General features: G+C 48.7%; 2 long non-coding RNA genes across 3 annotated transcripts; both read left to right on the top strand.

Annotated features, from left to right (window-relative positions):
- Positions 1-33,688: 33,688 nt before the first annotated feature.
- LOC135967761 (uncharacterized) lies at positions 33,689-37,482 on the top strand. The gene is made up of 2 exons (XR_010581986.1): positions 33,689-35,176; positions 35,656-37,482. It is a non-coding gene; the product is annotated as an uncharacterized lncRNA (long non-coding RNA).
- Positions 37,483-45,915: 8,433 nt separating this feature from the next.
- LOC107127855 (uncharacterized) lies at positions 45,916-127,676 on the top strand. 2 transcript variants are annotated; one of them, XR_010582192.2, is made up of 5 exons: positions 45,916-46,023; positions 62,138-62,292; positions 122,185-122,306; positions 124,397-124,532; positions 125,102-127,676. It is a non-coding gene; the product is annotated as an uncharacterized lncRNA (long non-coding RNA). The 2 variants fall into 2 exon arrangements; XR_012426433.1 differs by lacking the exons at positions 45,916-46,023; positions 62,138-62,292 and having other exon boundaries at positions 121,915-122,306.
- Positions 127,677-143,298: the final 15,622 nt, after the last annotated feature.

The raw sequence follows: 143,298 nt of genomic DNA, 5'->3' as shown, positions 1-143,298 counted from the left end.
CAGGATTTATGTCTGATTAATTGTTTGAAAGTGCTGCTAGCATTGAAGTGGAGCAGACAGGGGTGTAGTGACAAGTCATAAGACCCAGCTTCCTCCCTGGGCAGGTGGAGCCCTCGTGCCACAATAGGTGTTCTGGCCTTCAGGATGGCATCCAGCTGTTCGGGGAAGGGTCTCCCATAAGCCCCTTGAAACTATCTTTGAAATAGGGTGACCCACCACCCTGGCTTGCCAGGATTTTCCTGATTTAAGCATGGAAAGACCCGCATTCTGGGAATCCACTCAGTCTTGGGCAAACCAGTCCTTTTGGTCACTCCCTTGGGGAACTCTGGGAGCTCTGGCCGGACAGTGATAAGAAAAGCATCGGGTCAGTAAGAATTACACCCTGGTCACCGAGGAATGTATGTGCTGCAGCTGGGCATTCCTGGTGGCATGAAAGAGGAGGAAGTGGCCTGAGAAGGCGAGACAGGTTCTGCAGGGGAGGTGGGGAGGTGGCGGGGAGGGAGGACTCAAGGCCAGGGAGCAAGGGGTACACCCACTTCCCTCTCTCTTTGGCGAAAGGCAGCCTGGTCTCATCAAATTTAGATTAAAAGAAGTCATTTCGTTGGGACGCCTGCTGCTCTAAGAGGCTGCTGTATTTCTCAGTCTCAGGCACTCCCGCCTCGTTTCTGCCTGTGTGGACTCCCGGCCAGCCCTCCATCTCCCTCCCGGCCAGCCCTCCATCTCCCTCAATGCCCCTGCTTCTGCCTGGCTTTCCCAGGCAGGGGCCTTGCCTGGGGGAGGGAAGGTGGATTTTCTCTTTCTGATTCCTAATTTCTCCTTAGTTCTCAGACCAATGGGCTCTGAAGCACCCCCTGGGTGATGGGGCCCATATTATGGGGTACAAGACCTTTTGGGCCTGAAGAAGCTGCCCAGACCCTGGAGGCCACTTCAATCCCTGAGTAGCTCCGGGCCCATCATTGCTCGATAGCCCAAATAGAACCCAGTGTGAGTGTGTGTGGGTGCTGGGATGAGGTGGGTGGGGGGCGGGTGCCAAGAACAATGGCTTCATTAAGAGGCTCCCACAAAACGGAGATCTTCCAAGGCTAATGTTAATTGCAACCTGCAAATGCAAACATTTCTGGGATGATGAGGGACCCCACAGGAGGGGAAGCTGAGGACCTTGTCAGCGGATCGCAGCCAGGGAGCTGTGGCTGGGCTGCCTGGCTCCCAGCAGGGCCATCCCTTTGCCCATTTTATCCCAGAAGTGCAGGGGCCCTGAGTGGGCCTCTGAGTGTGGGGCAGCCTCACAGCTGGCCTCTGAGCAAAATGCTGGGTTTGTCTTAAGTGTTCCCATCAACTTTCAGAAGGTTTTCCTCATGCTGTTTAGGCTGGGGATGTGGTTTAGGTTTGGGTTACTGTACACATGGACAGAGATTCCCAGGAAGGCGGGGGAACAACATGCGGACTGGGAATAAATGAGGTGGGACAACAGTCCACTTCCTTCCTTCTTCCTTCCTTCCTTCTTCCTTCCTTCCTCCTTCCCTCCCTCCCTCCCTCCCTCCCTCTCTCCCTCCTTCCTTCCTTCCTTCCTTCTTTCTGTTTCTCCTTCCTTCCTTCCTTCCTTTATGTTTTCCCTCCCCGCCTCCCTCCTTCCCCCCCTCTCCCTCCCTCTCCCCTCCCTTCCTCCTGCCCTTCCTTCCTTCCTTCCTTCCTTCCTTCCTTCCTTCCTTCCTTCCTTCCTTCCTTCATCTCTCTCTCTCTCTCTCTCTTTCTTTCTTTGTTCGTTCGTTCATTTTGTTTTCTGAGATAGGGTCTGGCTCTGTCACTCAGGCTGGAGTGCAGTGGTGCAATCATGGCTCACTGCAGCCTCAACCTCCCAGGCTCAATCGATCCTCCCATTCCAGGCCCCGAGTAGCTCGGACTACAAGTGAGCACCACCATGCCTGGCAAATTTTGTTTATTTTTTGTGGAGATGGAGTCTCACTTTGTTGCCCAGCTGGTCTCAAACTCCTAGGCTCAAGAGATCCTCCTGCCTTGGCCTCCTAGAGTGCTGGGATTACAGGCAGAAGCCACAGCACCTGGCTACTTCTTTTCTTGAGAGCTTGATCTATGCTTTCACTCAAGAAGCACTTATCGAGCATCTGCTATGTTCCAGAAACGGATCTAGTCATTTGGGATGTATCAGCAAACACAACCGACAACCATTGCTGCCCTCGTGGGGCTTACGTTCTAGTGTGGAGCTCAACCTAACAATGATCATAATAACTTAGGAAGCCATGTGGTACGTTAGAAGGCCACAGTGATATTGAAAAAAAAAGTAGAGCAGAGAGTAAAAGGAATAAGATGATGGGGAAGGGACAGGATGGGGAGTAGTTTGCAGAATTAATAATGTGGTCAGGGGATGACTTGCTGTGGAGGTGGGATTGCAGCAGAGCCTTGGAGGAGGTGAGCCATGGTTCCCTATGCAAGCCCTGTGGGTGGCCCATCTTTGACTTGCACCAGGCAAATGACACTTCCTGTTTCTCAGCGCCCAAGCCCTCCTCATTGCGAGAGGAACTCAGGAACAGGTTTCCTGCAGGGAGATGAGTCTATGTCCTGTCCATCTTGATTTGAGACCTCATATGGAGACAGTCCTCTAAGGAGTTCCAGAATGGCTTCTTGGGATTTTTGGAAGCCACCCACTCTTCCTGGCCCAGGTGGCTTTGCCTTCATTCCCTGGCATGGTCTCCCTCCCCTCCATTTCCCCCAGCTCCCCCTCACCAATATGAGGACATCCCACAATAAGTGCATTGAGACTTATGAGTTCATGCAAACGCATTCAAATAGCTGCAGTGCACTACGGAAGCAGCCGTAATCCTTTAGTGTGCAATCTCTGTCTGTGGCCTTAATGGCCCTCTACAGCTTAGCCACTTCCTAACAAACCTTCATGCAGAAAGGAGGTGGGGAGGGCAGGAGCGGGGAGAGGCTCAGGCTGGGGCACCAGCTGCAGAGGTTAAACTCACAGGCCGCAGGGTTGTGTCCCCACTACTGCTCCATGCTGGGGATGACGGCAAGGCCTGGGGGCGCTGTTTCTCCTGCGAACAAGGGTTCTTGATGAGGTTGGGGGGCAGTTATACGGCTCCTACTCTTACTGAAAGGCATCCAAGTCTGAATCTGGCCAGCAACCAGGAGGCTTCTCTCCTCCTGGGCAGGGCCATCCTGGTCCCAGGGCTAATTTCCCAAAGGAAATGGACAGAGTGAGAATCGACTCAGTGCTGGGATAGCTGATGCCAGTTTTACGATTTACTCAAGATCACACAGACAGTGAGGAATGGGGCTGGGATTTGAACCCAGATTTCTCTAAATGAGGAGCTTGCCCATGTAACCAAAGCCTCCTGTTACTTCCAACCACCATCTCGGGGGTGGCATCTGTTGCACCCCAGCTGTCTGAAACATGGCTAGGGACCTCCCTGTTACCCACGCCTGCACAAGGTGGGATCTGTGATGTCAGAGCCATCTGTCATGCATGGGCAGCTTCCTGCTTCCTAGATCCTTCTCTACCCCCCATCCTCCTGCATCAAGAATCCCCTGCCCAACCCCAGGGCTCTACGCCATGCCCAGAGCATGTGGCCCGTGCTGGGCTCTGTGCACACAGGGCCCTCGGCCCAGTAGGCGCTGACTCCAGGCCTTTCTGGGAATTGCCCTTTTCCCTCCCCTTCCCCTTTTCTACTTTAGGCTTCACTTTGGCCCTTCTTATGTACCAGGGAAAGAAGTAGCCTCTCCTGGTAGGAAACATAATAAGATCTATGGGATTTAATAAGATCATCCAAGACTTGGCACTGTGGCAGTTTTCTAGTGACATTCGTTCTTTTGGGAGGTAAATTTCTTTCTCCTTAATCCACTGTTTCTTAAGCAGGTGACCCACCCCATGTTATTACAGGCAGGTTATTATTTCCATAAATCCTTCTGCCTCCGCTTCTTCCATTTACGTTAAATATAGTCTCTGTTATGGTGCCTAAATTAGCTTTCATACACGGAAATCTTTGTATAATTTAAAGGGGATGAAGACGTCGAGTGAGGCTGGGGAAGGGGAGGGCAAATAAGGGAATGGAATGAAGGTTTCGACCCCAAATAGGGGAAGGGGCCAGGGCTCACTGCTCCATGGGATGCTCCAAACCCCACAGAATGTGGGCATCTCTGAGTCCTTTCATCCACTCATTTGTGTATTTGGTAAATGTTGGTGGAAGATCTGTAGTGCCACAGGGGTCAAAATGATGGAGAGACTGTGTGGTTCTCACTATATGCCGTTCTGGACAAGATAAAGCAATGAAGATAGTTACAAGATCAGTGGTTGCCAGGGGCTCATGGGGAGGGCAGAGGGGTGGATAGGTGGAGGACAGAGTTTTTTTTAGGGGAGTGGAACTATTCTGTATGTGATGGCAATGATGGACACATGTCATTCTACATTTGTCAAACCAGTGTAACACAGAGCAAACCCTCATGTAAAATATGGCCATTAGTTAATCATAGTGTATCAATATCGGTCCATCAATTGTAACAAGTGTTCCACGCTAATACAAGGTATAAATAGCAGGGGAAATGGTGGGGGCAGGGAGAAAGGGGATTGGGAAAATTTGTACTTTCCAATCTTTTTTTTTTTTTTTAAACAAACTTAAAACTGCTGTAAAAAAAGTGTGTTAATTACAAAAAAAAAAAAAAAAAGGCTGGAGAGAATGTGCTAGTTTGTGTCTGGCAGCCTGCTGGGGAGGCAGTAATGTACCCATCTGTTCATTTTCTCAAAGGATTTATGGCACGCTGTGCATCTGTTTTAAGTACAAGGCACTGTTCTAGGCACTAGGGATACATTAATAGATAGGACAGTCTCCAGATTCTTGGGGTTTATATTCTAGAGGAGGGGCGTTTGGTAACCAGCAAGCCACCAAATAAGAAAGTCAGATGAGTTCAGGCAGCGGTAAGTACCATGAAGAAATTAAGAAGGGAACGGGACGGATGGCTATGTAGATGGGAAGCCAGGGGCAGTGTCTACATTGAATATTATGTTTGGCCCCTAAATTTCTTCTCTATCCTTCTCCACCCTGTGTCCAGGGGCTGGCCTATAGCAGAGGGCTCCCTTGCCCTGAGTTCCGATTCAGTTTGCCCATGCGGAGCACCGGCAGGGACAGGTAGGAGGAAGGAGAGTGAAGCTGGGTTTTATTTCCTGGCTCTCATCCTGACAGATCAACCCTTTCTGGAAAGGACTTCCCCTTCTCCTCCCCCACCCCTTTCAGGCCCAGGGGCGCGAGCACCAGGCACTGCATTCTGTCTAGTGGGCTCCCTACACGCTGGCCTCAGCTTTGGAAATGGTCTCTTTCTGAACTCACCGCCATGTTCACTGTTTTGCCTGCCATCCCTTTTCCGCAGGGAACCTTGATCCATGGAGCCTCTCTTAAGAACACAATCCTGCAAGGATCTAGGAAAGAACTCTGGAAATGGTGGTGTAGGGGGTGGGTGCTGGGGAACACAAAGGCTCTCAGGGGTATGAGCTTGATGTGCTTGTGGAACTAAAAGAAAAGCTGGGGAGGCAAGAGCAAGGTGAGTAAAGGAATGAGCTCTGCCAGATATAAGGGTCCTGTCTAGGTACGGCAGGCAAGCCAGGCAAAACCATTAGGTTTCCCATTGTGGGTGTTCTGTTTTTTGTTTTTTGGTTTTTTTTTTGGTGACAGGGTCTCACTCTGTCGCCCGGGGTTGGAGTGCAATGGTGCAGTCTTGGCTCACTGCAGCCTCTGCTTCCTGGGCTTAGGTGATTCTCCCACCTCAGCCTCCTGAGTAGCTGGAACTACAGGCACATGTTACCGTCATGCCTGGCTAATTTTTGTACTTTTTTGTAGAGATGGGGTTTCGCCATGTGGCCCATTCTGGTCTCCAACTCCTGGGCTCAAGCGATCTGCCTGCCTTGGCCTCCCAAAGTGCTGGGATTACAGTCTTAAGCTACGGCACCCAGCCTGGTTCTTTCTAAACTTGTGCTTTTGTAGCATTTTTAAAGGTAAAATTAACAAAAAATGGAAATGCACAGATCGTAAGTGTACAATTTGATGAATTCTGACAATGGAAATACCCACGCAACCGAACCCGTCTCCAATCAAAGTATAAAAATTCCCTATGCCTTTTCCCCGTCAGTCCCACTCTTTCCAGAGGCAATCACAGCTCTGATTTCTATTACTGTTGATGAGGCTTGCCTGTTCTTGAACCTCATATAAATGGAAGAGTGCAGCAAGTACTATTTTGTGTCTTTCTTCTTTTGCTCAACAGTGTCTGTGAGACTCATGCAAGTTTGTACCTATCAGTAGTTTGATACTTTTAATTCCTAAGTAGTATTCTATTGTATCAATACACATATAATTAATAAAGTACAGGCTGGAGCACAGTGGCTCACACCTGTAATCCCAGCACTTTGGGAGGCCAAAGTGGGCAGACGACCTGAGGTCAGGAGTTTGAGACCAGCCTGGTCAACATGGTGAAACCCCATCTCTACAAAAATACAAAAATTAGCTGGGCATGATGGCAGGTGCCTGTAGTCCCATCTACTCGGGAGGCTGTGGCAGAAGAATCATTCGAACCTGGGAGGTGGAGGTTGCAGTGAGCTGAGTCGTGCTATTGCACTCCAGTCTGGGTGACAGAGCAAGACTCCATCTCAAAAAGTACATACATACATACATACGTACGTATAATACACATATATGTATAATTAGTACATGTTAGCATATATATTTTCTCTATATATTAATATATACTAATATACTATCTCTTCTTCTATTGATAGATATTTGGATCTTTTTAGTTTGTGGCTTTTGTAAATGATGTTGCTGTGAATTTTCTTGTGCAGGTATTTCTTATGGACATTGATTTTCCTTTCTCTTGAGTAAATACAGCTGTGGTTTAAACGTTTGCATCCCCTCCAAATTCACGTGTTGCAATCCTAATTCCTAAGGTATTAGGAGTTAGGGCCTAGTGTTAGGAGTACCTCCTAGTATTTGGAGATAGAGCCTTTGGGGGATAACTAGATCATTAGGGTACCCTCATGATACCTATCCCCTTACAAAAGAGGCCCGAGAGAGACCCATGTGAGGAGACAGCAACAAGGTGCTGTCTGTGGCCAAGAAGCCAGTGATACAATCTGCCAGTGCCTTGATCTGGGAATCCCAGTTTCCAGAAATGTGAGAAATAAATTTCTGTTTATAAGCTACCCAGTTTATGGTATTTTGTTAGAGCCACTTGAATGGACTAAGACAATATCTGGAAGTGCAATTGCTGGGCTATAGGATAGGTAAAAGTTTAATAGTTTTCCAAAGTGGTTGTACTACTTCACTCTCCACCAACAACGGATGGAGTTCCATTTGGTCCACATTCTTGTCAACACTTGTTAGTCCTTCTGATTTTAGCTTTACGGTTGTATCAGTCGGTTCTCACACTGCTATAAGGACACACCTGAGACTGGATAATTTATAAAAGAAGGAGGTTTAATTGACTCACAGTTATTCAGGGCCAGGGAGGCCTCAGGAAACTTACAATCATGACAAAAGGGGAAGCAAACATGTCCTTCTTCACATGGCAGCAGCAAGGAGAAGTGCAGAGTGAAGTGGGGAAAACCCCTTATAAACCATCAGATCTTGTGAGAATTTACTCATTATCATGAAAACAGCATGGAGGTAACTGCCTCCATGATTCAATTACCTTCCACTGGGTCCCTCCCACAACACATGAGGGTTTTGGGAACTATAATTCAAGATGAGATTTGGGTGAGGACACAGACAAACCATATTAATATTTTTATATTTTATGTAGGTCTACGATTCTTCTCAAACTAATTTTATTTGTGGTATAAGGTTGGAATTCACATTTTATTTTTTTCTATATGAATACCCAGTCATTCCAGCACTGTTGAAGATATTTTTTCCTTAAATTGCCTTGGTGCCTCTAAAAAAATCAATTGACATGTGTGAGTCTATTTCTGGACTCACTATTCTACTGCATTGATTTATTTGTCTATCCTTACACCAATAACATACTGTCTTGTAGCTTTATAGCAAGCTTTAATATCAGGTAGTATGAGTCTTCCAACTTCCTCCCTTTTTTCAAAATTGTTTTGGCTATTCTAAGTCCTTTGTATTTCATATAGATTTCCTTTTATTTTGAAAAAACTGTATGTAGCACCATTCCCTGTTTATTCTCAGCACCAACAAGGGAATAATGTGCCTTAAAAGCAGCTCTGCCCAGGGCTTGCCCAATGGCTGCTGTGAGGTTTCCTATCAGTCCATGCAGTCATCTTCCTCATTGGTGCAGTTAATGAGGCTTTCCACCGTCCTAGTGAAGGGCTCCTGAGCTCTAGTTCACAAGTTTACTTTATGCAAAGAGGAAATAATTAGATATATTGATTATTCCTCATTTAAACCATAACTTGATTAAAATTAAAAAAATGGGAGGGGAAGAAGGGCCAAAAGAGCATGCACTGTGCTGATATAGAGACTTTACATTTTAGTCTGAGTTAAGACTCATTAAAAGCCAACTGATAAATTTTAGAATCACATTATTTCCTACAAAATGCCTGCTGGGATTGTGATAGGGATGTTGAATCTATGGATCAATTTGAGGAGGAATTACATCTTAAAATACAGAGCCTTCCAATCTATGAACATGATATATTGCTTCATTTATTTAGGTCTTTTTAGATTTTTTTCAGTTGCGTTTGTAATTATTAATGTAGATGCCTTGAAAATGTTTTGCTAGATTTATTACTAAGTATTTTACATTTTTGGATGTCATTGTTAATAGGATTTATTGCTATTTTATTTCGTAATTGTTTGCTGACAACATATATAAAAAATTAATTTTGGCCTTTGTCCTTCAGTTTTGTTATATTAATGTTTTAGTTCTAGTAGATCTTTTTCTTTAGTAGATTAGTTTTTTTTTTTTTAATGTAACCAATCATGTCATGTGTGAAAAAGAGAGTTCACTTCTCTCCCAATAAGTATACTTTTAATTTCTTTTCCTTATCTTATTGCTCTGGTTAGAACTCCAGTTCAATTTTAAGTAGAAGTGATAAGAGCAGAAATCTTTGCATTTTTCCCAGTCTTAGGAGAAAAGCATTCAGTCTTTCGCCATTAAGTATGATATTAACTATAGCTTTGTTGTACATGCCCTTTACTTGCTTGAATAATTTATCCTTCAATTCTTAGTTTGCTTTTTCTGAATCTTTTGAGATCTTGTGCTTATTCTCCTTTAATTAATTAATATACTGAATTACATTCCTTGGAAATTGCACCGTTGAGCCAACCTTGCATTCCTGGGATAAAGTCTACTTGGTTGGGTTTATACATTCATATACATGAAATGTGCTATAAATTTTATATATTGCTGGATTTGATTTGCTAATTTTGTTAAGAGTTTCTTTTTTAAACCTATGCTCATAAGGGGTATTAGTCTGTAATATTATTTTCCAGGTTTTTGGTACAGAGTACCATAAAATGAATTGGGAATACTCCCTTACCCTCTGTTTTCTGAAAAAGCTTTATGTAAGTTTTATGTATTATTTCGTTTTTAAGTGTTTAATACCATTACCAGTGAAGCTATCTGGGCCTAGCATTTTCTTTGCTGGAAGATTTTTTTTTTTAATTAGGATTTTAATTACTTAGATAAGTATATAGCTATCCTCATTTTCTGTTTTTTCTTGAGTCAGCTTTGGTAATTTGTGTTTTCCAAAGAACTTGTTCTTTTCACATAAGTTGATAAATATTTTGGCATAATGTTGTTTATAATATTGTTTTATTATCCTCTGAGTTTTTGTAGGATTTATCCCTTCTTTCACTCACTGGTAAATTAAACTTTCTCTTACTTTCTTTTATTAAAAGGAATTTATTAATTATATCCGTCTTTTAAAGGAAGGATATTTTGGGCTTTGTTAAATTTCTTTATGGTTTGTCTGTTTTCTGTTTCATTTATCACTGTTCTTATCTTTTTTTTTTTTTTTTTTGAGATGGAGTCTTGCTGTGTTGCCCAGGCTGGAATGCAATGGCTCACTGCAACCTTTGATTCTCATGCAAAGTGATTCTTGTGCCTCAGTCTCCCAAGTAGCTGGGATTACAGGCATGCACCACCACACCCAACTAATTTTGCATTTTTCGTACAGACTGGGTTTCACCATGTTGGTCAGGCAAACTCTTGATCTCAGGTGATCCATCCACCTCAGCTTCTCAAAGTGCTGAGATTATAGGCATGAGCCACCATGCCCAGTCTCTCTTATTTACTTTCTTTTGCTTACTTGGTTTCAATTTTCTCTTCTTTTTCTAGCTTCTGAAAGTAGAAACCTAGATATTTGATTTTTAAAGCTTTCTTCTTTTCTAATAAAGGCATTTAAAGGTACAAATCTCTCAACAATCACTGTTTTAGTGACATCCCACAGTTTTTGAAAAATGACTTTATTGAAGTATAAATTGTATACAACAAAATTCACCCATTTTCAGTCTATGATTCACTGGGTTTTGACTAATGTTGTTACTCATGGGTCCACCACAACATCCAAAGTGTAAAATATTCTCATCGCCCCAAAAAATTCCCTTGTGGCTGTTTTAGTCAATCCACTCCAACTGCTATGCCAACCACTGGTTTGTTTTCTGTCACTACAGTTTTGCCTTTTCTAGAATTTCATATAAATAAATTATGCAGCTTGTAGTCTTCTGTGTCTGGCTTCTTTCACTACAAATAAGGCTTTTGAAGTTACCCATGTTATTGTATGTATCAGTAGTTTGTTCGTTTTATTGCTGTGTAGAATCCCATTTTGCACCACAAATGGTTTATCCTTTTATCCATTCTCTTGTTGATGGGTATTTTGGTTGTTTCTAATTTGAGGCTATTATAAATAAAGCTCTTACAGATATTCATGTATAAGTCTTTGTGTGGACATATGCTTTTATATCCGGTAGAAAAGATATTAGAATCACTGGGTCATATGGTAAGTATGTGTTTGACCTCTCTCTTTTTTTTTTGAGACAGAGTTTTGTTCTTGTTGCCCAGGCTGGGCAGGCACCATCACGCCTGGCTAATTTTGTGTTTTTAGTAGAGACAGGGTTTCACTGTGCTGGTCAGGCTACTCTCGAACTCCTGACCTCAGGCGATCTGCCCATCTTGGTCTCCCAAAGTGCTGGCATTACATGCGTTAGCCACCATGCCCGGCTGGCCTCTTAATATTCCAAAGCAGTCATACCATTTAGCATTTTAGAGTAAATCAATTTTCTGTCACTCCATCTTTGCCAGAAGTGGAACTATTATGTGGATTTAAGCAGCAAGTTATCTTTTGAAGAGATTGAAAAATGGATATTATAGATACACACATATTAACCATTTCTGACATTCTTCCTTTGTGTAGATTCAGATTTCCATCTGATATCCTTTTCCTTCTCCCTGAATATCTTCCTATTACATTTCTTAAAGTTCGGAACTGCTGGTGAGGAATTCTCTCAACTTTTGTATGTCTGAAAAAGTTTGTTTTACTTTTACTTTTGAAAGATATTTTCACTAACTGAAGATTACTAGTTTGACAGTTATTTTCTTTCCCTACTTTAAAGATGTCATTCCACTGTCTTCTGGTTTGCACAATTGTTGAAGAGTCTACTGTCATTCTTATCTTTAATCCTCTTCAAAATGTGTCTTTTCCCCTCCGGCTTGTTAGCACAACTTTTAAGCAATTTGATTATGTGCCTTGGTGTGTGTGTGTGTGTGTTTTAATGTTTATTCTGTTTGGGGTTTAGTGAGCTTCTGGATCTGTGGGTTTATCATTTTCATCCAATTTGTAAATAATTTGATTATTCTCTCTCTCTTGTTCTCTCTCTCTCTCTCTCTTTTTTTTGAGATGGAGTTTCTCTCTGTCACCCAGGCTAGAGTGCAGTGGTGTGATCTTAGCTCACAGAGGCCTCCTGGGTTCAAGCAATTCTCCCACCTCAGCCTCCTGAGTAGCTGGGATTACAGGCATGCACCACAGGGCTCGGATAATTTTTTACATTTTCAGTAGAGACAGAGTTTCACCATGTTGGCCAGGCTGGTCTTGAACTCCTGACCTCAAGTGACCCACTCACCTCAACCTCCCAAAGTGTTGGGATTACAGGCGTGAGCCACGACACCTGGCCAATTATTACATCTGCAAATATATATATTTTTTGGAGTTTCAATTACACATAGGTTAGAACATTAATACTGTCCTGCAGGTCACTTATTTTCTGGTTGTTCTCTTTTTTTCTATTCTTTTTCTCTCTGTGCTCAATTTTAGATAGGATCTATTGCTCCACTTTCAAGATCAGTGATCTTCTGCAGTATCTAATCTGCTGTTAGTCCCCTCAAATACATTTTTACTTTTTCTTTTGGAGATTGCATTTTTTTTGTGTGTCTAAAAGATATTTTGGGGATTTTACAAATATTGTATTTCTCTATTCATCATGTTCTTGTTTTATTTTATAGTCTCTAGCCCAGGGGTCCCCAACCCCTGAGGCACAGACTGGTACTGGGCTGTGGACTGTTAGGAATGGGGCTGCACAGCAGGAGGTAAGCAGTTGGCCAGCTAGTGAAACTTTATCTGTATTTACAGCTGCTTACCATTGCTCACGTTACCACCTGAACTCCACCTCCTCAGTGGCAGCATTAGGTTCTCATAGGAGCATGAACCCTATTGTGAACTGTGCATGTGAGGGATCTAGGTTGCATACTCCCTATGACAATCTAATGCCTGATGATCTGTCACTGTCTCCCATCACCCCCAGATGGAACCATCTAGTTGCAGGAAAACAAGCTCAGGGATCCCACTGATTCTACGTCATGATGAGTTGTATAATTATTTCCTTAAATATTATAATGTAATATAATAGAAATAAAGTGTACAATAAATGTAATGCACTGGAATCATCCTGAAATCATCCCCCACACTGTCCATGGAAAAACTGTCTTCCACAAAACCAGTTTCTAGTGCCAAAAAGGTTGGGGACTGCCACTCAAGCCTATTAAAGTATTTGTCATCATTTTTAAATGTCTTAATGCCATTATTTCTGTAATTTCTTGCTCTGTTTTCTCTTGGTCATGGGTTACATTTTTCTACATCTTTTCATGACTTGCTATTTTTGATTAAATGTTGAACATTGTGAATTTGTGCTGGATTTTATTTATTTCTTTAAAATGTTTTGGATTTCATTCTGGCATACAATTAAATTAACTTGGGGATCAGTTTGATCCCTTTGAGGCTTGCTCTTAGTCTTTGTTCAGGCTTTTTCAGAACATCACTTAGTCTAGAGCTAATTTATCCCCACTACTAAATCAATACCCTTCTGAGGACTCTATGAGATTCTGTGTGTTATCAAGTCCTGCCACTCTGGTTCGTGGGAAAACAAGCTTGCTAAACATTCCCAGACCTGTGTGAGCTTTAGGAATGGTTGAATCCATTGCTTTCAAGTGGTTCCTTCCCCTGCCTCATGGAATTTTACTCTCTACACATGCAGATCAATGCTTAGCTGAAGATTTGCAGTGACTCTTTTGGACATCTTCTGCATGCTCTCTCTTTTTGTGTCTCCTTTCTGCCCAGTGTTATGCCCCCAATTTCGGCCCCTCAGATTCCACAAACTCCAACATTTCTTTTCTTATCTTAGCCAGACCCTTTGCTCTGTTGGAGTTCCTCCTCGCTTTGCTGAGGCTTGGAAATCCTCTTAGCTGTAAGCTGGGCCTTACCTTGTTTGTTCTTTTATTTAAGGGATCACTGTTATGTTCTGTCCATAGTCCAGTATCTAAAAACAGCTGTTTTTTATATTTTCTCCAGTTTTCTGGTTGATTACAATAAGAGGGCAATTCTTGTAGCAGTTACATCTCCATGAGTGGAAAGAGTTTTTCTCATAGATTTTAATATATTTTCATTATCATTCAATTCAACATGTTTTCTTATTTTCTTTCAATGGAGAAGTATGCTGTAATATTTGAATGTTTCAAGTTTATCAAGACTAATGTTGCAGAATATGGTCTATCTTGGTGAATATTCTGTGATAATTTGAAAAGATTGTATGCTCTGCAATTGTTGGATAGAATGTTCTATCAACATCGATTCAGCCAAGTTGATTGACAGTGCTATTTACATCTTCTATGTCCTTTGATTTTTTTCTAGTTGTCCTATCAAGTATTAAGAGAGAAATGTTAAAATTTCCAATTATGATTGCAAATTTGTCAATTTCTTTATATAGTTTTGTTAGTTTCCTTCCATATATTTTGAAATTCTGTTAGTAGATACATACATTTTGGGACTGCTATGTCTTTTTGATGGACTTATCCTTTTATCATTATGGAATGTTCCATTCTGTCTCTGGTAATATTCTTCATCTTGAAGTTTGCTTTATCTCATAGTATTATAGAGACATCACCGTTCTGATGTTTATTGTTTGCATGATATATCTTTTTTCATACTTTCACTTTTAACCTAAGTGTGTAATTTAAAATACACCCCTTTTATTTTAAATAGTAAGTAACCCAATCTGATACTCTTCCCTCTTATTTTGAGTTTTTAGTCCATTTATACTTAATGTAATTATTGGTATGATCTGATGTAGGTCTACTGTTCTGTTGTAATAGTTATCTATTGCTTTATAACAGAGTACCATAAATTTACTTGCTTCAATAGCACATATTTATTATCTCACAGTCTTTGTGAGTCAGGAATCTAGGCATAGCTTAGCTGCTTCAGGATGTCTCACAAGGCCACAATCACGGTCTTATTAAGGGCTAGAGTCTGATCTGAAGGCTTGACTGGAGAAGAGTTTATTTCCAAGGTCATGAGGTTGCTGGTAGGATTTGGCTAATCTCAGGCTGTTAGTAATGAGAGCCTCAGTTTCTTGTTGGTTGTTAGCCGGAGACTACCCTCAGTTCCATGCCCTTTGAGGAATGCTCACAACATAGAAGTTTGTATCAGCAAAGTCAACAAAGGAGAGAATCTGGTAATACAATGGATGTCATGGAAGGGGCATCCTGTCATCTTTCTGTATTCTATTGGTTAGAAGCAAATCATAAATCTTGCCTACATTCCAGGGAGTATCTTACACTAGGGTGTAAATTCTAGAAGGTGGGGATTTTTGGGGACCATCTTAAAGTCTATCAGCCACACCTACTATTTTGTTCTCTGGTTGTCTTGTCTCACCTGTGTTTTGTTCTTTTCCTGCCTTCTTGATTTAAAAAAAATTTAATTTTAAGAACTCAATTGGCTTTTTATCTACATTTCTTTGTCTATTTTTGGTGGTTGTTCTACTCATCCTTAACCTATCACAGTATACTTAGAATTAATATTGTAACACTAAACATGAAATATAAAAATCTTAGTACAGGAAAATTCTATTCACTCCTTTGTGCTACTGTTATTATGTATTTTACAACTATGCATATAATACGCCCCAACTTACAATGCTAATATTTTTACTTTAAACAATTAGCTATCTTTCAATAAATATATCTCTCAAAATTCTTTTTAAAGGGGCACATGAGGAAACAACCTTTCTGTTGTTGTTGTTGGAGGGCTGTCTGTAAATATTATTTGAATATGGCATTTTGGTCTTCTAAAATCTTATGATTCAAAAGCATTCTCCTAGAGGAGCTGGGCGGGTGTGTGTGGGGTCACTGAAACTCCTGGAGCAGTGGGAGGAGAAGGTTACCTGAGTAAGAAGAAGTCTCCCATGACACAGCCTCAAATATTTGAGTCATCTCTGCTTTATGGGTAACCTGGTAGCTGGAGGTAACATAGCTGAATAGTCAGCAACCTCGGATCTGGAATCAGACAGTCCCAGTTTAATCTCAGTCATGCCACTTTCACCTATGTGCTGTTGGCCATATTCGTTGGCTGGCCAGAGCCTCGATTTTATTATCTATCAAATGGGTATATATTGTGAGGATTAAATAATATAGTACATATTAGTGGCCATAACAGTGCCTGGCATACCATAAGCACTTAATAAGTGTCAGCAATTCTTGTTCTTATTATAGCTGCTTTCACACTGGAATCAGGAACTCAATTCAGTAGGGGCTTCCCATATCAAAAAGGGGAGCCAGTCTTGCCTTATCTGAGGCTGGGAGCTGACTTGAGGTGGAGAGAAGGTTGGCATCTGGGCCTTGCCTTGGAGCCCAGAGACCATTGCTCAGTAGAGGCACCAGGCCCTGGTGTCTGCCTGGACCAGCAGGGAGGAAGAGCAGAGCCTCATGGAAGGGGGGAACCAGAGAAAGTCGAGCAATGAAGGCAATTGCTGGTCCTTAGAAAGTGGGGCCAGGCGAGGACACCAGTAGCATTTGATCTTTGTCACATCAGGTCAAGGATCTGGGACATTCATACCTTTTTTGGTTGTATTTTAATCCCCATAGAGTAGGTTCTGGGTTAGCGGTTCTCTAGATGTGTAGAGTTAATAGCTGGTGTGGTAGTTGGCCTCCAAGAGGGCGGCCAATGATTCTCACCTCCTGGTATTCACACCCTCTTGTCGTCTCTCCCACACCAAGTACGACTGACCTGTGTAACCAATATGATATTGTGGAAATGATGGTGTGTGACTTCCAATGATGTCATAAAAGACACTAAAGCTTCTCTCTCTCTTCTGGCTCCATCTGGGAGATGCCAGCTGCGATGCCATGAGTTTACTTATGTAGTCCTATGGAGAGCCCACATGGCAAGGCACTGAGGCTTTCTGCGAACAATCAGTTCCATGTGAGTGACTGAGTCCTCTTGGAAGCAGACCCTCCAGCCCTAGTCAAGCCTTTGGCTTTGGAAGCAGACCCTCCGGTCCTAGTCAAGCCTTTGGCTTACTGCAGCCCCTGCCAACATTTTGACTGCAGCCTTATGAGATACCCCAAGCCAGAACCACCCAGCTAAATCACTTATAGATTCCTGATCCTCAGAAACTATGTGAGATAGCAATGTCTATTCTTTTAAGCTACTTAGCTTTGGGGATAATTTTATTTATTTATTTTATTTATTTTTTATTATTTTTTTTTGAGATGGAGTCTTGCTTTGTTATCCAGGCTGGAGTGCAGTGGTGTGATCTCGGCTCACTGCAACCTCTGCCTCCTGGATCCTAGCTATTCTCCTGCCTCAGCCTCCTGAGTAGCTGGGATTACAGGTGCACACCACCACACCTGGCTAATTTTTTTTTTTTTTTTGGTATTTTTAGTAGAGACGGGGTTTTACCATGTTGGCCAGGCTGGTTTTGAACTCCTGACCTCAAGTAGTCCACCTGCTTTGACCTCCAAAAGTGCTAGGATTACAGGTGTGAGCCACCCTGCCCAGCCGGGGGTAATTTTTAAATATAGCAATATATAAATAATATAGGTGGCATAGAGGAAAAAAAGAGCTAATGCTTAAACAAATTTTGGGTTAAATAAAGATAACAGGCTTCTTTACTGTAAGACTTCTCAAAAGCCTTTAACATGAATGTGCAAGGGAATGACTTAGTATTCAGACCTTCTTGAATTTACTTGACTGCAGGTCCCCTGGTCTCTATATACCACCCCTTCCCTTTGCTTTTTGCAGAGCATTTCTGGGAACTAGTTTGCAGGAGGCACGCTAGGGGCGACGCTACCTGGGGTGGCTGGTGGGAGGAGGAGGGATACTACTTCACCTCTCCAATGCCCAGTTTCCTTATGTGCAAAAAGAAAGAGTTGGATTTAACAACATTGGGACTTCATTTCTGCTCTAACATTTTAATGCTGAGGCTGGGTGAGGTGCACACTCCCTTACATCCTGGTCATTCCTCAGCCTATTAGGTGCAATTGGGAGAAAAATCCAAGCCAGATTAATCAAGTTATACAGAAGTTATAGATATGCTAATGCTTTATGTTAATGACTGATGAGTGTGGTTAATTGGAGATGGCAGGAAAGTACAGAGTTGTGAAGAAATTTCAGTTCTTAGAGAAAATATTGTATTCAAAGAGCTTAAGAATGATTAATGGAGGTTCTGGAATTACAAAGAACAGCCGGTTGAAACTGTTTGGAACAGAAATTGCTCAGGGAGAGTAACCTTGAAGAGACTGCAGGACAGGTTGGGAGGGTTTGTGAACAGAACCCAGGGGAGAGGCTGGCCTGAGTGTCCAAGGGCAGACATGTGACTGGAACCAGGGTGAGCTGTGGCCCAGCAGGTGACCCAGGAAGATCTGGCTCAGTGTGTGGACAGGGTTGGAGCTGGGGGGATGGACGAGATCATAAAGACAGGACCTGTCTGTGCCCCCATCCCCCACCTCATTTGGATAGTGACCCATGACTACTTTCCGCTGTCGTTGGTGGCTGGGAGGCTCTGTCTGCTGAACAAGACCCGGTGGAGAGATACACCACCAGCAAATAGCCACTTCTTGAAAGGATACCGTTTCTAGATTCTGATTGCCTAGTCCCTTGGGTGTCATTAAAGGGAAGGTACCAGGTTGAAAAGGAAATGTCAGAGAAGCCCTCTGCTTCCTTGATAAGGTATCCTGTACCTCTTCCCCTGAACGGGGAGAGTTTCTGGGAGGGCTGGATCCAGGCACACTCCAGGGTGTGCTTGTTCTCTTGTAGGAAACCTGAACCCGGGTCCCAGGGCCAAGAGCTCAGGGGCACTGGCCTTGCCTCTTCCTGCTGTGACCAACATGGTTAAGATTCTGGATACCGACTCTCCGCATTTATAATCCTCCTGACAGCGGCTGATGAAGGATGGGGAAGTGTGTTCACTCAGGGAGGTTGTGCCCTGAGCCATATGCTGCGGGTTGAAGCTGCCTCTCGGCCCCTCCATCTTCTTCAGTGCCGACTCCAGAGCACCTGCCACCTTGCCTCCCTTCTTGCCTGGGTCAATACCCTCCTCCCAGACAGCCTGGCCAGCGAGTGGGCGCTGGGTATCACCACTGGTCTTTCCAGCTCTCTGTGTGATGGACAAGTGGGCTGCACACCTCCTGTCCCTGCTCCCACCCTGTCCCCACCCTCCTCACCCTCACTTTCAGTGCAACGGAGAGTCCCTGGTTCTCTGGGTCCCCTGGAGCCTGAAGTCACGATGCCAAGAGTTTGTGAGGAAGGGAACTGGTTAAGGCCTGGGAGGAGCCTGGATTCCTGGGGTGAGCCCAGCTCATTTGGGGGGAGTGTATTTTGCCCTGCCCTAGACCCAGAGAAGCAGGACCCATCCTTCTTGCTCGTGGGCAGAACTTTCCTTTAGAAAAAACTCAAGCCTCTCAGTCAGTCCTTCCCAATCTAGGTCTTTCAGATGGTCTCATAAAGTCATTTTCTGACTTCAAAAAATAATCTTCAGAGCCTTATACTCAAATGCAATCAAATCTGGAAGCCTAATAGCTTAAACAGATTAAAATGGAGCTTTGCTTACTCATCTCCCTGCTACCTGCTTCTGCTCTTAGCAGCCCTCTAGGGGCCTGAGATGAAACCCTGGGGCTCCATGGAAACCAGCTTAGAAACCAGGGATACAGGAGAAGGGGAATGGGGAGTGTTCAATGGGTGTAGAGTTTCAGTTCTGCAAGATGAAAAGAGTTCTGGAGATGGATGGTGATGACAATTAGGCAACGGTATGACTGTACCATACAAATGTGAATGACCCATATGAATGTAACACCACTGCACTGTACACTTAAAAATGGGAAAGATGATAATGGCGTTCAGGCAGGCTACACCCAGATATGCACCTTGGCATTTGAGGAAACAGCAGAAACGGGAAGGTCTCTCTCACCTTCTCCGAAACCTTACCCTGAAGTGGGTCATAAGACCCTCATGTGAGATGTACCCTCCCTTGTACCCAGAGGAAAGGAACGGCCTTATCTCTAAAGACCCAGGGATGCAGAGAAGAATTTGAACAAGCAGGCTTTGCTAGGTGCCCCCAGTGTATGACCTTTAGATCATATATATTTTTGCAGACAGAGTCTTGCTGTCGCCCAGGCTGGAGTGCAGTGGTGCAATTTCAGCTCACTGCAACCTCCGCCTCCCAGGTTCAAGCAATCCTCGTGCCTCAGCCTCCCGAGTAGCTGGGATTGCAGGCACGTGCCACCACACCCGGCTAATTTTTGTATTTTTAGTAGAAACGGGGTTTCGCCATCTTGGCCAGGCTGGTCTTGAGCTCCTGAACTCAGGAAATCTGCCCATATCGGCCTCCCAAAGTGCTAGGATTACAGGTGTGAGCCACCGTGCCTGGCCTAGATCGTGCTTTTTCATCTGATCATCCTTCTCCACAACTATTCACTTCTTTATCAAACCTAGCATAAAAAATACATAGGTTTATTTGTTTTTTTGGATCTTCCTTTCCTTATGAAGTCTCCTGTTTCATGTAAAACATTAAATCAATGTGTATGCTTTCTACGCTTTCCTCTTGTTAATCTGTCTTGTTATTGGGGCTTTGGCTATGAACCTAGGATGGTGAGGAAAAGATACTTTTTTCTCCCTTACGATGGTAAGTTTTGTTATGTATATTTTACTCACCCCCACACAAAAAACGTCATGGTACAGTCCCATTTGCTGATGGGAAACAGGCCGAGAGAAAGGAGGAATGCGGCCAAGTTTGTGAGCTGCTCGGCGACCAGGTTAAAACCTGACTCTGTGGTCGGCCCAGTCCTGAGGTCATCCCACGCAGGCCCTCTTAGCCAGGCTGGGCTGAGGTCAGCGAGGCCTCACGTTCAACCCAGGAAAAGTAAGAAGGAGAGTAAGGCAGAAGGCGCCACGTTCCCGGGTAGGAAGGTGAGATGGAGGAGGCGCCGCTCTCCGAAGTTCTGGTCCGGAGGGCCCACCGGCCTCGCTCGTTTTGGATGGGTTGCTACATTTTCACCAAATGAGTTTTTTAATTGCTTGATTTACTTATCTCGTCTCGGATCTGCTGATATACTCTGCTGCCTTTTAATTGCTTGAAAAGTTGAGCAGTTTTTCATGTTTTAAGGAGTGCTGAATTGTATAATTAAAACACTAACAGTGTAAATCAACAGTGCAGAAGAAAGACAGCAGAGAATTAAGCAAGTGTGTTGGCATAATAATAAAATCAAACCAGCATGAAGAGGGACCATTACCGAGAAGATGCTGAATACTAATGGTGCCCAGGCCTGGGGGGCAGGGAGAAGACCCTGAGCTGCCCCCTCCACCCTACCTAGAATGGCTGGGGAGAGAGGGGAGTTGAACAAAAAGATTGCAAACTGTGAAAGCCTGTGTGGCTGAGGCCCGGGGCAGATGCAAAGCCTCTGTCATGGAAATTGCTTTTTTTTTTTTTTTTCTTTCTTCTGAGGCAGAGTCTCGCTCTGTCACCCGGGCTGGAGTGCAATGGCGCGATCTCAGCTCACTGCAACCTCTGCCTCCCAGGTTCAAACGATTCTCATGCGTTAGCCCCCTGAGTAGCTGGGACTACTGGCGTGCACCACCATGCCCAGCTAATTTTTTGTAGAGATGGGGTTTTGCCACGTTGGCCAGGCTGGTATTGAACTCCTGGCCTCAAGTGATTCACTAGCCTTAGCCTCCCAAAGTGCTGGGATTACAGGCGTGAGCCACTGGGCTCCCCTGGAAATGGCTTTTAATTCATGTGTGATTGGTGGTGTTTGGTTGGGAGAGGGTGGAGGTGGGAACTGAGTGAGGAAGATGAAGGGGGCACCTGGGAGGGGGATGCCTGTGCCTGCTGAGCCTGCTCTCATTCCTGAGATTTCCTCTCACTTGATGGGCTGTCGGAGCTGCAAACCCCAGGATCATGTTCACTCTCCCCACTTCTCTCTTCTCTCCCTTCCTCCTCCTTCTCTTCTTCTGTTCCTTTCCCTTTCTCCTTCTCTCTTCCCTCCCTCCTTTCTTTCCTCTCCTGTTTTCTTTTTTCTTCTCTCCTTCCCCGTTTGGTCAATGCACCTGATAGCAATATCTTAAGCACGCCCCGAGCACGACCTTGTATGGCAGACACACCTGAATGAGGTTTGGAGTTCCGAGCTAAGGAATCCCGAGTGTCCAACCCAGAGATTCATTCCTTATCTATGAGGAACATCTGAGCCGAGAGGGTGCTAAGTGAAAGTGCCATAGAAACTGCATGCCTTTTGCAAACGGTTGCGATTCTTCTCCCCAGCCTGCTGCCAACTGCACTCTCTCCCCTCTGTATAAGCCCCAGTAAAACCCCGTGTCTCATTTGCTGGCTCCGGATCTCTTCTTCAGCCCCTTGAACTTGGTGCCATTCCCACTGGAGTTGATAGGGGTCAGCACAGCACTCCCCACCTTCCCCTCTCTTCTTTCTCCCCTCTTTCCCTCCCTCCTCACAAAGTAATTCATGTGCAGTGTGAGACAATCAAACAATATAGAAATAGTTAATGTAAAATCTGAAAGTCCATTCTGGGCTTCTCCTAAAGCCCCTCTCTCCTCTTCCTTCCTCTTCCACCAAGGCAAGCTAAGTCGGAAAATGGAGTACAGCGTAGAGGTTGGTGGGGTTTAGGAGCCACTACCCTGAAATATGGCACCTGGCACTTGAGGAACAGTAGAAGAGGGAAGGTCTGTCTGGCATTCTCCTGCCCTTCTCCCCTGAAACGGGCCATAAAGGAATCCTCTGCCCTTCCTCTGAAGCAGGTCATAAGACCCTAATGTGAGAGGCACGATTCCTGTATCCAGAGAAAAGGAGCATCCTTAGACCTGAAGACCCAGGGACACAGAGAAGAATCTGAACAAACGGGCCTTGCTAAGCCCCCCTAGTTTATGACCGTTAACATCAGACCCTCTCTGTCCCATTCACTTCTGTGCAACTGTCCACTCTTCAGCAAACCTAAACACAGGAATACACAGGTTCGTCTGTTTCTTTGGGTCTTCATTTCCGAAGGCTCCTGTGCCACATAACACTTACATTAAATACGTTTGTATGCTCTTCTCTTATTAAGCTGTCTTTTGTTACAGGTGTCTCAGCCATGAATCTAGGAGTGAGAAAAGAAAGCTTCCCTCCCCTACAAGGTCAAGGTTCAAGTATGGGTCCTGGCAGGACCCATTTGGACCTGCTGGAAAACTCTCACGCTAAAAACAGGTCAGTGTTTTTTGACTGTATAAGATGCACAACTGGCCCAGGGAGATGTTCCACGAAAGAAGAGTTTTGAGGTCAATGAGTTTGGAAAATGCTGAGTTAAAGTCAAGCTTCTCTGACCATCAAGCCGATCCTTTCAGGTCTCACAAATATACAGCCCATGCAATATGGGTTCCAAGGATCACAATTTGGGAAATGTTGGGTTCTGGTGAAAAGAGCATTTTGCTAGAACCACATCCCAGATCCACCACTGCTCAACCAGCTGTGTGAATTTGGCGAGTCCCACAGTCTCCCTGGGTCTCAGGTTCCCCACCTGACAAAGGAGGCTGACGGTGTCCACCTCTCAGGAGCTGGGGTGGGGGCAGACAACCAGATAGTGCCAGAAAGCATGCAGCCTGGGGTGATGCGGGTGCTCCCTAGGGAGGAGGCACTGATGGCAGGAGCTCTCCTCCCTGCACTGCCTCCGCCACCAGGTGCAAAGGTTGATCACCACTGCGGTGGGTTGTGAGACCACGGGGGCTGGGGTGGGGAATGGGGAGGCGGAGTCAGAGTCTAGAAGACTCGGAAGGCCGAGTTGGAGCCAGCTGAAAGTGGGTTGGATAACTGGAAGCCGAGAGCTGGTGAGCAAGGGGAGTAAGCCCAGAAAATGCAGTCACTGGCAGAGCTGGGAGCAGGGTGAGGCATCACGCTGGATACCTCAAAATTTAAGGGGGCACCAAAAATGCAGTCATCAAGATAAACAATATTTTCACGCAATATAAAAAATAATCAAAATCCAACATTAATGCAAAACAATTCATGCTGAATGAAGTAGCCCCCAGGCTTGGGCATGAGGCTCATAGCCACAGGCCTGAGCTCCCTCCAGGTTTGCTAAGAATGGGAACATCCCACCCAGCTCCTGCTCTGCACAGGGCCCAGGCTGGTGGGTGAGCTTGGATCCACTCCCTCCTCTTGCTGCCCACTCTAGGCTCATCTCCAGGAAGCCCCTCTCAACTCCCCTCAGCTGGACATGACCTTGCTCTTTAGGCCCCTGGGGCACTGAGCACCCCTCTAACAGCACTTGCTCAGCCTCAGGCTTTAGGTGTCCCTTCCCCCACTGTAGCCTGAAATTCCTGAAGGCCGAGACCGTGTAAGGACCGGCTGATTTCCGAGCCCCATTCCCTGTGCCTTCACGAGCTTTGTGGGCATTCAACCTGAAATTCACAAGGAAAACCAAACTGGGGCTTGGCTGGGGTATGACTGGGGTTAGACTGCTCCTTCCTCAAGTGTGATGTCACTTTACTGGGCACATCTTCTGGAGGTAGTGATGGGATACTCTGGATTGGAGCTGTTCAGTGTCATGGTTTGGCTCTGTGTCCCCACCCAAATCTCACCTTGAACTGTAATAATCCTTATGTGTCAAGGGTGGGACGAGGCAGAGGTAATTGAATCATGCTGGCAGTTTCCCGCATGTTGTTCTGGTGAGAGTGAGTGAGTCCTCACGAGATCTGATGGTTTTATAAGTGTCTGGCGTTTCCCGTGCTGGCACTTGTTCTCTCTCTGGCCACCCTGTGAAGAGGTGCCTTCTGTCATGATTATAAGTTTCCTGAGGCCTCCCCAGTCATGCAGAACTGTGAATCAATTAAACCTCTTTTCTTTAGAAATCACCCAGTCTTGGGTATTTCTTCATAGCAGTGTGAGAACGGGCTAATACAGTCCCTGGTCTCACGGCACAGGAGCCCCTGGCCACTCTGCCATAGTTGTCATACCTACCACGGACACTGGTGGTTATAGACATTGTCCCATTTAATATTTACAACCTTGCCGATTGCTGTCAACATTCCCATTTTACAGATGAGTAAACCAATGCTCCAAGCAGTTAAACTTGTGAAGTTTACGAAGCTGGTGAACAGTGGGCAGGGCAGGATTCCATGCCCAGGTCTCCCTGACTTCACACCCACATGCTAAACCTTAGGCTATTTTGCCTCAGGATACGTGGGGATGAGAACCCTCTCTACGCCAGGTTGGAGATATTGGAAGCTCTGATGATAGCTTTTCCTGCCATGGTAAAGGAGAAAAGGGGAGGCTCTCTCTCTAGAATCCCTGCATATGAATATTTTCTTTCCATTTGAGGGGTCCTCTGTCTCCCCCTCCCCTTCACACACACTGTGGCAGGGGTGGTGGCCGGAGGTTGCTGGAGTTGCTCTCATTATAAAATTGCCTTGGGGACTGTCCCAGCCTTAGCCCACCTATATTGATAAGTCTTGGGCTGCAGACTTATTATTTGATATTTATAACACCCCGTTCTGCACTCTCATGATGGATGGCTCATATGTTGGGATCAATATGGCCCTCGTAACATTTACATATTTATATTATTAATAAGCAATAAGTCACCCAGGCAGGCCTGCTCTGGGTGTTCCATGTGTTCCCTACAGACAGCTAACCTTGTCCTCCGTCTCTTGGCTCAGCCCTGATGGCTGATATTGATCCACTCAGCTGGAAGGGGGCACAGAGCAGAGCATGGAGCCAGGCAGTGTCGGAGCCGGGGAAATGGCACTGGTGTCTTTTGCCTTCTGTCTGACAGACCAGTTCTTGACACTCCAGTGTGGAGGGGGACCTTCCTGTATGGTCCTTTGCAGACAGCAGCCACCCAGCTGGGGGATGGCGTTCTCCTGAATGCCTCCTTATCCACCTTGCCCTCTCTGTCCTCTCTGCCCTCCCTCCAGGTCCTTGGTGGTGCACGCCTGGATGCTGACCAGCCTCCTCTCTGCCTCCAGCCGTCCACACTCCTGGGTCCCTCCTGCTCTGCTGTGAGGCTTTGCTACTCGCTGCCCTGCTGAGTGCCTGCCTGGGATTACCACTCTGCTCTGAAATCTCCCATGCTTTTTACATGCCGACTCCTCCACCCGCCTTCAAGACCCTTGGTCATCTACTCCTGCTGGCTTACCTGGTGTCCCACCTTTTCCCAACCTGCCTCTCTGCTAGCCTGGCCCATATCCTCCTGTTATCCAACACACACACACACACACACACACACACACACACACACACACACACACTATTCACCTCTTGGTTTATTCTGGTCCACCTACCTAGAATGTCCTTCCAAATGCCTCCATCATCACAAAAATCTCCTTTAAGGTCACCTCAAGTCCCACCCACCTCATAAAGTGCTGCCCAGGTTTTCTAGCAAGTACTAACCATCTCGCCTCTCAGCATCTCCCCTACAATTATTTTTGCCCTTTCTAAAACATTTAATTTTTAATTTTATTTTTTAAATATTTATTTTTAAAATATTTATTTATTTATTTATTTTGAGACAGTGTCTCACCTTGTTGCTCAGGCTGGAGTACAGTGGCACAATCATAGCTCACTGCGGCCTCAAACTCCTGTGCTCAAGCAATCCTCCTGCCTTAGCCTCCTGAGTAGCTGGGACTACAGGCATGCACCACCACACCCCGTTAATTAAAAAATTTTTCTGGTAGAGACAGGGTCTTGCTATGTTCCCCAGGCTGGCCTCTAACCCCTGGACTCAAGTGATCCTCCTGCCTCAGCCTCCCAAAGTGTTGGGATTATAGGAGTGAGCCATGGTCCTCAGCCTACAAATATTTATTGAGTGCTTACTATTGGCCAGGGCACTGAACTAGCTTTTTGGGTTATAACAGTACGAAAAAACAGTCATAATCTTCAAGAGCTTAAATTTAGCATAAAAGGAAGACATTCATCAAAGAATCACACAAAGGAATGTAAAATTAAATGGAGATTAATGCCAGGAAAGAGGTATCATTTGGTACCAGTGGGGTTGGTCTGGTCAGAGAGAGCGGGAAAAGCCTCTTCAAAGTGTTGGAGGCCAAGGCGGGTGGATCACTTGAGGTCAGGAGTTCGAAACCAGCCTGGTCAACATGGTGAAACCCCATTGCTACTAAAAATGCAAAAATTAGCCAGGCGTTATGGGAGACGCCTGTAATCCCAGCTACTTGGGAGGCTGAGACACGAGAATTGCTTGAACCTGGGATGCGGAGGTTGCATGAGCCAAGACTATGCCATTGAACTCCAGCCTGGGCAACAGAACAAGACTCCATCTCAAAAAAAAAAAAAAAAAAAAAAAAAGAAAAGGTATGTGTTGGTTAGCTGGATGTGGTGGTGTGAGCCTGTGGTCCTAGTTACTTGGGAGGCAGGATTGTTTGAGCCCAGGAAGTTGAGGTTGCAGTGAACCCAGATTGTGCCACTGCACTCCAGCCTGGGCAACAGAACAAGACCCTGTCTCAAAAAAAAAGAAAGGTGTATGTTGGAAGGGGGTAAGTCAAGTACATATTAGGCTGAGGGAACAGCACGTGCAAAGGCCCTGTGGCAGGACAGAGCATGGAGAGTTTGGTGAGCTCTGTGCTCCAGGCGGCTGAAACACAGACAGCAGTGCAGGGAGTGGGAGGGGCTTACAGAGGAGGTGGAGTGGGTAGGTTCCACAGGGGCCGGGCCTTGCAGGACCCGCTGTAGATAGTGACAGGACATGGGCCTTTAACCTAAGTGCACCAGGAAATCAGTGGAAAGTTTTAAGCAGAGAGATGATTTGGTATTTTACAAAGCTTGCTCTTGCTGTGTGGGCAGGTGAGAGGGGAGAGGCAATGGGCGTGGGGGAGGCTATTAAGGAAGCCATTGCGATGGCTATGCAGGAGATGGTGGTGGGGGACGGCTGTGAGACGGAGAGCAGTGGACCAGTTTGAATGGTATTTAGGAAGCAAAACCATAAGGACTCAGTGACATTTAGGAAATGGGGAGGAGGGCGAGGAGGAGGAGGCAGGGTGGTCAGCTGATAACTTGTGGCCCTGGACAAAGCTACTGTCTGACCTGGGGAGAGCAGAAGAAGATCAACTTGATGTTGGGAGGTGGGGGTAGGTACAAGGTTGGATCTGGACTTGTTGAGGGTGAGGGTCTTCGATGCACCCAGGAGGTGATGTTGGATATACAGGTGGGGGACTCATAGGAAAGACTATCTTGGGACATACACAAAAATTAAGATGTGGCTGGCAGAGATGAGAACCCCAGAGAGAGAGAAGAGAGGGAGGAAAGGGGCCAGGACTGAGCAGTGTGGGATTTCCCTGCTGTCTGCTTCCCACAGTTCTGTACTTCCTTCTACTCCTTCCCTGGGCACACGGTAGGAGCTCCAGCCCTCATTTCTGAGTGAATGCACGCTTATTCCACTGTCTTTCAGTTTCACATCTGTGTTGTCCGTCAGCTGCGCTGGAGGCACGGCTGTGTTTTGGCTTAGTACCTGCCTGCCTTTGCGGTCATATCCAATACCTGATGGCAGAGGAGGCCCTTCCCCATGCCAGGCACTCCATGGACCCTTGAAGGCTCACAATTCAGATAAGGAAACAGTCTGGGAGGGGTTGATTGACAGTTATTTAAAGATGTTCCAGTTATCTATTGCTGTGCAACAAGCCAATTTAAAATGTGTCTAAAAACAATAAGCATATATTTTGCTCAAGAATCTGCAGTTTGGGTAGGTGTGGTGGGGACAGCCCATTTCTGCTCCACGCAGCATCACTTTAGGAAGCTGGACTGGGGCTGGAAGATTCATTTCCACGGTGACTTATTCACGTGGCAGGTGGGGTCTGATTGTCGGCAAGCGCTATTGATTAAAAGAGCTTCCTGGCCCGGCATGGTGGCAAACACCTTTGTAATCCCAGCACTTTGGGAGGTTGAGGCAGGAGGATGGTGAGACCCAGTCTCTACAAAAAAAAAAAAAAAAAAAAAAAAAAAGCCAGATGTGGTGGCAAATGCCTGTAGTCCCAGCTGTGCTCGGGAGGCTGAGGTGGGAGGATTGCTTGAGTCTGGGATGTTGAGGCTACAGTAAGCCATGATCGTGCCATTGAACTCCAACCTGGGAGACAGAGCAAGACTCTTGTCTCTAAAACAAAAATAACGAGTGAACAAACAACCCCTTCCCCTGACTTTCCTGTGAACAGAAAATACAACAAAACAAGATCCTTTCCTGGGGGAAGGGTTTTGACACCCCAGCCTCTGTCCATCTTCTCTCTAATCTTCCCCTCTCTAATCACCCCTCTGGTGACTCACACTGCCCAGACACATCATCTGGCTCCCATCTGCCTGGTTTTGCCTTCTCGCCAAGCCCTCATGCTCCGTTTGTCCTATTTCCCTCCAGGCAGGTGTCTGCCTCTCTGTGACGTCATCTCCATGAATATTTACCCTGACTGCAGTTATTTATTTAGCTCTTTGTACTCTCCTTTCTTCTAGAAAAGATTTAGGACAGATAAAAAGAATGCATAACATATAAGAAGACTGGCATAAATGAAGAGTTTGGTCAAAGAAGAAATGATGTAAAATGGAGCCGACATAAGACTAAAGAGGCATGTCCCTGTGGAATATACCCGGAAACAACTTTGATTCGAAGTTTTCCAATCATCACAGTGAAGTAGGCCACATGGTCAAGTACATGGTTCACGGTGTCTAGAAGATGAAAGGGATCAGGAGCTACAAGTGAGCCGGGGGAGAAGACTTCAAACAGATCCAGAACTGAGAAAATACTGCAAATAATACTTTAAGCATCATTCTAACCCAGTAGTTTTCATCTGGGGGTTATTTTGCCCCCAAGGTGAAGGTTACTGATGTCTGGAGACATTTTAGCTGTCATAGCTGCAGAAAGATTGAGGGGCTTGCTACTGACATCTAGAGAGTGGAGGCTGGGGGTGCCACTAAGCATCCTATAATGCACACAGGACAGCCCCTAAACACAGAATGGTTTGACCCAGAATGTCGACAGAACCCCAGTGAAGAAATCCTGACCTGCCGGGCATGGTGGCTCATGCCTGTAATCCCAGCACTTTGGGAGGCCGATGTGGGTGGATCACCTGAGGTCAGGAGTTTGAGACCAGCCTGACCAATATGGTGAAACCCCGTCTCTACTAAAAATACAAAAGTTAGCCGGACATGGTGGTGGGTGCCTGTAATCCCAGCTACTTGGGAGGCTGAGGTTGGAGGATTGCTTGAACCCAGGAGGTGGAGGTTGCAGTGAGCTGAGATCATGCCACTGCACTCCAGCCTGGGTGACAGAGTGAGACTCTGTCTAAAAAAAAAAGAGGAAAAAAAAATAAAAAGAAATCCTGATCTAGCTTTTTCTTTGGGCTGGAGATACGGCACTGCCTTCAAAAAAAGTCATTTGGGTTAGTCTGTAACTTATCCCTCTGGGAATGTCTCAGCACACTCTGGCCTGATACTGAATACCTTCTCTGGGGAATAGTGTGTTATCCTCCTGGAATATTACAACGAGAAAGCTAGATGATCTCTGAAAGGCAGTGTGATTTGGAGGAAAGAAGTTAGAGTTCCTAGTGAGCGCTGGGTTCATGGGCCAGGACAGAAGCACACCAGATGCTTGCCGCTTTCTATGATCCAGCACGCGGGCAAGTCCTTCCCTGTGTGTTGATGATTGCAAACATCCTATGCTGAGCTCGGCACAAGGGAGGGGCCTGGGAAAGGTTTTCTTTCTCTTACTTTATGTGGTGGTCTTGAAAACATGGCCCTATAATTATTTGTTGCTTCTCCATTGGAAGGTGGAGTCTATGTCTCTTCCCCCGGAATCCAGGCTCTGTGACCCCTTCATCGGTAGAAAATGGTGGAAGTGACACTGCATTTGTTTCTGGGACAAGGCCTTCAGAAATGGGAAGCTTGCCCTACTTACCTCTCGGGGCAGTGCTCTTAGAACTCGCCATATTGTGAGGAAGCCAACAGCACATGAAGAGGCCAGAGTAGGGTTCTGGCTGATGACCCCAGCTGACGTCACAGGGGACAGCTAGTAACAATCACCAGAGAGCAATGATGGCTTTGAGATGACTCCAGCCCCCACGGTTGGGTCACCTCTGACTTTGAGCTGCCCCAGTCTATGTCATGTGAGCAGAGATGAGCTGTCTTCCCAGGTTCTGCTCAAATTGCAGATTCAGGAGCCAAATACGTGATTGTTGTTTTAAGCATCCCAGTTAAGGTGGATAGGTCTGAAGTGGTAGATAACTGAAATACCTTTCTTCATGTTCCCTCCTTCTGGTGATTCAACAAATGTTTTTTAGCATCCTGAATGAGTCAGCCACAATTCTAGATGCTATGAATAGAGTAGTGAAAAAACAGACAGGGATCCTCACGGAGCTTACGTTCTGTGGGGGAGACAGACAAGTAAGAAAGATAAATAAAATAGATGATTTGGAGGTGGCGAAAAATGCTAAGAAGAAAAACAAAGGCAGGGAAGGAAATAGAAAGTTTATAAATAGGTGGTCAGGGGAAGGCCTTCCAAGCAGGAGGCACTGCATAAAGACCTGAAGGCAATGAGGAGCCAGCCAAGTGGATGCCTGGGGGAACCGCTTTCTAGACAGAGGGAACAGCAAGTGCAAAGGCCCAGAGGCAGGGGTGTGCTTGGAGTGTGCCAGGAATATCCAGGGTGGCCAGATGGAGGGTGAGATTAGGATGTCATAGGATGTGAGATTAGGATGGGCAGTCATAGGATGTGAGATTAGGACGGTGGTGGTGCGGTCAGATGCTGAAGGGCCCTGTGAGGACTTTTTGCCCTCATGGCAAGGTTTCAAGCAGAGGAGTAATGCATTTTAACAGGATCGCTATGACTGCGTGGGGCTCCAACATGGAAGCAGGCAGACCGCTTGGGAGGCCATTGCAATAATCCAGGTGAGAGACGATAAACCAGGTGCCTTAAATCAGGATGGTAGCAATGGGGGTGGTGGAAAACGGTCAGAATTCCAACATATTTTAAGGGGAGAGCTACTAGGATTCGCTGAAGGATTGGATGTATGTGGATGGAAGGAAAAGAGTTAAGGATGTCTCCAAGGGTTTGGCTTGAGCAACTGAAAAGATGGATTTGCCATTTCTCACTGAGATGAGGAAGACAGTGAAGCCGGCTTTGTGCACGAAGGAAGAAACTTCGGGAGTTCCATCTTGGGCGTGTTAAGTTTAAGATCCTGTGGTCACCAGTCTTCAAGATGACCCCAATGACCATAACCCTTTGTGTTTTTTTGAGACAGAGTCTCACTCCATCACTCACGCTGCAGTGCAGTGGTGTGATCATGGCTCACTGTAACCTTAACCTGTTGGGCTTAAGTGATCCTCCTCAGCCTCCTGAGTAGCTGGGACTATAGGCATGCACCATCATATCCAGATAAATTTTTAAAAATGTTTTTTGTAGAGATGCAGTCTCACCATGTTGCCCAGGCTGGTCTCAAACTCCTGGGCTCAAGTGATCTGTCCACCTCTGCTTCCCAAAGTGTTGGGATTACAGGCGTGAGCCACTGTGACTGGCCAGGCCCTACCTCTTGGTATTCACACCTCTTGGTATCCCCTCCCACACTGTACCAGGGTTGGTCAGTGTGAACAATAAAATGTGACAGAAGTGATGTTATGCCAGTGTTTAGATTAGGTTGTAAAAGACTGTACGCCCTGCCTGTCTCATTCTCTGTCTCCCTTTCTTTCTTGGGTTATTTGCTCTGAGGAAAGCCAGCTGTCATATGATGAGTAGCCCTATGGAGAGGGTGTGTGGGAAGAACCTGAAGTCTCCAGCCAGCAGCCATGTGAATGCATCATCTTGGAAGCAGATCCTCCAGCCCCAGTCCAGCCTTCAGATGACTGCAGCCCTGGTCAACATCTCAACTGCAGCCTCATGAGAGACTCCAGACCAGAACCACCCTGCTGAGCCTCTCCTGGAAACTTGACCCTCAGAAACCATGTGAGATCATAAATGCCAGTTGTTTTAAGCTGCTAAGTTTTGGGATCATTTGTTAGCTAGCAATAGATAACAAATATAGATCCGTATGAAACATACAAGCAGAAGGAAGTAGGCAGTCAGGTCTACAAGTCTGAAATTCAGGGAAGCAGTTCAGGCTGATATGTAAATTTGACAGTTATTAACGTATAGGTGATATTAAAAGCCATCAGGAGCAAAGGTTTCTCTTTTCATGGAAGCTTTCTCTACTTCCCCACTCCCTCCTCTGTGCTCTGATGTTGGCTTGCCTTTGCTGTGAGGTTGCACGGCAATGGCTTTGCCTTGTGCCTATCTGACCATTAGGTTCAGAGATAACCGAGTCTTCTTTGTATCTTCTTCTAAACTTGGTACAAACTGGGAGTGCTTAATAAATGCTTTTGGGGTGCTATGAACACATGTTGGAGCTCAGAGGGTGAAGCAGACACCATAAGTGTTATGACTGTATCCCTTTTTACACGGTTGGGCTAACTTTCAACTGCCAGCTTTGGTCTCTCAGAGCCTCGGGACCCCCAACCCCTGCACTGGGAGACCCCAGAAAAGCCTAGAATGAACATCCCCCAGAAGCAGCCCTCAGCTGAAGATCATCATGAGTTGACATATAAACATCTCAGCTTACCCCTTACGTAGGTTTGGGAGTGGATGGTTCCAGATCCTGTGTTTTGTGTTGTTTCTCAGTTTCCCCACAGGATGCAGCCCTAGTACCTGCTTTGGCAGTGGGCTTAGAATAGCCCTTCCCTGGCCGCCTTCCTTCTCTGGGTCATTTGCCTGCTCTCCTGCTGGGGCTCCCCCCATAGCCAGTACCTCTCAAATAAACGATTTGTGCTCAAATCCACTCAGGAACTGCTTCTTAAGGACCCAAACCATGATTATGGAGAGGCAGAGCTTGGATATGTGGAGAAGTAAAGTGCCCCCCAGCTCAGGGCTCAGCACTGCATGAGGGCATCTGGGGAGCTGAGCCCCTGGTGGGCTCACACCTTGCCTGACCAGCAGAGAGGACGCTGGGTCTTCCAAAGTTGGACCCAATTTTAGAGCATTACTGAGCCACACCTCTGATCTGGGAGCCCTGTGCTTGGTTTCATACTTTCACCTTAGCAGGGTCTCTGTCTTGCTTGGAAGGGGAGAGCAGGTCCAAGGGTGGTGCCAGCTGCCCCAGCACATAGCCTGCAGCTGGCATCACCAGGAGGCATGGCAAGCTTTCTGCACAGAGGAGGCTGTTCCCAGGCAGATGGCACTCTGCTAACATGTTGGCGATGTGACCGCATGCTTTCCAGAGCTGAGTGTTTGTGCCCCTCACAGGGGCTCCCCCTGAGGGGTTACAGGAGGGAGTCAGACCACATCTGGCTTCCGGAACACCCCAATTTTTACTAGCCTCACCCTCCACCTGGAGCCCCTTCAGCTCTGCCTTTAGTTCTCCCACTTCGATCCTAGTCCCTTTCTTTACCTCTCGGGGTGTGGCTGCTGTGTCCTGCGGGGCTCGGTTTCCACCTGACAGATGAGACCCAGAGCTTGGTGGGCACTGGCCTGCTCGGTGTCTCCCTCCTTGTCCTTGTTCACCAGGGAATGCAGATTCCAGGGCAGCACCAGATTCACTGTGAAAGAGCTTGAGCCAGTGGCTCCCACTCACAACCAGATTCATTCAGTGACTTCCATTACCTAGGCACTGGATGTGTTCTCAGCTGGGAGATGCCACAGGGAGTGTAAAGACATCTCCCAGTGGGTCCATCCTCAAGAGAGGAAGCAAGATAGAGCAGAGGAACAAGAACAGAGTGGGGGATGTCATCAGTGCCCCAGGAAGAAGCCGAAGAGCTCTCATAAGGGCCTTCTTGTGCTAGACGCCTTCATGCACAAACATTCATGAGGGCCTCCCAGCGAGGCAGAGAGCTGCTCATCGCCACAGCCATCCTCGGCCCGTCCCCGCTGCTCCGCGCTGCGAGGCAGAGCTCCGTGGACCGCATCACTAGCCTCTCGATTCAGGTCACAGAGAGAGAGTGGGAATTTCCCCAGTCCTCCGACCCCTGTCAAAGCTCTGTTCCCATTCTGAGGCCTTCTACAGCGAAGGGACAGATACGCTTTCTCCAGGTCACTCACTTGTCACACAAGGAGTGGTTTTCCTAAACCCCGCCCACATCTTGGTAAAAAGCCCCTTCCAGGGCCAGCTTTGTGGACCTGTGACCCATGACATCATCTTGGGCCCAGCGCTTAGAAGGGCCCATGCCTGGTCTGATGCTCTGCTGGCATCATCTGGAAATTCTTAACACTTTTTAACCATGGGGCCCACATTTCACTTTGCTCCAGATCTGCAGGTTATGTCACTGCTCCTGGTCCCTTGGCTAAGGCCTTCTGCTTAGCCTATTGGCGGGTGCCATCTGCTTCCTGCTGGGTTCGTTTTTCATCAGCAAATGGAGGTTGAAGGGAGCCCAATAACTTGCCTGAGACCGCAGAACTAGTAAGTAGCAGAGCTGGGATTTGAACCTGGGACTTCCACCTTTGTAACCTGTTTCTCCCGGCTTGAGACCCCAGATGAAACGCCTGTGATGTCAATCTGCAGCGCTTTGCATATACACTGATTGCTCCTCCCTGATGGGAAAGCCACAAGGCTTCCGGGGGCCTCTATTTCTCTCCTCCTGATTCTGGTGGTTTTCCTGATTGCCTTGGCTCAGCCGGCCTCAAAGCCTCCCGCTGGCCTGAATCACAGATGCAGCTGCTCTGACCGCCTGGTGATGGCGAGGCCAGGCCTCTCCCTAGTTGCCTGAGCTGGGTTCCTCCCTCCCCGCCAGCCCCCTGTCTGCCTTTTGCTGCTCCCAGCAGACAGACCCTCACTCCCCAGTGCAGCCTCAAAGTTCGGGCCTGGACATGACGGATGAGAAGGGGAAATTTGGAGAGGACTTAATGCTCTTACCAGCTGCCTCTAATTTTATTTTGAAGGGAAGAAGAAGGAGAGGAGCACCGGCAGACAAGAGAGGTTTCCCCTGATGGAGATGAGCTGGGAATCAAGATAAATGAAGGCTCCTTTTGGACACTTGTTCCAACCCTCAAACTGTTTTCCTGGTAGACAGGCACGTGATCAAGCCCCTGCTTGGGGGCCCTGGGTGAAACTGCTGCTCAGATGCCTATCGGATGCTGGGGGTCTGGAAGGGAGGGTTCCACTCCCTTCAGCCTTTGGTCTTGGCCTTTCTGGTCAGCCCAGTCCCTTTGGAGAGCACTGGACCTCTGGAAAAATGAGAAGGGTTCTGACTCCGGATTCAGACAAATCTGGGTCCCTTGCTTTTTCATTTCCTGCAGGCCTGCAGGTGCAATACTGAACCAAACCCGAAGGGCCCTGCTGTGCATGAGTCTGGATGCTGTTTCTGCCACTTCCTAGCGAGGCAACCTTGAGCAAGCTCCTTCACCTCTCAGAGCTTTGTTTTCTTCCTCAGGGACACAGGGAAAGTCACACTAATTCTCAGCATGAATGTGAGCATCAGCGTTTGTGCATCTAAGAGCTTCGTCCTAAGCCTGACACATTTTACTGACTCTAATACACTAACCACTGGCTTTTTCTGGCAAAGGTTGGTAGGCAAGACATGGCTTGGAGGGGAGTGGTCCAAGGGCGACGGTGTCTGGTGTCCCAAGTTTGTGTCCTGTTTATAAATGCTCAGGGCCCAGCCCCACATGGAGGAAACAATTGAAAAAAAAAGAAAAAAGAAACCCTCAAGTAGGCAGCATCCTCTTCCAGCTGCAGGCTCGCAGCTCCAGGGGGGACCCAGCTCTCCTTCCTCCCTTGTTATTTAAAGTCGAAGGGGTGTGTAAATCAACCAAAATAATTCACGCGAATCATTAGCGACTCCAAGGCGGCATCTTTTTACCAGCAGCATTAAATTAAAAACAGCGCAAAACTGCGGCTTTTAAAAACACATCAGCTCTGTTTCCTCCCTCTGGCCTGCTGTAATCGAAAGCTGCTGGGATCTAATGAAATGGAATTAGCATCTCCAATCCCTCTCTGGCTACTGCTTACATAAAAACGTCTCTCTGGATGGACTGCTGAAGGGAGATGTCAGAATTGCAAGGGAGTCCCACCCTTCTCTGCCAGCCCCCTTGCTCTGTGGTGCCCACCTGTCCAGTGCCGCCCGAGCTGCAGTGACCACGTTGCAGGGGGGCCCCAAAAGGAGTGGTCGGTTCTGTTTGTTCATCTCTCATTTCTGCCTCTACAGAGACCTGGCCCGGCTCAGCAGTGCTCACACCAGCTCCTTCACGGTTTCCTGTGACAACTGCACATCAAGACTGTCTCCCTCTAACCCCATTTCAGGTACCTCTCAGCTGCTGTCCTCTATCGTATCCCTAAACACTCAGCCGGCTGGGCACACAGCTTAGAAGCTTTGCCTTCCTTTGTCAGTTAACCTGCCTCCCACTCCTCTTCCTGGCTGAATGGGAAGTCCAGCAACCCTCCCTGTATCATTCCCCTGGGCTGTTTCTAAGTGTTCTTTCAGGGGTGTTCAATGGGGGAGCTGTGACATTTGGGTCATGAGGAGAGTAACAGGGACTCCTGGAAGACTGGTGACTTTTCCAGGAGCCAGGGGCCTGGTGCCTTGTAAATGCTTGGAAAATGATCCTTTCTCCTGTGGTTATGGTTGCAATAGGCTGTGAATTCTATGACAGCAAGAGTGGGTGTCTCCCATCCCCTGCTTCCTCTCTGATACCCTGAACTCTACTGATGGCAACAGACACTTGCTGAATCGTTGTTGAAAAAAGAATGAACGAACATCGGGTTTGGAATCAGAGTCTGTCTTTCATTTACCAACTGTGGGGCCAGGGGAGATGCCCCTGGACTGAGTGGGCTGCTCTTTGCTGCTGGGGGACTGTCGTGCGCATCGCAGGATGCCTTTCTCATGACCACTTGATTCGGGAGTGCCCTCCCCGGTCATAGCAAGAAGGAAAAATGCCCAACACCTTTCAAGTGCCTGGGAGTTTGGTGCCATCCTAGCTGAGAAACACTGACTCCCTTCCCTTCTCCCAGACACTCTCTTGTTAGCTGTCTGATCTTTCTAAAATCAAATCATTTTCATATTTTCCTGAGAAACCTTTGCTGACTCCCAGGGACTCACTTCTCAGTCTCATTGTCACGGCCAGCATGAGGGCGTGTCTACACAGCAAGGGGCAGGTGTGGGCGGAGGGAGTGGAGGGGATGTGGGCGTTACCGCTCCTTGGCAGGGGTTGCCCCTGACCTGCAGCCTGCCTCACCCAAGCCACAGACTGTAAATCTCCTGGCTTTGCTCATAGGAGGATGTCCCCACGTGCCTGTGATGGGAAGAAAATACAGTCCTAACTCCTTAGCATGGTGCCAGAGAGTTGCAGCTCCTGCCTGAGCCATTTCTCCTGCTCCCAGAGCCTCGTGCCCTCTTAGCACATCCCTGCTGTCCTGGCTGTGATGTTCCGCCTGTGGCTTTGCATTGTCCCCTTCTCAGAGACAAAGCTGAGGTTCACACAGAGGTGATCCTCAGGCAGAGAAGAGGCCGCTTTTGCACTCCAAGGTCCACTCCCTGAAACTCTTAAAGTTACTCTTTCACTCCTTCATTCGCTTACCCATCCGTGCTCTGAGTCTGCATGCCTCGCCCCTTCTGATTTGTCCATAGCTGTGGGGGGCAGTCCGTGTATGCTGAAACCACCCCCCAACCTCAAGTGTACCCTGAGTCTCTGCCTGGGGCTGTCCCCAAAGCAGGAAGGAGTGTCACTGCAGGTGCAAGTGGAAAAGCAGGAGAATCAAACCTCAGCCGATGGGCAGAGGGAAAATGCCTTAGTCTGCGGTCTTCCAGAGGAACCATGACAGGGCACCCCATGCCTGGCTTTGCAGAGGGGCCCCAGTGGGGTTGAGTCCCATTGTCCGCAGTAGTGACAAGCCCAAGAACGCACCCCTCCTTGCTTTTCTCCCTTCCGAGTCTCACTCTCCCTGCCCCTCACTCCTGCTTCCTGGGGCCATCTCCCAAATAAACCACTTGCATCCAAGTCTTCGCTTCAGGCTCTGCTTTCAGCGGAACCTAACTGGGACCAGCATCTCCAGTTTGTCTGGCATGTGGAGAGGACACTACATATGATGCAGGTTGAGGAGGCCAAGCACTGTCCCCTCCAGCATTCATTTCCTCCTCACTGCCCCCCACCCCAAATAGAGTGACAGCGTAGCTGGGCGACACGCCTGCCTGAGAGAGGCCCGCTAGTGACGGCCCAAGGAGGACATGCAGGAGACCAGCTCTACTGGCTCCCCAGCTTCCCAGTTTGGAGCCAGCTTTGCTCTGCTGTCCAGTTTTGCAGAGAAGTGGTGGATTGTGTGGGGAGGTGGCGGTGATGGTGGGGAAGGCTAGGAACAGAGCCCGCTACTGTGGCGAGCAGGCCCTTTCATGGTGCAGCATGGGATCTCCAGGAGCCTGGGGGCCACTGCACAAATTCCGGGTTAGCACCAGCCTGAAGACTCACCACCCTGGTCAGGAGCAGCTGGCAGCAAGAGCACACCCTGATGGGCAGGCCAGGCAAAGCTTGAGGCTGGAGAACCCAAGGCTGGGAGCTTGACTGAAATTAGGGGTGCATTTGATCACCTGTTGAACTGCTACACCGTCGGAAGTGGCTTATCCACTGGGGGATTCCCTCCTTAGCCTACTCAGCACCTTGCAGGTGACAGGTGCGGAAATCAGTGCAGATAGAAATGGGAGGACCCCCAAATCAAAACCAGGAAATATTCCTGCCATTCAGCAGCTCTCCTTCCCCCTCCCTGGAGACACGTGGCAGAATTCCCTAGTATTGTCTTTGGGGGCAAATTGAGCCTGGGGCAGAGGAGGGACAGAGAGAAGGACAGCTCAACTTGGGGTAGCAGGTCACAGATTATTCCCTGATTGTAAATGTCCTGACTCCTGGCTCACCAGCTTTCCATGTAACCCCCTTCCCCAAACAACTGGCTCCCGGCCTGGATGGCCACCATATGTTTAAGATGTTCCACGGCTGCTGTTGAGAGCCGGAAGGGCTGTTTGGGAGAAGGCACTCAGTCAAAGCTATGTTTATATACACAAGCGCCGGCGTCTTTTTATTATGCATAATTATATGCTTCTTAATGTACAGGCGGTGCGAACCATTTTTCCTTCCTCAGTGAAGTCGCAGCAGAGGCGGGTGTGAGTCTGGGTGCTTGGGGGCCAGGAGATGGCTGCTCTTGTCTCCTTAACTTGGGGGTGCTGAGCCCTGAGCATGGCAGGTCCCTCTGACAGATAAGCATGCGAGTTCGCTCTGAGAGAACAAGTTCTTCCAAGGGGATCGGGGAGCCGGGATGCAGTGGTACAACGTGGAAATGTTGTAGATCATGAAGTGAACCTCTTTGTCTTTGAGCCAAAGCCTCAGATACGCACTCCTGCCCTCATCCTGAAAGAAAATGTTAGATCCTTCCTACAAAGCATTGTTTCACCTTTGTACCCAGCGATTCTCCTCTTCTTTCTAATTTCACAAACTTAGACTCTGAAAACCTGACATGGTAAGATATGGGGACCCTATCCTGAGAGTAAAGGTTAAGCTTTAAATCATCATAATAAAAGTTTTTTGTTTATCTAGCACAGCAGTGAGGGAGAACAAGTCCTCTGGGGTCCAGGACCTGGGTTCAAATCCAAGCTCCACCGTAGCCGTGTGACCCTGGGCTTATCATTTCGTCTCTTTCAATTTCGGTTTTCTTCATTGATAAAATGGGAATAACATTAGTTCCTACATCATGGAAAGCACCTGGCACAGTCCCTGGTGCCTTGTAAAGGCTTGGAAAAGGATCCTTTCTCTTGTGGTTATGGTTCCAATAGACTGTGAGTTCTATGAGAGCAAGAGTGGGTGTCTCCCATCCTCTGCGTTCTCTCTGATACCCTGAACTTTGCTGACAGCAGCAAACGCTTGCTGAATTGTTGTTGAAAAAGGAATGAATGAACACCAGATTTGGAATCAGGGTCTGTCTTTTTTTTTTTTTTTTTTTTTGAGACGGAGTCTCACTCTGTTGCCCAAGCTGGGGTGCAGTGGTGCAGTCTTGGCTCACTGCAAGCTCCGCATCCCGGGTTCACGCCATTCTCCTGCCTCAGCCTCCCGAGGCACCCGCCACCATGCCTGGCTAATTTTTTTGTATTTTTAGTAGAGATGGGTTTCACTGTGTTAGCCAGGATGGTTCCTGACCTCGTGATCTGCCCGCCTCGGCCTCCTAGAGTGCTGGGATTACAGGCCTGAGCCACCGCGGCCGGCCAGGGTCTGTCTTTCATTTACTGACTGTGGGGCCAGGCAGTATGAGACCTCTGAGCTCCACAGATGCGAAGTGAAGAAGTCATGGATTTGCCCCACAGGCATGTGATGATGAGATTAACTGAGCGGCTCCGAGACAAAGCATGTGAAATGTTTAGCGTGGTGCTCGGTGTCAGGTCATGTTCAATTTTATTAGGAGCTTATATTCCAGTCCGTAGCAGCTTGCTATTTTTTTTTTTTTTTTTGAGACAGAGTCTCCCTCTGTCGCCCAGGTTGGAGTTCAGTGGCGTGATCTCGGCTCACTGCAAGCTCCGCCTCCCGGGTTCACGCCATTCTCCTGCCTTAGCCTCCAAGTAGCTGGGACTACAGGCGCCCGCCACCTCGCCCGGCTAATTTTTTTCTATTTTTGTTCAGTAGAGATGGGGTTTCGCTGTGTTAGCCAGGATGGTCTCAATCTACTGACCTTGTGATCCACCTGCCTCGGCCTCCCAAAGTGCTGGGATTACAGGCGTGAGCCACTGCGCCCCACAGCAGCTTGCTATTTAAAAGCATTTTTATTTCCATCACCCCACATGATCCTCAAACCAACCTGTGGGCTGGGCAGTCTTCATCCCACAAATAAGAAAGAGAGTTTCAAGCCGGCCACTGGAATCCCCAAGCTTTGGGAGGCTAAAGCAGGGGGGTCGCTTGAGCCCAGGCACTTGAGACCAGCCTGGGCAACATAACGAGATCCCGTAACTATAAAATAAAAAAGCCAGTTTCAGAAAGGTGAAGTGACCTGCCAGCCACAGTGTCCAAGCCCCATGGCTCCACCCGCCCCCTACCCGCCCCGCCTTCCCGTTTGACACTTTTATTCCAGTGCAACTTATCTGGTCCTTTGAGAGTGTCCCAGACTTTTAAATGTAGGAGATGCTGGAGCTCTGTGGTGTATGTAAATCTCCTGTCTTTGAAGCCTGCTTCCACCAGGAAGGCCCCCTAGGATGAAAAGACTAACAAGTCTAGAAGGTTATCAGCCCACTTTTGAGAGCCCTTCTTTTCTGGGCCCCTACCCCAGTGGGGAAGCACACACAGACTGCCAGGCTGGTATTTATATGGAGTTCACTCCAGGAGGAGCAGACAGATTACTGTGTGTGGGGCGGGGCACTTCCCACACACTTGCTTGGGGTTTGGAGTGGGGAGGGTGGCCAGGGGCCCTGTGTATGCACTGTTTTTTTGTGTGTGTGCTTGTTTTTTGAGACAGGGTCTTGCTCTGTCTCCCAGGCTGGAATGCGGTGGCGTGATCACAGCTCACTGCACCCTTGATTTCAACAAGCAATCCTCTCACCTCAGCCTCTCGAGTAGCTGGGACCACAGGTAGTACCATCAGGCATGGCTCATTTTTTTATTTTTGTAGAGACAGGGATATCCCTACGTTGTCCAGGCTGATTTTGAACTGGGCTCAAGTGATTCTCCCACCTTGGCCTCCCAAAGTGTTAGGATTACAGGCATGAGCCGCCGCGCCCAGCCAGCACATGATATGCTCTGTGCTGACAGATTTCTTCTGAGCTAACAGATGTTGTCCTTTGACCCATATTGACCCTGTCGGAATACCCTAAATGTTCTTATTTAGCTTTCTCTCACCAAAACGTTACAAAAGGTACGCAGTTAGAGCTGGTTTTCAGATTTACGTGGCCGTCCTGTCCTTTCTTTTCTTATTTTATTTTTTTGTTTTTTGAGACGGAGTCTTGCTCTGTCACCCAGGCTGGAGTGCAGTGGCGCAATCCTGGCTCACAGCAACTTCTGCCTCCCGGGTTCAAGTGATTCTCCTGCCTCAGCCTCCGGAGTAGCTGGGATTACAAACACCTACCACCACGCCCAGCTAATTTTTGTATTTTTAGTAGAGGCAGGGTTTCACCATGTTGGCCAGGCTGGTCTCAAACTCCTGAAGTCAGGTGATCTACCTGCCTTGGCCTCCCAAAGTGCTGGCATTACAGGTGTGAGCCACCGCACCTGGCCGATCCTGAATTTTCATCTGCTAAACCTAGCAACCCTAAGTACTGGTGACTTCCCAGGGCTGGGGCAGCTGCAGCTCCTGCCAGCTCCACTCTGCAGAGCTGGAGACCAGCCTGCCTTCCGGTCTCACCAGGAGCAAGGGAGATGCCAAACGCCTTGGGTGCTCTGAGGAGCCTGTGCATCCACAATAAAGGAAGCATCCTTGGTAATGGGGAGATTTACCATCTGAAGGGCACCCCTCCCACTCGTAGGTGTGATTAGTTCCTAAGCACTTTTCTAGCAAGTGCTCTGTGTTTGTTCAGGGACACAGGAGGAGGCCCCCATCAATTCTCTCCCCTTCCCACCGCCCCCTGTCCCCCAGAGATTTAGTCAGGAGGTGATCTTCCCTCTCGCTTCCATTACTTTAGCGCCTGAGTTACTGAGCCATTATCCCTTTAAGAGTTCTTCATTCGACCTCAGGCAACAAAATCCAAGGAACTGCAGAAGCGCTTCCCTCTGCTCCTGGGCAGTACCTGCCCACTGGACTCTCCATTCATTTAGCTCCTTTATGGGCTGCCTCTGCCACTCATGGCTAAACAACCTTGGGTGAGACCTTAAACTCTCCGAGATTTATTTTCCTAATCTGTAAAATAAGGTGGTTGAAATAGATGCTCTCTAAGGTCCCTCGTTTTCTGTGATTTCTTGCAGCCAATCTGAAGACAAAGCCCCCCATCAGAAACATAATAGAGTTAAAAGGCCATGGCCCAGCCCAAGGGGCCATCAACTTCCTCCGGCTCACCTCCCCAAACCTTGACCCACCTCATCATGCAAAGCCAGCAACTCAGGAGGTGGGAAATTGACAAATTAATAGAAGACAGGAAAGGACAGAGTCGGGTTGAGATTCCCTCATTCAATGAGCAACGTGCATGAGGAATTGATTTTCCCCACCTCCTGTTTACTATGGTTTTTTCCCCCTCTGGTGCAGGGAAGAAAGGCTTTGCATCAAGATGAGTCGTTCCACAGTGAAACTGCAATTTAACCAACGTGCTTGTTATTTCAGGAGCCCGAACACCCTTCACAATAACTTGATTCCCTTGCCCTTGCTTTTCTTTGGCTTGTTTCTTTTTTCCTATAGACAAACGGAGTCTCCGAGGAAGATCAATTCCTCCTCCGTTGTAGGTTCAGGGCTCTGTGGAGGTCTCGGGGAGGGGCCAAGGTCTCCGCAGGCCTGCTCTGGTGGGAAAGCTGCTGGTGCCTCTGTTTCTCCGGAGGGGCACTTTTTTGACGAGGACGTGAGCCTCCCAGCCAGGAGTCCAAATGGCTGAGGAGCCCCAAGGAGCCACAGCGACACTTTTGCAGGCTGGGGTACCAGGAGCTCCTGCTCATGCCTTGGTCTCTGAGTAATCAACATGGCTGGTGTGGGGGAAGGGAGACCAGGTGGCTCTGATAAGGATGAAACAAAATGAATGTGTTTTCAAAGTTTCCCCCCAGACCCCAGCAGGATTCTGCAACCCTGTAATCCTATTTTGTAAATAGATGGAATTGCCTTCTCTTTTTTAACCCATTGGAGATGCAAAGCCAGCTGCTCTCTCTCTGTCTTAATGCAACCGGTGAGAGGCGGAGGCTAGGCTGTCGATTTGTCCCGGCGCGTGGATGAGGTAAGGGAGCCACAGCGCGGTGACCTGAAACCTGTACTGTTTGCCTCTGAAGCTTGGACTAGTCGATGCGCAAACCAGTGGTCGCTTCATCCAATTCGGAATTCGACTTGGCAGACCCAGTGGGATACTGTGAGGCAGAGAGGAGAACTGGCGGCTCCTCAAAATCCGTTCCGAGTCTTTTCTGACCAAGGGTCTGGGCTGATGTTCTTGGGACAGAGACTGGGGCCGCCCACAACTGTTCCATTTCCAAAGGTGACAAGGGGACCTCAGCCAAACACCTGGCAGCAGAGCCTCATGGAGCCTCAGCATGGGGACTGGACCTTACCCCAGGCAGTGGAGCTGCTGAATGATGCGAAGGCTGGGCGCAGTGGCTCACACCTGTAATCTCGGCCCTTTGGGAAGCTGAGACAGGCGGATAACTTGAGACCAGGAGTTTGAGACCAGACTAGGCAACATGGGAAAACCCTTTCTCTACAGAAAAAAAAAAATTAGCTGGGCCTGGTGGCACACAGCTGTAGTCTCAGCTACTAGGGAGGCTGAGGTGGGAGGATCACTTGAGCCCAGGAGTTCGAGACCAGCCTGGGCAACATGGCTAACCCTGTCTCTACAAAAAATACAAAAATTAGCCAGGTGTGGTGGTGGTGCATGCCTGTGGTCCTAGTTACCTGGGAGGCTGAGGCAGGAGGATCGCTGGAGCCCAGAAGGTCAAGGCTGCAGTGAGCTGTGATTGCACCACTGCACTCTGGCCTCAGCAACAGAGTGAGACCCTGTCTCAAAAGAAAAAAAAAAAAGATGTTAAGCAGGACACTGCCTGATGGCATATGTGTCTTAGATGCCTTTGCTGGCCACCTGGAGATGGGGATGGGTGGCTAGGAGTGCAGGAAGGAAGACCAGGTGACGGCGCTACGGGAACCCAGCTGAGAGTGATGGTGGTGGCCTTGGCAAGCGTGACCCGAGAGCAGAGCATGGGCTCTAGGCCTGTTAAGGATGGTGGGCCGTGGCTCGGTGGTGTCTGCTTGGGCACTGGGTAGGTGACGGTACCATCCACTACGGTACAGAGTGCAGAGGAGGAGTCAGTTTGATGAGTGGAATTTGTGACATACCACATTTGAGGTCCCTGGAACTGAGCGGCAAGGTCTGGGCACCTGTATCGTCGCGGGCACAGACGGCGCGGCATGAAGACCAGCACTTATCCAGAGGCAGAGGAAGAGGACCATCGAATTGGAGCGATTTTGATGACACATTCATTAAAATTTGTTGAATTGTTCACTTAAAGTGGTGAATGTTACGATGTTTAAGTTATACCTCATTAAGGTTGCCTTTTTTTTGTTTTAAAGAAAAGACAACGAGGAGGGAGCAGCCAGAGGGGTGGAAATGGGAGCACGTGACCTCGCAAGAAGCAGGGAGGGAGAGAGAACACTGAGTCCGCTCGCTTTTAGAGCAGGTGAGTGGGGTCAAAGGGCTGGAAGGTTCCGTTCTACTCAGCAGCAGGCGGCCGCGGCGACCCTCGGCTAAGCAGCCCCAGGGAGGAGGTGAGAGCGGGACCTTGATCACAATAGACTTGGGTGGGGGCTTGGCAGGGGGTCAGATTGAGTCTTCTTCCGGATTCTTAAGTCATTTCCTAGACCTTTGCCATCTCCTGCCCTCAAAGACTGAGCTTAGGAAAGCAGAGTGAATTACTGGTGTTCAATAATTCACCAATAATTAGGGACACTGCTGGCTGGAGTTTGGGGACTCTCAGGACTAATTGTGAAGAGCAGTACCAGTTGTCAAAAGCCATTTATTTATTCATTTTTAAATTTTAATTTTTAGTTGTGGGGTACCTGTGCAGGATGTGCAGGTTTGTTACATAGGTAAACGTGTGCCATGATGGTTCGCTGCACCTATCAACCCACCACCTAGATATTAAGCCCAGCATGCATTAGCTACTTTTTTTAAAACTATTTTTCCTAATGCTCTCCCTTTTCCCATCCCAACTCCCAACAGAACCCCCCGTCCTGTGTCCATGTGTTCTCATTGTTCAGCTCCCATTTGTAAGTGAGAATATGCAGTATTTGGTTTTCTGTTCCTGCGTTCGTTTGCTGAGAATAACCGCTTCCAGCTTCCACCATGTCCCTGCAAAGGACATGATCTCATTCCTTTTTATGACTGCATAGTATTCCATGGTGTGTACGTACCCCATTTGTCAAAAGCTATTTTTAAAAAACAACATAATTCATAGGACAAGAGTTGTTATTGCACAGAGAGGGATGCCTTGCTAGTGGGCTGGGAGCACACCCTGGCTTGTGTCCCTCATCTCCAACCAGCTCCCTGACAGCTCTGCGTGATCAGGCAGGAAAGGAAGGGCTTGGGACAGCTGGAGCTTTCTCCAGGGGCTGCTGCTGCGGGAAGGAGGTGCCACCACTTACCTTAAATAGCTGCTGGGGGACAGTATTCACAGTCTGCCCTTTCAGGCATCTCTTCCTTCCCCTTTCCATTCTTCAAGGCTCCAAAGTCTTTTCTGAACTTCTTCAGTGAGTCAAGGCTGGGTATAATCTACAGCTGGAATGAGGACTTTTCTGGGAAGCCACAGGGTGTGGGGCTGAGTGAGGAAGAGAGCACCTGCCTGGCTTCCCAGAAAAGACTTTGCCCAAGGCATCCCCTGCAGCCTGCCCCAGGCCAAGAGCGACCTGGGGCTCAATGGAGTCTGAGATGAGGTAGCCCAATTTCCCAAAGGTCATTTTCCTGAAATCCAATTCACGCCATGGCCAGTCCTCCAAAGGGTCCATTTGCTGAATTTACTTGCTGCCTTCAACCCTTCCGTTTTTGTTCACTGGTTTTCATTTTGTCTTCATAACAGCATTTTAAGGGATTGACCTACAGCTGATAAGAGGTTCTTTAGGTTGTCGGGCCCAGAGGCTTGTACAGGCTATTTCATGTAATGGGGTTTATGGACAGACAAGGCAATATGAAGACAGAAACCTCATGGGGATCTGGGAGCAGCCAGACTGGCAGGAAAGAACAGGAAGAGAAATGCAGCCAGCATCCTGGAGACTGGGATGAAGGTCATTTTTGATCATGGCAGCTCCGGGAGACAGGTGTCCTTACCACTCAACAGCTAGGATGCATCCTGGTCCTTACTGATGAGTGAACACGTCTGTGGCAGCTTGACCAGGTGGCTGTTGGGTTGTGTGCAACGCGAGGGCAGGAACTCTGTCCCATTCCTTACTGTGTCCCCAGTGCCCGGCACGCTGCAGGTGCTCAAGGATGTTGGTGTACATAAAACTGGCCACCTCCTCTCCTGGGGTCTTCCCCTGTAGTCTGAGGTTAGTTCCGATTCAGATCTGCCTGGCCACATGGGTTTCCGGGCAATGCACCCACATTCTTCTGCAAATCCTCCTTGCATCCCAGGAAGTGAACAGGTGGGGACAGCCACAGTCATCCTGGAGGCTCCTGCCTCCTCTCTACCAAGCCCAAGCTGCCACGCCGCTGTGGAAAATACTCCATCCCCACTACCAGCCCTGGGCCCCTGCCCCCAGGGTAGTCTATCTGCAGTAGCCCTGCTGGGTTTAAGTTCTTTTTCTGAGAAATAGAGGTGGCTTTGCCCCTCAGGAGGCTGGTACCTTTGGAGCCCTGATGCCCTCTACCCAGCAGCCACTAGATAATGGGAAATCATTTCCGGTGGGAGGAAGCAGCGTGGGGCCTTCTGTGCACTGGAGTTGCTGCTGCTAACTGCAACAAAGGGAAATGTAGGGCAGTAACCCTTCTGGCTCGCCGCTCATGCTATTGAGAACAGCACCAACCAGAAAATACCCGCTAATGGCCTTCACCCAATCTCCTTCTAGATAATGATAAATTATGTGTATTTTTAGTTCGGAATTGAATTTCATCTCTCCATTGCTGGTGTTTTTCAGGTGTTTTTTTTCCCTTCTCCCTAGGGGTTGGAAAACTAGACATTTGTGCATTTACTGTGTGAATTTATTCCTTGCCAAAAATTGACATATGGACTCATTAATTCCTTCACACTTGTTCTCACCACCCCCCAAAACACGCATCTGGCTGGACCAGGAAGGGAGCTGTATCCAAGAGGGCTCTTCTGAAGGAATCCTGCAGACCTGGGGAACAGGTGTGTCCTGGAAGCAGGAGACTGGCCCCTCTCAGTGACCATTGGTTCCCACACTTGAGTTTGCCCCCAAGTTCCCAATTCAGTCGGTTGGGATAGAACGCAAGAAGGTGCATTTCTAAGGAGCTCCTAGGTGATGTTGAGGCTGCCAGGTCAGGGGACTGTACTCTGAGAACCAGTGGCCTAAATCCTTCCTACTGAAAGTGTGGTCCTAGAACCAGGAGTATCAGCATCACTGGGGAGCTTGGTATAGATGAAGACTCGTGGGCCCTCACCCCGGTCTAATCAAAATTTTAATTTTAACACAATCCCAGATGATTTGAATGAATATTATAGTTTCAGAAACACTGGCCTAAATGATTTCTCAAAACTCCTTTCAGCCCAGTGGCCTCGACCTTGGATGAAAGATTAGAATCACATGGGGAGATTTTAACATTTCTCTAAGCCCAGGCTGCACCCAAGACCAATTAAGCCAGCATTTCTGGGACTGAAGTCCAGGCATCTGTGTTTTTAAAAAGCTTCCTAAGTGATTCCATGTGCAGCGACACCTGAGAACCACTGTTCTAGTTGGAGGAATCAAATCAGAAACATTTCTCGCCCACCCCTGACCTTGAACAGAGAAGGGAAGAGTTGTTCTTCCATGGCCACTCATCCATACCCACTTTTCTGGCCCAGAGAGAGTTTGGCCTTGCTTGACCCATGGTTGCCCATCTTTCCAGCGTGCCTTGCACGGGTTTTGGGAGCCCAGTGGCTGCAGCAGTGCATCCTTCTCTCTGATTTCAGTTTAGCCAACTGTGGCGGGTGGGGAGTGGGAGAAACAGCTGGGATTGGCCAAGCCAGCCTTTGCTTACCTCATTGTCCTAATTAGAGCAGGGCTCATGTCATACAGTTCTGAAATTTCACTACGTAAGTCCTTTGGAATTAAATCTGGAATGTCAAATACCGAGCGAACCTACTAGGACTCTCCTCATCCTGTGTCCATGGCAGACATCACCAATTGATCAGAGCACTCTTTCTCATTGAGCCCAGAGGTGGCTTCAGAAGACTCTTTCCTAGTCTTCCTGGGGTGCTCTAGGCAGCCGGGGCCAGCTAGACTGGGCATGGGAGATGGAAGCCACTTGCTTTCCCAGGTCGAAAACATCAGCCCCTCTCACAGGAAGACACACTGGGGTGAGAGTATCAAGTTCTTGTTGAGTGATTCATATTCTAGTAATACACACTCTAGTACGAATTACTTATCCGCTGCTTTCCAGGGTTAACCTAGAGCAGGTTTCTAAGTGGGCAGGAAGGTGGTAGCAGGGAGAGAGGTCTGAAAGGTGAGATGCTGTCCTGGGAGGCGGGGCTGCGGAAGCCCAAGTCAGCACGCGGTTTTGGGAGAAAAGAAGAGGATCCCTTCCTCTTTGTCTTCCCCTCCTCTTGCCTCCAGTGCTAGAAGGTTTTGACTGAGAAGACCCAGGAGTGAAATTCTCTTACCCCCTTCTCTGTACTTGGGGCTAGGGCTCAGTCTGACAATTTGGGGAAGGCTCTTTCCTCTTCTGTCATGCATTTCATTGCAACCAGTTCTTAGACTCAGCCAGGATGGTATAGGTGTGCAGAAAGCAAGCAGGGGGGTTGGTGGGGTAGAGGTCCCCGTGCAAAGCCTCGCATCCTGGGCAAGAAGCAGCCCTGGGGGCTCTCACGGATGACAGCGGGACACTGCAAGGCCAGCCTGAGGCTCTGTTCTGTCCAGCTGCGGGTGAGGTGAGGAGCGTGTGGGGAGGAAGGACCAGCAGGGCCCCTCCACCAATCCTGATCTCAGCACCTCCCCAGAGTGGACCTGAGGAAAAGGGAACGACGTGAGAAGAAAGCAAAGAACAAACACTGGAGTGTGTCCTCCAGAGCCGCGGGAGCCTGCTCAGCAGAGGGGAGTGTGGCAAGCTGGTAGAACACAGCACCTGAGCCCGCAGGCAGGAGAGGATATGACTTTCAGGAGGAGAAGGAAAGAAGAAAATAAAGGAGATGAGCATGAAGGGGCTTCTTCTCCAGGGCTGTGCATTTATTCGTTCATCCACAAATGCAATACTTCTCATCAAACACCCACTCCCCAAAAGGCTGGAAGCTGCTTAGCCCTTTCCCGTATGGAGGAGTCCACTCTGTAGGGGAGGAGAGCAGTGGCTTGCAGGCCGTCTTGGTGCCATAGAGCTTGGGGGCAGAGGAGGTCTCACCAGCTCGACACACAAGAGGCACTTGTATCCTGGGATGGTGATGGAGACACTCAGACTGGTTCAGCCAAGAGCTTGGTCTTCAGCAAAGTGACGAAGCCTGGTCCCCACTTGCCCCAGTGCAGATGGAAGGCAGCCAGTTGGATGTGTGCTCTGTAGCAGACCCTCAAGGTCAAACGATGCTAAACTAATGGAGCTTGGAGCGTCCTCCAAATAATCTGCCAAGTCACGGGGAGCTGCAGAGGAAGGGAGGTTAGGCACAAGCAGCCCTAATTGCATTTCATGACCTGATGTTCATGCTGCAGAGGATGCTGGCCACCGCCGGCTGCCTGCTTCACTTCTCACCCCTTCTCTCCCCTCTTCCACTCCTCTCCCCTGCCAGGCAGGCCCAGCGAGCTCTGAACTGCCCCTTTGCAGCTGGGGAGATCAAACGGAGAAGCTGACCCTGACCTCTTTGTCTAAGAGCCTTCCTTCCATATTCTATTCGTGGGCCTTGGGTACGAGGTTGGCAGTCTCAGGCTCCATGAGTGTCCCCTGCAAGAGTGAAGGACAGTATCATGAGAAGGCTGGGCTGTGGGTCTTTGAGAAATGGTCAGAAGGAATTTAGGTGGGTGAAGAAGAGCCTCGCCTGTCTTCCTGGTTTTGTCCCTAGCATGTGAAAGGCACCCCCGGCTTTTCTGGCAGTTAAGAGTAGAAACTAAGTGTGGGATTGTTTTGTTTCTTTGTGTGGCTGTGCAAGTGGAGTTTGGATCTGTATGAGCAGTTTGACAGTGTGTGCATGTGTGCATGCATGTGTGTGTGTAGTATATATGTGCATGCATGTGTATATACGCACATGTGTAAGTGTGCATACAGGCCTGTGCATGTGTGTATGTGTGTGCTTTCTAGAATATCTTTATCTGCTGTGCCTGGGAATGTGTGTTGGGGTGAAGCTCTCTGCATGGACCAGGTCTTATGGATCTGTAACAGAGGAGAGGTCACCTCTGGAAGTAGAAATAGGCTACAGTCCTCATGGGAGGGGACAGATTTAGAAGCTGGAGTTATTTTTCCATCCCTTAGGTGTGGAGCTCAGTGGTGCCCTGCCCTGCCCCACTGAATGACCCTTTCCCTGAGAAGAAACTGACACCAGGAGAGGCTACCGTAAACTGAGGATGGGTTTAGTGAGGTGGTCCTGCTAAGAGGTGAGGCAGGGGGCTTAATGACCTCCGATGAGCCCCAGCTCACATGCACAGCCCCATCCATGTCCTGGACCTCTGCAGCCTGGCCCAGGCTCCCCCCATGTCCTAGGACCTTCCGAGCCCCAGCACTCATGGACGGAGGCTTTGCTGACTTTCAGTGACCTTGACTCCTCACCCTCCCCACTTAGAGAGGCTTCTGCACTGCACGGACTGTCTTTGCCACTCCAGAGCCAGCCTTTAAAATGACCTGCTTCATCTCTGCTGTGATGGGGCTGAGAAGCTGCGCCTTCCATTTCCACTTTTGATGACAGCGTCAAATGCGGTGACGCGCCCACCTCTCCCCCAACCCATCCCATCTCATCCTTCAGAGTCCCCGGAAGCCCTTTCTCCCTCCTGCTCCCAGGGCTCCTGCCTGCCCTTCCCTGGCTGCCAGCAAAGCCCATCCTGCCTGGATGGATTGACCTGTTTGCTGGGGAGAGTATTTATTTCAAGAGGCATTTCACCTCCGCTTCGATGTGCTTGGCTTATTACCCATAAATATCAACTAACAGAAAAGGGGTGGCCTCTGAAAGGAGAAGTGATGTTTTGGAGGGAGACCAAGAGCAGACAAATTCCCGGGGGAATGAGGGAACTGTTCACGTGGCCTCTTTAGTGCCATCCAAAGGGGCCCTGGATGTGCCCTGCCACTGAGCCAGGCCTGGCTGTAGCAGTGTGTCCACTACGCAAGACCTGTGCCCTCTAGGACCTGGCTCTCCTGGAGCTAGATCCTAAATCAAAATCCAGCTAGGAGGCAATGGGACAGGCAGGGGTATGCGGAGGAACTGGTTAGGAACCAGGGTTTAGAGGCTGTGGCTTGCAGGGGCTTCATGGCAGAGACGACTGTTGGAAAGGTCTTGTTGATTGAGCGGAGGAGAGGAAGGACATAGGGGTCCACTGAGGAGGGCCAGGGGCCTGTAGGGGGAGGGAAGTGTGGATGAAGAGAGCACAGGGAGCGGGTAGAAAATGCCCACAGGCAGTGAGAGGCTTTGATGTCTGGATTTCCAAACCACGCAGGGGAGTTAGAGTGGCTTTCCTGTTTGGACTCTTTGGGAAGTGAGCTTTGAGGATGGTGAAGATCTGAGGTTCTCTGCCTCAGCCAGGACAGATTATGCAGCTGACAAGGCAGACCCTGCCCAGGGATCACTCTCCTCTGATTTCACGTGGGAGTCCACCGTCTCCCAGCTGTGACCTCTGCAGGAGGGAAAGGGAGCCGACCTTGTCGACCCGTCCCTGAGTGGGCAGCTCTGTGCTGGGTGCCACTTGATCTCTCCTGGTGTCCTCTGGGTGGCCCTCGGGGCAGGCATGTTGACCTCCACCAAGCAGGTGGGGAAATGGACTCAGAGAAGGTGCAGAGATGGTCTGGGGGTGCACAGTTCCAACCGCAGTCTGGGAATTCTCAGGCAGGGCGGTGGGACAAGGATGCCTTCATTGAGGTCGTGCTCTTGGACGCCTTCGTTGAGGATGTGCTCTTGGACGCATTCGTTGAGGATGTGCTCTTGGATGCCTTCACTGAGGACGTGCTCTTGGCTGCCAGGCAGTTTAGAGGCACCGTCTTCTCTCTCTTCTTGCCTTCCCTGGGAATGAGCATTTCCTCTGGAGGCCTTAGAAACAAGACAGACTCTTTCCCACTGGGATGCTCAGGCTAAGGTGATCCTGCCTGGAGGGGAGTAGAGGGGACAGTGTGAGACCTTCCCAGCCAGGGGGGAGATGCAGCCAGGTGGCCCCGTGTCCTCTGTGGAGCCAGGGGAGCAAACCCCCCACGTGCTCTCAGTAAGGCCTGTGTGGAGGCAGTGGGAGGTACCATCTTGACTTTCAAAGGGACTACGGGATGGAGGAGTGTGTGTGTGAGTGTGAGAGTGTGTAAGTGTGTGTGAGAAAGTGTGAGAATGTGAGTATGTATGTGTGTGCAAATGTGTGTGAGCGTGAGTGTGTGTGCAAGTGCATGTGTGAATGGGACCATATGTGAGAGTGCGTGTGTGTGTGTGCAAATGTGAGAGTGTGTGTATCAAGTGTGTGGATATGTGAGACTGTGTGAGCATATATTAGAGTATATGTGAGTGTGATTGTGTGAGTCTGAGTGTGTGGGTGAGTGTGAGCATATGTGACAGGGTGTGTCTGAATGTGTGTGTTAGTGTGTGTGAATGTGTGTGAGAATGTGTGTGCATGTGTGTGTGAATGTGAGAGTGTGAATGTGTGAAAGTGTGTGAATATGTGAAAGTGTGTGTATGAGTGGTCTATGAGTGTGTGACTGTGTGACAGTGTGTGAGTGCATGTGAGCATGAGTGAATGTGTCTGAGTGTTAGTATGTGTGGGTGAATTGTGAAGGTGAGTGTCACATGTGTGATTGTGCATCTGCATGAATGTGTGCGTAAATTGTGGGAGTGTGTGTTTGTGTGTCAGTGTGAGTGTGCATCTGACTATGTGTCCGTGTGTCAGTGTATGTGTATCTGTGTGAATGTGTAAGCATGTCTATGAGTGTGTCAGTCTGGTGAGCATGAGAGTGTGTGTGTGCATCTGTGTGTGTATGAGTGTCAGTGTGAGTATGTCAATGTGTGTCTGTGTGTGCAAATGTGTCTAAATACAAGTGTGTCTGTGAGTGTGCATTTGTGATGGTATGAGTGTGTCAGTGTGTGTGTGAATGTGTATGCATTTCTGTGTGTCAGGGTGTGTCTGGTGGGTATGAGGGTATGTGAGTGTGCATCTGTGTGGATGTGTGTGAGTATGCAAGTGTGTGTGTGTGTGTGTGTGTGTGTGTGTGTGTGTGTACAGAGGCTGAACCTCACCAAGCATCATCCTCTGAGGGCCAGGGCGAGCTGCCCTCAGCCAGTCCTGCCTGGATCCCTCCACACACTGAAGGCAGAGCCGCCCGACTCATGGGTCAGCAGGTGGGAGGGAGGGAGGGAGGGAGTCCTACAGTGACCATCAGCCCACGAGGACTTTCCCAGGGGGAGGTGAGTGGCCCTTCCTCTTTGCTCCAAGATCCTCCTTCACCACTTTCCCACTCCCCTGATGCATCCCAGGGCTGACCCCAGACCCCAGTAGAGGTTGCTATTAAGGCCCCTCACTCTTCCCGAGCCCCTAGGGACAGGCATGGAACCCACACCTGATCAATCACAGGGCCCATCCCCCGTACAAAAGTGATCAGTCCGAGGGGGGTGCGGGGCATGAGAGCAGGGCCAATCAGAGTCCTTCCTTTGAGATTGGGCCATGGATCCTGCCAGCAGGAGCTTTTCTCGGGGGATGCGGGAGTGGGAAGGTGTGAATGTGAGGTGTCTGGTGGCCGTCTTCATCAGTGCGGAAGAGAGCCTGTCTGCGACCAGAGACAAGCGCAGATGAAAACTGGGTAGGGGTGTGTGGGAGAGGAGACAGATGGATGGAGTCATGGATGGAGTTGTAGACAGAGAATTGGTCCCAAAGTCCTGGTCCCCACAGTCTTTTCTTTAATTATGTGAGCTGTCCCAGAATCCTCTTAGCTACAAGAGCCAATAAATCCCCCTTTTGCTTAAGCTAGTTGAGTTCAGTTTCTGTCACTTGCAAATTCCAGAGTTCTGAGTGATTTATCAGCCTCCGCAGGGTTGTGCCCAGTCCCACTGTGCAACCTTATCACTCTGCTGCGGGGGCGGCATTATGTGCATGGGCTCTTCTCTCCTTCCCCTGCAAAATGAGAGTCTGATGTCCACTTTCAAGTGTCTCTGTCCCTCCCCGTTTCCCTACTTGGTCTCCAATCTTCTCCCTGCTGCAGAAATATAGTAGTGTACTTGGAGAAGTTTCCAAATGCCTGGGCATGAAAAAGGTTGAGAAACCCTGAGTGAAGACACAACTCAGGTTCTGCTGGGTTCTGCTGGGTACTCTGACCTTGAGGACCGAGGGAGCAGGCATCCTGCACCATGGTGTTCTGTTTTCATTTGTTTTTGTGGAGATGGGGTCTTACTGTGTTGTCTAGGCTGGTCTTGAATTCTCAGCCTCAAGCAATCCTCCCTCCTCGGCCTCCCAAAATGCTGGGGTTACAGCCATTGCGCCCGGCCCCAGTGCTCTACTTTTCTTGACATGGAAGCTACTTCATTCACAATATCCCTTCCTTCACTCTCCTTGTTTATATTCAATGACATGAATATTCATTATTAGGCTTCAGTTTATTGATTTTATTTTATTTTTCCAAAATGGAAATATCTGGGATTTCCCCCCTCTTTATCACAGTAATTCACACTCATGATAATAATAGTAAAATAAAACCAAGTTACGAAAAGTGGAAAATTTCCTGACTTCAGTGCTGGCCTGTGCTATAATTAATGCTACCTGTGTGCCCTGCAAGGCCTATCTTGAGTTTGGTTTCTCACATGAGTCCTTCCAGCAAACTTGTGTACGTCTCTCCCCTTCTGGCCACTTGGCCCCTCTGGTAAGCCTGGCCTCTTTTGTCCCCAGACCACGTTCTAGAATTGTAGAATCCTGGCAAGAAAATGGCAGCTCGTCCAGCCTTCTGTCCAGTGGAACAGCCCCAGCCAGAGCAACTGACAGATGGTGAGCCGCTGATGTCTGCACACGGCCGAGCCGGGCAGCTCACTACTTTCTGTGGCAGCCCTTCTACCATGGGGCAGCTCTAATTGCTGGAAAGTTCTTCCCTTTATTTAGCTGAAATCTGGCACCAGGATGCCCTTGGTTGAAGGCCTGTCCTCTGGAACATCACAAAGTCAATCTGTTATTCTTCCACATGACAGTTTTCACACTGTTGAAGACAGAACATCCCTCGTGGATTTGCTGTTTCCCTGGTTAAACACCCTGATTTCTGAAAAAACACATCAGAGGAAGAACAGCGCGAGTGCCCTCACTGACCTGGTTTTCTCCTGGTCATGCTCTCTGTCTGAGTCCATTTTGTGTTGCTATCACAGAATACCACAGATGGGTAATTTAGAAAGAAAAGAAATTTATTTCTTACAGTTCTGGAGGCTGGGGAGTCCAAGGTCATGGGGCCTGCATCTAGTGAGAGCCTCTATGCTGCATCATCCCATGGCAGAAGGTGAAAAGGCAAGAGAGTGTGAGGAAGCAAGAGGGCAAGCGGGAGTTGAATTCACTTTTATAACAAGTCCACTCTCACAATAACTAAACTTTTTCTGGGATAATAACATTAATCCATTTGTGAGGACAGAGCCCTTATGACCTAATCTACTCTTAAATGTCCCACCTCCCAACCCTGTTGCATTAGGGACTAAGTTTCAAACACATAAACTTTGGGGGACACATTAAAACCGTAACACCCTTTAGTATTCATCTTAAAGTGTGATACCTGGCTAGAGCAAAATTTTCCAGGGGAGTTTGACTCCAGGAATCAGCCAATGGGATGTGGTGATCCCACGCTGCAAACTTGGCACTGTGTGTGCAACAAAATCACTGATAGCATTACACAAATACCTGGGTCCCATCCCCAGAGATTCTGGATCAGTAAGTCTGGGGTTAAGCCCAGGAATGTGTGCTTTTAAGAAGAGCTTCATAGCCCATTCTGTCCAATGGTTGTTTTTCTGCAGGAAAATAGAGATGTGCAGATAAGATGTGCTGGGCATGGCACTGTGAAGCCAACATATTAGTCAGGACTCACTTATTTGCAAGTGATGGAAATCAACTTAATCAGCTTAAGCAAATGGGGAATGTATTGGTCCAGGAGCTCTGATGGATTCTGGGACAGCAGTAGGAACTTGCCTTCAGGGATGAGACTGAGTCTCCAAATCTCTTGCTCCTCTGCCTGCCATCTTTTGTTTGGCTTCACTCTGGAAAATGATCTCTGCTGTGGTGAGAAACATGGCCACAAGTAGCCCAAATTCATATTTTCCAAGCTTATCAACCTCAATTGGAAAATAAATTTTGTCTTTTAGTATCTTTAAGTTAATTCTAGGGAAGGATTTTTATTGGACCAACTTGAGTCTTCCTTTGACTGATCACTGTGTCATGTAGATGGCATATTTTTATCGGATCATGGACTTACCACTTCCTTAGATTGGAGAAGGTTCAGCATTGGGTGAGGGAGAATGAACCATCAGGAAAATGATGCTGGGCACATGCCCACTATAGTCAACCTACACAAAGGGCTGGCTAGATTTTTCTCGGGGAAAGAAAGCTTTGTTGCAACTTTTAGATGGAGGCAACGTTCTTCCAGTAATAACCAGATGTTTTAAAGACCTTAAGGTCACCAGATTAGGATGATGCTACTGGGATGAAAATAGGAAGAAATGTTGGTTCAAATACTAGTTCAGTCAGTTATGAAACTTGATTTATGCCTGCAGAGACTGGTGATCACATCTGTCTTGAATTAATCTCTACTTTCACTGGCACAAACCTTGTCTCATCAGTCAGACTGAAAACAGCTCAAAGCCTGGAATTACAAGATACACAATTTTTATACTTCTTAAACTCAGTGTCCAGTATGTTGCTGGTTACCCAGTAAATAGAATGCAAATAATATATTTCACCTCTTTAATGGACACAGCTTTATGTCTGCCTACATTCTCTAGTTTGTGTTCCCTCCCATGAAAGGCCTAGGTCTGCTATGGTTTGAGTGTGTGTCTCAAAATTCATGTGTTGGAAACATAATCCCCGGTGTGACATTGTTGAGAAACAGGACCTTTAAGAGGTAATTAGGTCATGAAGACTCTGCTCTCATGAATGAATTAATGGCATTATCACAAGAGTGGGCTCCTGATAAAAAGGATATGTTTGTCTCCGTTTCTCTGTTGCTTATGCTCATGTGCACTCTCTTGCTTTCCCACCAACTACCATGGAATGATACAGCAAGAAGGTCCTCACAAGATGCCAGCCTCATGCTCTTGAACTTTTTGGCCTCCAGAATCATGAGTCAAATAAACTGCTATTGTTTATAAATTTCTCAGTCTGTTGTTTTCTGTTAGAGCAACACAAAATGGACTGAGACAGAAAATTGGTAGTGAGAAGTGGTGCTATTTTTTATAACAAATACTTGAAAATACATAAGCAGCTTTGGAACTGGGTAATGAGTAGAGGCTGGAAGCATCTAGAGAAGCTGGTTAGAAAAGGTCTAGATTGCCATGAATAGAGCAGTAACAGTGATTCTGCAGAGGGCTCGGAAGAAGAGAAGAAATGTGGGTAAAGTCTGAAACTTCTTAGAAATTACTTAAGTGGTTGTGATCAGAATGTTGGTAGAAATATGGATGGTAGAGGCCATTCTGATGAAGTCTGAGATGGAAATGAGAAAGAAGGTATTGGGAACTGAAGTAAAAGCTATCCTTGTTATAAAGTTGCAAAGAACTTGGCTGAATTATGTCCATGCCTGAAGGCCTTATGGAAGGCAAAAATTAAGAATGGTGAACTGGGATATGTGGCAGAAAAAATTTTTAAGCGAAATAGTGAAGAAGCTGTCTACTTTTAACCACACACAGTAAGAGGAGATAAATGATTTGAAGATGGAATTTATAATTAGCAGAAAAGAAAAGAAGAATGAAAAGATCTTAAAAATTTTCAGCCTGATCATGTGAAGAATGAAAAAACATGTTTAGGAGAGCAAACTAAGGATGTGGCTAAGTGACCATTTGCTAAGAAGATCAGTACTGACAGAAGGAATCACCAGGACAATGGGAGAGTGAACCTACTGTGGTTTGAATGTCTCCTCCAAAAGTCACATTGAAATTTAATTGTCAATATAACAGTATTGGGTGGCAGGAACTTTAAGAGGTATTTAGGTAATTAAGAGGGCTTTTTCCTCATGAATAGATTAATGCTATTATTGAAGCAGTGGTTTAGTTATTGTCAGAGTGGGTTCCTGATAAAGGGATAAGTTTTGCCCATTTCTTTCTGTCTTGTGTGCAAACTTCTGTGTTCCACCCATATACAACAGGATAATCATTCCCTGATGCCAGCGCCATGGTGTTGGACTTCCCAGCCTCCAGAACCAAATAAACTTCTTTTGTTTATAATTTACATAGTCTGTGGTGTTCTGTTACAGTAGCAGAAAACAGACTAAAATAGACTCCAAAGGCATTTCAGAGATCTTTGAGGCTACTCCTCACATCACAGACTGAGAACTCTAGCAGGGCAGAATGATTTTGAGGGATGGGCCTGGGGTACCCTTCATGGGCTTGCGGCCCAGAGCCACACTGGGCTTCTGTTCCCCACATTCAGGTGCAGAGCTCCTCAGCCAACCCAGCCATGGCTTAAGTAGGCCCAGATGTGGCCTGACTCACTACTCCTGAATATACAGGCTGTGAATCTTGACAACATTCACACGGTGCTAATTTTGCACATGCACAGAATACAAGAGCTATGAGGGCATGACCTTCTCTACCTAGATTTTAAAGGATGTTGTGGACAGTCCAGGGCTTCAGCCACAGACTTGTCACCAGAGGCAGAGCCACTATAGAAAGCCCCTACTAGGGCAATGCCAAGTGGAAATGTGAAGTCAGAGCTATGACAGAGTCCCCCCTAGGGCAATGCCTATTGGAGCCATGAGAGTGGGGCCACTCCCAAGACCCTAGAACTATAGAGCTACTAGCTTGAGCTTGCAGCATCGGACTAAGAGAGCTGCTGGCGGCCAGGCGCGGTGGCTCATGCCTGTGGTCCCAGCACTTTGGGAAGCTGAGGTGGGCAGATCACAAGGTCAGGAGTTCAAGACCAGCCTGACCAATATGGCGAAACCCCTCTCTACTAAAAATGCAAAAATTATCTGGGTGTGGTGGTATGCACCTGTGGTTCCAGCTGCTCGGGAGGTTGAGGCAGGAGAATCACTTGAACCCTGGAGGCAGAGGTTGCAGTAAGCTGAGATTGTGCCACTGCACTCGAGCCTGGGCAACAGAATGAGACTCCATCTCAAAAAAAAAAAATGCTACTGGTCTGAGACTCCAACCCGTGAGGGCTGCTGAGTGAACTGAGCCCAGTAAAACCATGGTTGTGGGGCCCAATCTTTGTCCTAGTGTTTCCAGAAGGCAAGGCATGGAGTCAAGAAAGGTTATTCAGAAGACTTAAGACTTAATGTTGTTTTCCCCATTGGGTTTTGGACTTACTTGGAGCCTATTACTCATTTCATCTTGCCTATTTCTCCCTTTTGGAATGAGAGTGTGTATCCTACGCCTGTCCCACCATTGTATTTTGGAAGTAGATAACTTGTATTGATTTCACACCTCATAGCTGGAGGAAATTTGCTTTAGGATGAATCATGCCTTCCATCTCACCCACATATAATTTAGGTGAGACTTTGGATTTTGGATGTTTGAGTTGATGCTAGTATGAATTAAGACTTTGGAGACTATTAGAATGGGATGACTGTATTTTGCAGGGTGAAGATATACATTTGGGGGCCAGGAGTGGAATGTTATAATTTGAACACATCCCCCAAAATTCATGTATTGGAAGTACAATCCCCAATACAATAGTGTTGAGAGGTAGGACCTTTACGAGGTGCACCTGCTTGGTCATGAGGGCACTGCCCTTCTGAATGGGTTAATGGTATTATTGTGGGAGTGGGTTCCCGATAAAATGGCTAGGTTAGGTTTGGTTCCTGATAAAATGGCTAGGTTAGGTTCCTTTCTCTCTTGCTCTTATTCGCACATACTCTCTTGCCCTTCCCCTTCTGCCATGGGATGACATGGCAAGAAAGCCCTCATCAGATGATAGCACTGTGCTCTTGGACTTTCCAACCTCCAGAACCATAAGTCAAATAAATTTATATTGTTTATAAATTACCCAGTCTGTGATATTCTGTTATAGCCACACAAAATAGACTAAGACAAGGTCTAACGTATTTTTGATGTCATATCCTCAAGTTAATACTGTACCTGAGGGTAAGAGAAATAGTTAGCTGACCAACAAAAATGTGTTCCACATCCATGGTGTATCACCATTTCTGGAAAATAGCTGCTCAGTCATGGATTATATTTTCCAGCCCCTCTTGCATCTAGGTAGGTCCATATGATTAGTTCTCACCAATGGAATTTGAATGGAAATGATGCATATTACTTCCAGGCCAAGGTGGTTGAGCATTGGGTGGGAGATTCTCCATGTTTTCTTTCTTTTCTCATCTTTCAGCTCAATATAGAGAATCCCTAACAGAGGACTTCCAGGATATCCTAGGGACAGCAGAGCCTCAAGATTCAGGGAGGATCCTGGATCCCTGAGTCACCACTTGGAGGAGAGTCTCCTAGAAGAACCAATTGATCAGCAACATCTACATTCAACTTGATGTGAGTGAGAAATAAACCACTGAGCAGTTTTATGAAACCACCAAGATTTTGGGGCCAGTTGCTAGCATTAATTACCCTAATTACTACACTCAGTAGGCTCAGCTGGCATTCAGTGTTGCTCCTACTCCCCCTTTCTGTGTCAAATTACCCCAGAGAACAGTTGAACTTCTCATCTTAACCATTACCAAATCAGATTGTCTTGGTGATTTTAGTCTGTGCTGGGCTCTGTAAGAAGGGGGGGTGCCATGTCTGGGTCTGGTACAGACTGCTCTATGGTTGATCATTTTTATTGTATTTATTAATTCTTTTGCCCATTCATTCACTTATTCCTTTATTAGTTCAGCCTAGTGTGCCAATTGAGTACTAGAGGTGGCATAGTTCTCTGCTGGATTTTTTGCCCAGCTCTGTGGGCCAGTGGGCCACACTCCCCAACACAGGTGTGGCTGTGGCACCTCTCAACACACCTTTTCCAGTTTACAGTTGGACACCATGCAGGGTGTAGTACAGTAAAACATCAGAAACCACACCAGTTATTTTAAACAAGATAATTTAATAGAAGGACTTGGAGTATTGGAGAACTGCAAAAGTTCTGTGATACTTACGAAGCAATCATAAAGGTAGCAACTGCAAGAAGCAGCCACGATCCCTAGGGCTGAGGGAACAAGGGAAGAGGTTGGGATTACTCAAATTTAGAAGCTTAGTGGAGAGGCCACTAGGAGCTGGAACTCAGAGCTCTTCAGGGACTGGGCAGGTGCCAGTTGCTGCTGGGATCTCTGAGAGGGCACAATAAGGCACCTTCTGAAGTGTAGGACAAGCACATTGCAAACCAGGACCAACTACTGACAATGGAAACAGCTCCACCACCAGATTGAAGACTCATCGCCATGGCAACCCTGAGAGGGACAGGAAGCAAAGGGAAAGGAACAAGTCCTTCTCCCTCTTCTTGCCTTTGTGTCTCCCAAGTGCTGCCTACTGGCAGGAGCTAACTGGGCGCATCAGGCAAAGCACAACCATGGTTTGCGGAGTATGACTGGGAGGGTTTGGAGTAACAGTCAACAGTTTAAGAACCAGCACAGAAAGTTCTTAGCTTGGATCTCCTGATAGGTTTGCTGAGAGGGCCCTTCTTGGAACCTAAGATCCTAGGAACCAGCTCTTGTCCACAGCCTCCCAGCCAGTCTCAAGGCTGACTTCTTGGTTACGCTCTGATACCTGAACCTTGGTTTCCAGGTCCCAGAGAGACTCATGTAGACAGACACCAGACTTCTCATGTGTGGTCTGTACTGTAGGCTCAGAAGGAGGAATTTTGCATCATTAGCTATTCAGGGTCAGCTGCAGATTGATGCTGGGGTGCAGGGGTAAGATCAGCCCTGTGGATCCCCTGCCTAAGAGGAGGAGCTGGAGAACTAGCTCCTCTTGGATCTTCCCAGGAAGGCAGCCATTGCCTCTCAGTGTTTCGGCAAAGAAGACTGCAATCCTTTCATTTATTGCCATGTGACCTTGAGCAAATGAATTACTCTCTCCAAGTCTGGATTTCTTCCTCTGAAAAATCCCCTCGGAGGGTTGTCATGCAGATTAGGGCTAATGTATATAAAACGCTGTGCCTGGCACATGGTAGATACTCCATAAGGGGCAGGAATTGTTATTATTTATAAGAGTGGGGGATGACAGAAGCCAGCCTTTGCCCTTGAGGCCTGTGGGATGGCATCAATTCTCCATGGTTGGTGGAGGGGCCCCAGGGAGCAAAAGGATGGGCAGAGAGAGGGCACCTCAGTGCTAGACAGTCCTAAGCCCTCCCCCAGGGGTAAGCCTTGGCCCAGAAGCCCTGGAGGGGCCAGATCCACAGGAAAAGGCTGCCCCATTCTGATGGGGGTGCTTGGAGGCCCAGGGCAAAGGAAATTGGCCTGCCTAGTGGGCGCCTGCCTTCCAGCCTGTGAGGGCCACAGGACAGCTCCTGCAGTGGTCCGGGGGAGGCATGTGGAGATGCCCGAGCTGCATGCACGATTTCCAGAGCCTGCTGCTGTGGAAGTTTGGATCCGAGCGAGTGGGTGTAAAGAATGTCAAGCAAGATTCGATTACAATTTTTATTTTGGAAAAACCTTCATCAAAATATGTATATCTAATTAGGACAATTACAGCGCAGGAACAAAAAACTGATTAAAAATCAGACACTCCATAAATTACAAGTGTTTTCCTCCAGCTGGGGCACATCTCCGGCTGCTGAGCTGCAAGGCCAATCAATGGAGCTGGGGCTCTGGGAGCGGGAGTGGGAGGTGGTGACACCCAGGACAAGACATGGAAGGGGCTGCTGAGTGCAGGCTGCAGGGGACAGGGAGGCAGCTCAGTCTGCTCAGGGCCAGAAAAAGTGGCAGTGTCCTCTCCGAACAGGGGCCTCTGTCAGTGGGGTCTGGGGAGATATGGACCTGCATATATGGGACGTGTGTGTGTGTGTGCGTGTCTGTGTGTACTTTGCTGATCCTGAGTGGCAGATCATGTATGTGCACATGTGTCTGTCAGTATATGAACATCTGTGCAAACATCTGTGGCACTGCAAGAGGATGCAAATGCTTACGCATAAGCAAAATGCACAGCCGCATCTGGAACCTGTGCCAGAGGCAGGCTGTGTGCAGAGAGGCAGCGGGCCTGTCATACATGCCCTGGGTGCTACATGCCTGCTGGCCTGGGTGTGATGTGTGTGCAGGGGATGGGGCACAGTGTGTCACAGGCAGGTGGAGCTGCCCTTTGAAGACATCACAAAATGAGGCCATGTCCATGAATACAGTTGCCCTTTATCGAGTGGTTTCTGCGTACCAGGCATTGGGCTAAATCCTTGACTTAAACCTGCTCAGCAACACTAAAAGGTAGACGTGGTAGGCAGAATTATACTCCCTTCCCCCAAAAGATAGGCACATCCTAATCCCTGGAGCCCTACATGGCAAAAGGGACTTTGAAGATGTAATTAAGTTAAGGATTTGGGGCTGGGGAGTTTATTATTATTATTATAACTTGGATGTGCCTTTGAAGTGGAAGAGGGGGTTCAGAGAAAGAGATATGATGACAGGATGGTCAGAGAGATGCTATGCTCCTGGCTTGGCAGACGGACGTAAGGGACCACGTGCCAAGGAATGTGAGCAGCCTCTAGAAGCTGGAAAAAGCAGGGGAAAGAATTTTCCCCAAAGCCTCCAGAAGGAATGCAGCCCTGCTGAAGCCTTGCTTTTAGCCCCATGGGACCCATGGCAGACTTCTAACCTATGGAATTGTAAGATCATAAATTTGTGTTGTTTCAAGCCATTAAATTTGCGACAACATGTTACAGCAGCAATGAAAAACAAATATAGTAGGCAATGCTACCCTGCTACTTTATAGGTGAAGAAATTGGAGCTCAGAGACAGACAGACATAAAGTAGTTTCCCGAGCTCACCCAGTCAGTAAGTGGCAGAGCTGCAGTCCGAGGCAGCCTCACCCCCAAATCGAAGCTGGTGTCTCCAGCCCATCCACCGCACTGCACTGTCTCTCACAGAGCAAATTGCAAGGGGCAGACTTCTAATTTTCAGGCAAAGTTAGAGATGTCCTTCCTTAGTTGCCAGCTCAGAGAAGATGGAATTGAGGGGCCTATTCTGGGAAGAGAACATTGAAACGCCTGGACACGTTCTGTTTAAAGCCTTCATTGAAAGCAGCCTGTGTATTTCCCCTCTAAGGAGGGGAAGGGGGCTTATGTCTGAGCTCGGATCTAGCTTTGACACATGGTGCTCCTGGCATCCACAGCCAATCCCCTCAGAGCACATCTCTGGGCCTCAGCCCCCTCCACTCCCTTTCTTCCTGCTCAACCCAAATCCCCCTTAAGTCTGCACTCTTCCGGACAGAGCTCCTGCAGCTTCCACAGCCTTTGGAAGCTCAGGGGATTACTGTGGGCTCAGAAGCTCCCTGCCCCGGGCAGAAGGGCAGGGGTGGGATGGGCTTAGAGGCCCACTGTCTGCCCCACACTATCCTCGTCTGTGGCCATGAGCTTGCCATGCTGTGCTAAGAGACCTAGAGCCCCTGTGTGAGATGATATGGCACTGGGAAGAGGGGGATGCTGGAAGGGAGTGTGGGGTTAGGAGACAGGTGAGCTGGGCCCCAGCCTTGGCCAGCCCAGCCGATGATCCCCTTGGGAGGCTTTCTAGACTCACTCCCCCTGCTGGGCCTCAGTTTCCTTGTCTGTGACCTGAAGTACTTAGAGAACATTGCTGAGATTCCCTCTAGCCCAGACTCTCTGACTCTGACAGAGGATTCTCCTGCCTGCACGCTGTGGTCCAGCATCCTGGGGCCCACAGGTGTTTCTGCCCTACTTGCCTTTTCTTTTCTTTTCTTTTTTTCCTTTTTTTTTTTGAGGCGGAATCTTGCTCTGTCACCCAGGCTGGAGTGCAGTGGCACAATCTTGGCTCACTACAACGTCCACCTGAGGCGATTCTCTTGCCTCCGCCTCCTGAGTAGCTGGGACTACAGGTATGCACCACCGCACCCAGCTAATTTTTGTATTTTTGGTAGAGACAGGGTTTCACTATGTTGACCAGGATGGTCTCTATCTCTTGACCTCGTGATCCGCCTGCCTCGGCCTCCCAAAGTGCTGGGATTACAGGCGTGAGCCACTGTACCTGGCCCCTACTTGCATTTTCCACAGGGAGAGGTAGGTGTCACAGGAGAGGAGCAGGGGGCCCTGAAGTGGGTGTCAGGTCTGTGTTTTGGCCTCTGGGGGACTGGGATTGGGGTGGTGAGAGTTGCTTGGCAGGAGGTTGTCCTAAACTCAATGCTAGGGTCACCCCTGATATAAATCCCACATTGTGCATTGTTCCTCACCCCAGGAGGATGCTTTCTTCTAGCTCTGCTGTCCTGGAAGCTTCCTATAGCCACAGGGCATGGAGGCTGTTGTGTAGTATGAGAGATACTTGCCTGGAGCCACTGCCACCTGATGCAGGTGTGACCTTCAGAGAGCTTTGTCCACGTCATCTGTGGGTGTGCTGGAAGGGGAGTCCTGGCTCTTCTCATTCTCTTTCTCCAGTGTGGGAGGAGGGGATGTTAATAAAGAATAAAAGTGAACATGACACACCCAAGGTCACACACTGGAATAATGACAGGCTGGAGTCAGACTTCTAAGCTCTTGACCTTCTAGCCTCAAACATCTTTTGGAAAACATATGACTTGATCTTCCAGTTTGGGAGGAAAACATATTACAGCTCTTATTTTTTTCCAGTTGTCTGCTAGAATACTCATAATGTCCAGGATCTCCTCCTGTGGCCTCCCTCACACTGGATTTGTCTAAGAATCTCAGGGACTTACTCTGCACTAGGGGGTACAGCCCTATTCCATCAGAGACTTAACAACTAGAGTCTCATCGGTCAATCACTGCCATTACTTCCCACTACCACCTGATGTCGCTGTTGGAGACTGGGCCTGCAGAGCTCAGTGAATGACACTGACTAATTAATGGCAGGTTCTTCATGGTCTCAATCCCAACTCAGAGTACAGCAGTGCTATCCAAGGGCATCGAGGTCACAGCCCCCTATAGTTCAGATTTCCATGCTTGACCAACAACTTTCAATGTGCAACCAAGTGATAGGATGATTTGATCTGGGGAGCTTCTGACATTAGCCTTACCTTCTAGTAAAATCTACTCTTCTGCACAAACATTTAAGCCATTGCATTGAGCTGGGTTACCAGCCTGGACTCTTCCTTTCACGTGGTAGTTTTATAAAGCAAAGAGTTCTCATTGTTTTTCTCAGCCATTAAGCTTTGTGCATGGCCATGCTGGTCTACCTTGCTTTATCCACATAAACCTCTTTAACTTTGAATCTCAGGAACAGGAGTTGAAGTTTGTTTTCTTGTCTTTCAAGTCTTGGGTTATATGCTCATTTATCCATTTATTTATTTCATTGGGACTTTTTTGTTGCAAGTAACAGAAACACAACTTGAATGAGGGAATTCATTGGCCCATGTATCTGAAATGTCCAAGAGTTGTGCTGACTTTATGCATGAGTGTTTCCAGGGGTCCAAACAATGTCATCAGGACTTTCTGTTTCTCTTCTCCTAGAACTTCAATTTGGATTCATTCTCATGACAGGGTCCTGCACAGCACAGGCAGGATAACCACTGGCTCTGCAGGCTCTCATTCTCCCAGCACTAGCAACTGCAGTGCAAAATATTATTATAATATTCAGACTCAATAAAAATGACTTTTTAAAAGATAGTTACAAATGGCCTTTCATACCATCTCGTACCCCATACACAAAAGAAGTTCAATAGAAGCTAAGCTATTTAAGTAATTCCTGTATCTAAGTGCCCCCCAAAATATATAATTCCATAGAAATAGCTCTTAGTTTGCATTTATAACTTTTTAAAAGGTAGTTACAAATGGCCTTTCATACCATCTCATACCCCATACACAAAAGAAGTTCAATAGAAGCTAAGCTATTTAAATAATTCCTGTATCTAAATGCCCCCCTAAAATACACAATTTCATAGAAATAGCTCTTAGTTTGCAAAGCACAATTCCCAGCCCCTCTGCCTCACACACAGAAATATTTTAACATTAAATTATATTATTTCTTCCTTCCTTTTTTTTTTTTTTTTTTTTTGAGGCAGAGTCTCACTCTGTCACTCAGGCTGGAGTGCAGTGGTGTGATCTCCACTCACTGCAACCTTCACCTCCTGGGTTTCATGTGGTTCTCTTGCCTCAGACTCCTGAGTAGCTGAGACTACAGGCATTTGCCACCATGCCCAGCTAATTTTTGAATTTTTAATAGGGATGAGGTTTAACCATGTTGGCCAGGCTGGTCTTGAACTCCTGACCTCAAGTTATCCACCCCTTTGGCCTCCAAAAATTCTGGGATTACAGGTGTGAGCCACCATGCACAGCCTGTCTTTCTTTCTTTTCTATATTGGCATCTTTCTGTTTTTTATTTCCCTTGCTTTAAAGACCTTAACCTTTTTGCTTTTAATAGACTTTATTTCTTAGAGAGTTTTAGGTTCACAGCACAATTGAGTGGAAAATATGGGTTCTCGTATACCTCCTGCCCCCTCATACTCAGAGCCTCCCCTGCTATCTATACAGGCACCTAGTGGTACATTTGTTGCCATCTGTGAACCTGCCAAAGCATCCTTTTTCCAACAGAGTCAGTAGATTTGCCCCAGGCAAGACTACTTGGCTGGCTTGAGCTCCATGCCCATCTCTGAACCCATCACTCTGATCTGGGGAATGCAGCACCGTGAGAGTTCAATCACACGGGCACGTGTATGATGTCACGTGATCACTCTGTAACCAGGAGGGGCCATTCAGGCCACTGTATTTGAAGCTCACGTAGTACATGAGGGGTCTTCCCAAAAGAGCCCAAAGAAGGGCTAGCAATTTAAGCAGACAAAAGCGCCTCCTCAATGCCCGCCATGTGCCAGGTATGGTGTTAAGGCGCTGCTTTGGGCCAGCCATCCTGGGCGACCTTCGGACCATCGGATCCAACTGACCTCTGAATCCCAGGGCTCTCAGGGCATGTCACAGTTTATGCCCTTTACCTGCAACAGGTGGTGGCCTCCTTGCCGTACACCTGCAGCATTCCAGGGGTTCCCTGTTGGAAAAGGTCTGCTGTGCTGCTGTGTGAGTTCTCCTCCACTAGATGAGGAAGGGGCTGAGACTATTTCTAAGTGCCCCCCTTCAATGAGCGTCTCATTCACTCCCTGCTTTAACAGATATTCTGTTGCGTTTTGACATGGTCTGGTGTGAGAGCCTTCCCAGGGAACTCTAATTCTGGGACCCCTTGGTATGTTGTGCCCGCGCATGCATATCTGTGTGTCTAGTGGGAGTGGGCGTCAGGGATTTGGACACCCAGTCTTTACAGCAAGGGAGTGGTAGGGGAAGGGGCAGCCATCTGGACTACTGCCACACTTTCTCTGTGTCTGTGGCTCCCTGATTATTATTCTGGGCCAAGATAGAAGCAGCTGCATGGTGTGGGGAAAGCTGACAGGCAGTGGCAGGTAACACCGGCTGCTGGGGTTGGAAGCTGACCAGATCCCAGCAGGGGTGGGAGGATGGGCCTGGAGGAGAGAGAGCCAACTCTCAACACCCCCAGCCCCGAGCTCCCTTTTTATTCAACTCAGCTGCGCTGTCTCCACTGACTCCGGTGCATGGGACAGTCCTGTGGTGCCTCTCCTCCTGGGTCTTCTTCCTCACCCTCCTCTTCCCAAGTCCCCGGCAAGGCCTGAGGGAGGGAGAGGAACAGCATTTGGGTTGGAAGTTCTTGTGCTGGTCAGTTGCCTGCTGGTTCTCAGACCCATTTTCCATGCTCCTTCTGCCCTGCTTAGCACCTTGGGGGGCTGCCCGTGGCAGCTGGCTCCTGACTGGTTTGGGCATTGAGTCCCGGCAGGAGATGGGAGCAAGCAGGAGGAAGAAGCTAGAGGATTTTTCCTCCTTCTTTCCAGCATTGCTGGATTTCCTCATTGCTTCTGCTCTCTTTAGATAGATCCGCCAGCTTCCAGGATGGACCTGGCTGTGGGGTCCACTGATGCCTTCTCCTCCGTTTGTCCCTTCAGCCTGGGGTGGTAGCGGCTTCCCACTGTTGCTAATTCCCAAAATGTCTCCCTGTCCCCTTCTCAGTTCTTCCTTCACCTGTGCAATCAAGTTCCTGCATAAATCTCCCCCTTTTAGACACTCAGAGTGGTGCCTGTTTGCTGCTTGGACCCTGATGCTGCAGCCATCTGACTGGGCCTCAGGCAAACCTGAACTCAGAGCTCCCTCTGCCACTAATGAGCTGTGTACCCATGGGCTAGTGGCTTTGCCTCTCTGGACTCTACTTTTCTTATCTTCAAATGGAGAGGGGAGTGTAGAGAGCAGCCCCTTCTGAGTGCTGGATCCTCCGCTTGGGGCACTCAGGGCTTTTCCAGCGTTCTTCTGCTGTGGCTCCTGGGCCCTCTCCAGCTACTTGGAAGAGAGTGAGACACATGCTCATGGGGTGTGGCTTTGAGTCCTAAGCTTCCTTCTCCATGTATGTGGGGTTCATACCCAGGGCCCTGGGTAACACTTCTAGCCCCCAGGTGAGTTGGGAAGAAGACTAGATGGCTCTGAGGAAAAGCAAGGGTGCCAAGGTGGGGCGGGCACCCCAAGGGCAGGGCTTCTCAGCCGCAGCACTTTCGGTATTTTGGGCTGGATCATTCTTTGTTGCTGGGGTGGCCGGGGCTGTCCTCTACATTATAGGATACTTAGCAGCTTCTGTGGCCTCTACCCACGTGATGCCAGAGCCATCCTTCCCTTTCACAGTCATCTTCAGACATTGCCAGACATCTCTTGGGGGCAAAGCTCCCGTGGTTCAAAACCCCTGATTTCCAGGGGATTGGACCCCCAAACTAGGGCTGAGGAGGTGGAGTTGGCTATACTGGGCAGTCGGAACCAGGGAAAATTTACAGAAGAATCTCTTCCTCTCGTGCCTCCAGCTGCCTCCCAAAATCATTTGGAGGTGGTAACGGCAGAGGAGGGGAGCACGGGTGAGGGGTGCGAGGGCTGGGAGGGAGCAGCCAGAAGAAGGTGCCAGTTGTTTTGGGCCCCTGTGCTCAGGCCCCAGGCCTAAGTGAGGGGCAAGAGGGCGATGAGGTCTGGTGGAAACCCCCCAGGTCCCGTCCCCTAGGAAGCCTGCCTCTCACCCTGATGAGGCCCAGATGGTTGTCACTGTGGGGAGGGGGAAACAGTCTGGGCTGGGAGCTGGGAGGGAGGGCAAGATCAGAGCAGAGCTGAGGCCTTGTTTTGGGTTTGAAATGCCCAAGCTGTTAATTTGAGAATAATCAATGCTAATTTGCACATATCTGGTTGCTATAGCAGGTTATCTATTTCCCGGTAAGATGTCCCAGAGGCTCCTGCAGCTCTTCCCGTTGCTGCCCACCCCGTCTCCCCCTCCCCACCCCGAGGTGCTGTGGGGCCAGCCCGACCACGGGGACAGCAGGTCAGCACCCTCCCTCCAACCTCTGAGTCCACCCCAGCTGCACCGTGGGCTGGAAGAACCCCAGGGCACAGGAGCCAGGAGCAGAGGAGCGAGAGGGCTAGCGGGGCAGCCAACAGAGCCTAGGAGGAGGAGAATTAAGCAAAAGTGCAAATTACCCAAACCCGTGATTAACATTTCTTCCAAATCTGCATGAATATTAAAGCGCAACCCACCCTGGTCCCCACACAATGAATTCTGCATGAATCTTAAGATAAATCGTTTGGATAACTTAGCGGCAGCTGTACTCCCCTGCTGCCAGCTGCCTCCCAAAATCATTTTGAGGCGGGTAAGGGGAGACGAGGAGAGTGTGGGTGAGTGGTGGGAGGGCCAGGAGAGAGCCAAGTGGTGCCTTTTGGACCCCTGTGCTCAGGCAGCAGGGCCAAGCAGGGCATCGAGCTGAGGGTGACCAGTGAGTTTGTCCAAGCCTTGGCCCCGCTCAGTTGCTGAGGCTAGAAAGGCACACAGAGGAGCCGCGATGGAATCTCTGCCTCGCCGAGGACTCCATTCTTGGGTTTCTGGGCTGCCTGCTCTGTGCTTTGCCTCCTAAGAAGCAAACCAGCCCAGCTAGCCCTCAGCTCATGCCCCACCATTTTGGAGGTCAGGGTTTTCAGCCGGGGGGTACTCTCCCCACCAGGAGATGCTTGGCAATGTCTGGAGATGATCGTGACTGGGAAGGGGCGTTCCTGGTATCAAGTGGGTATAGGCCACAGATGCTGGTAAATACCCTACAATGTACAGGACAGCCCCAGCCACCCCAACAACAAAGAATGATCCAGCCTGGAATACCAGTCATGCTGAGGCTGAGAAGCCCTGCCCTCGGGGTGCCTGCCCCACCTCGACATCTTTGGACTCCTCGGAGGCATCTAATCTTCCTCCCAACTTACCCTGGGGCTAGAAGTGAGTTACCTAGGGCCTTGGGTGGGGGCTGGGAGTCAGGGTTTTGAGCTTCAGAGCGTGGCAACATCATCGTCATGACTGTCATTGTGCCAGGCAGGGTCCCGAAGGGAAGCAGATGGTATCCTTGAGGGGATCCAGCAAAGGCAGTTTAATGACGTGGGCATTTGTAGACTTGTGAGAAGAGTTAAGGAAACCAGCTCCCCTGGTGTAGGATCCAAGGGCCAGCAAGAGTGGGGAGCCTTTGCCACCTCTAGGTCCAAAGGGACAAGGAAAATAAGTGGAGCTATCAGAGCCTGGAGTCGTGGAGAGGCAGCCACCCAACAGGAACCATGGCCCTGATAGAAACAGCTGCTCTCAGAACAGCAGCAGGGAGGGAGAGGGTGGAATCAGTACCCCCATCGCTCCTTCCTCCTGCCCTTGGTCTCCTGCCAGTGCCTCTGATAGGCCAAACCCAATTAGAAGGCAGGAGACAAAAAGGCCCAGCTGACACAGCCTGGAGAAGTCACCCTTCCAAGGCACAGAGCAGAGGGGAGAAGAGAGCATGGCTTTGGCAAGGCAATGGGGGCAGGGGACGATGGGGGAGTCAAATGGAGTGCGGCCAGCACAGTCATCTCTATCAGCACCAGCGGAAGCTGCCTACAGGGCAGCCCTGGGAACTGCTGCTAGGAGCTCAATAAGTGGCACAGTAGTTAAAACCCATGGAACAACCCGTGACCAGGAACATGAGTGGGTCAGTACTAAATGCCTTTTGGAAAATTCTAGAGTCTTCCAGCGGTAGAAATAGGGTTAAAGTGTTAGGATTCCCTGAGGAGCCAACCTCAGTGACAGCTTGGGTAAGCCAATGGCGTGTTGGGGTTCAATTTACAAAAATGCAGCTTAAGCCCAAATTTGCAGGAGCACACCCATTATAAAGGGAATTCCACTTATAATAGAGTGTCCAAAGAAGCGGAAGTCAACCCCAGCCTGTCAGAAGAATGGACACAGACTGGTGGGATTGCTTCTCTGGAAAGGACTTGCTGATGATTGGATGTAGAGGTGAGAAAAACAGGAGTCAAGAGTGAGCACACGAGCTTCTTTCCTGAACAGTTGAGTGACTGTGGTGGTGCTCCCCAATATGGGGAAGACTGGGAACCAGGTTCTGTTAGACTCCAAAGCCTGGCTCAGGGTAAACAGCCACTTTCTCTTCTTGCCAGGCTGCCGGTCAGTGTCCCCGGGCTGTGGCCAGCTCCTCTCCTCTTTCCAAAGGTGGACTCTATATATCTTCTCCTCTCTGGCTACAGGTGGGATGGCAGCATTTGTGGAAACTGCTGGGGGCCATGAGGAAGGGGGTTTGGCCCAAAGAGTGTGAATGGCAAGTGGACCAGAGGGACTGCCTCCTGTTTCTGCTTTGAAGCAGCAGCTTAACAAGAAGTAGACAAACAGGAACGCTTCTCAGCTCAGCAGGACGATGGGGGGAGTGAATTAAAATCCCATTATAAGAACACTGCGGAGGCTGCTGGCAGCCTGGCTGATGATCATTTACACCAATGTACATACATGAAAGCCTTCCTCGCTGTGACTCAGGCCACAGAGGCAGCCGTGGGAAGAATTCTGAAGTCCACCTGGCGTTCTCACCTCCAAGCTTGTGTCCTTGGGCAAGTTGCGTAAACTCTCTTAGTCTCAACTTCTTAGCCTCGGCCATGCTGGAAGGTGTCCATTTACTTTGCAGACCACCCTCCCTCCTTCTCCACCTGCTCTGACTGGGAGGCTGGCCTCTGAGGACCTTAGCTGTGGCTTGCACAGATGTGGCAGTAACAGAGCTCAGAGGGTAAGATGAGAGAAGTGACGACACTGGGTCCTGGCTCCTTCCAAGCCAGGCAGTGGCTTGGCAGTAGCTGTCAAGACCTTCTCCTATAGTCCCCTCTGTTTCCAAGCTCTTCCTTTACCCTCTCAGTCCTAGGGGCATATTGGCTTCCGTCTCTGGCTAGGCCCTGGGTGTGACTCCTCATTCCTTGGATCCCCTTAGCCTGTTTCAGCATTGTCAATGGTTCTTTCACTGGTACTCTGTATTAGTCCATTTTCATGCTGCTGATAAAGACATACCCAAGACTGGGTAATTTATAAAGGAAAGAGGTGTAATGGACTCACAGTTCCACATGACTGGGGAGGCCTCACAATCATGGTGGAAGGTGAAAGGCACATCTTACATGGTGGCAGACAAGGGAGAATGAGAGCCATGTGAAAGTGGAAACCCCTTATAAAACCATCAGATCTCATGAGACTTTTTCACTACTATGAGAACAGTATGGGGGAGACTGCCCCCATGAATCAATTATCTCTCACTGGGTCCCTCTCACAACAAGTAGAAATTATGGGAGCTACAATTCAAGATGAGATTTGGGTGGGGACACAGCCAAACCATATCAGACTCTCTTCCATCACACCTCTAAGTAGGCCAACTGCTTCCTCCCAGGACCCTGATAGCACACCTATTGCATAGAACTGAAGCCATCATGGAATGCAACAACTCATAGAAAGGTGCAGAGTGCAGGGCCAGGCTCATAGGAAACAACGGAAGGGAAGGGGCCAGGTGGCACAGTGGTTAGCAGCCTAGACTGCCTGGGATTTGTCCAGCTCTGGCTTAGCTAGCTGTGACACTGTGGGCAGCTTGCTTGTTCTTCCTGTGTCTGGTCTACAGTTCTTCCTCCATAAAATCATGATGATGATGATTGATAATGATAGTGATAGCACATGCATGATAGGGTTGCTGTGAGTTCAAATAAGTAAATTTGTGTAAAGTTTTTAAATGACACATCACAAGCCATCAGAAACATTAGCTATTACTTTTTGCTGTACTAACTTCTCACAAAGTCTGTTTTCTTCCAGGCCACACAAAAGGCTTAGTCAGCAGCCAATTTATGCATCCTTGAATAATGTGATTAGGGCACAATTTCTATGGTTAGAAGCACTCTGAAGCCATCTTTGTCTTAAGGTATGTCCAGGCTTCCCAACTCCTAGATTAGGATACCCCTCCCTGAGAGCTTCAGGAAATATTTTTGAATTCAACTGTGGATATTTCTGGTCCTCAGTAGAACTATATCTTGCTGAAGGGTTTGTTTATTCATAAATGTGTATCAAGGGCTTATTATAGGCCAGGCACTGTGCTGAGCCTTGGGAGTGATGTGTTAAACTCACAAGGACCCTCCATTTGCATTGGGTTTTTAAATTAGGATCAGTAATAGCTCTTGAGCCACAGTGAACCAGATTTAGAACAAACATAGGAGAGAAGGCAAGTGTCAATAGCTCTGAGGTTCTTGGCTGCTGGAAGAGTTTGGAAGGGCCTTATATAACCAGCTCTATTCTATGGATGCCACATACCATGCTCATCTTCTTTTGTTGGACTTTAGAGGAGAGGGTTTTGCATGATCCTGGCCAGAAGCCTCCCTCTTCTGCTGAGAGAGTCCATGGATTTTGACTAATACCACCACCATCATCACTAGCACCACTATCAACACTACCATGCCTACCACCAACGCCGCAATCATTTCCACCACCACCATCATCATTACCACCACTTCCAGCACTGCTATTATCATCACCATCATCACCACTGTCACCATCACTGCTAACACCACTACCACTACCACCATCACCATGACCACATCTACCATCATCACCACTGTTACCTCCATCATCTCTACTAACACCACTACCACATCACCACCACGATCATCACCACCACCATTACTACTATCACCATCATCGCCACCACATTATTACAACTACCATCATCACCACAACCAGCACTATCATCACCACAACCACCTCCATCACTACTATCACCACCAGCACTACCACCATTACTAGTATCACCACCATCACCACCACCACCATTACCATCACAATCACCATCAACATGACCAAAATCATTACCACCACCATCATTATTACTGCCACCAACATCGTTACTACCATCACTACCACCATCACTACCATCACCACCACCATCACTATCACCACTATCATCATCACCACTACCACCATCATTACCATCACCACCATCATGACCAAAATAATTACCACCATCATCACTACCATGTCCACTACCACCACCACTACTATCACCACCATCACCCCTACAACCACCACTACTACACCACCATCATCACCACCATAGCCATCACCACTACCATCACCACCACCACCATCACTATGATCACCACCATCACCATTATGACCATCATTACTATCACTACTACTACTTCCACCACCACTCACTACCATTCACCATCATCATGACAACCTCCACCATCACCATCACCATCATGACAACAACAATACCAGCAAAACAGCTCTTCCCATTTTGGTCATTGTCTTTTCAGAATGAAAGACAGCACAGGAGGGAGCCTTCTGTCTTAGGTTCCTTGTTCTTATGTCAAAAAATAGTTTTTTTCTGTAGTCCTCAGCAGGAGAATAAAGGGCAACATGTACTCCAGACAAAATCCTGAAGTGAGGCATCCAGAAAAGGTGAGACTGGTGTCATGAGTAAGCCCCAGTAGTTAAGGTCTGCCTGAGTTAATTAGGCCTAGAATTTTTATTACTTTCATCCTCAGTTTCACACCCTTACCTGTGCTCCACACCAGACATGTCATGATCATGGACTTTGGGGTCAGGAGAACCTGTTCCATGCTAGCTGTGTAACCTCAGGAACATTGTTGAACCTCTCTAAATCTAAGTTACTGCTTCTATAAGTGGGAATAAGAATACCAGCTTCATAAGACTGTTGTGAGAATTAAAAAAGAGATAATGTGAATAAATCCCTTGGTCTAGTGTCTGACACATAGTAAGTGTTCATCTGATGTCTCTCTGTTACCCTCTCCATCTCCTCATCCATCTCTGCATCCATTCATCCATCTATCCATCCATCCATGCACCCATTGATCCATCAATCCATCTGTCAGTTTATCTATCTATCTATACATCATCTTCATGATTATAGCATTTTTGGTTTGGGTTGCCTGTAGGTATCTAACAAACCAACTCAAATGTAGTGGTATGAAACAACTGTTGATATGCTTTGGAGTTTTGTCCCTGCCCAAATCTCATGTTGAATTGTAATCCCCAGTTGGAGGAGGGGCCTGGTGGGAGGTGACTGGATCATGGGGGCAAACTTACTCCTTGCTGTTCTTGTAATAGTGAGTGGGCTCTCAGGAGTTCTCATTGTTTAAACATGTGTAGCAGCTCCCTCTTCTCTCTCTTCCTCCTGCTCCAGCCATGTAAGCTATGCCTTCTTCCTCTTCATCTTCCACCATGACTGTAAGTTTCCTGAGGCCTCCCCAGTCATGCTTCCTGCACAGCCTGAAGAACCATGAGCCAATTACCTCTTTTCTTTTTATATTACGCAGTCTCAAGTAGTTCTTTGTGGCAGGGCAAGAACAGACTAATACAACTATAATTAATTATTACTATTCCTCATGATTTTTGAGGTTAACTGGTCTTAGCCAGTCAGTTCTCACTTGGGTTCTCTCATGTGGTTGTATTCCGATGGTGGCAGGAGTCATCTGAAAGACTTCCTCACTCTCATGTCTGGTAGTTAATGCCGGCTATTGGCTGAGACCTTGGCTGGAGCTGTCTGACAGGGCACCTACACATGGCTTCTCCATGTGGCCTGGGCTTCCTCACAACATGGCAGCTGGGTTCCAAGAGTAAGCATCCCAAGAGACAGGCAAGTGGAAACTGTCAGCTGTTATGACCTAGCTTTGGAAGTCACATAGCATCATTCCTGCCATACTTTGCTGAAGGAGTCACTAAGGTCTGATTAGGTTCCAGGGAAGATACTGGCTTTACTTTTTGATAGGGGAAGTGGCAAAGTTACGTTGTGAGAAGACCATGCAGGCTGAGTGATATAGTCATAGCCATTTTTGGAATAAAGTTTTAACACTTTGATAGTTTCATTAAGCCTTAATATTTTCTTGTCCTCAGGTATTCACCCTCTCAGCCACCTAAGCAGTCTTTTCTGGATCATATAATGTGCTTTCTTTGCCCTTTAGGAAATCTAGTGCACTAGAAAGAGCAGTGTCCTGGAAGCCCAGATTTCTAGTTCCTTGACCCAATTGTAGTCTTTGTAGTGCTTTTGATCAAATTTGGAGCTAACCACTGCTCCTTCCTTCACTTCCATGCCTTCAGGGCTCTGTAGCTTCAGAGGGAGGAAGATGGCATATCACATCTGATTTTTCCACTCTGGTTATCTCAGCACTTCTCCTCCATCCCAAAGAAGAAAACCAAATCATTTAATAGACTTTTGTGTTGGGATGTCTGCAGCCAAGACTTTTCAACATCAGCTAATCTGGGCTAAGTGTCAGTTCCCAATAAGCTTATCCCTGATCCACCATCCTGGCAGCTCAGGGTCTCCCAAGAGTATCTTTTCTTCTATCTTCACTTTATCTAAGGCTGCATAAAAATTACCCTAAAACAGTGTAGCTTAAACCAACACACATACAATATCCTCTCACAGTCTAAGGGTCAAGAATCCTGGTGATCTTTGCTGGGTCCTCTGGCTCAGGGTATCTCTCCAGGCTGTAATCAAGATGTCAGCGAGGGATTCAGTCTAATCTGAAGTCTTGGCTGGGGAAGGATTCACTTTCATGCTCACTCATGTGGTTGCTGGCAAGACCTAGTCCCTAGAGGGCTGTTGGCCAGAGGCTGTCCTTAGTTCCTTGCTACATGGCCTTCTCCATAGAAAAGATTACAACATAGCAGGTTGATTCAATAGAGAAAGTAAGTGAGCAAGCAAGAGAGTGAGAGCAAGCCAGAAGTCACAGTGTTTTACAGTCTAATCTTGGTAGTGACATCCCATCATTTTTGCCATATTCTATTTATTAGAAATAAATCTCTAGGTCCATCCCATGCTCAAGGCAAGAGGATTATACAAGAGCGTGAATACCAGGAGATGGGAGAACACTCAGAGCCATTCTGGAAGCTGCCTGCCATACTCATCCTAACTCTGGGATTTGGGGAAGACAAGTATGAAATTCTCACTATTTTGCTAAAGGTAAAAGTGGTTAGGGGTTGTACATGAATTTTCACAGCAATGGTATTCAGAATAGCAAAAAAATATATATATATAGAGAGAACCCATATGTCTATCAACTGATGAATGGATAAATATGATGTTATATATCCATATTATTCAATAATTGAAAGATATGAAATACTGATAAATACTAGAACATGGATGAACCTTGAGAACATTGTGCTAAGTGAAAAAAGCCAATCACAAAGGACAGCGTATTATATGGTTCCATTCATATAAGATGTTCAGAATAGACAAATCTATGTAGATTAGTGGTTGCCAGGAGCTGGGGAAGACAGGGGCAAAAGGACAATATAGTGGGTGGAATTGTGTTCCCCCAAAAGATATGTCCATATTCTAACCTGTAGAACCTGTGAAGGTAGACTCATTTTTTTAAGAGTCATATTAGATATAATTAAGTTAAAGGTCTTAAGATGAGGTCATCCTAGATTTAAGGGAGACCCTAAAAATGAGTTCATCCTAGATTTGGGGTGGACCCTGAAGATGAGGTCATCCTAGACTTAGGGTGGACCCTAAAGATGAGGTCATGCTAGATTTATGGTGGACTCTAAAGATGAGGTCATGTTAGATTTAGGGTGGACCCTAAAGATGAGGTCATGCTAGGTTTAGGATGGGCCCAATGACATGTGTCCTTATAAGAAAAAGGCTGAGAGAGATTTGGCCCTCAGAGGCACAGGGGAGAAGGCCATGTGAAGACAGAGGCACAGATTGGAACCATGTAGCCCCAAGCGAAGCAGCGCCTGGAGCCACCAGGAGCTGGAAGAGGCAAGGAAGGACTCTCCCCTGGAGCCTTTGGAGGGACCATGGCCCTGCCCACACCTTGATTTCAGACTCTGGCGTCCACAACAGACAGAGAACCAATTTCTGTTATTTTAAGGCACCAGGTTTATGATTAATTTGTTATAACTGCCCCAGGAAACTAGTATAGGGATGATGGCCCAGGCGAGCAGGGTATTTATGTGGGGTAATGAAAATGTTCAAAAATTGATCATGGTGATGTGTGTACAACTTTGTAAATAAACTAAAAGCCATTGAATTGCAAATTTTATTTTTATTTATTTATTTTTGAAATGGAGTCTCACTCTGTCACCCAGGCTGGAGTACAGTGGTGCAATCTCTGCTCACTACAACCTTTGCCACCTGGGTTCAAGCAATTCTCCTGCCTCAGACTCCAGAATATCTGGGATTACAGGTGCCCACCTCCACGCCCGGATAATTTTTGTATATTTTTTAGTAGAGATGGGGGCTTCGCCATGTTGGCCAATTGGTCTTGAACTCCTGACCTCAAGTGATCTGCCCACCTCGGCCTCCCAAAGTGCTGGGATTACAGGCATGAGCCACTGTGCCTGGCCTGAATTGCACACTTTAAATGGCAAATTGTATGGTATGTGAATTATATAAGACTGGTTAAAGAAAAAGGCTAATGGATTTGCCCCTCTTATAGCCAGGTAGGGAAAAAGGCAGGACCAGAAGGTGGGATGGGAAGGTGGGTTGTTCCACGCTGCCAAGCCACTTCCCCTGGACAGCAGCACTCCTGTCCCCAGGGCCAACACTGCACAGGCAGAGATGACGTGTGCAGGTGATAGGGAGCCGTGGTCACATGGCCTACTCTGCCCGTCTGTCTCATGCATGTGATCATTCCCTCCTGCTGGTGTTTAACTTTATCTTTTCCCTGCCTCTCAGTTTTCATGTCTCACTGCCTCCCCACCACCCCTTTGTGAGCTGTCTTCGTCCCTGTACCCCCTTCCATCGGCCCCTCCAAATAGCAAACCTCCAGGGGCAGAATCCATTTCCAACCCCTCAGATGTCAGGGGAATTGAAAGCACGGCAAATATTTCCGAGATCTAAATTACACCGACCCCGGAAGGCTGAACTGGCAGTATAATCCAGGTTATGAATTGTAAATCAGATGCCATGCAAAGTACTTGCGAAAATTCAATAAAGCTTTCTTTGCTCCCAGCATAGCAAAGTTGGGCCTAGGGAGGCAGGAGGAGGCATGCCAGAACTTGGAGGAAAGGAGACCTGTGATTGGGGAGGAGTGGGTAGAGAGTGGGTGGGCAGGGGGTGGGGGCTCTGACCCTCCTTGGCCAAGACTTCTCACGGGGAGGAGCTGCCCATTTTCCTGTTGGAGGAGTCAAGAGGTCTCCATGGCCTTTGGATAACATGCCCTACAAGATTTAGTCCAGCCTTGCAAATAAGAATGATATAGTTACCAGCCCATCCAAGCTAGGGAGGCCGTGGAAGGAAACGTGACCTTCTAGATTACTCATGTGGCACAAACTGTTAGGCTGCATACACATGCATGTATATAGTCAGAGGTGGAAGGGATCCTGATATTAAGATTTTTTGTATTCCTGCTTTAGTAAGAAAGAAGCCAGAGAACTCGCTTTGGACCCATTAATGATAAGCACCCCTAGAATGGTGAGGAGAAAGCAATGCACACTGGAATCTCTCAAGAGTTTTACTTGGAAGGGAGGCTGAAGAGCCAATGGCCCCACTCTATGGCTGGAAGGGGATTGCATAGAGGCTTTTATGTTTCAAAAATCTGGCAATCCCTAGAGAAAGAAATGGGGGTGGGACACTGGCAGGTGTTCACTTCCAACCCTGGAGGTACACTGAGGCATGGCAGCTCTACTCTGTCTGAATTGGAAGCGGGGGGTGCTGGGAGGGTCACATTTTGGATGGTTATATTTCTGGGGCACCAAGAAGGTAAATACTTACAAAAGCACTTAGCCTGCTAATCTCAGGTGTCCTCCCCTCTGCCTTGGTCTTTTGGCCATTAGAGAGTTTGAAAACATCCCCCTCACCCAAAGATAGATGGGAAATCAGAAGTTGGTGGAGACTAATTTTCCCTGCGCAAACTTGGTCTCATGGGCATCCTACCACATCTGCATAGATGACCCCTGTGGGCAGCCATTGACTCATCTCATCCACTGAGGCCCACCTGCCAGGCACTGTGCTGGCTGCCAGGGAGACAGGGATAGGAGATGAGGCTCTTCCCTTGAGCAGGTTGGGTGGTGACAGGTTGGGTCTTTCACCCTTATCTCCCAGATGCTCAGAAGACCCAAGTTCCAGGCACACACTGTACCAGCCTTGGGGGAAAGGCCGGGTGTTGCCCTTGGTTACTGCAGGTCTATGGGGCTGGTGTAAAGAAGGCCTTGAGAAGACTTGAGCTGCTTGTGTTGGTGGGAGTGGGAGTTGCCAACCCTGGGCTTAAGCAGCCCTGAGTGTTCCCAGCCTATTAATAGTCATGATGAGGAGGATGTGGCAAGTCTCCCCTTTAGGTGCTCAGGGTTCTGCCAGGAATTAAAATGCAACCCTGCTTATGTCTCTAATGAGGACACCATTAATATTGGGGGCAGCCTTAGCTGTGGGCTGTGTCCTGTAGGAACAGCCTCATCAGTGTAGCCTGGTCAAGAAGAGCTTATTTTTGTTCTATAGAAAAATCTCTCTTTCTCTGTCTGTCTTTGCCTTCCCCTATGCCCTGCCTACCCTTGAAGAACATGGAGAAAGTACAGTGCAATGATATGGACTTGAGCCTCCTCTACAAAGCCAGGGTACATGTAGCTTGGCTCTCTAGCACCCACAGACCTTTGGCAAGCATGATGGGAAGACTCTGAGATGGTCCCCCTCCCTGATTCCCACCTCCTGGTGCTCATGCCCTTGTGTTAGTCCCCTCCCCTAGAGTGTGGGCTGGACCTAGTGACTTGCTTCTAGCCAATAGAAGACAGCAAAGGTGAGGAGATGCTCCTCCATGACAGGCTGCATTAGATGAAAATCTCTGTCTTGTTAGATTCTAGTGCCTTCTTGGCTTGCCACTTTTATGAAGCAAGCTGCCATGTTGGAGAGACTCATGTGACAAGAAACTGAGAGTGGCTTCCAGCCACCTGCCAGCTAGGATCCAAGACACTCAGTCCCTTAAGGAACTGAATCACAATGACCACATGAGCTTGGATGTGGATCTTTCCACAGCTGAACCTTCAGATGAGACCCCAGCCCCTCAACTGGAGCCCATGAGGACCCTGAGACAGAGGACAGTTGAGCTCTGCCCAAATTCTCAGCCTGCAGAAAGTGTGAGATAATAACTGTGTTTTAAGCCACAGTTTAAGTTTTGGGATAACTTGTTACTTAGCAATAGATAACTCATATAGCAAGTTATTTAACCTTTCACTTTTCTATTTCTCATCTTAAAACAGTTCTAATCCTACTACCTTTCAAGATTGCAGAGAAGATTAACTGAATAGATGCATGGAAGGTGTGTTGTGTAGTGTCGGGCACCCAGGAAGCAAGAAATAGCAGCTTCATTATTAATTTACCTCATCCTAAATAGTAATGGCTGTTCTGGGCCACTGCATTTAGAACCCCTGTACTGGCTTGCCCTTAATACACACACATTTATGCAGCTCACTCCCTTCATGACCAGCCCTGCCCTGGCTGCATTCAGAATAATAATGAGATCCTAAATAGTGCCCCAGTAATAATGTCTGCTTACATTTATAGAGAGCTTTATAGTTTACAAAGCTCACTTATATTGTATTGACTCAAAAGGCAGAGTGGGGACTAGGGGACTTTGTTTTCTTATTTAATTGGGGTGTGTCTCTGGGGAAAACAGATTCCCATTTTCCTACCTTTGGGTGCCCTGGTTCCTGTACTGCCTGGATCTTAAGCATTCACTGAAGATTATAGCTGGAAGTTCCTTTAATTTTTTTAAATTGAGGTAAAATTCTCATAACATAAAATTAACCATTTTAAAGTGTACAATTCAGCAGCATTTAGTACATTCATCACCTCTGTGTAGTTCTAAAATATTTTTTAAGCACCCTAAAAGGGAACCTGGGACTCATTAAGCAGTCACTCCCTACTCTCCTTCTCCCCAGTCCCTGACAACCACTAACCTGCTTTCTGTCTCTATGGATTTACCTATTCTGGATATTTCATAGAAATGGAATTATAAAATATTTTTGTGTCTGGCTTCTTTCACACGGCTTGTTTTTGAGGTTCATCTGTGTTGAGCCCATATCAGTGCTTCATTCTGTTTTATGTTGAGTAATATTCCATTGAATGGATAGACCACCTTTTGTTTATGAAAGGGGCCTTTTAAGAGAAGGAAACTGAGGCCTGGAGGAAGGACTGGCCCAGGTGAGAGGAGCCATCCATGGCAGAGTCAGGGCCAGGACCAGGAGCTGACATGGCATGGGGGTAGCTGTCCATCATATCTGGGGTTCCCTCCTTGCCCACTGCTGTGCCAGGTTCATCCTTTGCTGTTAAGTGGGGCCAGTAGCCCATGGACAGAAGTGATATCAGTCACTTCCAGGCCTGGCCCCAAAATCTCTCCACACTGCCCCTGAGCTCATTGACCAGCTGGATGTGAATGATCCAGTGGAGGCCCCTGAGCCTGGGGGTCAGTGAGCCATGAGTGGGAGGAAGCCTGGGGCTTGAATGACTCTATGGAGTAAAACGCTCTCTTCAGAAGAGTAAGCAGTAAACCTTTGTGACGTTCAGTGGCTGGTTAAAAAAGAAAAATAACCTCAGTGGTTTGCATCTGGGGGTGATTTTGCCTCCAAGGAAACATTTGGCAATGCCTGGAGACATTTTTTATTGTTATAATTGGGGGATAATTCTGGCATCTAGTGGGTAGAGGCCAGGGTTGCTGCTAAACATCCTATAATGCCTGGGACAGGCCCCCACTCCCTCCAGCACAAAGAATTGTCTGACTCCAAATGTCCATAGTGCCAAGGCTGAGGAGCCCTCCCTTAGCTAGTGTGTCTGTCTTCCAGTTCTGGCTCCAGCTATGACACTTTGCTGCCTCCCGACTTCACCTGAGTTATGACCACTGAAGACTCACTTGCTGACCAACAGATGCCTGTCCTTGCCTGAGTCCTGATCTGTCCTCTCTGCCTGTCTCGTCTTCCATCCACGGGGATCCATCTCTCTTAAGCATCTCACCTGCCCCTCTATTGCCTGAGAGCTGCTCTCTGCTGTCCCTATCTGGCACAGACTTCCTGTGCTTTGTACAGGTAGACATACTGGGGCCAGATTCTGGATTTCCTTCTCGTAGAGTCTTCGCCAGCCTTCTGGACTTGTCACCTTACCAGACATGTCTCCAAGCCTGTGGCTTCCTCTCACAGAGGCCTCTCCAGCTCATAGCTCCTCTGGTTTCTCCTGGGCCCCAAGGTGACCTTGTGGGCTGTGTCTAGTCCCATCCGCTCCCAGCGGGAAGCTGCCCAAAGAATGTGTCAGTGGAGCTCCTGCTTCTGTGCCACATTGACAACAGCTGATCCAATTTTTCTTAATTACTACGTTTAATTATTAGTAACATTTTACTTAAGTAGAATTAATTACTCCATCCCCAGCTCTGGCCAACTATGTCTTCTCACCATGGTTTCCTATTGATATTCTTCTATTGAGGCCACATTTCCCCTCTCCCTCCCAGGGATGAGCTCCTGGCAAAGACTCCTGGGAATAAAATCCCCCACTCCATGCATCTGTTGTGGACTCCAGCCAAAGCATCACATCGAGTCAGAAATTATGGTGGGTGTGGCTGAGCCCCAGGTGGGGACAGAGAGGCAGTTGTTCAAAGTGATTAGTGTCTCTGTTCCTCTGGGCTGAGTCTAACTACTGGAAAGATCCTTTCTGCCTCTGGCTGGAAGGTTCCAGAACTGGTGTCCAGCCAGGCGCATGATGAGGAGGAAGAGCATGGAGTCCATCCCACCTTCCTCAGCTCTCTGCTTCAAGGTGGCCCAGGGAAGAGGACAGAGAGGTGGAAGCACTGGTCCCCATCCAGCCAAACATTTGGATTTTCCCCAGGGGCTCCTGCCTTTGGATACAGGCCCCCCACAGCCCAGGAGCTTCCCTGGGGCACAAGAAAGAGGCACTACTCAGAGACCAAATCAACTTGCATTTGCTTCTGGCTGTGCCGTTGAACGGAGCTCTGAGAGCTACCTGAGCTAGCCCGTCGGGGAAGTTGTTTAAACCAGAGTTCTTAAATATTCCACAGAACCTGAGTCCCAGGAGATGCTCTGGGACAGAACAAAGGATGGGGCAGATCCAGAGCTGAGTAAGGTTGGGAAGTGTTGTGTTGTCTACCTGCCTCAGAGTCGCTGCTGATTCTAGCTTGCTCATCTTGTCCCATCACGCGAGAACTCCTGGTCTTGGGCAGGTCACTTCCCCTCTGTGTCTTGGCTTCCTGAGCTGTAAAATGGGCATAGTAGTGCCCATTTTAAATAAAATGGGAAATAGTATTGGAACAGTGCTGGGCACATTGGGCCACAGGCAACATGGGCTGTTCTTATTAAAATCAAGATGATGGAGGTTCCAAGAAACCCTGGATCAAAATAATCTGTTTAATTTTAATTAACCCAAAGTTCCCCAAATTTATTTGACTGCAAAATCGTTTCAGAATTTCAGATCCCTTGTTCCTTGGGACACACCGTAAAAAAGGGCTGGTCTAAATATTGAGGGTTGTGCTTTCCTGGAAAGTGGAGAGACCCCACAACTTATGGTACAAGTGCATTCTGGGGCTTTGGCTGCCTGACCCCTCTTCTTGGTTGATGTTTCAGAAATGTGGGTCTCGGGCTGCGTACTGTGGCACATCCCTGTAATCCCAGCACTTTGGGAGGCCGAGGTGCGTGGACCACCTGAGGTCAGGAGTTTGAGAGCAGCCTGACCAACATGGCGAAACCCTGTCTCCACTAAAAATACAAAAAAAAAAAAAAAAAAAAAAAAAATTAGCCAAGTGTGGTGGTGCATGCCTGTAGTCCCAGCTACTTGAGAGGCTGAGGCAGGAGGATCGCTTGAAGCCAGGAGGTAGAGGTTGCAGTGAGCCGAGATCGCGCCACTGCACTCCAGCCTGGGCAACAGCGTGAGACTCCGTCTCAAAAAAAAAAAAAAAGAAAAAGAAAAAAAAAGAAAAGGAAAAGAAATGCAGGTTTCAGGGGGCTAAGATGCTCCCTATGATGTTTTGCGCTACTTTCTCAGGGTTCTTCAGCCTTTACCTTGTGCTGGTGTCATGTCAACTCAATAAACAATTTCGGAGGGGTCGTGGGTCAAGTCTCAGTGTGGCATTCTGACAGTTCCAGCTGTTAGTCTCTAAAAGCCATGTCTCCTGCTTTTCCATCTTAATACGTGCATTGAGAGCTATGGGGCGTCTCCTTGAGTCTGTGTCCAGGCCTGGACAAAGAGTGGATGCATGATCCACAGTGCAGACAGAGCCATGCAGAAGCCTAGAGGACCACACTCATCTCTAGCCCTGTCTGGATCAGACCCACGATTTGCAGGAAAGAGCAGGTGGAATGAAAGGGGTTCCAAATTGGAAGTTGGAAACCAAGGTTCAAATTCTAGCTTATTAGCAGTATGATCTCGGATGAGTTGCTTAACTCTGTGGATCCAACCTGGAAAACTGAGAATAACTCTCTCCCTCCTGACTCCCCCACGTGGTGGTGTTGAAGATCAGTTCAGATGCTAGATGGCAAAGTGTCTTGTCTTGAGTAAAATGCCATGATGTGGCATTGGCCTTGGCCACTGTGTTCATCTATTTCGTGTTGCTATAAAGGAATATCGGGGGCTGGGTAATTTATAAAGAGGTTTATTTGGCTCATCATTCTGCAGGCTGTGGAAGCATGGCACCAGCATCTTCTTGGCTTCTGATGAGGACTTAGGAAGATTTTACTCATGGTGGAAGGTGAAGTTGGAGCAGGCATGTCTCATGGTGACAGGGGAACTCCTTAAACAGTGAGAGAGGGGAGGAACTCCTTAAACAACCAGCTCTCCTGTGAACTAGTAGAAGGAGAACTCCCTCATTACCGCAGAGAGGGCACCAAGCTGTTCAGGAAGCATCCGCCCCCGTGACCCAAACACCTTCCATTAGGCTCCATCTCCAACATGGTGGATCACATTTCAACATGAGATTTGGAGAGGACAAACATCCAACCACGTCAGCAACCCCCTCTTCTCCCTTCCCACCCTCCCCTGGCCTTACCCCACCTGGGTCAGGCATGGTGAGCAGGACCGAAGCCCAAGCAGTCACAACAATGCGGGAATGAACGTTATTATTCGCTGTGACAATATTTGATGAATTCATATGCGCCTAGGGGAGCAGACTAAGTAGGTGAATAAAGTGAGAATATTCTCTGTGACAATCAATATTCCTTCAATTGAACCATCGCTGCAGATCTGACATTTTGATTTTTCTTTTTTGGACACGTTAACTGGATTTATGCCTCCATACGGTGGAGACGACAGGGAAGAAGACATGGAGGCAGTGCAAGTAGAGAGATATGGTGGCGCCTCCATAGGCACCTGGGTAGGCGATGGGAGCAGGTCCATTTGCATAAGAACTGGGCTCAGTGGGAGCCACTGCCCCAGAGCGCTGTGCTCACCTGGCCGCTGCAGCTCAGAGCTGGAAGGCCCCACCTTCCTGAGGTTCTTTAAATTCCAAGCAAGCTGGGAAAGGAGCCAGCTCCAGCTGTGGGAGTCCTTCTGCCCCGGAAGCCTGGCCCAGGCTCCTGGAACACCCACTCAGCTCTGGACAGAAGGGCAGGGGGCAGATGACTTCTTGAGGGCCCTCCCAGGGTCGATGTGAAGCCGAGAGGCTCCAATGACTGCTTGGTTTCAATTTCTGGCTCTGCCATTTGCTAATAAATGGTGCCAGGTGAGTGATCTTGGACAAAGTTCATAACATCTTTTGTCCCAGTGTACTGATCTGCAAAATGGAGCTGATGATAACACTAATTTAATAACTTGATAATAACGCTGAGTACCTTTAGCTGCCAGGCATTCTTTTCAGAGCTTTACTGAATCAGTGTACCCAACTGTCACAATAATCCAGCAGGGTAGGTACTAGAATAGTCCCATTTCCAGGTGAGAAAACTTAGAGACGCAGCTATGCATTTTAGGCACATGAGGGTTTGAAACTCAGTTCTGTCACTTAATAGATGCATAAGTCAAGATTCTTTATGAAAAATAAAGTACAACTCAAAGGAGCTTAAGCAACAAAAGGATACAGAGATATTGTCTTTGGTACCCGGAAAAGGATGCTGAGGTTGCTTGAGGAATCCAAGGGAAGGAAGACTCTAGAACCTTCCAGAACCTCCTAAAGGTTCCAGAACCATAGGGGCTTGAACCCATCCCCAGCCCCATCTGCAATCTTGCTCTGTCATTGCCCATCATTATTTCTCTCTGCTTGTCTTTCCGGGTCGTTCTGTGAGACAAGATGGCATGGAGCTTCAAGCAACGGCTCTGGCATCTGACTTCTGTGTTTGCATCTGGCTTTGAGTGTGACTTTGGACAAGTTCCTTAGCTGGCCAGGTACTCTTGTCCTCATCCATAAGATGGAACAGCAACGAAGGCTTGCTCATAGGTTATTGTGAGGATTGAATGAATTAGCATGTGCCAAGCATTTGAAGTAGTGCCTGACATGTGGTAGATGCTCGGTGACATTGGAGATCTGCCTTTCCTCTTTCCTCTGTGTGACTGGCTGCCTTAGCCTGACCACATCAGCCAAGATGATTTTCTCCGTAAGTTACCAGGATCACCTAGATCTGGCCAAGGACTTGACCCTGTAAGGAAATCTGGAATAAGCAAAAAAGATCACTAGGTGTCGCTGATGGAAAACTAGGTTGTTTCGAGCATACCTTTGCATATTATCGGATTTTAGCCTTTCAGGGTCTTTGAGCTATTTTATGGCTCTGTAAGTTGTACATAACTGATAGCAATGCAAAAATAATTCTTGTCTATAGACATGCAAATAAATCCTGTCCAGCGGTTCAATCGACTACCCTCTTCCCTAAGGAAAAAGCCAGTTTCGGTCTATTTGTAAATTCATTTCCACTTTCCTTACTCCCTATAAATTTCTGCTTTTCAGACTTCTCCTTTGTAACATCTGCCTGGTTCCCTCATTAAGTCAAATAAAATCTTTAACACATGTTAAAGTATGAGTCATGATCTCACCTGTTTTGGGAAAATTATCTTTTCATACTTCTGATGATAGGAAAGTTTGCTAAGCAGACCAAAAAGTAGGTACCACGATCCCGTCTCCTAGTGGTGTGACCTTGATCCAGCTATTTTTCTATCCTGGTCTCAGTTTTCACATCTATGAAATGGGAGTAACATACACCCAAGAGTACGCCTGAGTATTTCTAAGAAATAAATGGAAAGCATCCAGCCTCCACCTGGGCACAGAGGAGCTGCTTAAGGAAAAGGAGCTGGCATTGTTGCAGGGATGGTGTTGTTGGTAACTCAGTCAGCAGAGGTAGCACAGGTGTTGAAACATAGGGAGAAGGACAATAGACAGGATGTGCTCTCTAAGGCTAACGTGGATGGGAACAGAGAGGAGAGGAGACCTTCCTGGGCTGAGCTGCCTGTCACCTACCCGTGCACTCAGCACCTCTGCAGCTGTCACTGGACACATCCAACCCAGAGTGCAATCGACATGGGAAAAAACTGCACATGTAGAAGTTTCAGTGTGGTGAGAGTGTGTTGGCATGGAGATGGCCGTGTCTGCCCTTGTCAGGATGAAGGAGGGGACGGTCAGTGACACGTGCCAGGAAAAGAAGAGAAGTGCAAATATGGGTGTGTCGGCAACACCCAGGGAGGTGTTGCTTTGCCCTGGGCAGATGTGATCATCTGGCTCTTTTTTCAGCATCTTCTGTGCTGCAACTCTTAGCTGGCCCCTGGATTATTCATCAGCTATGCAGCCACTTGGTTAGCTTGAATCTGTTCCTTCCTCCTGGAGAAATCTTGGTGCACTCATAAAATGAGGTCTGCCCTGCTCAAAGGAAGAGCAGGCTGCATGCTGATTGTCAAATCAGGAATGTAACTACTTTGAGGCAGCAGTAAAGTGCTAGACCAGCTTTCTAGACCTAATACATAGTCCAGCAAATTTTATCTCTAACTGTTCCTAGTTTTCACTCTCCCTGGCTTTGACCTGAGAAAGAGAGCCGTCGTTTGAAAAGTATTAATGAGACTTTTCCCTTTGCTCCTTAGCCTAAACCGACATCCAGTGGCCTTGAGGAAAAAGACTGAGGTTGCTACAGAGGAGAGCAGAAAGAAAAAGGGAGCTAACATTCAGCTTTTGATATTCAAAATGCAATTTCTTGGCAAAATAATAGGAGAGGAAAAAAATTTCCAAGTTCCTTTAACTCCTATTTAACAGACCAAGACTGGCTTTGATGTGTTGCTCAAATTCCCCTACCCTCTCCTGCCCTGCTCAGGCCTTGCCTCTTGGTTACATAGAGGGAGCAGTTGTGGGGAGGAAGAGGCCACCTCTGCTGGTCTACAGTCAAGGTATTATCTGGAGCTGGGGTCTCATCTGAAGGCTCAACTGGGGAAAGATCCACATCAAAGCTCATGTGATTGTGGGGCAGGAAGGGAAAGGGAAGAATAGAAAGGGAGGTGCTGTGCTTTCTTTCCTGAGCCTTGGGAGATGGGAGGTCTGGAGGTGGCCTTGAGACCAGCCTGCTAGGAGGTTATGGGACCTAAGGGGCAGGGGAAAGCTTTTGCCCAGCTACAGGTGGAGTGTGGTCACGTCTCACATGCTCAGCCTTCTTGGGCTGAAGGAGGCCTGAACATTTCCGTTCCCAAGCTGACCTCAGTTTACACTTGTTAGAGTAGTTGATGGATTGCTGAGAAGTTGGCTACTGGGGAGGACAGTCATTATGGTTAGTTTTTTTTTTTTAGAGGGTGGGCAATGTTGAGGTCATCCTGCAAAAAGCCTGGGGTCCTGCCTTCCTAACCTTCAGCACCCCTTGAGTGTGGTGGAAGAGGGCTTTGAGTCCTGAGCAGTCAGAGAAACCACGTTGTGACTTACCACAAGAGCAAATGACAAATGATGGCCAGGCAAACCACCTAGGGACTTTGTCAGGCAAGACACAGGACTGTGGAAGTCACAGGAGGTATGGGGCAGCTGTCCCTCCTGGTTGGAGAACACAGCCAGGTATGCTCCTCCCCACTGATACTCAATCCCATTGTAGCACAGATCTCAAGGTCTGCCCTCAGTCCATTCATCCACTCAGGCTCCAAGAGACTCAAACCCAAGTGACTGAATTGGATGGAGATTAATGCATGGGGTTGCAATCAAGTACTTCCCTCCCCACCCCACCCACTTTCTCCCTGCTACTTAGCCGGTAGGAGTTTGTGGAGACAGCACATCTCTTATAGACAATAAGGCACTGGTGTGAGGGATTTTGTGGGCTGCTCCACAAGGCCTGTGATCCTCCTTTTACTCTCCCCACCTGTAGTGTTTTTCCTTTGCTCACCAGGGCTGGCCAGGAAGGCTGCCTCTTCCAACATCCCCAAGGCAACCACTATATGTCAGCAAGGACTCCTGGACCCATGGCAACCCACCACCTGCTGCTCTGGGAAGCAAGACCTTACCAGCTTGCTGCCTCCCCAGCAATGCAGCTGCCCTGCTGGTCAGGACAACCTCTCAGGAGGGTATCAGGCCCTGGTGTACATTCCTTTCTTCTAGAAAGAGACAAACACACAGGCTGCAATCACCACAGCCTCCCACTTCTCCTTCTTAGACAGATCTCACGTTGGATTCACAGGGGCTTCCTGGGAACATAATTCTGTTGAGCCTTAGAAATCAGGTAGGATTTTGACTGATTTGGGAGACTGGTTAGTTTTACCTTTATTTTGCTCTCTACAGCTGCTGCTAAGCCTGGCTCAGGGGTCCACCTTTTTCCCAGCCCCATTCCCTTTCTTTATAACCTGGGTTTTGCACAATCTATATCTCTCTATATCTCTACATCCATCCATCCATCTATCCATCCATCCATCCATCCATCCATCCATATCCCTCTCTTTGCCCATTTTTCTCTTTCTTGACATAGGCTAGACTTTCCCAAAGTAATTTCAATAAAAAGTAAAGGAAAAAATCAAATGAGATGCACACCTTTCTCTCCAAACCACAAACAGTGTATAACATCATCAGGTAGTCAGACTTCTGAAGGTTCTGTGCACATGCCTGATCTCTCTATTAGCTAAGGCTCTCACTTTCAGTGTTGTTAGTGGTTAGGGAAATGGACTTGAGAGCTGGACTGCCTGGGCTCAATTCTCAGCTCTGGTAACTGGTCTTACAGCCTTGGGAAAGTGGTTTTGTTTTTGTTTTTGTTTTTGTTTTGTTTTTGTTTTTGTTTTTGTTTTTACATTTCTCTGCTCAGTACTTCTTTGGTAGAATTGGAATAAAAAGAGTAACTATCTCATAAGATGATTGTGAGAATGAAATCAGTGAATTAATATACACAAAGAACTTAAACATGGCTTGGAACATAGTAAGTGATATATTAGAGTCAGTTCTTTTTTTTTTTTTTTTTTTTTTTTTTGAGACGGAGTCTCGCGCTGTGTCACCCAGGCTGGAGTGCAGTGGCGCGATCTCGGCTCACTGCAAGCTCCGCCTCCCAGGTTCACGCCATTCTCCTGCCTCAGCCTCCGAGTAGCTGGGACTACAGGCGCCCGCCACCATGCCCGGCTAGTTTTTTGTATTTTTAGTAGAGACGGGGTTTCACCATGTTAGCCAGGATGGTCTCGATCTCCTGACCTCGTGATCCACCCGCCTCGGCCTCCCAAAGTGCTGGGATTACAGGCTTGAGCCACCGCGCCCGGCCTAGAGTCAGTTCTTATGACTAGTACTGGGCACATAAGGTTGCGAGACCCCCTTATCACCATTTTTAGTTCTTGGCAAGTCCCGCTTTGACTCCAGGTTGCTAGGTACAGCTGTGCAGGTTGCACACTGCATACCCCACCTCCACAGACTCACTCTTCTTCTCCTCTGCAGGAGGAGTTAGGGTGGCGTTTCAGGCAGATCATTATGGCAAACGGAGTTTGCAGCAGGACTGACAGGTCACCTTCAGGGTCCTGGATGAAGTTCATTCTTTCAGGGCCACAGAAGCATAGAAGACTTTAGTCATAAGTTGGTGGGGGTGCCAAGAGGGGCAAAGCAGAGAATGCTAAGAGTCTAATGATGTGACTGGAGAATCTCCTGAAGTTATAGATCCTGCAGGCAGGGCTGACTTCAGGGAAGTGCAACCTGTGCAGTCGCACTGGTCCACATGCTTGGAAGAGGCCCCTAATTTTCACTTTACACAGAGTCCTCAAGTTACGTGGCTGGTTGGTCCTACCCCATAAGGCATGAATTGCAAAGGAGAACAAAGAATCCACGGAGGTGATCAACTTTGAGGTGAAGCTGGGAGAGAAGGAGGATGGTGCCTTCAACAGAGAAAGGTCAGCCAAAGAGCTACATTTGGGTGGAAGAAAATGTTAAATTTGGATGTGGCCTCATTGCGTTAGCTTTCCCCAAACTCACAGGGAGGCAGTGTCTTCTGTCTCCCAGGTGGAAGCCTGTATAAACACACACACCTGGGGATGGGCTTGTATCAGACATGTCTCATACATGGCTTCAGTCCTCTGGGTACCTCTTTCTTCAGCTACTGAGACAGCAGCCAGTTTGTGCAAGCTCTGATTGCCTTTCTCAGCACCTGTCCCATCCAGGATTCCCCTTGTGTCCTGCTCCTTTCTGACAGCATGGTGTGGGCTGTCCCAGGAGCCTGCTCTAGAATCCTGCAAATGCAGCCTGGAAGCATGGGAAAGTTAATACCAGTGAGCCACCCTTGACCTCAGGGGTCAGTAGCTGATTGAAGGTTTTGTTCCCTGGGCAAAAAAAAAAAAAAAAAAAAAAAAAAAAAAAAAAAAAATTCCCCTAGCTTTACGGGATTGAGCACTGGGTGCCTGTAGCCATGGCCAATTCCAAACAGAGCACATCTTTGAGTTGGCTTTTTCTCCTTCCCTACTGCTCCCTGAGGACACACCTGTAAATAAACTTGTGCCAGGGAGACTCTACAATGATGCCCAATCATCCCTTTCTCCTGAAATTCATTGTGCAATTCTCTCCCCTTGGGTATGGATTCAGCTACTTGCCTTTAACCAATAGAATATGGAAAAAGTGATGGGCTGTCCCTTCTGTGATTAAGTTACAAGAGAGAATAACTTCTGTCATGTCAGAGTCTTTCTATTGCCTTCCTGGCTGGCAGGCTTTGATGACCCAGGCTGCCATATTGAAGATGACCACATGGCCAGGAGCTGGGACCTTTGTTCTAACAATCCTCAAGCAACTGAATCCTTCCAATAATCATGTGAGCTTGGACATGGGTCCTTCCCTACTTGAACCTTCAGATGAGAACCCAGCCCCAGCTGATACTTTGACTGCAGCTTTGTGAGAGACCCTGAGACAGACGACCCAGATGAGCCATGCCTTGGCTGCTGGCCCACAGAAACTATGCGATCAAAATGATGTGTTTTAAGCCATTAACTGTGGTAACTTGTTAAACAGTGTATTAGGCCATTTGTATTGCTACAAAGGAATACCCGAGGCTGAGTAGTTTATTAAGAAAAGAGGTTTAATTGGCTCATGGTTCTGCAGGCAATATGAGAACTACAGTGCCAATATCTGCTTGGCTTCTGGTGTGGCCTCAAGAAGCTTACAATCATGGTGGAAGGTGACAGGGAGCCAGCATGTGACATGGCTAGAGCAGGAACAAGAGAGAGGAGAGGGAACCAGGTTCCTTTAAACAGCCAGCTCTCCAGTGAATCAGCAGAGCAAGAACTCACTCACTGCCATGGGGAGGGCTCCAAGCCATTCGTGAGGGACCCACTCCCGTGACCTAAACACCCCCCACAAAGCCCCGCTTCCAACATAGGGATTACATTTTAACCTGAGACTTGGAGAGGACAAAACATCCAAACCACATTCCATAGCAACAGGTAACCATACACCACATGCACCAAAGCCTTGGCCCAAGGCCCTGCCTTCATAAAGCCCAGGCTATCGTGCGGTCTGCGCTGAGCTCATCCTCCAGGAGGCGTCCTAGAAATCTTTCCACCTCCTTCTCCTCTTCCCCACAGGACAGATATCTTGCCCAGGCTTTCTGGATGCTCAGTTGGCCAAGGATACCTTTCTTTGCTTTTCCCTTCTGTATGGGGGCTGGAGGCAGGTGAACCCCTTGGTGAACAGGGTCTCTGGCCTGGGTTGTGCCCAGTTGCAGTTCACACCTTCTTCCCCATGCTTTGTGCCTGTCTCCCAGTTGCTGGGTCATCAGGGGAGACTCCTCAGAAAGGGCAGCTGCCTGTGCCTCTAGATGGTTCCACTGAAGAACTGATGTAAGGGTTGCAGTGTGGGGACTGTAGGGCTTCCTGGATCAGGAAGCAGGTGATGGAAGCACTTAGGCAGTATGGCCCCAAGCTCCTGAAGACCACCTTCTGTCTCCCTCCTCTCACCCCCAAAACAACAGAGAAGCAAACCTACCCTGAAACAGCGTCGTCACTGCACGAGACACTGTGCCCACGCAATATCCCCTCCGGTGCCAGTCTTGGAGGGAGGTGTCTTCATGGCCCTTTAACAGATAGGAACGGCAGCATGGTCAGTGACTGCGGGGAAGTCTCAGGGCAGCATTCGGCCCAGGTCTGTCACACTCCAAAGTCTGCATGCTCTTCAGACTCCACCTGGAAGGCTCCTCCCCTCGGCCTAATGTCTCAGGCACACAACAGCCGACTCAAGACGAGGGTCCCTATTTGGAGAGTCTGGATCTGTGTTTTGCAAAGTGTGGTCAGTCCATGGGCCAATCGCATCAGCATCAGTGTCTCCTGGGGTCTTGCCAGCAACCACAGATCCCCAGTCCTCTCCCCAGACCTGCTGTCTCAGTCAGCTAGGGCTGCTGTAACTGCAGACCACAGACTGGGGTTTAAACAACAGGCATTGATTTTCTCATTGTTCCGGAGGCTGAAAGCCTGAGATCAGGGAGCCAGCATGGTCCAGGTCTGGGGATGCTCTCTTCCAAGCTTGCAGAGGGCTGCCTTCTCAATATGTCCTCACATGGTGGTGGGGGGTGCAGGGCGTGGGGCGGGGGGAAGAGCGAAAGAGAGAGAGAAGGTGGGAGAGAGAGAGAGAGAGACAGAGAGAGAAGGAGAGAGAGAGAGAAAGAGAGAGGGAGAGAGAGAAGGGGGAGAGAGAGAGACAGAGAGAAAAAGGGAAAGAGAGAGAGAGGGAGAGAGAGAAGGGGAGAGAGAGAGACAGAGAGACAGAGAGAGAAGAAGAAAGAGAGAAAGAGGGAGAGAGAAGAACGGGGAGAGAGAGAGACAGAGAGAGAAGGAGAAAGAGAGAGAGAAGGGGGAGGGAGAGAGAGAGGCAGAGAGAGAAAGAGAGAAGGGGGGAGAGAGAGAGGCAGAGAGAGAAGGAGAGAGAGAAAAGAGAGAGGGAGAGAGAGAAGTGGGGAGAGAGAGAAGCGGGAAGAGAGAGAAGGGGGGAGAGAGAGAGAAGGGGGAGAGAGAGAGAGACAGAGAGAAGGAGAGACAGGGAGAGAGAGCAAGAGAGAGGGAGAGAAAGAAAGAGAGAAGGGGAGAGGCCGGGCGTGGTGGCTCATGCCTGTAATCCCAGCACTTTGGGAGGCTGAGGTGGACAGATTGCCTGAGCTCAGGAGTTCGACACCAGCTTGGGCAACATGGTGAAACCCCATGTCTACAAAAAAGAAATCACACACACACACACACATACACACACACACACACACTAGCCGGGCATGGTGGTGCATGCCTGTAATCCCAGCTTCTCAGGAGGCTGAGGCAGGAGAATCGCTTGAACCCAGGAGGTAGTCGCTACAGTGAGCTGAGATCATGCCACTGCACTCCAGTCTAGGTGACAGAGTGAGACTCCTTCCCTTCCAACTAAAATAAAAGAGAAGGAGAGAGAGACAGAGAGAGAGGGAGAGAGAAAGAGAGAGAGGGAGAGAGAAAGAGAGGGAGAGAGAGAGGGAGAGAGGAAGAAGGAGAGGGAGAAAGAGGGAGAGGGAGAAAGAGGTAGAGAGAGAGAGGGAGAGGGAGAAAGAGGGAGAGAGGGAGGGAGAGGGAGAAAAAGGGAGAGAGAGAGAGAGAGAGAGAAAGAGGGAGAGAGGGAGAGAGAGAGAGAAAGAGGGAGAGAGGGAGAGGGAGAAAGAGGGAGAGAGAGAGAGGGAGAAGGAGAAAGAGAGAGGGAGAAAGAGAGAGGGAGAGAGAGAAAGAGGGAGGGAGAGGGAGAGCAGGTTCTCTGGTTTATCTTATGGAAGCACTGATCTCATTATGAGGGCTCAGCTTTCATGACTTTAACTCTATCCCCCCAAAAACTCCACCAGCACACTGGGGCCAGGGCTTCAATATACGGATCTGGAGGGGACACACAGATCCAGTTGGTAGCAGCCACTGCGTCGGTCAGTGGTGATTCTGATGTGCCCAGCATTTGAGAGCCACAGGAGGGTCTAACAGCCACTGCGTCGGTCAGTGGTGATTCTGATGTGCCCAGTGTTTGAGAGCCACGTCGGTCAGTGGTGATTCTGATGTGCCCAGTGTTTGAGAGCCACAGGAGGGCCTGCATGGAGGTCGCAGAATCTGATTGTTCCAGGTGTGCCCATGCATGTCCTTGGGCGGTTGTTGAGGAAAGTTTCGTAGACAAGGAGAAAATGTCAACATGTTTACAGAGTGCTTTGAGCTGCTGGGCACCCCAGATGCTGTCTCAGCATTTCCCAGATGGCAGGCCTTGAAATCAGTGTCCCAAACCAAGCAGGGGGCTGCTTGTGACTTATTATTGCTGGAAGAGAGATGACTGGCAATATTCTTGTGCATCACCAGCCTTTGCAGGGAGAATGTGCATTGGTTTGACTCAAAAAGACTGAACTGCAGTAGGAGAGACTGAAGTTAGACACCTTGAAGAACTTCTAGGCTGTTATGTGTCTTACTAATTTTTTGAGTCAAGAAGGAGTAGGTAAAGGCAGCCAGGTCTGGAAGCTGGGGTCACACAAATGGCTACTTTGGATCTTCTGTAGCAGCTGGGCATGTACTTCAGCAAACTAACCTCACAAGTATTCGTTACCTGTGTGGCTGGGACGCTAACAACCGTCATCCAACATCACTTTGTTCTCTGTCTTAGCAAGAAGGAAACACATAAAACAAATAAACGGAAGGAAAAGATTTCATGTTTTTCTAACAGAACGAGGTGAGGAGGGGGGAAAAAACAATTTCAGCCCAGCACTTCCAAGCTGCTATCACAGCCATCCCTCCTGTCAAAGCAGCAAGAACCACATAGCCAAGTTCGATAAAGATGAAGAACAGCGTGTGTGCGCTGCTCTGGAATGAACCAGTCATTCCCAGTGAGGCCCAAGGGGAGAGCAAGATGAAGGGCTCCTGGAGTTCCATCACTGTTTTGAGATGGCGGCCTCTTCTGGCTCTGGAGATGGAGAGGCAGCAACAATCAGAGGTGAAGGCTGTTGTGGGGCTGGGCCTCAGAGGTGCTCGGAGCAGCCAGGGTTGTGACAGGTGTCAGTCAGGACTGACAGCCTCCAGGTCAAGCTGCCGCTGCTCTGCTGCCTCGGAGTGGCAGGTGGGAGCGAGAGAGAGGGAAGGCAGGAGGATGGGAAGCTGCTTTTCGGAGGCATCGGGTTCTTGATCTGCTTTAGCTTGGAGAAGCTGTTTGCCCCTGGGCTGGTTGCTGCTCCTCTGCAAGCCTCAGTTTCCTTATCTGTAACAGGCAGGGGTGGGACAGACCAGTGGTTCTTCAACCTGGCGGGGCTGGAGTCCCGGTGTTGCTACTGTTAAAAAGCTTCCCAGAACATTCTCATGCTTCGGGCTGAGGACCACTGGCCTGGAGTCTGCACAGCTGAACCTGGGACCTCAGTGATCGCTAAAGGCTCTCCAGACTAGGATAAAAAACCATACTGCAACACCCTAGCCTGTCCCTCACCAGGGCGCCCGGGATCCCTCCACCAGGAACAACAGAGGGCGCTTGGAATCCCTGTAAGTGGGGTCGCCCTGGCATCCCTTGACAGCCTGTAAGTGGGGTCACCCTGGCATCCCTTGACAGCCGTGGAAAGGTGGTTATCAGAGTTTGCAAGGTTCCCTGGCCCGGCACTGGAACGCAACGCGCAAGTCTCAGAAGAACTTCTGATAGATCACTGCTCCTCTCTCTCTCCGGTGCCCTGGGGATGGGAGATCGGGATTATGCGAGGACTACGGGGAACCAGGCAGGTCCCAGCCCAGGTTCTTGTTGCTCAGGGGTCTGCAGCATCAGCACCGAGCTTGTCCAGGCCTGTTTACCCATCTGTGAAATGCAGATGAGAATCCTACCTGCCTCACAGGTGAGGGTGAATGACAGCAGTGCCTGGTGCATGGAAATGAAGCCCACTGTCTGTGTTATTTGCTCTCTGATTGAATGACACCCTCCAGGAGGGCAGGGCTGGCCAGTGCTGGGCTGAGCTTGCACACCCAGCAAGGCAGAGAACAGACTGTCCACACACATCATTGAATGTATGGAAAGAAAGAAGGGAAGGAAGCAGGGAAGAGGACAGATAAAGCAAAGTGGTGCTTACTACTTCCAGAACCTGACCAGCAATAGAATGTGCCCAGGAAGCTTTGAGGTGGCCCCTGCAGGGATGTGGTTCCACCGAGTAGGCCTGGACACAAGTGAGGATAGAGGAGGACGACAAGGAGGATTGACAAGGGGACTTCCCTTCCATCTCCTAAAAAGCAAATCTTTGCCCCAAGAAGTAGAATTCAACATGGAACACCATGGGTACCCCAAGAGTTGGTGTCAGAGCTCAGCTAGTTTTGTAAACTCGAAAACAACAACCCAGGCTGGGCATGGTGCCTCACACCTGTAATCCCAGCACTTTGGGAGGCTGAGGTGGGAGGATCGCTTGAGCCCAGGAGTTCAAGACCAGCCTGGCCAACACAGTGAGACCCTATCTCTTAAAAAAAAAATATATAAAAATTAGCCAGGTGTGGTGGCACGTGCCTGTGGTCCCAGCTACTCTTGCGGCTGAGGTGGGAGTCACTTGAGCCTCAGGACTTCAAGGTAGCAGTGAGCTGTGATCATGCCGAGACCCTGCCTCAGAAAAAAAAAAAAAGAAAAAAAAAAGAAAAAAGAAAATGATAACCCTTTTACTTGTTATTTTTTTTTTCTTTCGCTGTCACATCAAAGCTATTTTGTTAGTATATGTCCAAAAAATGTTTTTTAATCTCTGAAATTATAGCTTCTCTAAGTGTTCTTGTTGTTGTAAATTACATTGTGATCCCCAAGCCAATTTTTGTTGTTGTTGTTGTTATTTTTTGCTGGAATTAATTTAAAAATTCCCCCCAGGGACCTCTGTGGTGGAGTTCTGCCTGCTTATCCTACACCCCTGTAATGATGTCCTGGGCCTGCCTCTGTTTCTCCCCACATCTTGTTTCCAGTACCCTGCAGGTGCACCAGCCTCATTTTCCTGTTCCTCCACTGGGGAAGGCTGTGACATGTCTGCCAGCAGCCTGTGGGGAGGGCAGTGCCCTCCAAGCAAACCCAAATCCGTGCTCCCTGGGAGAAGCGTGAACCCCACAGGCCCTTTGCTCTCACGGGCCCCCAGGGCTTCCCCAGCCCAGGCAGAACTCTGGGCTTCACTCCCACCCCCCGCACCCGCTGCTCCAACCTGTTGGTCTCGCTAATTGCCCAGCACAGGGCAGCTCTCCACTCGTCACCCAGCCTCCCCAGCTAATGACTCATCCTCGCATGGTCATTTGTTTGTGCTGGTTTTGGACAGACTAATGCTTTTAATGGCACATAATCATTTTTCAGAAGTCATTTGATGCCACTAATCATCTCGGTAATATGCTGCGATGGAATGCAAAATGACATTTGGAGTAGGACAAATGGCAGTATGATTCCTGGCTTTCCCAGCTCTGATCTATATTTTGCCACGTCCTGGGCTGTGAATGCCACCAAATGCTGTTAATAAGCAACTGCTTTAAGGATATTTTCCCCCTTTGGTGGTTGGAAGGGACATGGGGACACCCATTAAAAATAGTTCCTTAGGGAAGCGCCCGTGGGCAGGTGCGAGAAGCGGGGGGAGGAAGCTCTGGGGAGCCTCCCCTCCCCACAGAGGCAAAGGCCTGGCTGGGCTTCATTTTGCCCAGGTGGGACGTCAGTTTCCAATGAGAAGATCAGGATGGAAGAGGAGAGAGTGGGAAGCCAGAGAAGGAGTAAGAATTGCTGAGCAGGGAGGCTTTCAGCCACTTTCCCAGAGCCGGAAGTTTCCTCAGAGAAATGATTGTACCTGAGAGAGTGGAGATGGGGCTCCAAGGAGACAGGTGGGGAGGGTAGAGGTATCTTCTTGCGGACACCTGCTGGCCTTCTCCTTACCTGCCAGGGCCTTGGGTCAGAGGAAGGGTCAATGTCAGTGTGTGGAGCCTTCGGGCTTTGTGGCTGCAGTAAACTCAGGACAGACTCGATGTGAGGAGATGAGCGTGTATAACACGCGTCTTGTCTGCAGAGCCTCCTCAGGCTGGGGAATCTGGACTCGAGCTGTCCCTCCATTAAAATGGGCATGCGGGGCTCTTGGAAGATGTGAAAGTCAGTCACCTGCTACCTGGAGTTTCTAACCTGAGATAGTTCCATTCAGTTGCAAAGTATAAAATCAAGGATCCCCTCCTGGTCCCGAGTCTTAGGGACCTCCAAATTGCTGTGATCAGATTTTCTTACTGACTGACTGTCCTTATGACAAAGCTTTTAACAATGATTTAAATGTGATCACATTATACTTGCTGCCCTCCAGAGAGTCGGTGCTCAATAAAATGCAGCAATTACAATAAATAATAATGACAGGGCAGGCTGGACACCTCTTTGGGAGACCCGGAGACAGGGCAGAGGGCAGGGACCGTGATAGCTGCCTCACCACAGCAAACGAATCCTGGCAAGCAGCCTGTTGTCATCCTCTGGGTCCTACCCTCATGAAGTGGGGGATGTCCAGAGAGGAGAGCTGAGCTCGTTCCAGCATTTTCTTCCCTGCTCCTCCTTTTTTGGACCTCCAGGGAGGATGTGAGCATCGGAATTCGCCAGTGGTGATTCTCCCCGTGCACTCTCAGGTCAAGGGGAGCTGGGGAGGGTTTCAGAGTTGGTGGACAGGGGCCCAGGGAGCAGCACAGTGGAGAGGTTAGGCTGGAGATGTCAGAGGGATGTGGATCTTGGCCCTGGCTCTGTCACTTAGCAAGTGCAACACTGGGCAATAAGCCACTCTGGGTCCCACGCGCTCATTTATAAAGGGATGTGAATGACACCTCCCTTGCAGGCTCACCGTGGAGATTAAATAAGAAATGCGAGGGAAATGCTGAGCACCAAGTAGACCCTCATGCAACATTAATTATTACACTTGCTGCTCTGGGCAGGTCTGGTGCCCCGCTGGACTCAGAGAGCCCCTCGGCAGGGGGACAAGAAGCAAAATTGACACAGGTGGGTGAACCCGAGAGGAGCTTGCAGGGACAAGGTGGGCAGTCTCCACGGGGGTCCGCAGTGCCTTTTCCTCCTCCAGTGCTGCATACCCGGGCGGTGCTCAATCCCCTGTTGATATCACATCAAGATGATGCACCGAGATTCAGTTGAGAGCCATCTGTTAACAAATGGCAAAGCCCCTGGCGTCCTTGCCGACGTTTAATAATTTAGCGTAAGCTGCAGGATGAGGGCTGACCGGAGCTCTGACATCCATCTTAATAAAGTCCTTCTCCATCTCTCCTCAAGCTCAGGCCTGGGGGGCCAGGGGCTCCACCAAAACCTGCAGGTCCCCAGTCACCTCAGCCTTCCACTCGCAGGTGGGCAGAGATGCGGGGGTGGAGAAAGCAATTAATCCAGACACACAAAGCTTGGTGCTCAGAGAGTTCCAGAGGCACGTGGAGCTGCCGGCAGGGACAGCTGTCCTGCAGCTCGGGCAGGAATGAAGTCAGAGTCTCCAAGAGGGTCCTTTCTCACCAGGGCGTTCCGGCCATGGCACGGCCTGCCCTGCTTTCAGGCCAGACCCAGGAGGACTCTTTTGCTAAAGTCAGAACAGCAGCAGCAATAGTGACTTTTAATTGGCAGTTATTCCATCCCAGGCATTAGGCTGAAGTCTAAAATGATCTCATGTCATCCTCCCCCAGATCCTGAGAGAGAAGTATCCATATCCTTGTTGTATAGACAAGGAAACCAAGTCTAAGAAAAGTAAAATAACTTGTGCAGCTAGGAGGTGGTAGAATGGGGGTTTGGCACTGGAACCCCAAATTCCTGCTGTTCACCACCTGGTGAGCTTAAGTTTTTTTCTCTGTTTACTGAGAAACTCAGAATGGATTGCCTCTAGGGTCTTCTCTTTCTCTCCCTCCCTCGCCCCTTCCCTCCTTGTCTTTCTCTTTTCCTTCCTCCTTTCGCTCATTCATTATTGCTCAAGGACTGCTTAGTAAACCAGGCGGTTGGCTAGGAGCTGAGAACAAATATGAAATGTGCACTTTCCTGAGGAGCCTTCAGAAGCCCAGTGGTCTGCTCTATTGGGGCCTCCCAGGAGGAAATGAGCCAGAGGCTCCTCCATCCCCTCCCTGAAAGCATTATTTAGGGATTCCCTCTTACGATCTAGGCCAAGAAAGCTGGAGTCCACACCCCTAGGCAGAGCTGTGGGACAACAGCCACTGCTGCCTCTTTCCCCTGGAAATCTATACATCCAGCAAATTGCTGCTTACACTGTATCGGTCAGAGGACGACCCCAGGCGTGTGTATGGCTGATGATGGGAGGCCATGACGTGGGTGCCATCTTCCCCAACAGGGTGGCGAGCCTCAGGGCCATGTGCCTGGAGCAGGGGTGCAAACAGCCAGGCAGTGATGCCCAGACCACTTCCTCCTCCCTACCCCCGCTACTTCCCCACCATCTGCTTTCTGGTTTTGTGGCCCAAGTCCAAAAGACAGAGACTTGGTTTTGGAGGGCAGCAGGCCTCAGGGACCGCTATATTTACTCGCAGGCAGTGGCTGGCATGTCTGTCTAGTGAAACCTGCAATTTCATTGTTTCGAGAGAATGTGCTGAGAAAACACCCTCGGGCCGCTTTCTCATGCTTCCTGCTGCTGGTCCCCAGGGTCTTACGGAAGGCTGAGTCTTTTCTCTCCCTACACATACCAGGAGGATCACCTCATGTGGGCCACACACTCACCAAATGTGGCGTCTTCAGCATCAAGTACAAGAAAGTCCAGTGGACTCACCCTGCGAGGCAGGCGGGAGTATAGTCCTCGACCGTAACCCCCTCGGTGCAGGGCTGTGTGTGCTTCCCCATTGCACCCAGCACAGTGCCCTGTCCTGAGAAAGGGCTCCAGGAGATGCTTGTCCAACAAACGAGTGAAAGATGGAGTGGATGGCCTCTCTGTGGTGCCCGTGGCTGTCCCTGGCCCATCCCTTCTCTTTCTGGCTGCATGGCCCTATTCTTATCTCCAAAATGGAGACAAAGGAGTACTTACTGGCCGGATGTGGTGACTCACGCCTGTAATCCCAGCACTTTGGAAGGCCGAGGTGGGCGGATCACCAGAGGCCAGGAGTTCAAGACCAGTCCGACCAACATGGTGAAACCCTGTCTCTACTAAAAATACAAAAAATTAGCTGGTCATGGTGGCACATGCCTGTAATCCCAGCTACTTGGGAGACTGAGGCAAGAGGATCACTTGAACCCGGGAGGCAGAGGTTTCAGTAAGCCGAGATCATGCCATTGCATTCCAGCCTGGGCAACAAGAACGAAACTCCATCTCAAAAAAAAAAGAAAAAAAGGAGTACCTACCTCACAGTTTTTCCTGCAGATTAATTGAAATAATGTATGTTCAAGTACTTGGCTTAGAGTAGGTAGGCACTCAGTGAACACCCTTGGGCCTCATCCATAGCTCGTGGTATGTCTATACAGTGAACTTCCTTTTTCTGAGATGGAGTTTCGCTCTTGTTGCCCAGGCTGGAGTGCAATGGTGTGATCTCGGCTCACTGCAACCTCTGCCTCCCAGGTTCAAACGATTCTCCTGCCTCAGCCTCCTAGGTAGCTGGGATTACAGGCGCCTGCTACCATGCCCAGCTGATTTTTTGTATTTTTAGTAGAGATGGGGTTTCACCATGTTGACCAGGCTGGTCTTGAACTCCTGACCTCAGGTGATCCGCCCACCTTGGCTTCCCAAAATGTTGGGATTACAGGGGTGAGACACTGAGCCTGGCCTGTACAGTGAACTTCTACTCAGCACCAAAACAGAACCAACTACTGATGCACAAAAGTGCCTGGATCCGTCTTAAATGCAGGTGACTAAGTGAAATACGCTGGAATCAAAGGGCTTCCCAGTGTATATGCCATGATGGCAAAGGCTAAACTATAGGGAAAGATCAGTGCTGTCCAGGAGCTGGGAGTGGGAGGAGAGGTTGACCATAGAAGGTGCAAGGAAACTCTTTGGGGTGATGGAACTGTTCTGTGTCTTGTCTGTCTTGGTGGCCACATAACTGCATGCATTTGTGAAAACCCTTGGAGCCATTCCCTTTTAGAAAGGGTGAGTTTTACTGGATGGAAATTCTACTTTAATTAAAAGAAATGAAAAAAAAAAATCTATGGACCTGAAACAGTGAAAAATCCAAAAGAGCCTCTCTGGCCGTTAGAAGGCTTCTGTGGTTGGCTGCGTCCTGATTTCTCTCATCATCTTTGGCTCAGAAGGCCACAGGCGGTATTGGTATTTCCTGCTGATGGGAAGATGGAGTCCAGGACACGGCTTGGCTCAGATGAATACTTCTCCGGGGAAACGACGCCAAAGTGGAAAATTCACACCTGGATACCTGAGAATTGGCTAACGAGGGCCCAATGGTTCATGTCTGGGAAATGACAAATGGTAGCAGGATCATTGGGTTAAAAAAGCCTGCGTCCATTAGGGAGGGGGACGGCACGCAGCAGAGGACACTGAGCTAATGTGGAGTGTGTGTTGGGGAGGGCGGTGAGTTCCCGGCCTGATGGATGGCTTCAGTCAAGTGGCAAACCCAAGGGCATGAAATTGCCTCCTGCAGTAGGTCAGTTTCAGTTCCCGCAGGCAGCAAAGGTCCTGTTAGCGCCTCCGTCATTAAGCAATATAGACACAGGTAATTTGCTTCACTCTTCAGATGCAAAGTTAAATGACTCATCATTATCTTATTAATGAAATCAGAGGTTGAAAATGAAGCTCCACTAGCATTTCTCCACACCAGCACTTTCTGGAGGGGTCAGATGTTCACGGCCCCTGCGGTTCACTTCCTTGACACTTTCTCTGCCACTCGAAGAGCTCCTGTGTTTGCTCTCGGTCAACCTGGGCCTCTGGGCAGTGGCATTTGGATCCTGGAGGCAGAAGCTCTGTGGCTGCTGAGCCAGTGAGGCTCCTTCTAAATCCCAACCACTGGGTGGCTGCCTCGGCACCCGGGCTGGGCTCTGGAAAGAGCCCTTTTTGCCTCACACGACTAGTTGGTTTTGGAGGCATGAAGTCTGGGTTTGGCTAAAGAGAAGAGGGGCCACGTGTTGTGGGCGTCCTTTGCATGCCGCACACTGCTGCGCAATTCACACGTGTCATGTGAACCGTCATGTGAACCTTCTCACGGCAACCTTCCAATGCTGGCACTATTCCTCTCTTGACTTGATAACTGTGCCCGTTAGGGCTTGGAAAGGGAGTGTGCTCAGTTGCAAGTAACAACATACAGCTAGAATGGACTTAAATCATTTCTTTCCTCACACAAGAATCTGGAGGCACGTGCTCTGGGGTGGCTACAGCAGTGTGGTGATGCCAGAGCTCTGGCCAGCATCTTTGCAGTTTTTTCAGCCTTCCCTTTGCATTAAAAGATAACAGCAGGCCAGTCGTGGTGGCTCACGCCTGTAATCCCAGCACTTTGGGAGGCTGAAGCAGGTGGATCATGAGGTCAAGAGTTCGAGACCAGCCTGGCCAAGATGGTGAAACCCCGTCTCTACTAAAAATACAAAAACTAGCTGGGCGTGGTGGCGTGTGTCTGTAATCCCAGCTATTTGGGAGGCTGAGGCAAAGAATTGCTTGAACCTGGGAGGCAGAGGTTGCAGTGAGCCGAGATTGTACCACTCCAGCCTGGGTGACAGAGTGAGACTCTGTCTCAAAAAAGATGGTGGCAGCAGCCCCAAGCTTCTGTCTTCACCCATCCATGTACACAGATAGCTAGGGGCAGCAAGGGCTGCCCCTTTTACCTCCCTTCTCTCACTCTGTCCCTTGCTCTTTTAAATCAGGCAAGACAATTCATTTCTGTAGACTTCCAACAGATTCCTTGGGTCTCATGGACCAGACTGGCCACATACTCATCCCCAGCCAAAAAGGGGCAGAGATGTGAGTCTCAGTCAAGTGGCAAACCCAAGGGCATGAAATTGCCTCCTACAATAGGTCAGCTTCTTTTTCTTTTCTTCTCTTTTTTTTATTTTTTATTTTTTTGCCCATCTCAGCCTCCCAAAGTGCTGGGATTACAGGCATAAGCCACCATGCCCAGACTCTTTTCTTTTCTTTTTTTTTTTTTTTTGAGACAGAATCTCACCTGTCACCCAGGCTGGAGTGCAGTGGTGCAATCTCAGCTCACTGCAACTGCCGTCTCCCAGGTTCAAGTGATTCTCCTGCCTCAGCCCCCTGAGCAGCTGGGATTACAGATGCCTGCCACCATGCCCAGCTAAATTTTTTATTAGTAGAGACAGTGTTTCGCCATGTTGGCCAGGCTAGTCTCGAACTTCTGACCTCAAGTCATCCTCCCACCTCGGCCTCCCAAAGTGCTGGGATTATAGGCATGAGCCACCACACCCAGCCAATAGGTCAGTTTCAGTTCCAGCAGGAACTCTCCAGCAGGAGGGTGGCCATAGGGAAGATCATGAAAAGTGCTACAAAGAGTTTCAGTACTTTGCCAGAATCCACAAAGCTAAGGGGCTGCTGAATTAGGGGTCTGTGTTTGCCCCCAGAACTCCTTCTCTGAACCCAGAGCCAAACTGCAGAGTCCCACCCTACGCAATGGGGAGCATGTGAAGAGCAAGAATCAGTGTCACTCCTCAAAGGCCAAAAGACATTAGGGGAGAAGGCCATACTTATATTTAAAAAAAAAAAAAATCAGCATTCTTATAAAGCAGTGTTCCCAATGAACCCAACCTCATGGGAGCCCCCAGCAAGCATTAACATCTTCCTTAGTTACTATGGTCAGGGAATAACGTGTCCTGAGTGAAAGACTGTTTTCTGTATCAGAGGCTTTCTCCTTTCAGTGGGAACATGCCTTGTGTTAACCACTTTTGAATGAGATATTTCTATAATGTGTTCTATGCCCTTATTCTCTCTGATCAGCTTCTGGCATCTATCTATCTATCTATCTATCTATCTATCTATCAATCAATCAATCATCTATCTTATTATTTCTGAGACAGAATCTCACTCTTTGTTGCCCAGGCTGGAATGCAGTGGCACGATCACAGTTCACTGCAGCCTCCATCTCCCAGACTCAAGCAATCCTTCCATCTCAGCTTCTCGAGTAGCTGGGACTATAGGCATGGGCCACCATGCCTGGCTAATTTTTTGTAATTTTTGTAGAGACAGGGTTTCACTATGGTGCCCAGGCTGGTCTCAAACTCCTGGGCTCAAGCGATCCGCCCTCCTCAGCCTCCCAAAGTGCTGGGATTACAGGCATGAGCCACCAGGCCCAAACTTCTGGCCTTTTAAATGGAGCCAATCTTCTTCCTCCTATTCTCTTCATTTCATTGGTTTGGAAGATTAAAAACAAAACAAAACAAAACAACACAAAAACAAGTGGCTGGACATGGTGGCTCATGTCTGTAATCTCAGTGCTTTGGGAGGCCGAGGCAGGAGGATCACTTGAGCCCAGGAGTCCAAGTCTTCAGGGAGCTATGATTGCACTACTATACTCCAGCATGGGCAACAGAGTGAGACCCTGTCTCTTAAAAAAAACAACAACAAAAAAAGCCAAAACGTGAAAGCTGAAACACTGCATTTTCATACTACACTACACCAGAAACTCTGGAATGAGGGCCTAAATAGCATTTCTCTCCTCTCTTAATGTAATAAAATTCCTAAGGATACAGTCCTGTGGGGCTTCCCTCAACATCCAGAGGGCATTTCCTCTTTTATTTTCAGGTTCTGGCCTCCCTAAGGGATGACATTGCTAAAGGCCAAGTGATGCCCCCCATTTCTGATGGAGGTGCATTAGGAACCCTAGAGCCAGCCTGCCAGCAGGCTCTGACCTCAGGCACCACCCATTTGACTTCTGACTTCTGTTGCAGGCTCTCCTTGCTCGGTCAGCCTGAAGGCTGGCCATCAGCTCTGGCATTGTGGGACCCACACCAGCCAGGCTAACCTCCCGTCCGCTGGACATCATGGGAGTACTGAGCATCAATTCCTCCTTAGTGCTGCAACAGGTATGTTCTCAGAAGCTCTTGCAGAATGCCCCTTCCCTAGAAGACCCTAGCTTCTACGCTTTTCCAGTTCATGTTTCCTTTCATTCCTCTTCGTTTCTTCTTGTTCTTGTTGGGATTGCTTTGGTTCCTATAAGCCATGCCCGATTTGTAAGGTAAAAAGCAAGAAACAAAGCTTGTGAAACCAGAAACATTAATTGTTCACACTACACTACATCAGAAGGCTCAGGACTAGAGGCCTGAAGGCCTCTTCTCACATCTTTCAGGGGATGAAGTCATTGGGCCTTCCTTAACACTCACAGACCATTTCCTTGCCTATATTTCCAGGCTCTGCCTCCGGGTCAGATGCAATTGCCGAGGTCCTCACCGTCAGACTCATGGGGTATCACTGAGCACGTGTGGCGCTAAAGGCTGAGCTCCAAAACACCCAGAGGCAGGGGTGTTTTGGAGCTTTAAGCAGCTTTGAGGAAGGAGCGGGAAACAGATGGGACCAGTGAGAAACTCAGGAAAAAACAAACAAACAAACAAACAAAAACACAGGGCTGGGCATGGTGATGCCTGTAATCCCAGCACTTTGGGAGGCCGAGACGGGCGGATCATGAGGTCAGGAGATCGAGACAATCGTGGCTAACACAGTGAAACCCCATCTCTACTAAAAATACAAGAAAATTAGCTGGGGGTGGTGGCACGTGCCTGCAATCCCAGTTACTCGGGAGGCTGAGGCAGGAGAACCACTTGAACCTGGGAGGCGGAGGTTGCAGTGAGCCAAGATCGTGCCACTGCACTCTAGCCTGGTGATAGAGTGAGACTCCATCTAAACAACAACAACAAAAAAAGAAAGCAAACGTTTACTTAGTACCTGCTCTACCAGGCCGGATTCTTGGCACACCTCTGAGGAAGGCACTTTAGCCCATTTACAGGTGATGAAACAGAAGCAAAGAGAAACTAAGTAACTTTCCAAAGGCTGCACAGCTGGCAAGGGGTAGAGCTGGAGGACTTGAAGCCATCTACATTAACTCCAACACCCTGGCATCCAGGCAGGCAGCATGGCCCGATGGTCTGGGCCAGAACTAGACATTCTCACTGTGCCTTAGCTCTCTGCTGAGCCAAGGCCAGCCTCAGTTTCCTCACCTGTGCAGAACTGGCCTGAGATTGTGCCTGATGTTTCCAGCTGTAACTCTTGCTGGCAAGGAATTCTTCCCTGATACACGAGCAGACCACTTGGGGCTGTGGCTTCTCACTGGGAGCCAGGTGGCTGGAATCTTTTGGTCACATGGTGCAGTGCTACTGGCCTTGGGAATCAGGGCTGGGTACGACTACAGGGCGGGCTGCCTGGATGTGTAGAGAGGTACTGGCCAGACCCCGGGGAGTGTGGTCACTCAGGGGCCTGGCAGTAACCCATTGCTGAAGGTCAGGTGATGCCCCCCATATCTGATGGAAGTCATTGGGAACCCTAGAGCCTGCCAGCAGGCTGTGACCTCTGGGACCCTCCTGGAACCACGCATTTGTCCATGGCTGGCTGCTCTTTGACTTCTGATTCCTGTTGCAGGGTCTCCTTGCTTGGTGAGCCTGGTGGTTGACCATCAGCTCTGGCATCGTGGGGCCCACACCAGCCGGGCTAGCCTCCCATCCGCTGGAAAACGTGGGAGTACTGAGCATCAATTCCTCCTTAGTCTTGCAACAGGTGTGTCCTGCATGTGTGGTTATGAAACCTGCAGCTATTCCCTGCATGAAAGATTCTTCCTTTTCCTCCCCTGGACTTCCCCCCATCCTTCCTCCCTGCCTCCCCTCCTCAGGAAAAGTGCGGGCAGCTTAGGGAGTGGAGGGAAAGGGTGGCTCTGTCAGACACAGTTTGGCCACATTCTACCCGCAGTAGGCCAGGCCTCTAAGAAGAACAGCCAGGGCTCAAACCAGTTTCTCATCCTTCTCTTTCCTCTCCCCATCTGAAAGGGAAAAGAGAGGGGACCCTAGAAGTCCCAGGGGATTCCAGTTCTGCTTAGGATGATGAGCCAACAAGTCATATGACAGCTATGGTCATGTGACTCATCTCGGCCTGAGGTTTCTGTCCCGCTGTGCCACCTGTGAGTCATCCCTGCGAAGCCTCCAGCTCTCCATGGAGAAGGCTTCGGGCTGCCAGCAGCTCCCTCACTGAGTCATCTCGCGCTGCAAGTGAGGCTTTTCATGACGTCCTGCTTTCCACACAGACTCTCTGAGGGCCCAGAGAGTGAGCGAGTTGGGCTCATGCAGTTATTTCGGGTGGCTTGAAAGACAGGGCTGAAGAGAATAATAACGATAAATCACGTACAGTGGGCCCAGTATCATGTCAGATACTGGGATTTGTACGGATAACCTCGTCTAATTGTTCTGTCTTATGAGGGAGAGTCTATTACTTAGACCATTTTACAGATGAGGACGCTGAGACTGGGGGAGGCTAAGTAACCTGCCCAAGATCCCACAATTAGCCAGGTGGAGATGGGGTTTGAGCTTTCTTCTTCTGGTAACCACTGCATGGCTTTTTCCACAATACTAGTTGCGTTTTTAAAATGTTTCCAACATTCAAAGCAAGTTCTCTGTTTTCAGGATGGAACAGTTCCCAGGGCGCTGGCACTTCCATTGGCAGCAGCAGAAGAACCAAAATAGGACACACCAAATGGATCTAATTTTGCCTGAACCTCAGTCTGCAAGGTTTGGGGGTACACCCTGGGGAAGGATCAGAGCTGGTCCCAGAGGGGCCTTTGCTCTCCCTCCTTGCTCCTTCTACTTTCACCCCATTTGACGAGCTGTGCCATGTCAGGGCTTGGCTCCATCGTGCTGGTTTTAAAAAGGCGCCTCACTCATAGCTATTCAGATTTCAGAAATAAATGCTCTGCACCACTGATCAAAACGCCTGGAGTCAACAGAGCCGGTGACATCTTAAGAAATGCACCCGGTACTTAAGGCTTTCATCTTAATTATACATGTTCAAATCATAGACAGATTTTCTCCTTCTGGTCCTGAATATCAGAGCTGCCAAATCCAATTGAATCATCTTCTTTTAAATGCATTTTGCAGTATGCGTTTCGCCGTTTTCCCAATTTCCATTGTAAACGAGTACCAGAATTGTGCTGAGGGCCCTTTTCTTACAGGCTGCATTATTCAACCAGCAAATGAAGAAAGGAAAGTGCTGATTGCAAAAGAATTAGAAAGTGGTCCTGGGCGGCCTCTGGGTTTGGCTAGGGCTGGGTGCAGCCAGGCCCAGGATTATCTTTGTTAGGGGATTTGGATCCTTTTACCCCACACAGGGACAGAGAGAGGAAGATATTTCTTCTACGAAGGCATGGCCATTCTGAATGAGCGGGCTCTGAGGCTGGCTTCCAGGGCTGGGCAGGAAGGAGGGCCGTGGATGTCTGCAGGCCCGCTGCCATCGTATCACCACTGTCGTCAGCGTACAAGCCACACACTGTAAATTCTGCGGTGTCCTGGTTCAGGAACCTGGGGGATGTGGCTCTGGACCCTCCGCGGAATGCCTTCTCATGGGCTGTACTCACCATCAGTGTCCTTGTCCACCAGCTGTGCCCACTGGTTCCGTCTCCCCTGGGGTGAGAATGGGAGGTGATAGACTCCTAGACTTAGGGTGGTGACAGTAGCTGGTGGTGGAGGGGCAAGCCAGGAACCCGATGCCTGGAATTCTGCTGAGGTTTGTCTTTCATTTCTCACTTTCCATCCTTTCTGCTCAGGTGGGATTCCATTAGCAGCACACACTATGGTTCTTTGCCTGTGCGGTGTGGTAGTGTGATCTGCATTCTCCTTTCCAATCGCTTTCTACTTACTGATTTCACTAAAGGCCAAAGTCCAGTGCAGTTATCAGAGCAGAGGTCTTTACAGAGGAGAAGAATGTGCCTTTGGGTCAGACAGGGCTCTGGATCCCAGCTGTCCCCTGAGGCAGACCAATTAATGTCTCAATTCCTCAGGCTGCTAATCTGTAAAGTAGGGGTAGAGATGATGCACAGATTAAATGGATTTGCCCTTGTAAAGCGCCCAGGGTGGTGCCCAGCAAAGAGTGAGTGCTCAATCAGTGTTAGCTCTTGTCTCAAGCTCTTGGGACATCACACAGTGTGGTGGGGGCAGAGCTGAGGGTGGAGCCCAGCTGTCCTGCACTCAGCCCAGGCTCCTCGGCCCCGCATCCATTCACCTGCTCACATGTGCGCACCATTTCTCCTTCTGTTTCACAGGATCATGATTTGCCATCTGGGCACGAGCTTAGGGAAGCTCTGGGAACAGCTCTACTCCCAGAAACCTGGGTGAAAATCATCTAGACCCAGCAGGGAAGTCTCTGCATCAGTCAGTGGGGCCTTGCTGGGCTGCCCTCCCGGTCCCCACAGCTGTTTCAAGGAGGGGCCTGAACACCAGGCCCTGGAAAACCCAACGATGATGTTGCTGGAGTTGGTCCCAGGGCTCACTCTGGGACAGGCATGGGCTCCTCCTCTCCACTGGTGAGTGCTGGCTCATGCCTGCACTGCTGCAAACTCTCGTCTGTTGCATGCAGCCACTACAAGGAGGCCTGGGTCCCACCCTCTGGCCGGCTCCCTGCCACAGCTGGGCCTTAGAAGCAGACGGTTTGGTGTCCTGTGTCATATCCTCCAGCTGACTTGGAATTTCAGCTCTAGCTGTGGTGGGCAGTGTCCAGGCACACTCACAAGCTCCCACAGCGGGCACCATCCCATGCTTCCATTTATATTCTGGATTTTTCCTCCAGCTGCTGGGGTTGCCACCTGGAGTGTATGGCAGCCCAGAAATGCAGGGGAGCTGACATCCTTGGGGGTGGGAGGTGGCGGATGAATGTCTCAGCCTCCTGATCTTCTGAGGGATGATTCCGAGGCCCATGCTGCCTGGTTCCCCAGCGGAACTGAGTTCAGTTGCCATAGCAGGGATGCTCGTTGATGGCATTCTCTGTTGGCTTCTCCTCATCCCTCACGCTTCCTGTTTCTGCACACCCGCTAATGGGCATTCTATGTTTTGGGGGGTTTTTTGAGACAGAATCTCCCTCTGTCGCCCAGGCTGAAGTGCAGTGGCGCGATCTCAGCTCAATGCAACCTCTACTTCCCACGTTCAAGTCATTCTCCTGCCACAGCCTCCTGAGTAGCTGGGATTACAGGCTCCCCCCACCACACCTGGCTAACTTTTGTATTCTTAGTAGAGAAGGGTTTTCACCATGTTGGCCAGGCTGGTCTTGAGCTCCTGACCTCAGGTGATCCACCCGCCTCGGCCTCCCAAAGTATTGGGATGACAGGCATGAGCCACCATGCCCGGCCCATTCTATGTTGTTTAATCCACATTTTTTGTTTGCTAGATTCAAGAGCAGAGAAAAGTAAAAGCTGAGACTTTAATAAACTCGAAAAGTTACATAGTAAGTAGCAGAACCAGAAACTTAACCGGCTCTGATTTAGCTCTTTTATATTTAACCACCTCAGGGCAGCACCGCTGAGATACTCTACAGTTAAGGAACAGGTTCATCCTACGGGGTCTCAACTGCTACCAAGTTGCCCCCACTGAGGTCACTCTCTCTTCACCTCCCCAGCTAAGTAAATTTCAGCCAGGGCTTAGGCTTGAAACATTGGCATCAGTATTTCTTTCTCTACATTTATTATTTAAAAACACACGCACAGTTGCAGAGAAGGAGCAATTGAACCCCGAGGTTGTGGCTTTTTCGGGGGCCTGTGACTCTCATCCCTCCATCCCCCATATCACCTCATCCGGAGCCTTGCACATAGCAGGGTTCAATGTGTCTGTCAAAGGATTAAATGTAGTAGTCACAGCTGATCAGAGGGCTGGGGGAGCCCCGTGAAGCACCCCCAAACATGCCCTGGAAGCAGTGGGCAGGCTCAGCTTCATAATTGGTAGAGCCCAGTTTAAAATGGGGCTGGAGGCAGTGGCTCACGGCTGTAATCCCAGTACTTTAGGAGGCTGAGGTGGGAGGATCACTTGAGGTCAGTAGTTTGAGACCAGCCTGGACAACACGGTGAAACCCTGACTCTACTAAAAAAAAAAAAAAAAAATTAGCCGAGCATGATGGCACACACCTGTAGTCCCAGTTATCTGGGAGGCTAAGGCAGGAGAATCGCTTGAACCTGGGAATCGGAGGTTGCAGTAAGCTGCGATTGGGCCGCTGTATTCCAGCCTGGGCAACAGAGTGAGACTTGGTCTCAAAAAAACCCCCCAACAAACAAAACAAAACAAAACAAAACAAAACAATACAAAATAAATAAAACGAAAATGTAGGGAATCCTTGCTCAAAAAGGAAAAAAAAAAAAGCTTGTTCCTTTCTCTTATCACTTTCTCTTCTACCCATCATGATGTTTATATTTGCTGTAAGTTTCCCTCCGTCAGTATAGGGATATCTGTGGGGTGACCACAGATGCCCACAGATGCTTGTGGCCCCACCTCACAATTTGGTCCATGGGGCACACACCTCCACAATGACCCTCTGGCACCCCAGTTTGCCACAGGGGAATGACAGGGCAGCAGCAGTTGCTGGAGGAGGTAGAGTTAGCAGCTGAGAATCATCCCAGGGAGGTGTGGAAACAGAGGGAGGGGCCACCACCAGAGGCCCAAGCCCCGAAGAATGCTCCAGTGTCCCATCTGACTTCACTTACAAACCACAGGTTCAAAGATAGATAGATAGATTTTTTTTTTTTTTGAGACAGAGTCTCGCTCTGTCGCCCAGGCTGGAGTGCAGTGGCACAGTCTTGGCTCACTGTAAGCTCTGCCTCCTGGGATCACGCCATTCTCCTGCCTCAGCCTCCTGAGTAGCTGGGACTACAGGCTCCCACCACCACACCTGGCTTTTTATTTTTTTGGTATTTTTTAGTAGAGATGGGGTTTCACTGTGTTAGCCAGGATGGTCTCAATCTCCTGACCTCGTGATCCGCCTGCCTCGGCCTCCCAAAGTGCTGGGATTACAGGTGTGAGCCATGGCTCTCGGTCTTTTTAAATTTTTTTTTTTTTTTTTTTGAGACGGAGTTTCGCTCTTGTTGCCCAGGCTGGAGTGCAGTGGCATGATCTTAGCTCACTGCAACCCCTGCCTCCCGCACTCAAGCAATTCTCGTGCCTCAGCCTCTTGAGCAGCTGGGATTACAGGCACGCGCCACTGTGCCTGGCTAATTTTTGTATTTTTAGTAGAGACAGGGTTTCGCCATATTGGCTCAGGCTGGTCTCGAACTCCTGACCCCAGGTGATCTGCCCACCTCAGCCTTTCAAAGTGCTGGGATTACAGGCATAAGCCACCGTGCCCGGCCTCAAAGATAAAATTATCAAGTTTTAAGAAGGCGACTTCAGAGGATGAAACTCCAAGCCTGGGGCCCCTCCGACTGCGAGACCCCGGGTGACACTGCATCAGTCACATGATCAGGAAGCCAGCCTGGGCAACGAGTCTTGGAGCGTGGATACTTGAGGAGGGGTGTGTGTGTGTCACTCTTTCTCCCTGGCTACTTGGCAGTTGGCATTTCTTTGTACACACAAGATTCCCTGGGTTACTCCCACTGGCTCAGTGCCCAGGAGATTCAGTCTTCTGGTCTGTGGAGGTGCAGCTATCTCTAGGCAACACACATACATCCTCCCTGCCCCTAGCATGGGAACTCAGGAAGGCCCCTCCCTCCCGAGCTCTGCCCAGGCCCTGGGCTGACAGCTGCCTGATGCTTTCTGGCATTTACACTGTGTGGGGATGAGTAGATAAAGGTGCTAATAAGAGTGCTAATTAATTGCAGCAAGCTTTATAGCATTGCTGTTTTAATGCTGAAAGGAAAAGGCATTTCTGGGTTTCTCCCTTCCACCCGCTCTTGTGTACAGTTATTTCATCTGCTGTAGAGAATATGCAGATCACTAATAATGATTGAATCTGATCATCATTCGCCTCTGAGCTCCAAGGAGCATGCACAGCACATTCTTGACTCCTGCCCTCGGTCACAGAATTCAGGGATGGTTGGGAGGCAGAGAAGGGACGATGACCCGTTTTCTCAGGGGATGAGAGAAGACTTGATGTTCCCACTCTGACCTCTTGCCTTTTACTAGAAAGAAGACCTTGCTCCTGCTTTCCCGTGCATAGCTGTATATTAAGACTTCCAGGGTCGGCCAGGTGCGGTGGCTCACGCCTATAATCCCAGCACTTTGGGAGGCTGAGGTGGGTGGATCACTTGAGGCCAGGAGTTTGAGACCAGCCTGGCCAACGTGGTGAAACTCTGTCTCTATTAAAAATATCAAAATTAGCCGGGCGCGGTGGCTCAAGCCTGTAATCCCAGCACTTTGGGAGGCCGAGACGGGCGGATCACGAGGTCAGGAGATCGAGACCATCCTGGCTAACACGGTGAAACCCCGTCTCTACTAAAAAATACAAAAAAAAAAAACTAGCTGGGCGAGGTGGCGGGCGCCTGTAGTCCCGGCTACTCGGGAGGCTGAGGCAGGAGAATGGTGGGAACCCGGGAGGCGGAGCTTGCAGTGAGCCGAGATCCGGCCACTGCACTCCAGCCTGGGTGACAGAGCGAGACTCCGTCTCAAAAAAAAAAAAAAAAAATCAAAATTAGCTGGGTGTGGTGGCACACGCCTGTAATCCCAGCTACTCGGAAGGTTGAGGCAGGAGAATTGCTTGAACCTGGGAGGCTGAGGTTACAGTGAGCTGAGATGGTAACACTGCACTCCAGCCTGGGCTACAGAGCAAGAATCCATCTCAACCAAAAAAAGAAAAAAAAACTTTTCAGGGTCACTTTGTGTATGTATTGGAGGTGGAAAGTCGCCTATGAAAATGTTTATTAGGTCTGCTTACATATCTAAAAGCTTATTCTAGAGAGACTGGAGTTCTGTTTCAGGTGTAGTTAATGACCCAGGGTCCAGGTGAAGAAAATCCAGGTACGCTCTTGGAGAGGAGAGAACAGGGTCAAAGATGAGCATAGGCTGCCTTTTGATTTAGTCAGGGCCCTGCAGGAAGCAGCTGGCACATTCAAAGGCTTAACAGAAAAGTTTATTAAGAGGATGATTTTAGAAGTCTAGGTAGGCGTATTAACCGTGTCCTAGCTTCTGTACACTTAGTGCTTTAATATCAGCCCTGCACCCGTAGGCTGCACATGTCTGAACAACTGGATGATGCTCCAGTACTTTTTTTCTTTTTTTCTTTTTTTTTTTTTTCTTTTTGAGATGGAGTCTAGCTCTATCTCTAGGCTGGAGTGCAGTGGCATGATCTCAGCTCACTGCAACCTCTGCCTCTTGGGTTCAAGTGATTCTCTTGCCTCAGCCTCCTATGTAGCTGGGACTACAGGCATGCACCACCACGCCCAGCTAATTTTTTTGTATTTTTAGTAGAGATGGGGGTTTCGCCATGTTGTCCAGGATGGTCTTGAACTCCTGACCTCATGATCCACCCACCTCAGCCTCCCAAAGTGCTGGGGTTACAGGTGTGAGCCACTGCGCCCAGCCGTTGCCCGAATCCTCTTGCCTCAGACTCCTGCCTTCCTCTTCCCGCCCCCCCGCCGCACTCACTTCCTTGGGAGGAATCTTCTTGGGAGGTGGTGTAGGTGAACCCTTCAAATACAAACCAACCAATCCAGAGTCTACGCCCTCAATTCCCTCCATTGCTGGGCTGTCACTCTGACCACATCTACCTGCACTAAACACCCCAGGGTTAGGTGCCAGACATCTAGGGATGGCTCTGATGTCTCAGAGTCCACTGAAATTACTCACACTTGCCAGTGCTACCTCTGCCCACTGTGCCTTGCTCATTTCATCCCGATGAACCACAGGGAAGGATCTTGCCCGTGGTTGCCGCCTTCCCCTGTCTCAAAACCAAGCATGTTGCTTTTCCGTGTGGCCCCTGTGGGTACCATAGATAGTCTTTTCAATGTCAGTTGTCTGCTGATCTGTTGACCTTGCAGCACCTAAATAAAGTAAAACCCATTACACAGCAGGGCTGAGGCAAACGAGGAGAATGAAATATCCAGGGAGTGGCTGTTGTGCCAAATCCCTATTAACTCCAATGGGGATGGCACCAGGTTCAACAGGCCAAAGAAGAGACCCAGATCCAGCAGATGAGACATGGGGCTTTACTGGGGGATTACCGAAAGGGGAGGGTTCAGCGGCAGTGAGTCCAACAGGATGAAGCACACAGCTCAGCAGCTGTGGGCTGGGCGGGAGAACCACCACTGCTTACAAAAGCATGCAGTTTACACAGTATTCTTACTTAGCACCCTCCCTTAACCATCTCCACCTGGCCACCTTCATTTAACCCAAAACCATGGGCCTCAATCCCCCGTATGGCCTGTGTTCCACAGACTGGCTGGGGGTTCAGATGTTCCTCATAGAGAAGGAATGACTCTCTGGGTTGGCTCCTCCTGGATTCCTTAGCTTGGAATTCTGAGCGTGCGTTCAGGTGCGCCTGCCTTACGGGGTCATTCTTGAGATGTGCTCAAGTTATTGCCATCAGATGCATCTACTAAACAGTAGCCAGGAAGCTGCTGTGCCCCTTAGGCCTGCCCGGGCAAGAGAAGGGAGCCAGGTTAATAGACCCCGGCATAGAGATTAGCCTTGGAGGGGGGTGCCCAGCAGATGTGGCCAGAAGGAGAAGAGCAGAGCCATTAAAGGGGCTTCAGTCTGAAGCCCTTTAGGGAGGAGTCAGGAATACCTTCCCCAGCATTTCTCTCTTCCTGCCTCCCATCTCCAGGTGGGGGCTCCCATTCGCTGGATCCAACCAGACAGAGCAGGACAGTTCCTGGAGGCCCAGAAGAGTGGCGAGTGGAGGAGTGATCTGCTGGGGAATGGAGTTGCATCAGAAGATATGGAACCATTGAGAGGACCTTTCTTGGTGAATGGCCAGGTGCTTTAGAAATGAGTGGGGTGACTCAGAAGACTCCATGGCCTAAGGAGCCTCCATGTTGGTGCCTGGGGAAGATCTATACAGGATGGATGTGTCTCAGAGTGGGATAGGCCAGCATCTCTCAAACCTGTACTGTGGATACAAACCCCCACAGGAGTCTTGCTAAAATTCAGATTCTGACTGAGGGGCTTGGGGTGGTGAGTGAGGTGCTGCATTTCTTACAAGCTTCCAGGTGCTGCCTGTGCAGCCGGTCCACGGACCACACACTGAGTAGCCAGCCAGCCTAGGCTGCCCTTGGTCTCTCTTTCCCTCTGCTCATGGGGACTGGGCTTGTCACGCTGTCCCAGTCACTCATTTCTCTCTGACATATCCTCCCCAGCTCTTTTCCATCTGTTCATTGCTCCCGAGTGTCTCTGAAATTTATTTTTCTCCTTCCATATCAGGTGAGGGTAGATAAAAGCATTTCTTACCATCTGGCCAGAAATCCACTTCCCTAAGATAGCCTGACCTGGGGTAACTTAAAACTTAAAAACAAAACAAAAAAAAACAACAACAAAAAGGAAGTTTAATTGGTGGCAATTAACACAAACAAATTGGTTTGACACAGCTGCAATTATCAGTTTTCCCTTCTCACCCTGAATCTACAGTTCATTTCTCCCTTTGCCAGAGAAAGACCCAGGAAGGATTTTTGAGAAGCTGGAGGTCCCCACCTAGCTTGGGTGGGTTCTGTGGGCCCCTGACTGATAGCTGTCTTTGTGGTCAGGGACTGGGGCGTGGAAGGACTGGGCAGAGGAGGGAGCTGCCGTTTTACTGAGCCTCTGCTCTATGCCAGGCAGCGTGCCAAGGTCAGCATTTGTCACCAGTCTCACCATCAGCCTGCAGTGGCACTAGTAGCCCATTTTTATGGAGGGGGAATTGAGGCTTGGCTAGGTGTCATGGCAAAGCTGAATTTGGTTTTGTGTCTGATTCTTAAATCAATGTTCATTGTTCACTACCCCGTATGGCTTCCAAACACGACCAAGGGTTGGGTGAGTAAGGCATTTCCCTTGGGCACTAGATTTGGGAGGGGGATTTTTTAAAAACTAGGTAATCAAGATATACAATATTAAAATCAAAATTCAAAGCTCCTCAATCCACAATGAAAAAATTATGCAAATTTGAAATAAAGACAGGGTCCTATAGGGCTGGGACTAGAGTGAGAGGTAGGAGGCCAAGGGCAGCGCTGGGTCTGGTCTTTGTTTAACATTGGGATGTTTTGTTCATCGTGGATTTTTTTTTTCTCAGACCCATTCTGCACAAATGGGGGAATTTAATTTACCCTGTAAATGGGGGCAAAAATGTTTTCCTTGGAAGTGTGCAAAGAACCTGGCCTGGCAGGGCAGGTACTAAGTGAGCATTAGCCCTCTTTGCTTCTTTTCCTTTCCCTGACTTCCTCTCTCTTCCCATCTGGCTTACTTTCTTTCCTCAAAGCTGCCTAAAACTTAGTTCCCAGCTGGGCCTCGGGGAAGGTGCTGCTTTAGCAGGGATTCCCTGGGAGTCTGACATTGAGGACCCTGGCAAGTGCATCAGCTGGGGAGACAAACCTGGCAAATATGTTGAGTTTGGGGGTCACCCCCTTAAATTTGGAGGCACGTACTTCACTGGCCTTACCCTAGTTTACCCAGCTCTTCTTCAAAAGTGTAGAGAAATCTTTACCCTGTCATTTTCCCACCTGCCGGCCTCCCTGGTTGAACTGGAGGAAAGTAGGGGGTCCACATGGTCATTAAAGGCAGGAGGAGAGGAACCAGGACCCCTTGTAGATGCCTAATGGTGTTCACGTTTTGAGATCCAATATTGCCTCCTCTACAAACGGAGAAGCTGGAACGCTCGGTGCCTTTAACACCTTTGAATGATGTAATTTCTTCCAGATGTGGTGGATAGGGGTGATGCTCCCAAATGGCTCTGCTTTCAGGCTTTGTTCATGAGTTAGTGGTAGGCAGGGGGCAGGGTCTGGATCTACTATGCTTAGGGCACTGGGTGAGAGGAATACCACACGGACCCTTGGCCCTCCTGGGGGTCACCTGGTCTTTCTCCTTTTCCCATCCTCCCAGGTGTGCCTTTGGGAAGGGTCTCTCCCACCCACTGTGGCTTGGAGCAGGCCCTCCCTGGACAGCGGCTCCGTTCCTGCTGAGTGAAAAGGAAGAAGCACTTGGCTCTCCCCCCAGGAGGTGCATGAAGATTAATTAGGTAAGTCTGTAAAGAATTGGGAAGTGAGAAGTGTGGCTCGTGTCTTTCTCCAGGAACAAAATATTTCAATGGGGTGGGGAGAATTCTCTGACCTTGGTCAAGGTTCCTGGGGCTCAGCCCTGGGAGGGGACTGTCCTTCTGTCCCTGCCTTGCTCTCCTCGGTCTCCCAGACCCAGGGTAATCCTTTCCCTCTGTCTCCTTTGCCAGCAAATCAATTTGGGCAGGGAAAGGAACAAGGCTATTACAGTTAACACCACTCCACCCGAGAGTCGCTGGGTCCTCGCTATTCATCATTCCTAATTAATTAAAAAGTAATTACTTATGGATCTGACTTTCATTATTTACACCCCCCGGGCTGTGAGGATATTACTTTCCTCAGTCCCTCTGGTTCCCTAAGCTGCTTTGGTGCCAGCAATTGCAGCGGGAAGTGTGACGAGGTCCAATCACACACAGCATCCCAGTAAGGGGATTTAAGTCCCCATCAGAGGCCGTGCATCTGTAGCCCCCGCTGACGGCCCAGGAGGGAACTCTGAGGAGGTAGAGATACCCTGGTCTGCTCCATGTGGCAGGTTAACCCTAGGACGATTGGAACCGCCTCTAAACCTTGCTGCTCATTGTATGGCCGTCAACCAGCATCCACATCGTCTGGCTGCTTATTAGAAATGCAGATGCTCCATCTCCAGCCCAGATCTGCTGAATCAGAATCTGCATTTTAACAGCATCCCCCAGGCCCCCGCAGCACATTCGAGTGTGAGAAGCGCTGCCCCAGCAGACAGAAGCAAAACCAATCACACCCGCACCGACTCTCGCGGGTTCTGTGCACAGCTGTGCAGGTTGTGTACTGCACCGCACCTGGGCCCCCACTATGCGGGGGGCTTCCCAGCCTGCTCCCCGACCGTTTAGTCCTCTTCAGTGGCTTTCCTGCTCTGGAAAGTTATTTGTTCAGGGCTCTATCTGTTGCTCTTGTCTGAGCGTGTCTAATCTGATAAATGAATCCACGTTAATTACCCATGGGTGTGGGGGCGACATGTTTCCCTCCTCCTGGCCTGTAACAAAGTTGCAACATAAAAGGGCATTGGATGCCTGAGATTTTGTTTAAGGCTCATGAACTGTGTGCATTTGGAGAAGTGATTTCTCTGGGCTTCCTTTCTTCTGTGGGAGATACGGATGCTCCCAGTCTTAGAGCAGGTGTGAAGAGTGGCCGGGCACAGGGCAGACACAGTTAGTTCAGTGGTTATCATCATCGTTGCCCAACCTGAGGCTCAGCCCCAAAGTCTCCACAAGCTGACTGGGGTACACCTGGACCTGGGACACGGTGTCCAGGGATGGTCTATTATTTTTCTGCGTTTGTGACTGGGGTCTTCTGGGCAGAGATGGGGGCCTTGGGGAACTCTTTAGACAGGTCTTGAGTGCCATGAATTTCTCGAACAGAGAAATAGGATTGAGGCTTGCTGAGTAATGGAGTTGGGGTTTAAGATGGAGCCAGACATTCCATCCCGTTCCCCTGTCTCTGCTACTTGGGGTGCTGGGAGGATGAAAGATGGAGTATGCTGTGGGTCTTGGCAGTCACCCTGCCTTGAGCAGGGACTATGAACGCTTTCAGAAGGGGGGTCCGAACGTTGTCAGACTCATGTGGTGACACTGGCCTCACCAGGAAGGTGGCAGCCACAGCCACCCAGTTGTCTCTGCCTTTACCAGTGGATTTATCTTAGTGTTTAACAGTGCATTAGAGATGAGCGTAACAGGAGCTGGGAAGGGCATGGGATGGGCCAGGAGAGGAAGGTGGATGTGGACCAGCGGGATGATGGAGGCAGGAGGGGGAAAAGAAAGTCACATCTGCAGGCGAGTCTCACAGCTTGTTTGTTTATTGAGACAGAGTCTCACTCTGTCACCCAGGCTGGAGTGCAGTGGCGCCACCTTGGCTCACTGCAACCTCCACCTCCCAGGTTTAAGCGATTCTCCTGCTTCAGCCTCTCGAGTAGCTGGGATTACAGGTGCGTGCCACCACGCCCAGCTAATTTTTGTATTTTTTTTTTTTGTTGTTGTTGTTAGTAGAGATGGGGTTTCACTGTGTTGGCCAGGCTGGTCTTCTGGTCTCGAACTGCTGACTTCAGGTGATCCACCCGCCTCTGCCTCCCAAAGTGCTGGGATTACAGGCATGAGCCACTGTGCCTGGCCGAGTCTCACAGTTTAGACCATGGACCCTGGGATGGTGCTTGGTATGCTGAGGAGGGAATCAACCTCAAAAAAGCTGAGTCTGCAAATGTTGTATGAGAAGGTGTGACTCCAGCCTTCCCCTTCCCCGCCCGGCCTCTGGCCCTTTGTGTGCTGCTATCCAACCCCGATGATATTGCTCAGCCATCATTGGCATGGGCAGGCCGCACCTGTGGTCACCACACCAGCTGCTGTCCACCCCCACAGTTCTGAGGATGGGACCCCGTCTCTCTTCCCCACAACTTTCTCCCTTTCTTCTCCCGATCACACAGGACAGGCTAACACTGATGTTAATTGGCATGTTGTTTTCACTGCAGTGGAAGGTTCACACTGTCTGGGTTTGGTTCTTTGTATTTTCCACTCCCCTATCCCAGGGAGTCATTGTGCCTCTTTGTCTTAGGGAACTTGCAGGGTTGAAGGTAGAAGCTGTAGAGCCCAACTCACTCCTCCTGACTCCTGTGAAAGGATCGGCTCAGGAGGACGTGGTGCTGGGTGGCTGAGATTGGGAAGACAGAGGGCTGAGGCTTTTCAGGGACAGATATAAAAGTGGAGAAAGAAGAGATTCTTCCAGAATAGGATGGAGATGACCCCCACCCCTGAGTTCTGCAGCTGGCTCCCCTGAGATGCCCAGGGAGTAGGGGTTGTGGAGAGTGGGGTGGAGGGCAGGTACCAGGGTTCCCCCTCAACATAGTCCAAGCCTTAACCTAGCACAGATGCTGGAGAGCTGCTGGACGTCCAGGACCAGTATAGACAGACCACAGACAGGCTCCTCAAGAGTTTTACTTTGCAGGGGTGTCTCTCTCCTTCAATATGACCCTGGGGAGGGAGCCCCAACATTGAAAAGGATTGTTTCTTGTCATCCCCATGGGATGGGGCTTGGAGTCAGATTGAATTTGACTTAAAGAAAATAAAGTCATGCACCATTTCTTGCACCCTTGAGATGTTGATTGCAAATGTATTCATGGCATAGCCATGGAGGGAGGGGAGGAAATGACTTCATTAAATGAATGGCTTTTCATTTCCAGGCCTCTTAACTTCTTGTTCATCATCTCCACGTTGCCCAGCTAGTGGATATGGTGAAAGGAAGTAACCAAAGTGGTGGCAGTTTCTGGCCTTGATTAAAAGCGTTTGCATTTAGCCGTCTGTGTTGACACGTACACAGATGTGGAGGAGCTCATCCCCCACCCCGAGGAACCCTCTCTAACAGTCACGCTGAGCTACCCAGAGGGTGCCTGCTCTGTGCAAGAAACCCGCACACTGCTCCACCCGCCCACAGACGCGTATACTTAGGTGCCTTCCACCAAACCTCCAGTGATTCCAGAGCCAGTGAACACAGACTGGGGAAACTCAAGGGTCGGGGTCTTGCAAGGCACTCTCTAACAGGCTGATGTCAGCCACACAGGATCTAGCACTCAGTGCCTGTGCTTCCCAAGTAACGCTAGAGTCCCAGCCTCCACTTGAGCACAGGAAACCCAATCTGTTACAGACAGATTCCCTAGTGCAGAAATTGTTGGGAACCCCTGAGGAATACTTCCACATTCCCAGATCAGGCCGTCCCAGCCAGTTATCAGAGCCCGCCTGCTGCTCTGCTCCTTTTTTTTTTTTTTGGAGACAGTTTGTCTCTGTTCCCTAGGCTGGAGTGCAGTGGTGCGATCTTGGCTTCACTGCAATCTCCGCCTCCTGGATTCAAGCGGTTCTCAAGGCCTCAGCCTCCTGAGTAGCTGGGGCACGTGCCACCACGCCCGGCTAATTTTTTATATTTTTAGTAGAGACGGGGGTTTCACCGTGTTAGCCAGGATGGTCTCGATCTCCTGACCTCGTGATCGGCCTCCCAAAGTGCTGGGATTACAGCCATGAGCCACCGCACCCAGCCTGCTCTGCTCGTTTGGCCACCTTGTAACTAGCTTCCCCAGGCTTCTGTCCACTGCCTCTCCATGTGGTTTTGCCTTAGGTGTAAGAGGCACACTAGTGCGTTGCTGGGGCTGGCTGGTACCGGTATACCAGTGCTGATTATTGAATTTCAGGAATTTCTCAAGCTTGGTAGCTTCGAATTGGCTATGGTGATTGTACTGACACCATGGAAATTGGCAAATGCTGCAAACCAGAAATCTTCCTCTCCCACTTTCCAGCTCCCAGAGAGCCAGTTGTTAAATATTTGGCAGCACACCACTGGGTGCCTCCCGTTAGCTCCCCACAGGCTGGACTACCCATAGACTTCCCAAAGGCCTGGGCAGGCAGAGGGAATTACAATCCAGAAAAGAAAACACAGGTGTCCTGCCTACTCCCAGAATCCATGGGGTTCCCTCCTTCCTCCCTCATCTCAGCCCCAACTTTGACTTTGATTCAGCCTTATGCTCCCTGCTCCAGGAGTGTCTGAGGCAGGTCTCCCTCCTCGAGTCCAGGCCTCCAATCCTCTCAAGTGCCCTGGGGAGAGGAAACTTTTATACTTGAAAGCAGCTATAATTTCAGAGGAAGTTTTCATTGCTATGCAGAGCATCTGTTCTCCATATCAAACTTGCTGGCTTCTTCTTATCTTCATTTTAAAGCTGGAAATGGGTGCCAACTTTGCAAAACCAAGAGGTCCATGAAGAGGGTAATCCCCTAAACAAGGGTTCAGTCTGCCCTCATTGAGAGATTCAGATTTGTGTCTCTAGATTAAAAACACACACAAACAGCAACTACAGGAAGCTCTAAAAACAAGGCTTTCTTGTCTGTATTTGTGTGTGCATGTGTGTGTGTATATCCAGTGACAATGCTGAATTTCACCTGGGCGCCCCTGTCCCTGGAAAAGAGCCGAGGTTACAGGAATCCCCTCACCCTCTGTTCGGAAAACAGCTTGCTGCAAAGGCATATCTTTCTTCTCATGACTTAGAGAAAACTCAGGGATGCCTCCCATGTTTACCTATGTATGGCAGGGACAGACACTGGCCTTCCAGATTCTCGATCTTGGCCTCATCAGTGATTTGCAAAATGCTGGTCCCTATTGGTCAATGGGAACAAAGTGGCTCTTAGCGAAACTTTGGTTCTGCTTCTCTCCTTTCTCCAGACCTCTGCACTTTGGCCCACTCTCAGCACACAGTCCCTCCTGAGAACAGGCTGGACTCAGGTGGAAACATTCTCCCTGTCCACTGTCCACCCAGGCCACATTTTCATCCACTTCCCCACAGTGGTTCTTTCTAGCTTTGTTGTTTTTTTATTTAAAAAAAAAAAGCCTCTTTTTTTTTTTTTTTTAGATGGTATATAAATCCTTACCCCTGACTGGTCAGAGAGCCGCTCCTTGTAGAGTACTCCCACATGCATGCAACATAAACCTGCCCTTGAGACACCTGGAGATCTCTTGGTCACAGCGTTCTCCCTATTTTAGTGTCCCCTAGACCCTCACCCCCTTGCAATAATAATCCTTGTGGATAAAGTCTCTCCTTACAAAGTCTGGATTTATTTATTTATTTTTTTGTTTTGAGATGGAGTCTCGCTCTTTCACCCAGGCTGGAATGTAATGGTGAGATCTCAGCTCACTGCAACCTCCGCCTCCCAGGTTCAAGTGATTCTCCTGCCTCAGCCTCCTGAGTAGCTGGGATTAGAGGTGCCCACCACCATGGTCAGTAATTTTTGTATTTTTAGTAGAGATAGGGTTTCACCATGTTGGCCAGGCTGGTCTCGAACTCCTGACCTCTGGTGATCAACCTGCCTCAGCCTCCAAAATTGCTGAGATGACAGGCGTGAGCCACTATGCCTGGCCAAAGTCTAGATTTATTTTCACTCAACCCCAGCCTCCACTAGAGTGTCAGATGCATGAAAAGAATGGGCCAGTCTGGCAATAAGTCTAGTGTGGCTGGGGGATAAGACTTAGGCAAAAAAAAAAAAAAAAAAAAAAAAAAAACTCACACACACACAAAAACACAGGTTCCATCAGAACCAGTGACGGGGAAGCAGGTCATGATCTTGCATGTTCAGAGGAAAGGGAGATCTGAGGATGAGGCTGCTGTCTGTGGGCACAGAGAGGGCTGAAGACGCTCTCTGTCCTCTCTGGAACCTTACTAAGGAAATGAGAACTCCATGCTCACAGTCATATGGTGCCTGGCTCTGGTGGGAGAACGTTTCCTCTACCAGCTTAGGTTCGTGTGGTGGGGGGCCTGCGAATAAACAGGTTAACAGGAGGAAAGACAGGTTTGTGTCACATGCACGTGGGAGTACTCTGTAAGGAGGAGCTCTCTGAACAGCCAGGGGTAAGGATTTATATACCAGCTTAATGGGTGGGAGGGATGGGGTGGTTGGAGGGCAGGGTTAGGACTTTAGTGGGAAAGCATAAAAGGCTTGGACAGGCTGGGCACGGTGGTTCACACCTGTAATCCCAGCACTTGGGGAGGCTGAGGCGGGTGGATCACAAGGTCAGTTCAAAACCATCCTGGCCAACAGGGTGAAATCTTGTCTCTACTAAAAATAAAAAATAAAAAGTTTGGACGTGGTGGCACATGCCGGTAATCCCAGTTACTTGGGAGGCTGAGGCAGGAGAATCGCTTGAACCTGGGAGGTGGAGGTTACAGTGAGCCGAGACTGCACCACTGCACTCCAGACTGGTGACAGCGAGACTCTGTCTCAAAAAAAAAAAAAAAAAAATGCTTGGACAAGGCTTATGTTGTGGACATAATGTTTGTATCCCCACCAGATTCATGCACTGGAACCCCAACCCTCAATGTGATGAGATTGGATGTAGGGCAATTAAGGGGTCATTAGGTCAAGATGAAGTCATGGAGGCGGGGCCCTCAGAGAGGATTAGAACCCTTGCAGGAGACACCAGAGAGCCTGTTGTCTCCCCCCCCTCTGCCATGTGAGGACACAGTAAGAAGGCGGCTGCCTGTAAGTCAGGAAGGGAGCCCTCACCAGAACCCGACCCTGCTGATGCCCTGCTCACAGACTTCCGGCCTCCAGAACTGAGAGAAATAAACGTCTTTCATTTAAGCCACCTGGTCTATGACATTTTGTTCGGCAGCCTGAGCTGATGGGGTCAGCTCGTTTACACAGTATTTGTGGAATGTCACAGTGTTAAAGGTCAGTTGCCTTCGTGTCTGGAGACTCCCGCAGTGGGGGCGATGGCAGCTGACTTCTCGGGAATCTCTGTTTTCGTCAGATAAGGGAAGCTCAGAAAAGGTTCCTTTCTGCATCTGCCATATCTCAAATGTCTTCAGTTTAAAAGAGTCTTTCTGTGATCCTGGTGGGCTGTCAGCCCCTCCTGCTCAGTTGTGCTTTCAGTCTTGTTACAGCGTGGAGACCACCAGGCCCAGAGGCACACAGGGCCAGGGACACTGAGGAATCAGAGAAACCTGCCAGGGGTGGGCATGACTTAGGCTCAGCCCTTCAGCATACAGCGTCCTCCTCTCATTGGTGAGGCATCTCTCTGAAACTTTCACGTGCTTCGTCTCCATTCTCTCGACCTCTCCTTTTGACATAGGCAGGCAGCAGCCATCTCACCAACTGGCAAGGAACCCTCTGACCCATGAGGTTGGATGATTGCAGCATGGAAGTCTGCATGACTCCTGGGAGAGTCGGGAGGAGAACCAGCTCGTCCGCCATCTCTTCCAGGGTCATTTCCACCAGGATTTGGATAAGCGGAGGGAAGAGGAGTCTTCTAGGATCGGGGGCTGTGGAACAGAGGCACAGGGATGAGGGTGAGCCTGCGGGGTGGCAGGGAGAAAGGACGCTACCCCAAGGGAGCAGAAGGGTGCATGGGGCGAGATCATGAAGAACTTCACATGTCAGGCAGAGGAATTTGGTTGGATGGCATGGGGGGCCGAGTCAGGAGTGACACGTTAAAGGCCTGAGCTAGGCCAGGTGCGGAGGCTCATGCCTGTAATCCCAGCACCTTGGGAGGTTGAGGTGGATGGATCACGAGGTCAGGAATTCGAGACCAGCCTGGCCAGCATGGTGAAAGCCCGTCTCTACCAAAAATATAAAAATTAGCCAGGCGTGGTGGCGTGCGCCCATAATCCCAGCTACTCAGGAAGCTGAGGCAGGAGAATCGCTTGAATCTGGGAGGCGGAGGTTGCAGTGAGCCGAGATCACGCCACTGCACTCAAGCCTGGGCAACAGACCTAGACTCCTGTCTCAAAAAAAAAAAAAAAAAAATTGCTGCAGTGTTCTGGGATGTAATATACCCCTAGACTCTGAGATGCAGAGACTTGTCATACACCGACTGCCAGTGATTTCATACTGAGCACAGCCAGGGCGTCTCAGCCCAGGGACCTGAGACTCTGCAACCTGCAGAGCTTTGCCAACCTCTCCTCCCCCAGCCTTCCAAGGAGGAGAGACATCCCGCATAGTGGATTACACGTGTGTATGGTTTTTAACTGTCCAGGGTCCATTCTCCTTTCTAACAGTATCCTGGTTTTCATAGGCAGGCCTGTGGTTCTGCTGAGGCTGGTTCCACCCCAGGCTGCGGTGGAGCACATGGCCTAGGCTGAACCAATGAGTGGCTTTCACCCTCTGGCCTCTGGGATTGGCTCAGGGATGGACACATGACCTGAGATGGACCAATTGGAGCCAACAAGCCTTCATTCTGGGCCTTTTGAATTGAGCTCCAGGGCCTGCACACTCTCTCTGTCTGTGCTGGGGGCTGGGGTTTGTGAGCTGGGGATTTCTATAGAAAAAAAAAAAATGATGCCAGTTCAGAGAGGCAGAGCCAGGAGAGGAAGAGGAGCTGGGACCTTGAACCCAGATCTGTTCAGCACCAGTCCCACTGATCCTTGGAGGTTCAAGTTATGTTGGCCTAAAAATTCCCTTTTTTGATGGTGTCAGCTTGAGTCGGGTTTTTCCACGTTCAAGCAGAGGAGAACCAACCTCCACATTGGGTCAGCTCCTGGGTCCTCCTGGTTGTACAGAGTCTGGGGAGGAGGCAGACACAAAATAAAACTAAGCACCCCTCCACACCCCGACAAAGCAAAACAAAAGCCAAACAAAAGAAGGGGGTCAGGGGAACTAAACGCATGCACCACGTAAATGTTAAACCAGAGGGAGGCGGTGGAAGAAATGAGGAGTGTGGAAATGAGAGACAAGTTTCAGGAGTTTGGCTGCAAGTTATGAACAGAATCACCTTTGATGTTCTTTGAGAGGTTCCAATAGAGATTTTAATTGAATTTCATTCATTCTGGGCTAACAAAGTGGCATTTACTTGTAACATTCCTCAAAGCGTAGATCGCACTGACTTTTTGCCGGGCTGTGATAAGAACGGCGGCTACCATTTATTGAGTACGTACTGTGTGCCGGGCACCATGCTAAGTCCTTTATGTGTTTTATCCTCTTATAACAACCCTAGCAGGTGGCAGGTGAGCACTATCATTACCCCACTTTTATATGTGGGGGACCCAAAGTTTAGGGGAGAAGTAATTTGCTAAGGTCACACAGCTGGGAAGGGGACGGGGAAGGAACAACCACCCCCAGAGGCTGAGTTATTTAATGTGGTGCTTGGATGAAGGAAGCCACATGTATAAGTGTGCTTTCATTTTTTTACTTTTTTTGAAATGTTAAGACTGGGGTCTCTCTCTGACACCCAGGCTGGAGTGCAGTGGCACAATCATGGCTCACTGCAACCTCCATTTCTCAGGCTCCAGCAATCCTCCCACTTCAGCATCCCATGTAGCTAGGACTGCAGGTGTGGGACCATACCCAGCTAATTTAAAAAAAAAAAATATATATATATAATATATATATATATTTATATATTTATATATAGAGACAGGATCTCCCTATGTTGTAGATACAGGATCTCCCTATGTTGCCCAGGTTGGTTCCAAACTCCTGGCCTCAAGTGCTCCACCTGCCTTGGCCTCCCAAAGTGTTGGGGTTATAGTTGTGAGCCATCATGCCTGGCTGAGATGTGTTTTTATTTATTTATTTATTTATTTAAATCTTACTGTAGCTCCTGGCCACCTTGGCATGGCCCGGGTGTTTTTTAGAAATGCAGTCTTAGGCACCACCCCAAACCTATTGAACCAGAACCTGTATTATAACAACGCCCACCGCATTCCTACACACCTAAGTGTGAGCGGTATCCCTGCAGCCAGCCCCCCATTGCCCATTGTACACTTCCCTGCAGACCTGATCCTCATATGCAATTTAACCCTGAGGCTGGACAAACTGCTCTTATGTCTGCAGGAGGGGTTTATGGAATTCAGACCTGTGGCACATCTTATTATATCCAAACCCTTATTATACCCAGAAAATGTCCTTTTGCCAGTGAGAGAGAGGACGACCATCCCATCCATCAGTAGGAAGATTCAGGCTCAGCTCATTTTAAGGGACTCACCCTATTTTAACTGGGACAGCCAGTGGCAACATTCTCCAAGCCACACTCCTTTTCACATTCTACCAGTTGGCATGCTTTCTGTTACCATATATGGAAAACTTGACTCAAAGTGTCTTAAAAAAATTAAAGGGATTAATTGGTGTGTGTGCAAGTCCAGAGGTAAAGTATACTTCAGGTGAGAGTTGATTTAGCAGCTCAATGGTTTCTCCAAAGAACTGTATATTTCCCCTCCATTTCCATACTGTGCCCTCCATGGCATGGCCTTCTTCTGGGGCTGCCTGGCTCCTCTTTACTTGCAGGGATCCATGCTTTATTTTTATTTTTATTTTTTTATGGAGTCTCACTCTGTTACCCAGGCTGGAGTGCAGTGGCATGATCTTGGCTCACTGCAACCTCTACCTCCCAGGTTTAAGCAATTCTCCTGCCTCAGCCTCCTGAGTAGCTGAGACTGCAGGTGTGCACCACCACACCTGGCTAATTTTTGTATTTTTAGTAGAGACAGGGTTTCACTATGTTGACCAGGCTGGTCTCGAACTCCTGACCTCAGGTGCAGCCCACCTCGGCCTCTCAAAGTGCTGGGATTGCAGGTATGAGCCACTGCACCCAGCAGAGCCATGATCTTTCAATCCAAGTAATATGGGATCCTGCCATCTGATTCCACCCAACTCACCGCCACTGAAGCTTCCAGCCTCTGCATTGCCCTGACATTTCCTCCACATTCCTCCATTCATTTCTACTTCTGTGCTTTGTTTATGCTATTCCTCTCTGTTACCTTAAAAAAAAAAATCTCCTTTTATGATTGTAAATGTGATGCTTTTTCATTGTAGAAACTTACAAATCCACAGAAAGTTTGAAGAAGAAAGTGAAAAAACTTCCTAACCCCATTCAACTAAAGATATTCACTGTGGGTGTGTTGGTGGACTCCTGGCTGACAGCTTTTCAATGCTGGGGAGCACAGGCACAGACCTGTAAGGCATAGTCGTTTGATTTGCTGAGGAGGGAGGGAGCCTGGGGCAGGTGTGTGAGGAGCCCCTTGGCTGAGGCAGGAACTGCTTGCTATTTGGCGTGGGTGCCTTGATGAGGCTCTGCTGGGCTTCACGCCCCTTCCTCTGCGCACTCCCCGGAGGGGAAAGGCTTTCTTTCCTGTGCGAAGTGGCCTCCGAGTGGGAGATCAAACTTTAGAGAGGGCTGAAAAAGCAATTAACTTCACTCAAAGTGAAGGATATTGTTTTGTGCCACTAGATGATTTTCTTTTCCCCAGAAAAATTACACCCTCAAAATCAACATTTGATTTAGTCTTTGTTCATTTTAAGAATGATGTGAGGATATGCCCAGACAACATGGGACTTTATAAAAAAATATGATGCAGTTGAAATGATTTTAAGACTGGATATAATTTTGCATTTCCTTTCTGGAAAGCCGGTACCAATTTACACCCTACCAGCGGTGTACAAAGAAGGCCTAGTTCCTCATAACCTTAGCAGCATTGAGAATTATAATATAGAAATCATTCATTTGATGGCAAAAATATTGCTTTCTTATATGTTTCTTTGCTTACAGTGAAGCTATTAATAATTATTCTTCCCATCTTTCATTTTCTATCTTGTTTTTCAGAAAAGATTTCTGTTTCTGCCCATTTTTTCCTCGTTGCTTTCTATGAGCTCTTTACATATTGTGGATAGCATCCCTTGATTTTATACAGAGGTCCTTGGTTCTCACATTACTACAGTCTGAGTTCCTGAAGTTATAATAATATTGCAACACAAAAATACGGTGCAGTGGCTTACACCTATCATCTCAGCACTTTGGGAGGCTGAGGTGGGAGGGTCACTTGAGGTCAGGAGTTTGAGACCAGCCTGGCCAACATGGGGAAACCCCATCTCTAGTAAAAATACAAAAATTAGCCGGGCGTGGTGGCATGCCTGTAATTCCAGCTACTTGGGAGGCTGAGGCACGAGAATCGCTTGAACCCGGGAGGCAGAGCTTGCAGTGAGCTGACATCGTGCCATTGCACTCCAGCCTGGGTGACAGAGCGAGACTCCGTCTCAAAAAAAAAAAAAAAAAAAAAAAAATTCATTGTTGGGCTGATCTCTTATAAACCTTCCCCTCTTCCTGCATCCCTTAAACTTAACGCCAGCATGTTTCCCCACCCTGTATTATCATATTTATAGGTCTGCCTGTTCCTGTTAGCCATATGTTGCCAACACTCTGAAGGATAATGCAAGACAATTTCAAATTTTGCAAAAGATGCAGAATTTCCTGAGGTTGATCACAGTGATTATGGAGAATCATGTTCATCGCGTGCAAAGCTCCTGGCCAATGAGGATATGGCAGAGTTCTTAGCCGGTTAACAATTACAGAAGAGAAAATCTACAAGGTTGATGAAATGACAGGCGCTTCAAACGAGAGAGATTTGAATTTTAGAGGATTAAGACAGGCCGTTGGGAAAATTGATCATGCCTTCCAATATTTTTTTGCAAAAAATGTCCTTTTTGTAAAAATGTCCTTTTTGGGATTGTGCTGCAAAAGTCAAACGTGAAATCAAGGCTATTGGATCGTATGTTCTATCAGACAATCTCGTCAGGAAAAGTATGTCCCCACAAATCACTATCTTGTTCTTTTTTCATCTGAGGAATTAAAAAGTTGCATTAATAGCTTACTTTGTCACATGTAAGCTAAAAGAAACTGTTTCATAATTTGTCTTTTTTTCTAAATATAAAATTACAATTAAACATTTCTTTCCTTTTTTTTTTTTTTTTTTTTTTAGATGGCATCTCACTCGGTTGCCCGGCTGGAGTTCAGTGGCACGATCTTGGCTCACTGCAACCTCCACCCCCAGGTTCAAATGATTCTCCTGCCACAGCCTCCGGAGTGGCTGGGACTATAGGTGCGTGCCAGCATGCCCAGCTAATTTTTGTAGTTTCAGTAGAGAGGAGGTTTCACCATGTTGGCCAGGATGGTCTCGATCTCTTGACCTCATGATCCACCCGCCTCGGCCTACCAAAGTGCTGGGATTACAGGTGTGAGCCACCGCACCTGGCCTCTTTCTATCTTTTAAAGTGGATTCACTTTGTGGTCTTTCTTTACCCCCAGTCCTAATTTTTCTTGACTGATGAGGACCTTCAATATTTTAATTTGGGTCTTTGTAACAAGGATGTGCACTTCCGTCAGTTGCCAGTTTGAGGCACTACAGGGTCTCCCGGCCCATGCCTAAAGTTCTGGTGCAGGTGTCTTCCCTCGGTTGATCCTCCTAGTGCCTGGGGATCCCCTTAGAGTACACAGGGAACCCAGGACATGAAGCATTTCTCATGGAAGCCAATTTGTGGTGCACAGGCTCAGAGCCCTGGCTGTGCAAGCTCCCATCGATACTATGGCTGGACCCTGCTGGACTTGGCTCTGCAACAAAAGCCAGTCACAGTTACTACTCAAACACAGGACAGCCGTTGCCAGGCTTGTCGCCCCTGGAAATGCTTCTGTGTCAAACAGCTCCTGGATGGACAAAGGGCATCCTTGCTGTAGTTCTGGGCTGACCACATGCAAGGGTGGCTTCCCGTGTCCTAAACTTGGATGAGGACTTCTTTTCCTGGTTCTCTCCTTAGGACTGTATTCCTCTCTCTCCTTGACCCTAGACCTCTAGAAAGAAGCTATTTCTTTTTCCCTGACATCCTTTTAGCATTGTGTATTTAAAAACCTCTTCTCACCCCTCTGCCAAGGGAGGCTACCCTAGATCCTTATACAGCTCTCCTCCACGGGTGCTAGCTTTAATGTCTTAAGGAAATGGGACTAAAACTTTCTGAGCTTAATCTTTGGCACGTATTACGTTACGTTTTCAATTGGCTTATAATGCTTTGTGATGCAGAGTTGTTTAATAGTTCTGCAGTTAAATCCATCCGTCTTGTTTCTTCATAATATTTCATTGCTTTTTAGCTTTGAGAGTCTTTTTCAAACTTATTTACTCTTTCGATTTTTTTCCTTTAGTTTTACATGCATCTGGAATGTGTTTCTGTATGCAGGGTGAGGTGCACTGTGCGAGCGAGTTGTGGCCACGTAGAGTCCTGTAGAACAGCCGTATAATCTTGCTGGCGCACACCAGTGAGCCTCTGTTCTGGTGCTCATTAATTCTCGGCAGGTCGGCTAGGGCTCAGCTCATCCAGCCCAACCCCTGCTGAGCCTGACTTCAGGTTGGGGCTGAAATCAGATCTTGCTCCATGAGTCTCTCATCTTCTTTGGACCAGCAGGCTACCAGAGTACATTCTTTTTGTGGGGGTGGCTCAAATCTGAGGGGGCAAGGCCGGTCCTGGAGCTCACAGTGAGCTTTTGTTTCCTTAGCATCTGCTCCTAGCCCACTAGCAGAAGCATTGTGTGCAGCCTGAAGTCAGGGCTGGGGAGGTTCTCTCTGCCCGCCTTGGAGGCCCAGCCAAGGGCCACAGGGAGTGAGGGACCGAGACCCAAATTCTGTCTCCCACACTAGCCAATTTCACCAGTATCCGCTTGAATAAGCCACCCTTTTCCCTTAAATGATGGATCTACAAAAGTGAGAGGAAGGAATAACTCCCCAGTGATCCTCAAACCCTCATATAACACGAAGAGAGGACATATATGTAAAAGGACAGGACAGACAGGGGCCACTAAGGCCTGAGATGGCTCAGTTGCTGGAGCTCTGGACCCTGCGGGCAGTTCTCCATCCAAACAAGACCACAGACAGCAGATCTGAGGCCCCACCCCTGGTCCTTTGGGTGGGTAACTGGCCGATCCAGGTCACTAGTTAGCCAGGTGTGGATGTATACGGATGTATGCATGTGTACACACATGTGTGTGCATGCACACATGATTATGTGTATACGTGAGTGAGATTGTACCTTCCAGGTAATGACAAGAATAGTAATAAAGGCAACTGATCTTTTTGCACACTCCCTGAGTTCTAGGCACTGTTTGAGCCTGAACATCAGGAGGCGTGGTGGGAGAGGCTGAGCATTGATTACTTTCCACAAAGAGGCCGTTGTCCTAACCTTTTCCTTCTCGGTGATCAGCTGCTCCTCTCCTCTCCTCTCATTTAATAAAGATGGGGCAGGCAAGAGAGGATGATGTAAAATCCAATTAACTCAGGCTTCAAAAGGCATGATCTCCATGTGGTGCCAGTTCCCACCTCCATAACAGTCAGGCCCGGCTGCCTTGCTGGCTTCCTAGAGGCTGGTGCTGGGGAGCAGGGCTGCTGTGAGCATCCATTCCCCAGACAGAGCAGCAGAGGGGAAGGTCGCTCCCTCCCCCTCAAGGCAGGGGTGGGGGTGGAAAGGATGGGGAGTGCATTGCAGTGCGTAGGCCCTCAGCTGCCTGCTGCTGCCCAGTGCCCCCACCTCTCGGCCCCTCTGTTTTGACCAAACTCTCTGCTCCCCGAAAGTCACCACATGTTTCTCCTGGGCTGAGAGTGAGCCTCTTCTGAGGTTTGCAGAGACAGTCCCAGGCCCTGTGCAGGCAGCCAAAACCCATCTTGGGCAGAGGTGGGAGAGGGGGCTTTGCTGCAGGCAGATGCTGCTGTTCTCCAGCGGAGACGGGGGAATGCAGAGACTCGGTGTGTGCAGATGGGTGGGAGTGGAGAGGGAGCCTGGGGGACTGTGAGCAGGATCAATGCAGATGGTGTCAGTCGAATGCAATCTTGGTGACAGACGCCGATTTTGACACAGCGCAGTGTGAGCCGTGCATGGCACATGAGCGCTTCTGATGTTTCCTGATGGCTACCACACCCTCGGTGCTGTCTCTCCTCCCTCTTCCACAGTGGTTTCTTCTGCAACCTACCATCTCCAGTGACTTCAGCACTAGCCCCTCCTGGTCCTCCTCACACACAGAGCTCGTGATTCCCAAATCTCCCCCAACCTCCCCAAGCTTCAGCTCCACTCCTGCCAACTTCTCCAACCTCCTTCGTCGTCATCAGAAATTTTCTACCTCCACAGTCTCACCGGGAGCCCCTCCCTCACCACAAGTTCCTTCCACTTCCTCCACCTCCACTGGTTGTAAAACAAGCCCACAGGTTCTTTGGCACTCTTGCCGTGGAGAAGGTGCGTCTGTTCACCCCTCTTGAATCTGGTGGACTTGTGGCTGCTTCTCCTACCAATAGATCATGGCGGAAGTAACACGATGGGGCTTCTGAGGCTAGGTTGGAAAAGCCAGATGACATCTGCTTGGGTCTGTTGGGACACTCACCTTTGCAGCCCTGAGCTACCAAGAAGTTCAACTACCCAGAGGCTGCCATGATGTAAGGAAGCTCAGGTCACACGAAGAGGCCACGTGCACATGCTCCTGTAGAGAGCCCAGCCAAGGTCCCAGCCCACAGTCAGCACCAACCGCCAGACAGGTGATGACCATGCCTCCAGGTGATTCTGGCCTCCAGGAATTATCTCCAGCAATTGAGTCTTCCCAGCTGAAGCTCCAGACATTGTGGAGCAGAGATAAGTCATTCCTGCAGTGCCCTGTAGGGTAGTTTGTTATGCAGCAATAGTTACTGGGGCCACATCCTTCTTTATATCTCTCCAAGGCTGGCACAGAAACACAGTTCAGGATCTCGAACAATTATCTTTCCTACCCCACCCCCTGCAGTTGTAAGGAACAGGAGAGGGTAGAAAGGATGTGTTGTAGAGGGAAATCATCAGAGGATTGCCGGATAAAATGCAGGACAACAAGTTTAACTGAAAGTTCAGATAAACAATGACTCATGTTTAGTATAAGTGTGTCCCATAGGATAGTTGGGATATATTTATATTAAATAAGCTATTTGCTATTTATCTGAAATGCAAATATTTTCTGGGTGTTCTCAGTTTTATTGGCAAAATCCAGAAACATTAAAAAGTAGAGGCCTAAGCTCCTAAACACCCTTCCCAATGTCATGATGTCCAGGGAGGTCATGTTGCTTTGGAGGTCCAGTCTCTGAGTGGCCACAACCAGTGCCCCTGCAGTGAGGATGACCATAGACATTTTCTGTAGATAAGATGCATCTGTTCTCCCTGCTTCAATCTGGTGGACTTGTGGCTGCTTCTCCTACCAAAGGTCATGGCAGAAGTAACATGATGGGGCTTCTGAGGCTAGGTCAGAAAAGCCAGACAACGTCTGCCTGGGTCTCTTGGGACACTCACCTTTGTAGCCCTGAGCTACCAAGTAAGAAGTACTACAGGTCAGGCTGGGTGGTGTTATGATGGGATTGATCCTGGGGTCCTCCTTCCCCAGGCAGGCCATGCCCCCTTGGACTGAGGGAACCTTCATCTGAGGAAACAGGGCTTCTCCTTTTGCATTGGTTTCCACAGAGGGCAGTAGGGGCTCTGCCTGTCCCCAAGACCTGGTTGCTCCTGGTGCAGGTTCCAGAAACTGTCACTCTCTGTGGTTGGCAAGCATTCTGATACTTCAAGAAGTCATCTGCAGGGGCCAGACGATGGCTGCAACCAGAGGCAGAAGCTGGTTCTGCCCACAGGTTGATTTCCCCATTCCTAGGGTGAGGATGTCTTCATTCTCTCTAGAGCAAAACAGAGAGATGCCCATTCAGATTCTTCTCCTCCTCCCAGGCAGGTGCACCCCTAACTTCCTCGGCTCTTGCCTGACAAAGGAGAATGGGAAAAGGCTCTCATCCCCTTTTTCCAGCCAGCTTGCCCCTTTCTTAGATCATGTGAGTTCATTAGCCAGGAATGAAAACCAGCTTACTCTCAACTTGCCGCTGTGTCTTCCAAATAATAGTGGGCAGAAAACAGTCTAGTCTGCCTTTCAATCCCATAGTTCTCTCATTTAACTTCTCAGTCCCAGCTCATTAGGCCAAGTGATAATAATGAGTCGTTCTGTCTCTTCCTTCTGCCTCCCACCCTTCGCTGAGCCCTGATTGCAAGGGAGAGGGCTAGTGAGGAGAGCTTGGCTATGCACCCCCTGAGCGGCATCAGTGGAAGCCTGGGTTGTTGATTCATTCATTCAACAAATATTTATGAAGTTCCTAGTACAGGCCAGGTGCAGTTCCAGAAGCTAGGGCCAAGCAGTACCTTGGAAAGTCAAATGACAAAGAAAGACAAAAGAAAAGTCACCAGAGAAGTGACGGCTCCTCTCCTCAAACAAAGGGGAGGCACCAGAGGGGAGTTGGGATTGGGTGCAAAGAGCAGCTACTACAAATTAAGGGGTACAGTATCCTTATTACAATACAGGTATTAAGAGACACACCACCCATTTTTTTTCCCAACAAATGTTTGAAACACAGAATCGGTTTGGGGTAAAATGCAGCCTTGTGGA

The sequence above is a fragment of the Macaca fascicularis genome, chromosome 16 (genome assembly GCF_037993035.2).
Source record: "Macaca fascicularis isolate 582-1 chromosome 16, T2T-MFA8v1.1".
NCBI lineage: Eukaryota > Metazoa > Chordata > Mammalia > Primates > Cercopithecidae > Macaca > Macaca fascicularis.
Note: the sequence above shows the minus strand (reverse complement) of the source record. Positions and strands in the feature narration are given on the sequence as shown.